Source organism: Zalophus californianus, chromosome 10 (assembly GCF_009762305.2).
Source record: "Zalophus californianus isolate mZalCal1 chromosome 10, mZalCal1.pri.v2, whole genome shotgun sequence".
Classification (NCBI taxonomy): domain Eukaryota; kingdom Metazoa; phylum Chordata; class Mammalia; order Carnivora; family Otariidae; genus Zalophus; species Zalophus californianus.
The window spans coordinates 4,708,824-4,830,719 of record NC_045604.1 but is presented as its reverse complement, the minus strand read 5'-3'; the positions used below and the strand labels follow the sequence as shown (position 1 = coordinate 4,830,719).

Below are 121,896 nucleotides of genomic sequence, written 5' to 3'. Positions count from 1 at the left end.
GGTGCTCTGTGTAAAGCACAATGTCTCATATATGTAGTATGTGCTCAAGAAATAGCTTGAATTAACTGTTCTTAGTTTCACTTGTGGCTTAATGTACAGCTCTTCTTAGTGCGAATAAAACTATTTTCTGCATAACAGCCCTCTATTTCCTCATTTTAACAGGACATATTTTTCTTTTCTGTTCTCCTTCTTTGACATCTCGGTAAGTACTTTGATAAAGTTAATTTTATTTATGTTTTATGTCTAAATACCTCCTTCCAAAAAGGATCTCTGAAGCAGCTGTATATTTCTGTCATTTATAGATTTTCTCCGTTACGCATGCCGCAGACATTTTCCCTTTCTGATCTTGTCTGATATTTGTTTCACTGCGTTTGAGTATGGCATGCTTTTTAAAAATATGACTGCACCAAAAAAAAAAAAAAAAAAAAACCGACTACATCAGAAAACATCATCTTGGTGCTGATGCAATGCTCCTTCTCTATTCAGAAATAGAGATTCTCCCTCCCCGCTGGGACAATGGTGATCTGTTTCTTCCCTAGATCGGATTGGGTTTTTCTTCTCTATTAAAAATGTACAAAATAAAAACTGCAAATCTCACTTCCCCATTGTTACTGCTGTTGACAGTGTGTGTACATCCTTCCAGTCTTTTCTCTGTGTATACACATAGAATCTCAAAGAAAATACCTTCTTAATTTGTATAGAATTGTCCCAGTCCCCTTTGGTTGTCAGTCTGTTGTGTTTGCACAGCTCTGTGTGTAACGTCTGCGAAGTGTTCCAGATTCTGCCGTGACCGTGAGCTGTTCAGTCATTCCCACTCTTGATGGATTCATAGGATAATTTCCTTCTCTTTTGAATCGTTAGAAACATCGCTGCAGTGGCAACCTCCTACAGAGTTCCCTTTAGGTCCTTGAGCTTCAGTTTCTGCGGAATCGATTTCTGTTGCTGAATCATAGGATCCTCTCATCTAAAGTTTTAGAAGATTCTGCCAGATTGCTTTTGGAAAGGGCTCTTCCTATCTATGTCCCAGCGACGAGAGGCAAGTGTGTGATCGCATCGGATGACTTTGATCTTTCTTATTTCCACCATTATAATTGGTGAAATTTGGTATCTTATAGTTTGAATTTGCATTTCTTTACTGTCTAGGTGAGCATTTTTTCCCTTATAGCTAATGGGCTTTCTGGAGTTCATTTTTCTTTCTGTGAATTGTTCTTATACTTTTTCCAGTTTCCCACTGTTCTCTTATTCTTATGGATTTGTGGGAGCCCCTTGTCATACACGGTACAAACATTTCCCCCCAGTCTTCATGTGTAATTATGAAGCCCTTGAGAGCAAGGATCGAATTAAAGTCACATCTATGTGAGCACAGCCCTCAGCCCAGCCTTGCACATGGGAGGTCCCCCCCCAATGAGCAACTTGACTGACGTAGAATCAATTGAAATTATTTTTGGAAACCCCATTCTGTTCTACAGATCTCAGCTCAAAATCTCCCTCTTTAGAGAGGCCTTCTGATTGCCAAACCCAATATAGCTGCCCCCCCACCCTCCACCCCCATCCCCACCCCTCACCCCCACCCTCCACCTCTCACCCCCTCACCCTCCACACTCCCACCCCTCACTGCCCCCACACCCCAACATGCAGCCCTCAATCCATCCCTGTGGCCTTCGCTGTACTCCCCACCTTCTGAAATCATCCGTCCACTTATCTGTTGACTTGTTAATTGTTTCTCCTTGACTGTGACCGTGGGGACTTTTCCTGGCTTATTCACGGCTGTATACCCAGTTCCCAGAATAGCTCCAAGTGGCTGGTCCACAAATAGTTCCTAAGAATATGTTGAATGAATGATGAACTTTCAGGTTTTATCTTACTGTTCAAGGTTTTGTTGATTGCACTTTGGTCTGCCATGGTTTAAAATCTGTTAGGGTCACTATGGTAGCCCCACAGTTGTCTGCTCTTGGGTTTCATATTTACTTATAACAAACTCTGATGTTCTTGCCTGACCCCTCTTGCAGCCGAATGTCACAACCAGCATGTCATGTTTTGTAAAAACACAGTGAGGATTTTGATATTGGACTGAGTCTTGAGAACAACTTCTGTTTCTCTTTCTTGCATTCTGTCTCCCAGACAGCAGTCGGGATTAGCAATTCCCGTGTTCCTGTCTTTGTTACTCTCGTTGCGCTTTTAAAGTTTCTTTAGTAAGTGCCGTATGTCACGCCCGCGAAATCTTGAGTGCATTTGGCTTTGGTTCTGTTGTAAATGGAAGCTGTTTGTACTGTATTTTCTATCTCACTGATCTTAGGGATACGTGTGATGTTTGAAAGAACTGTTATCTCCTACCCTGTGGCTTTGAACTCATTGCTTCTAGGCTTTGTTGTTGTTGTTCTTGCTGTTGCTTTGTTTTGGAGGACTTTCTTGGATTTTTTAGGTATTTAACATCTCCTTTACAAAATATATATATATATTATATATATATGTATATATTCTAGTTTGTCCCTTTATTGAGACCATTTAAATATAAAGTCCTAATTCGGGATTTCAAATGTTGCGGGTGCTTTTGCTGTGGTGGTTCTGATAGTTCTCCAGATGTACTGCATTTCCTCCTCTCTTCTCTGAGCACGACGGCTCTTCCTATATGCTTTTTCTTCCCACATTTTAATCCAGAATAGATGTTGAATTTTACTGATTACTTTCTCGACATTTTTTTGAAATGACTAATCATTTTTTCTAGTAAACGTTAGTTGTTAGTTTTCCATATAATATATTGTACTTGCATTCCGTGAGGTACTGGTCATCATTATAGATATATTTCATTAAATTTTATCAAAACTGTATTTGTCTCATAAAATAGGCTGGGGGATACAGTTTTTTTTTTTCTGTATTCTAGTACAGTTGAAATAATATAAGGATGTCTTTGAGGAATTTGGAAAAAAATCCTCCACTGAATTCAATGGAGCTGAGGATGTTTTTGGAAAGACTCATTAAAAAAAAAAAAGACTCATTAAAAAAAAAAATCAATTGGTGGGGGCGCCTGGGTGGCTCGGTCGTTAAGCGTCTGCCTTCAGCTCAGGTCATGATCCCAGGGTCCTGGGACCGAGGCCCACATCAGGCTCCCTGCTCAGGGGGGAGTCGGCTTCTCCCTCTCCCTCTGCCCCTGCTTGTGTTTCTGCTCTCACTCTCTCTCTCGTCAAATAAATAAATAAAATCTCTAAAAATATATCATTTAGTTAACATATAGTGTGTTATTAGTTCCAGAGGTAGAGGTCAGTGATTCATCAGTTGCATATAACACGCAGTGCTCATGACATCACGTGCCCTCCTTAATGCCCGTCACCCGCCTCCCCTCCAGCAGCCCTCACTTTGTTTCCTATGATTAGGAGTCTCTTATGGTTTGTCTCCCTCTCTGATTTCATTTTGTATCAGATGTCTTCTTTTGATAGTGATCTACTCATTTTTCCTATTTTTTGCTACATTCTTAGCATTATGAATATTTAGCTTGTCATCTGTCTCTGATGAGTCATCACATTTCCTATTCTGTAGATAAAAAGGGAAGGCCATGGAAAGCATTTCTGCCTGGATCAGAGGTTGGCCTTAACCTCTAGCACTACCTCCACCTTGGGCTAAATCCTCTAGCGGACTGATGAATCTCTTTGTATCTTTTTTCTTACCCCCCTGCAGCATCTTTAAGCCACAATCCTCTCCCTTTGCCTGGCTCTAATCACCTGGGTCTGCCCAGCCCCTCCGGCTCCAACGTTCATTTCCCACAGATTCCTGGCTCCCTCCCGGAAACCGCCCTCCAGTTCACTAAACCATTGGGCTGACCAGGCTCCCACCAGGCCCATAGGCTGGCTGTCCCTGGGGCTGCAGTGAGTGTGTGTGGCTAAGGGCTGGCCCTGGAGCCTCGCGGATGGAGGGTCAGAGCCTGATTCTGAAGCACAACATCCTGGAAACTTTGACAACATAATTTAACCCTTCCAAGCGGGGGGCGCCTGGGTGGCTCAGTCAGTTGAAGTCCGATTCTTGGGCTCTTGATCTCGGGGTTGTGAGTTCAAGCCCTGTGTTGGGCTCCATGCCGGACCTGGAGCCTACTTAAAAATAAATAAATGACCCTTCCAAGCTGAAGTTTTCTCCTCTGTAAATTAAAGACAACAGTAGTGTCCGTGTTCCTGGATTCCGAGGATTCTTTCCGTCATCCGGCCCATCTTTATTAATAGCCCAGTATGTATCCGGCATTGTTTTAGGTAGTTAAAGATTAAGGTGATGAATAAAAGAAAAAAAATCCCTGTGTGCATGGAACTTATGTTGCAGAAGGAGTCCGGCAAACAAACAAAAAAAGTACAAACAACTCTATGTACATTTGAATTGTATATCTGTTTTCTCTCTAAACTTGAGGTAGTAAGCATTTACGAATAAAAACAAAGAGAATGGGGGATGAGCTGCTGGAAGTGTGATTTTATTTTATTTTTTAAGATTTTATTTATTTGAGAGTGCGAGCGAGAGAGCAGAAGCAGGGGGAGCAGCAGAGGGAGAGGGAGAAGCAGGCTCCCCGCTGAGCAGGGAGCCCAATGTGGGGCTCCATCCCAGGACCCTGGGATCACCACCTGGGCCGAACCGACCGAGCCGCCCAGGCGCCCCGGAAGTGTGATTTTATTGGGGTGTCTGTGCGGGCCTTTCTGAGGAGGGACTGTTGGAAGAGCCCTCTGAACGGGGTGAGGGAGCCGGGCATGTGTGTCTGGCAGCGGCATGATCAAGAAGAAAGGCCCTGAGGTAGGATTAAATGAGATTATACAGACAAGGGTCTGACAGTTGCGGTTAATGCTCGCACAGCTCCTGCCGAGGTCACCGTCACCATGCCCTCAGAGCTGAAGCAAAGTTGCGAGGCATGGACTTCTGACTGCTGTTCCCAGATCCCATTCTCCGGGACCCCGGGGGGAGTGCACAGCACCCAGCCAACCCTGCATCTGCAGCACACGCCTGCCCATTGCACCCTACCCGCCCATGAAGGCTTCCAGAGACTTCTACTTAGGGGAATTTCAAGGATTGCAGCTACTTTTCCCTCTGTCCCCTAACCAGCACCCAGAACAGCGCTCTGCCTACAGTGTAGACTCTTAGCTGGTGTTGACCTTGGGGTGGGAGCGGGGCTCAGCCCACGGTCTCCTTTCCCCACCCCTCAGATTGAGAGTGGCCTGATTTTGGCCTGAACAGAAAAAGCAGAAGTGGCCTTGAGGATTTGGGCTCAAATAGGCTCATGGGTCTTTTCCTGTTCTGGACAGACCTTTGTGGCTCCCCGGGGGCGGGGGGGGGGGGTAGGCTCCGCCTTGAGGAAGGAGGCCTCTACTCTCTCTTCTTCTAGATCATTTGGCAGACTCGCTTCTTCCACTCTGGGTTTCTCCCCCGACATCGTCTGCCCCCAGATTGTTCCCAACCTCTCCCCATCTCCTTGCCGCTCTTTGCTGCTTCCTCCACGAGCCGGGTCTTGCCACAGCACACTCTCAATACCACAGTCTGGGAGGGAGGTAAGTATTCAGTCTAGAAATCTGAATTATGGAAGGGCTTTCTTTTTCATAAAGAAAGACAACTTTATTATTTTCAAGTACATAGGTAGTACCTCAAACTAATGTCTTACAAAAGGTCACCAGGTAAAGGTCTTGCAAGTGTTTCTTTAACAAACACATGAGAACTGACGATGATTAGCCCATGCACATGCTACTTCTACATAGATATTCCTAAAGTGCTTCAAAAGTATTGTTTTAAGTAGACTACATATGTCATCCCTAGCAATGTGGTTTATGCTTTTAATTTGCTAAACGAATGCTGTTTTTTTATTGATTGGGCAAAGATAAGCTTTGTCCACAGTCAACAGGTCTCAAATTAATCAGGCCCAAATTAATATGGTTTCCCATTTAGTTTTCCAAGCCCAAAGCAACGACTCACTTATTTTTAAGGTACTTCTGATAAAGTAAAGTTCCAGTATAGGGAAGGGAGAGCCCGCGGGAGCTCGTTCACGGGCCTCCTTGTTTTCTGCCTTAGGCCTTCGGGTTTCCTTAGGTGGCGCTCTCTCTTGGCCCATCTAGGTGTCTCTCTACAGGAACTTCCCAGTTGCCTTCTAGGCCAGGCTTAGAGAAGGGGTAGAGCTGCCTGCAGAGCAAAACTGTTAGGTGGGGAGCGCGTAAGGGAAGGCAAAGTATCTCCCTTAGGAACCTGAAACCAACTCCCAGTCTTGGAAAGCGGGAAGGCGAGGGGACGATCGCGAACGTGGAGGGCGTTTGCCTGGGAGGAACAGCCCTCCTACCGTCTGCTCTCTCCTTGTCCCGAGGGTCTGACCAGTCTCCTGACCTAAGCTGATTCTGCATGTCCATGGGCGAAAGGAAGGTTCCGGGGACTTCCTCTACCCTGGTTCCAGCGGATGGCCAGGCAATTCCTGGAATGACGCCGGTTCATCAGGATGGGCACAAAGGGGGAAGGGGTGGCGGGCCAGGGAATGAACTGGCACCTGTCCCTCTGGGAACAAGTCGGGACTTCGAGGACTTAGCATTCTGGAGGGCCGGGTGTCACCAGGCGCAAGGGACCGAGAGTGCTGGAGCCTCTGTGACACCTGGGCCTCGTGGCCCAGAGGACACACAGCAGGGTCATGGGGACTGCCTGCTGCAGGGGTGTGGGGTCCCCGTGGAGCTCCTGGGTCGCTCTGGCCTGCCTTTGTTGCTACTCTGATGACATTTGAACTTGGTCTGCTGGCAGGAAGCTCTAAAAGGGCAGGACCCAGGGCTGGAGACCACACGTCAGCTGTCCTGTCTTGGCACGCTCCTCCCCGGCTCCCGTTGCCGTGTCTGTCCTCGGCCTCCCAACCCCCTGCCCTTTCTCCTCTAAAGGCTCCTAACCAGCCTTGCCTGGGGACATGTGGCTTCTGCAACCAGCTTCCCTTTCCGGCCCCACACCTGGCACTCCCCAAGAAGAACTGCGCCTGATCCCGAGGGGGAGCAGGGCCAGAGTCGGGCAGGAGGCCAAGGAGGGGTGGGGTGGACAGTGGGGTAAGGCCGGAGACATGAAGGGACATGGGTGAGATCTGAGACGGTCCCCTCCTCCCGGTAGAGACAGGGCCCTGCCTTTGGGTGTTGATCTGTTCTAGTGGGAGGTGGGTGTGCAGGGGCAGACAGTGGGGGGGGGGTTGGGGTAACCCTCAATTCTTCGGAAAAAGTGAACAACAGGACGGAGCAGGTGGAGCGGGACCTGGGAAGGACCCTAGCCTGTGGTGTGTAATCTGGTTGTTCATAGTTGGGTCTGCAAGGCAATCACTCTGAGCTTATTTACCCACTCCTCCCCAACTTAGCCTGCTGAGTGGCCTCACTGTCCCTCCCCGAACCCTCCCCAGCACCCCCCAGTCTTCGCGGCATCACCATCCCCGCACCGCCTCCAGGCGCCCTGGCCCCGAGCCTGGTCCTTCCTCGGACAGCTCAGTAGTATGTCTCCTTCTCCACCCAGCCTGTGGGAGAGATGGCGGGGGGGGGGGGGGGGCATGTCGTGAGCTCATGGCGGGGGGAGGGGGGCCGAGATCCGACCCCTTGGGCTGGGCCATGTGTGCAGTACAGGCCTGGTGCAGGGGCCCAGGGAAGTCCCGAGGAGGGTGAAATCAGGGTGAGAGGGAGGGGAGGAAGCCGGGGAGCTGGGGCCACGGGTTAGGGGCGGGCACAGGGTGGGCTGGGTGGGGAGAGGCCGGGGCTAGGCAGGTAACAGATGACCCTGTAAAGGGGCAAACCGCCCATGGTGGCTGTGCCGAGACGTGCGTGGGGTTGACAGCTCATGATTTTTCAGAAGTCAGAAATATGGATTTTATGTGAAAGCCCCTAAGCTGTAGCTATTGGGCCAGTTACAAAACACAGCCACACAATAAAGGGCGGACCAAATCAAACAATATCCACGGGCCGTATTTGGCTTGTAGGCCATTCGTTTTCAACGTCCAGTAAGGGGTCAAAAATGCTTGTTGGGAAAAAAAAAACCAAACTTGGTCATTGCCCGGAATCAGGAAGCCTGGGTTCTAGAGGCAGCTCTGCTCTTCCTTGTTTTATGACCCCAAGCAAATAAATTCACCTCTGCACTTCTCCGTTTCTCTAAAATGCGGCAAGGGGACTAGGTGACCTGGGCCCTCCTAATTCCGTGTCCTGTGATCCGGGTGGGAGGAGGGGCCTGAGCACCACCTGTGTGTTGGGGGTCCCAGGTCTGTGGGGAAGAGGCAGGGTCAGGGCTCTGAGGACCTGGGGGCATGAGGAGAAGGAGCAAGGAGCCACAGTAGGAATGGTTTGGGTGGGGAGCCCTGGGGGGTGGCCAGGACTGGGGCACACTGGTGGGGTGCTGGGGGGGCAGGGGTGCTTACCTCCGGGGTACCGTCGCAGGATGAGCTTCCGGACCTCGTCATAGAGGAAGATGAGGAGGCTGTAGGGGAAGGCGCAGAACCACCAGGTGACCCTGCACCAAACAGAAACAGGGAGAGTGTCGGGGGCACCCCAGGGTGGTCACATAAAGTAGGATCTGAAGACCGGAACCTGGGGCCTGACACACTCACTTGAGCGGGTACATGCGCAGGGCCACCCCCATGCCCGGGCAGTAGGACAGGAAGGCCGCCAGGGCCGTCTCCTCCAGCAGCCCAAAAATCAGAATCTTGTTCCTGGAAAGGCAAAGAAAGGAGGGTAGGTGGTGTCGAAATGAGGGAGATCCAGGGAGACCCCTGGTGGTGGGAGATACCCGGAGACGGTTATAGACACCGCCCTCCGCCCTCCGCCCTCCGTCCTCAAACACCCTCTTCTCCTGCTACACGTAACCAAAGTAGATTTTCTCTACTTTTTCTGCTTACTGATCTCACCTCCGATCGCTGCCTATAACACACATATTCATCTATTACGTAAATGTTTCTAATGTGTTGGCTGATGTGCTCTGTGCTGGAGATGCTGTGGTCAACACAGGCTTCCTTCGCGAGTCGTGGGGCTGCCCTCACGCAGCGCATGGTCTTGCTATGGCTCCAGGCATGTGGTCTGTGTCAGTCTGTGTCGTCTGCCCAGCAAGGTGCTCGGAGAGCCCGTGCGTGTCCTGCACATTCTGTGTCTCCCTGGCTCTGGTCGTTGTTGGTCGTAGATATTGAATAAAGAGGAGAATGTTTGTAAAGCACTTAGCAAAGAGGGAGCTGTCCACTCCCTGGAAGGTAAATGCTGGGTGTGTGTCCGCGACCTCAGAACCGAAAGGCAGGACAGAGTAAGGTTCTGAGAGCGGTTGCTGGCGTCAGACAGGCAGAGTCTAGTTGTAAGCACTGTTCCTGCACCTCTCTGAGCCTTGTGGTCCTTCCCTGCGAGGTGGGGATACTACCTGTATGTCATGGGGTTGCTGGGAATAGAACGGGAGATAAAGCGTGGGAAGTTCTGGAACGTGCAAAGTGCTCAGTCGAGTTATTACTCCACCTGTTACGACCTCACACAGTGCATGGCGTTATGGCTTGTGCCAGTAGCTCCCAAGCTTGCCGCTCACTAAAGGATCCCTCCCATTCTTCTTCGATAAAGACCCCATTTTAATTGATGGTTGTCTCTTCAGCTCTATTTGTTAGTAAGCAATGAATATCACGTCCCCATTTAAAATTAGAAATCAATGCCTTCCAACCAGAGCTGCGTGTTAGCGTGCGATCACGGTCCTTCACACCTACGCTTCAGCCTCAGAGTGACACTTTAGTAAGCCTAGCGGCCCTCTGGTATGGGGCTCATTTCCATAAAGCTTTGGAGCCTTGCAAACAGCATCTCTGAGCCCCCCGCTGCTGGGCCCCGGGGGTCCTTAGGACCCCTTTCCTTTTCCACTGGCTTTGCGGAGGCCTGGGGTTAGCAGCACTGGTGATTGTTCTAGCACTAACAGTTGTCCGCCTTGCGGTCACCGAGCCATTGCTGAGCACCGACAGGGCCCACACCCTGACCGGCCAGTCGCCCCATGCGGTCACCAAGAGCTTGGGCGCTAGAAGCAGGCCTGGGTGAACCCTTACAGCTGGGTGACCTCAGGCACCTCATATAACCTTTTTGGGGTCTCTGGTCCATAAAAGGAAAGTAGCACCTACCTCATGGAGCTATTGTGAGGTTCAGTGGTGTGTTTGAATCACAGCACGGTGACTGGCCCGTGGCGACTCACACTCTAAGAAGGCACGAGCCTGCCCCTGAGCAGATCCCAGCCCCCACAAGGATGACACACCTCCACGGAGTGTGGGGGGGGGTGGGGCGAGTGCTGTTAAACTAGAGCTACCTGCCCATGGGGGGGGCACGGGGCACCTGCACTTAGGGCTTGGGGGGGGGTGGGTGTTGTTGGAGTGTGAGATGGAGGAGGGGAGGGAGGAGGGAAACAATGGGAGAGGTGTGGAAAGATGGAAAGGAAGGGACGGGGAAGGAAACCTTAAAGCAGTAGATTAGGGGCAAAATTAAAACTCGTCAGAAATGGTGATGTGACCCCTTCCTCTTCAGACACCTCTTTCAGACGGCCGGGTAGGTGCAATCTGATGCTCTCTCCTCCCAGATGTGGGCCAGGGCGAGGGGGCCCGTGGGGGGGTTGCGGGCTCCCAGAGCGCTCTCTGCCGGGGTGGGGGGGTGCTCACTTCATGCCCTGCTGGAAGACTGAGTTGCGCCGGGTCTTGCAGATGATGAGGTCGGCCCACTGCACGACCACAATGCTGGCAAAGAAGGCCGTGTGGCAGGTGAACTCCACCACCTTCCGCTGCTCGTAGGTCTGCGGGGGCCGGGGGCGGGGGCGGGGAGGGCAGCATGAGCGGCGAGGGGAGGGGCGGGGGCAGCGCGCTGGGGGAACTCGTCAAACCCCGGACAAGGGGCGCCCTTCGTGCCCCGCCCCAGCTGGCCCCTCCCCCGGCCACTCCCACCGGCGCCCAGCCCGCCCCCCCCCCCCGCCCCCGGGCCCGGGCGCCCCCCTCGAGGCCCCACGCACCCACTCTTGCCCATAGCTGTCCTCCAGATCGTTCATGGACCGGTCATCCCAGTCCAGGCGGATTCCCAGCAGCCTCGATGGCAGGAAGCCATTCTCCGCCAAGATGACGAAGTAGGTGAAGAAGCCCCCCAGCGCCTGGATCATCCCTGGGTGGGGGGGTGGGCAAAAGGCCGGTCTGGGTCAGAGGAGGCAGCAGTGTGGGACCAGCCACTCAGCCGGAGATGGATGTCCTGGCCCCTCGGGGGGCTGGCCCCTGGCCTGGGATTTCACCGGGGCTCATCCCTCCATCAGCTGGGCGGGGACTTCTCATGGGGTCCCCCCCCCCCCCCCCGAGCCCCAGGGCCCCGCCGCACCGATCTGCCCGTAGGCCATGCTGATGAGCCTCTCATTCACCAGCTTGTCCGTCTGGGGGTTCCTCGGCTGTCGCTTCATGATGTCGCTCTCTGCTGCCTCGTAGGCCAAGGAGATGGCGGGGACCTGTGTGCGGGGTGAGTGGGGGCAGGAGGGCAGGGGAAGGGAGCCGTCGGGTGCAGAGGATGGTCAGTGGGAAGGAATCTGTGATGCAATCCAGCACTCATTACTAAGACCCTATTAGGGCCCAGGTCTCGGGCTTCTGTTCCCTCAACCGTCGCAGGCTGGTCAGCTGCCCTGGGGCTCCTCTCCTTGCCCTGGCCACCCGCCTCCACCCCCTGCGCCACTCCGAACCCCGGCCTCACCATGTCAGTGCCCAGGTCGATGCAGAGGATGGTCACGGTGCCCAGAGGCAGGGGGATGTTGGCGATGATGAAGAGCAGGAAGGGGGTGATCTCGGGGATGTTGCTGGTCAGGGTGTACGCGATGGATTTCTTCAGGTTGTCGAAGATGAGGCGGCCTGGGGGAGGCCCGGGGACATCAGGGACATGGGAGGCCCCCCCCACCCCAGCCCAAGCCCCTGGAGCATGGCTGCCCGTGTTCCCCAGAGAGGGAGACTCTGTGTTTGAGGGAAGCCAGAGTGGGCTGCAGGTGCCTGGGATCCTGAGGTGGCTCTGCCTTGGGGCAAAGGCCTGGGAAGCGGAGTGTGTGCTTCGGCCGTCCCGGATGCCACCCCGGCCCGCGTGGCCCCTCACCCTCCTCCACGCCCGTGACGATGGAGGCAAAGTTGTCGTCCAGCAGGATCATGTCGGCGGCCTGCTTTGACACGTCGGAGCCCGAGATGCCCATGGCGATGCCAATGTCAGCCTTCTTCAGCGCGGGGGAGTCGTTCACGCCGTCCCCGGTCACCGCCACAATGGCCCCCTGGACGAAGCACAGCCAGAGCGGGGGAGGAAGCCCGTCGAGGCCCCGCCCGGCCTACCCCGCCAGCCCGGCCCTGCGCCCGCTCACCTGCCTCTGGCAGCCCTCCACGATGATGAGCTTCTGCTGCGGGGACGTCCGCGCGAACACGATCTCCGTGTGGTTCTTGAGGATCTCGTCCAGCTGCTCCGCCGTCATGTCCTTCAGGTCAGAGCCGTGCACCACGCACGCCTTGGCTTCTCTGGACGGTGGGGGCAGAGGGGCTGACTCTCCGCTGCCCGCCCGCCCGCCACCCTCTGCCCCCACCGCCGGCCCGCAGGGTCCCCGGGGCTGTGGTCTTCCTCGCCCTCCCTCCGTGGCCCGTGTGTCCCATCTCTCTCTTTGAGGAAGTGAGGCGACATCCTCACCCAGCACGGTCGTTGCTAGGCAACGTGCTAGTTTTCTTACACACACCTCATCACCCCCGTAGCCACCCTGCAGTGTAGATGCTTCCCTAAACTTGTAGTGGAGAGAATGGTGGCTCAGGACAGTAGTGGGACATCTCTGAGGTCGCACAGTGAGTTGGGGGCACAGCCTGGACACACTCAGGACTGAGGAGCCGGCTGCTGAGGTGTCATGGGTACGGCCTGCGAAGGTCCCAGAGGAGCGATCCAAAATACGCCCCCGGGGCCCTGGAGCAGTCTGTGGGACAGCACAGGTTGATCGGAGATGGGGGTGTCCCATGGAGGCCTCACCTGGGGTTGACCTGGCTGACGGGAATGTTGAGCCGGGCTGCAATGTCCTCCACAGTCTCGTTGCCTTCTGATATAATGCCCACACCTTTGGCGATGGCCTTGGCTGTGATGGGGTGGTCCCCGGTCACCATGATCACCTGGTAGCAAGGAGATAAGAGAAAAGAAGAGCAGTATTAACACCCCCTCCCAATCCATGCCTTTCCCAAAGTCAGGGATCCCTGCCAAAATGGTGGAACTGTGTGTGTGTGTGTGTGTGTGTGTGTGTTTGAGTGGGTGACAAATTGTCCTTAGGGAATCAGAGATGCTTTGCTTCAGTGGAGGAAAGCCTCCGTGACGAGTAACAAACTGACAAGGGCCTCCTGAAAGAGGATCCTCAGAGATTGGCTTTCATGGGCTACGGGGCTTCTGAGCTGGAAAGACTCCTCACTTACCAATGAGGGACAAAGGCTTAGAAAGAGCCCTCAAGGTTACTGAGCCAGGAGTAGGGCACGTTTTCTTAGTGTCCGCTCTGGTTGCTGCGGGCCATCCAGCCGGTCAGAGTAGGGAGGAAGGGGGCACGGCCCCCTGCCCCCCCAGCCTTCTACCTCCTGTTTCGCTGCCTCTGACACCCCTGCTCCATGTGGCAAGAAGGCAAGAAGGCGATTCTTGCGGAATGGATGGAGTTTGGTGGCGTGGGGGGGTGGTTGGCATCTGAGAGGTGGGTTACAAGGCTGTCTGTCATGAGCGTGGGCGGATCAGAGCGAGAGGAAGAGGCATGTGCGCGTGTGGGTCTGTGGGCAAACCTCACGGATGCTGAGGAGCAGGCCCCTTCAAGGCCCACTGCCTTCTCTTCCAGCCCCGCCACCCGCCTGAACCTGCCCCCCGAAGGCCACACGGCCCCCCAGTTGAAGGCAGAAGCATCTTTGCAGTGCTCATCCTGCTTGGCCAGGCTGAGTACTTGGCCCTGTCCGCCAGCCCCTCCTTGAAACCCGGCCCCACTTGGTCTGCATGGACTCCGTTACTTCCAGTCCCCCGGCTTATTCCTGCCCTTTCCTGTTTCCTCCAGGTGGCCGCCAGGGGGAAGGGGCGGCTGAGGAGTCGGGTGGTGGACCTAAGCTTGAACACCAGCCCTCCCCAGCTGTAGCACCTCAGACAAGTCCTCTCACCGGGTCTTGGCCCCAGGAGGGGACGAGCCCCACCTCCCAAGGCTGTCGTGAGGAGTAAATGGCAGTAGGGGGACGCTCAGTAAACGTGACTCCCCCCACCCCTTCCCGGGCTCTTCTCTCTCTACTTGCCCCGAGACTGGTGGCCCCGGCTGCATGCTGGTCCCCCTCCCTGATCCAGGTTCACTAGTGGGTCTTGAACTGCACTCATGTGCTGATGAGCCTCTCTCTCTCCGGTCCTGGCGTCTGGCCTGGGCTCTATGCTTGTGCCAGCTGGGATGTCTCTCCCTGGGTGTCCAGCGGGTGCTTCCAACTGAAGGTCAAAGCTGAGCTCATCATGCGCTCCCACCGACCCACCAAGCCTGCCCTCTGCCCCCAGCTCAACGCTGTCCTCTCTGTGCCTTCTGTCCCTTTGTCTCTGCATCTCCCTCGCTGACCATGTCCAGCTTGGTCACCATGTTCTCAGAGTGTTTCTCAGACGCGACTCCTCGCCTCCACCCCTCTGTGGCCGTCCTGGTTCAGGTCCTTGCCTGGACTAGCGCCCCACGACTCTCTCCCTGCCTCCTCACCTCCAGGCCTTCCCCAGATCCAGGCCCTCCTCCACCCGGCTGGCCTCCTGAAAACTGGCTCCCAGAGAGCCACAGGATGAAGCCCAAGTCAGGCATTTAGGCAAAGCCCTTCCAGTTGGCCCTGGCCCAGCGTCTCAGTCTCCATCTCCAGTGTTGCTGAGCCCCCCACCGCCCACGCACGTGTACCCCACGTGCCGCCTCACCACGTCAGGACACGCACTGTCCCTGACCTTGACAGTCTTCCTCGCCCTGCCTTACAAAACACTCCGGCCTTCGAGGCCCGGGTCAAATATCACGTGCTCTGTAAAACATTGTCCAGTTCTCTGAGGCAGCATTAACTGCTCCCTGCTCTGAGATCCCTGGGGGTAGTGTCCGCCGGCCCCCGCAAGGACTCTGATCGTGGCAAGAGGCAGCCTGCCGGGCAGGAGCACGGCTTGCCACACAGCGGGCCATGCTTCACATACCTGACCCGCCCCTTACTGGCAGGTCTATTTTGGGAAAGCGACTTACCCACTCTGAGTCTCAGCTGGTTTTATTTTTAAATGGGGGTGATGACGCCTACCTCAGCGACAGGGTGATTGGGATTGAGAAATCCCTTACATTCACACGTCTCCACACACGTGCTTTAGTGTGATAGTTAGGAAATGGCAGGCTGCCTTAGTTCAAATCCCGGCTCTGCCACTTACGAGCCTGCTAACCTTTGTGCCTCAGTTTCCCTCTTCTGTTAAAAGGGAAAATACCGGTGTTTACTCATCAGGCTGTTGTGGAGATTACAGGAGCTCATACAGGTTAAGTGCTGAGCATAGTGCCTGATTCCTATGACTGGCCGTTTGTATTATGACAGCGTCTCGCCCGCAGCAGGTGCTCACGACCCTAGCTATCAGATGGTTCTGTGATTGAGTGTAGAGAGCCCGTGAGCTCCGGAGGCCAGGCACCACGTCTCCTTCGTCTGAGTGTCCCCTGGCCCTCAGTGGGCGGGCAGCTCGAGCTGATGTGGTATTAGCTGAGATGCTGGGAAAAGAAGAGCCAGCCACGGCACTGTGCCTGGCCATGAGATGGGGTAAGGGGCTGGTGCAGAGGGCGTCTTGGAAACAGGAAAGTAGGCTCCAGGATGGACAGGGTTTACGTTTGTTTGTTGAACTCGGGCACCTTGAACGGTGTCTGGTCCACAGGCCGTAAATAATAGGTACTGGCAGAGCGAAGGACAAGTGTGGCAGGAGCGGTCCCTGAGGAGCAATTGCACGTGGACACAAGGACCTCGGAGAGGTGTGTTTGGGGCCCGTTGACGGGGGATGTGAGGAGCGAGTGGGCGCAGACAAGAGGCTGCTCATCCCACCCCCAGTGGTAGAGAGAGTGGGCACTGGTCGGGAAGGTAGGATGACCAGCTCTCCAAGACACAAGCGCCAGGTGGGCTCGAGATCAGAATAGAATGAGTGGGGGAGAGGATGTGCCTGGTCGCCGACCGGAAGGGACCAGGCGAGAGCTCCAGGCAGGGCCGACCTTTCCTTGCAGAGGGAGGCGGCCACGAGGGGCCTGGGCGTCTGCAAGGCAGCAGCCCCCCGCCGTCCCTTGACCATGGGACACCCGCAGAGCTGGAAGAGATGGGAGGCTGAGGGGCGTTGGGGAGGGAAGGAGGGGGGAGGCCAGGCCCGTACCTTGATGCCGGCACTGCGGCACTTGCCCACGGCGTCCGGCACAGCAGCCCGGGGAGGGTCGATCATGGACATGAGCCCCACGAAGCAGAGCTTCTCTGTGGGGAAGTTCAGCTCGTCCGTGTCAAACTTGAAGCCCCGAGGAAACTTCCCAGAGGGCAGATTCAGTTGACAAAACCCTGACATGGGCAGGAGGGAAGAGTGAGCCCAGCACGGGGGCTGCCTGGGGGCCCCCAGTGCTTTTGCCCTGGGGCAGCCGCTGAGGCCCAGAGCCCCTGCTCAGCCCCACTCCCTGCCTCTCACCCAGCACGCGCTCCCCCAGCCCGCCCAGCTCCATGTAGGCGTTCTGAAAGGCGTCTTGCATCTCCTTGTCCAGAGGGATCTCCTTGCCCTGCATCAGGATGGTGGAGCAGCGGTCCAGGATGCGCTCCGGGGCCCCCTTCATCACCAGCACGTGGCTCTGGGGGCTGTCTTCTCGCTCGTGGATGGACAGCTGGAGAGAAGACAGGCGGTTACGGAGGGGGCCTGCCAAGAAGACATCCCCTGATGCACTAACCACCTCACCAGTATTTACCAAGGTCAGTTAAGACAGGCACTGTGCTAGGGGCTGGCTGGCTCTCTCACCAGCGACCCACCACTGTGCTGGCCTCTGCGTGCTTACACAGGATGCAGCTGAGACTGCATTCCCGGCATTGAACAGATGCCTGCAGCCTGGGGGATACCCTAAGGAAATTTCAGAGGCGGGGTTCACCCCCACAGCTGGAAGGGATGGGACGCTGAGGCCAGAGTCTGGAAGGCGACGGGGTATAGCGAGGAATAGAGGTCTGGAAGTTGTGGGGGGTTCCTTGCAACCAGACATGTTTCCTGGGGGATGAGGCAGGGCGAGGGGCGTGGCCCTCAGATGCCCCCACTCCTTCTAGGTTTTGTGCACCCCCCTCATTTCGGCCCCTTCCCCTGCTCCTGTCCCAGCACCCCAACCAGACCTGGTACTTGTTGGTGGAATTGAAAGGAATCTCCGCCACCTTGGGGTTTCTGTCCCTCATCTTCCTCACGGAGCCGCAGGACAGCTCGATGCACTTGAGCAGAGCTGACTCAGAGGCGTCGCCGGCCGTGTCCCGCTGCCAGAGGAGAATTCAATGTCACGAGGGCCGGGGGGAGTGGAGGACCGAGGGAGGGGGCCCCGAAGCCCCCGAGGCTGCGAGAGGTGGAGCTGGGCACCAGCAAGGCGGGTAGGCCATGGAGGCGCCGCTGACCGCTTACCTTAGACACAGAGATGTTCTCCTGCCCGGCCTTGAAGACAGCACGGTTGCAGAGACCGGCGATCCGAGACAGGGCCGTCCACGTGGGGGACCGTTTGTCAAAAGTGGCCCCTGGGAGGCAGTGGGGGAGAATCAGGAGCGCAGCTCCCCGTTAGAGCCCCTGTCCACTCCCACCCTCCCCGTCCCGCCGGGGCGCCCTTGGAGCGCCCAATCACCAGACTGATCTTCCGTGGTGTCAGCTTCGTGGATCTGGTTGTCGAACCACATGTGGGCGACGGTCATGCGGTTCTGGGTGAGGGTGCCCGTCTTGTCGGAGCAGATGGTGGAGGTGGAGCCCAGCGTCTCCACCGCCTCCAGATTCTTCACCAGGCAGTTCTTCCGCGCCATGCGCTTGGCGGTCAGGGTCAGACACACCTGGGAGAGAGAAGGGAGGAAGAAGGGCTAAGCCTGGAGCCAGAGGTGCCGTGACCTCGCCCCGGACCAGGGCCCTACGCCGCCTTCCTCAATCCCAGTCCGCAAACACCAAGTGGGACCCACGTGTGGGCAGTGAATGTGTTCGATTTCAGACAAGCTGAACTGAGATCATGGGTGTGTGTTCAGGTGACGAGTCCAACGGGGACTTGAAGATACATGGCCAGAGCTCCAGAGCGGGCTAGCATAGAGCTGGGCGGAGGGCTGTGCCAGTCTCTCTCCTAGACCGGGCACGAGACTGGGGGGAGATGGGCTCACTCCAGGGGGCGGGGGGGGGGAGGGAGCAGAGTGCGAGGCCTGTGGATCGGGGTCGGGGGAGGAGGAGGAGACCCTGCAGGGGACAGAGGAGCAGAGGAGAACCAGAAGAGTGACATGTCACAGTAATCGACAGAGGAGAGAATTCTAGCAGGGTGGACAGCTGTATCCGTTTGTGCAGCAGAGTTAAGGAGGGGAGCTGAGAAAAGGTCACTGGGTTTGCCAGTTAGTCATCGGTGACCTTTGAGGGAGGCTTTGCAGCAGGGTTGGCCGGGACGAGCTGCAGACTGCAGTGGACCGTGCATGGGGGGTGAGAAGGGTGGCCGGGACGAGCTCGGGCAGAGAAACCCCGTGCCGAAGCGCGGCCGGCCCTACCTGAGACTTTCAGGCTCAAACTCGGAGCCGTGTAGTAAACAAGAATGTGACCGGAGACTGTAGGGGCTCGAAGGGAACAAATTGCTGAGATACAATAAGGCTCGACTGCCTTGGAGGAAAGGGTAGCAAGGCCTCGCCCGGTGGCCCCTCGGCCTGAGCCACTCACCGTGACGGTGGCCAGCAGCCCCTCGGGCACGTTGGCCACGATGATGCCGATGAGGAAGATGACAGCCTCCAGCCAGCTGTAGCCCAGGATGAGGGAGAGCACAAAGAAAGAGACCCCCAGGAACACGGCCACGCCTGTGATCAGCTGGATGAAGTGCTCGATCTCCATGGCGATGGGCGTCCGCCCCACCTCCAGGCCTGAGGCCAGGGTGGCGATGCGGCCCATCACTGTCCGGTCACCTGTGGCGATCACGATGCCCCTGGCCGTGCCTGCAACACAGAGGGGAGCCCGGCTGCTCGGAAGAGGAAAACCACCGCGCAGTAGATGAGCCTCAGACCGGGGTCCTGTGGGCCACCCTCCCAAGACTGGACCTGCCACGGCAGGGCTCTGCCTGCACAGACCTCCAGGCCCGGACTCGGGCAACCACAACTCATCCCCCCCCTTACACTCGGGCCCGAGGAGAGACCTTGCAAATAAACTCGGAATTCAAATCGAGGAGATGCAGGCAGTGAAATCAAAGTACCGCCTGAAGAGCTCAGTAAAATCTGTCTCCTGCTTGTTAGGATCCCCAAAGCACCTAATGTTATGGATTTTCCGTGTGGTCTTAAGATTTTCTTTCTCAGCGCTGGGCCTGGAGACTCCTCAGAAGAAGCCCGGCAATTGCTGAGGCTTCTGTAGACACTCGGGGCGGTGGGGGCGGGGTGTGGGATGAAGGAAAGAGCTCGGGTGTGGGAGCCAGGCAAACCTGGGTTTGCACCCTTGTTTGGATTCCCGCCCGGGACTGCTTCCATCAGGAAACGAGAGAGGGCTGTGGCACACCTGACCGGTGCCTGGCGCATATTAGCTGCTCAAGAAAGGTTGGTTCTATTCATTTCTTCTCCTTTCTCCAAAGCCAATTTCAGAGAACGCAACGCGAGTATTTTACTAGGCGTTTTTACCGATTGTGGGAAATGTCGAGCAAATTTTAGAATCTCAGTACATTACAAATTTAAGATATCTAACGTGTGGTGATTTTCATTGTAACTCCAACTTGCTAGAGGAGAGGAATAGCCGGGTGAGGGGTGCCTGGGTGGTTCAGTCGGTTGAGCGTCTGACTCTTGATTTCCACTCAGGTCGTGATCTCGGGGTCGTGGGGTCAAGCCCCGTGTCAGGCTCCACGCTCAGTGTGGAGTCTGCTTGAGATTCTCTCTCTCCCTCTCTCCCTCTGGCCCTCCCCTCCCCACATGCTCTCTCTCTCTCTAAAATAAATAAATAAACCTTTAAAAAAAAACACTCACAGAGACATAATACGCCGAGGAGAAATGAGAATCGGGAAGGAAAGTCGTGAAGGTGGGGCACATGGCCTCCTCCGGCCCTGGTTCCAGGCCCGAGGTTTAGCCAGACCTCTCTCCCCACCAGCTCTCACTGTCGGCCCTCTCAAGGCCTTGCCACAGAGGGTATGGATTTCGGGTGGGCTTGGTATCCTGCCCTTACATGGTGGCAGCTCGGGGAGCTCTTGATGGCCCTCACTCATCTCCAGGACCCAGAACAGAGATGGAGTGCACTGGGCAGCCTGAAGGGGGGCCCCCCCCGTTCGCCTGGCCTGAGCCTCCCCAGCCTGGTCACTGGTCAAAGCAAGGGTGGGACAGGGAAGCAGCTAGTCCCAGAATCAGAAGACATGGGAGGAATCAGTCAAACCAGTGACTTCTAGGAGTCAAGAGGCATGTATGTGTTGTCTATTGTGTGTGTTTGTGTCTGTGTGCCTACGTGTTGTGTGTTTTGTGCATTGTGTGTGTGTGTGTGTGTGTGTGTGTGTGTGTGTGGTGTGTGTGTATGGAGGTCTTGGCCCAGTGTCTGAAGGCTTTGGGATCTTCTCAATCTTGGCGTAGACAGAAAATAGATCTTCCTGTGGGGAGGTAACTTCCACAGAGTCAGACCACCCCAGCCAATGGTATTCAGGGCCCCCTGGTCCCCCAGTCCCCTTCCAAGTTAGCACAACCACAACCCCCAGTCCTGTCTGGGGGTTCAGGATTTAGACTCTTCCTTCAGTCGGGGCTGGGGTGGGGAGCTCCCAACTAGCCAGCTTCTCACCTTCCACACAGTTGGTAGAGAAGAAGCAGATGTTGCGGGTCTCCAGGGGGTTCTCATGGGTGAACTCGGGGGAGCGGGTCTGGGGCTCTGATTCGCCCGTTAGGGATGAGTTATCCACCTGAGGAGGAAGCAGGCGTGCAGTCACCAGCGGGCAGTCACATGGGTGCACACACAGTTGTCCCCCGGCTCCGACCACACTCCACCTCCATGACATGAGGGACAAAATTACACTTGGGCTCATCACGCATTTATAGCATTACTCAGCTATTGTCCCTGCTCTGGTTTGGCATCCTGGCTCTCACCGACTTCTTATGTGACCTCGGGCTGGTTACTTAACCAACAAAACTACCATTTGCTCATCTGTAAAACGGGGAATGTAAGGGGCATCTCTGCATTATACAACCCCGGGGGCGGGGGGATGCCTCTAACCCAAGAGCCTAAGAAAATGGTGCCGTCTTGGGTTGTGCATGGTGCCATCGGTGACCACGTATGACAGCACTGCTCGACACTGTTCTTGCCGAGGGACATCAGAGAGCTATGTGGATGCATGATGAGCATCTGACACATGGTGATACCCACTGCCGATTGCCATAAACTGGCTATCAGAGACGTCCCGGGCCACAGGGCACGCCCAGCACACAGACACGAGGGGGCGATCCATAAACACTACATGGGAGACGAGGTTGGGCTGGGCGGCGTAGGGGCAGGCATTGATATTGGACCTGGGCCTCCCAAGCTTCCCCCCTCTCACTGGGCCCCTCCCAGCTCCGTAGGGCCGGCCAGCTGCTCTGGCATGGCCCCCTCACCTTGCAGCCATGAGAAGAGATGATCCGGAGGTCTGCTGGCACGCGGTCCCCTCCCTTCACCTCCACCAGATCTCCCACCACCACCTCCTCTGCGTTGATCTGCATCTTCTCTCCTTCCCGCACCACAAGGGCTTGCTGGGGGGGTGGGAGGGGGACGGGCATCTCATGAAAGCTCGTCCTTCTGCCACCTTCCTCCGCGGCTGGCCTCCCACCTCTCCCAACCCTCCAGGAGGACCCTGTGCACGCCGGGCAATACAGCTAGGCCCCGGCGTGGAGAGCGGGAGGGTCGTTTCTGCCCACGCCTCCATCTCAGAGCGCAAGGAGCTCAGGAGAAGGAGCTGGGCTCCCCCAGAAACCTTGTGCCCCGGCCCGGAGCCCCACCCGGCTGTCTACCTGAGGCACCATGTTCTTGAAGGAATCCATGATCTTGGAGCTCTTGGCTTCCTGATAGTAGGAGAAGCAGCCGGTGACGATGACCACAGCTGCCAGCACCACGCCCAGATAGAGCTGGGAAGGAGAAAGGGTTGAGGCACCTGCCCTTCTCCCAACCCTGGAGGGGCGGCTGCCCCTCAGACGGGCATTCGGGGACTTTGTCTGGGACTGGGGGTGACAGTGGCAGAGGAGAGCCCTTCTCCCCAGCCTCCCCCTCAGTCTCCTGAGAAAGGGAAGGGGCAGGGGAAATCGCAGGGAGTTCCCAAGACTAGGCCTTCTCTAGGGGGTGAAGCCCCACAGATCCAGACAAACCCACTTAGGCGTGAAGGGACAGGGAGGGTCTGTCTCATTCGGGAATGTGTGTGTGTTGGGAGGTGTTTATAGATACACAGAGAAGCCTCATCCCCTCACAGCCTAAAGAGCAGAGGGGCCTGTGGGGCTGTGATGGGAGGCTCCTTCCCCCTGCCCCCACTGTCCTGGGATCCAGGGTTGGAGGACAGAGTGACGGGCCGGTGCAGGGCTCAGGCGTGCCCACTCACGTTGTCGTTGGATGGTTCATCCTCCATGGCAGCCTGGATGCCGTAGGCCAGGAAGCAGAGGATGGCCCCGATCCACAGCAGGATGGAGAAGCCCCCGAAAAGCTGGCGACAGAACTTGACCCACTCAGGGGTTGTCGGGGGCGGGGTGAGGGCATTGGGCCCATCCCGAGCCAGAATGTCCTGGGCCCGCTGGTTGGTGAGGCCCTGAGAGAGGCAGGGAAAGGAGTGTGAGCGGGTCTCCGGAGTCGTCCGCTCCTCACTGCTTCCCACCAGCTCCTTGGCAGGGGAACAGTGTCCATGCACAGAGAAAAACCCCACCTGGTAGGAAGGGGCAGGGGGACCATCGGGAGAGACCACACAGAGGAGGTGGCATTTGCCACGGGTATTGGGGGCCTTGAAGGCTGAGGAAGATGCAGAGTGTGACCCCTCCTGTGGTCGTCCTTGGATTGAGACCCCTGTGGGTTAGGACCACAGGATCTCCTCCAGCGGCAGCCTGGATAAGGCTCCCTGGAAAGACATTCCTCTTTTCAGCAAGAATTCAAGAAGAGGCCACCACGACGGACCTTCAGTGTCTCACAGCTTTGGTAACTGTCTGTCACCTTCCCCAGAGAGCCTGGCCTGGGCGTGGTTCAGATGTCCCCGTGGAGCCCACACGTGGCGGTAGAGCTGCACTCCGCGTGGCGCATGGGAACGCTGGACCATGTTCTTTTCTAGACTTGGAGCTCCTCGAGGGCAGAGGTCACTTAATTATCTTTCTATCTGTGCACTCATTTATTAGTAAATGTGTATCGAATGCCTATTGCCTGCTGAGCTCTGTTGCCAGTTCTAGGGATCCAGAGGAGGACAAGACCCACAAAGCCCCCGCCTCGTGGAGCTTATGACCCTCGTGGAGCTTATGATGTGACACACAATAAGTAGATGTCCCTGCCAGATCACCAAGAAAAGCAGAGTACGGTGAAGGAATGGGGGGCAGAGAAATTTCAAAAGGGAAGTCAGGGAGGGCCTGCAGGAGGAGGTGTGCACCCACTACGGTTTTGCTTGATGCTGCTTTATTTTTCAAAACGATGGGCTGGGTAACCTGACTGTGCCACTCCCTGTTTATTTCTGTGACGTTGGGAAGCTCGTCCCCCTCGCTGAGGCTCCTTGCTGTAACGGACAGGTGTACAACAGCCACGTCACAGGTCTCGTGAGGGTCAGGAAGTGTACGTAAAGCACCCGTCACCGCATAGCACGCACAGTGGGGCTACCGTGAGAGCGGGGGGAGGGGTTACCTCACCGTTTTGCGGGTGTCACTTCCCTGGGATGTGTGTCACCGGAGCTGCCTGGGGCAGGGGAAAAGCTCTGCCTGGAGCCTCCCCCCTCCCACCAGGCCTGGCTTCCAGGTACACAGCAAAAGAGTTATTATCTAGGAAGCAGGGGATCTGGGTTCTAGTCTTGGCTCTGCCCCAGCTAGTCACACATCTGTGGGTCTCAGTTTCCTCATGGGCACAGAGGGTGGGATTATCCACCCAGACGCCACGTGGCTCTCTCAGGTCTTAGGCACCCTCCCTGACGGCCCGTCCACTCACCTTGGATAGGTCCACTTGGTATTTGCGGCCCAACTCATCCAAGGACAGCTTGTGGTCGTCCTGGGGAGGGAAGTCGAGTTACTCCGGGGTGGGAGGCTGGGCGCTGCATCTAGAACGCGTGTGAGGGCCGAGGGGCACAGGGCTGAGGCAAGGGGCACGGGAGCGGCGGCCTGGCTTCTCCGAGTGTGCTGGGCTGTGGGGACCCCGTTTCCACGACCCACTGGGCAGGCTGTGGCCCTCACCATGGCCACCTCCTTCTTCAGCTCATCCAGTTCCTTCTCTTTCTGCTTCTTCTTGCCGCCCCCATTCTCTGCAGTGGTGGCTGCAGGCGAGTACTCGCGACCGGCCTGCAGGGGTGGGAAGGGAGAACCCCGAGAGTCAGGGAGGCTGGAGACTGGAGCCTCTATTCCCACGGACAGGCCGGGAGGGCAAGCGCTGCGCTGGGGGTGGTGGATGCAAAGGCAGCGACGGTTCCAGGGGAGGAGAGGGTGGAGGGTGGAGGGGACTCCGGGCCCTCAGTTTGCAAACTAGTCACAGGGCCACGGGCTCTATGTTGGAATTTCAGGGAAGGCCAAGGGGCTCAGGACTCAGTACCCCACTCTTGGCTATTTATGGTTGGGCTTCTGCTAAGATTTTGCTTGTTGAGAAAGCCTTGCCGCTAACAAAACTTTAAAAACCACCATCCTACACTATTTAGAATTCTGGAAGGCGGTGGGGCCAGGATTGGGGGCCGGCTTGAGGTAAAAGCACCTGTAGGAATGGCTTTGTCCCCAAGCCATGGCCACTTAGAGAGGAGTAGAGACAGCTGGGACTCGGGGGGAGGAAGAGTCTCTGGGGAGTCAGGGGTCGGGGTAGGGAAGGGTGCCCTTCTTGTTGGCCAGCCTGCCTGCACCCGGGCAAGGGGCGATGTGCACAACTTGAGGCCCCAAGGCACACTGGGTAAGAAGGCGACTGGACCCCATTTGTCCAAAACATAAGAATATGTCTCTGAGAATACTAAGGTGTGTGTCTTCTCAGGTCCTGGCATTCCTGGGGCCTCTGGTGAAATCAAGGGAACATTTTCCCTGAAGCCTTGTGAGGCCCTGCGATCCCTTTCCTCGCCTCCGCCTGTGGTCTCCTCACCACCGCCAGGCTGCCAGGGGCCACAGGGAACCTCTGGGGAGCAGGGTGGGAAATTCCTCCTTCCACGGGGTGGGGGTGCCGCTGGCTGGGGTGCTGCGGGAGGAGGGGTTGGGGGGGCCTGGGGGGCCACGACAGAGCCTTCTCAGTCCCTCTCCACCCCCTACCCCCTCAAGGCGTCGCGTCCTTGTCAGCGATGGGCTGGATTTCTGTCCCTAAGGCCGTGTGCGGCTTTCAGGAGCCAGCTTCTCTACACTGTGGGGTAATTCAGTTTTTCATGAAGACTGGACACCTGCGGGCGCCCGGGTGGTGCAGTCGGTTAAGTGTCTGACTCTTGGTTTCGGCTCAGGTTGTGATCTCAGGGTCGGGGGATCGAGCCCCACATGGGGCTCCACGCTCGGTGTGGAGTCTACTTAAGACTCTCTCTCCCTCTGCCGCTCCCTGCCTAAAATCAATCAATAAATCTTAAAAAAAAAAAAAAAAAGACTGGACACCTGGATGGGATCTACAGCCAACGTGTTGGTCCTTTTTTACAGGATAGTGCGCATTTTTTAAAAGTAGACTTTTCTTTTAAAGACGGTTTTAGGCTCACAGCAAAATTGAGCAGAAGGTACAGAGAGTTCTCATACGCCCCCGCCCCCATATGTCAACCCCGTTGTCAACATCCCCCCCGCCCCAGAGTGGTGCCTTTGTTGCAGTCATGAACCTACACTGACGCATCATTATCACCTGAAGTCCATAGTTGCCATAAGGGCTCCCTTGTGGTGGCGTCCACTCCATGGGTTTGGACAAATGCACGCGTACTGGCCTGTATCTATTATGGCACCATCCAAAGTGGTTTCACTGCCATAGAAATCTGTGCTCTGGGATAAGGCATTTTTTTTCCATCAAAGAGTCAGGCGCAATCCCAGGCATGTGGCAGTTGCCCTCATCTTACGAGATCATGAGTCCAGCACCTGGAGAGGTCTGACCAGCGAGATCAGGAACAGGGCGGGGGGCTCAGTGAGAGTTGGACACCATTGTCCCCTAGACACTAAACCTTGCATTTGTTTCCCTAGGGAGCACCCACGAGTCAAGTATACCTTTGGCTTCCTGAAGGCTGATCAGCCTGGGGAGACTGAAGCAGCCCAACTGAAGGAATGGAGGAGAGCTCATGGGAAGGTCTCCGTCTCCCTCTCCAGGAGACCAAAGGAGGCTCCTTTAATCGGAGAGATTGAAATGCTTTGGGTTCACCAAGTCTCTTGTTGGTGGAACAGAACTGCGGAACGGATGAAAAACCCCAAAAGGACCAGAGGCAAGAAATCAGGCCAGACAGGCTTCAAGGTGACCCTCCAGAGCTTCTGGGGCAGGAACGGGGGCCTGGGCATACAGAGGCGGGGGGTGGCTGGGCTGGGGCAGAGGAGCAGAGCCCAGAGAATTTCTGTACATTCTGACATGAATTAAAGTTTGTGAAAATTAGAACCAAATCGCCAGCCTGTGTGCCTGGGGAAGGTTGCACCGTGGCCGACTGAGCAGCTCCACACAGCATCCCTTCCCCTGAGCGCCCACCCTGTTCTCCCCAAGGCGGGCGCAGAGCTCGGGACACACTGCCCCTTCCCCCTCTTGTCCTGGCAAGGATTTCAGGCTCTGCAGCCAGGAGCCTGCGGAGATTTGGGGCCAGCGGGCTGCCCAGGCAAGAAAGAAAGAGAGGAAGCAAGGACCCCCCCCCTCTGCGGCACCCCCCCAACCACGAGTCCCCCTCTCTGGGTCTTGAATGCTGAAGGAGAACAGAGAGTTCTTTCTGAGAGAGCCAGAGGCTGGGACGGGGGGGGGGGGGGGGGGGCAGCTGGAAATCAGCCACGCTCCCCCCACCGCAGCCTCGTGGTGGCAGCTGGAGCGGGTTGGGCTCCCTCCCACCAGAGCTGTCCCTTCCCCCAGCTCCCACGCTGCCCTTCGTGACCACAGAGTGCAGGGTGACAGTTGCGCCGAGCTTTGTAGTGCAGATGTAGGGGAAAGAGACAGAGATGGAACGAACCCTTGCAGGGGTGCAGTGGGCGGGGGGGTGCTTTCCCTTTCCAGGACTCTCCTGGTAGGTTGAACTCCAAGCTCCCACCCTAAGACCCCCGATTTCCCCCAGCCTCTCCATCCAAGCAGAACCAGATCCGCTCCCCAACCTGCCGTTGCTTGCACACAGCCACTGGGGTGGGGGTCAGGGGGCTTCAGGGCTGCTGGGGGGAGAAGCAGAGACCCAGGCAGCTGGGGTCCCTCGACGAAGTAAAGGTCAAATTGCTTCCCAAGCAGGACCTCGTGAGCTGGGCCTCCCCGGTTCTGAGGTGGAGCAGAACCCCTGGTTCTCGGTACTCGGGGTGGGGGCTGGTGGAGGGCAGCCTGGCCTCTCCTCCGAGTCCCGCACAGCAGAACAAGAGATGCCAGGGTTCAGCTGCGGGTCCTAAGATGGTCTGTCTTCCCGTGGGTGTGACTTCTTCCTTCGTGAAGCCCACACGCAGACCTCACTCATCCACACGCAGGGACATCTGTCTCACCCATGCTGGCGGGCCTGGATGCTCCCAGATGTGTCTGCCCAGGCACACCCAGGCGCTCACCCAGGAGTGTCTCTATCGGCTCCAGCCTATGGAGAACACGTGTGTCGCAAGCACATGTACACACAGACACACACACACACAACACACACACACACACACACACACACACACACACACACACCGGTTCTATTTATAGCTTCTACCCCAGCGCAGAACCCTGGTGTCCAAGCTCGGAGTTTTCCCAGCTGCTAAACACAGTGCAATAACATGTCCCTGCCTGACCCCTTCCTGGGCCCAGAAGCTCCCCCACAGCTCCCCACAGGCACCCCCTTTCCTCAGCACCCTCCTGGCGCTCCCCAGACCCTTTGCCTCAGCCAGCATTCCACAAAAGGAAAGCAATCAGGCGCAGTGTGTAAGGGATTGGGTGACTTTTCTCCATATGGAAATTTCATTTCCAAGTATTCGGAGCCTGTCCCTCCCCCACCCCCCCCCCCATCCACGGTTGTTAATCTTCCCCTTGGCATTCCCAGGGCTGCAGAATGCTGCGGGCAGGGGTGGGCTGAGGGGGTGCAGGCAGCTCTCACCAGCCTCTGGGAAAGTGCTCACAGCCCAGGGCCACGGAGGGGCAATGCTGCCAAGGCTTTGGGAGAGGTGCTGGGCTGGGGCTGGGGTGCACATTGCTCTTCTGCCCCACAGCCCTCCCGGCTGCCGGCACTCAGGGACCCGAGAGCTGGTGTCGGAACCGCTTGGCGACTTGGGAGCCATGCCCCGTGGCCTCTCCAACCTTAAACTGGACTCCCGTCTTCCCCGGCTGGGACTGCTGCAGGAATGGATTTTTCGGGGGGATGGCACAGGAGGGGAGCATTAACAGGGCCAAGCTCCCTTCGGCTGGCACGCTCGGAGGTGCGGTGAGGGAGGGTCTGTCTGAGATGTGGGAGACACGGGGATAGAGAAGCAGGGCAGGGTGGAGGGCTCGTCCTGGGGAGCGGGGAAGCAGAGCGCATGTGGGCCCCTGAGTGCCACGGACCTGTGGACTGAGCACGCGTTTGTAGCTGGGAGACTCTCAGTCCAAGTGCACGCTGCCCCATAGCCTGGCTTTTCTCTGCCCCTCCCTCCCCGCCTCATGCTTCTCTCCCCCAGCCTCCCTCACCCTCCAGAGAGCCCTCCTCCTCCCTACAGAGCGACCCCTCTCTTTGGGATACTCACCCCACGGCCCATCTTGGGGCAGAGTGGCTGAGGGAACCTGGACTGGACAGGTCACTGGGAGGGTCCCAGGCCACACCTCTGGTCTGGGATGGCCAGAGACCCCAGCAAACAGACAGAGCCGGCAGCAAGCAACAGGGTAGCTTTAAATAGGTCCCTCTCCCCCTCTCCCCCGCCTTCCCCTCCTCGGGAAAGAAACGTTTGTTGAAACAGGATCCCTGAGGACTCCTCCCCTCCCGCCCCTTAAGCAACAGGCGGGTGGACCATGGACAGTCCATTTGTCCTGCTGTGTGCTCCCCTCGGCTCCCCCCATCCTCCCCTGGCCCCTGGCAGCCACGACCAAGAGAGGCGAGTGGCAAGGCTGGGGCTGGAACTGTGCCCCTTGGGGACAGGCTGGGGGACAGTGCCCACAGCGCCCCGGGAGGCCGGGGGCCATGTGGTCTCACTCTTTCTCTTGTTTTCCTGATGGAGAAACTGAGGTCCACAGAGACAGACAACTTGAATGGATAAAACAGAGCCAGAATTCAGGGCTCCTGACTCCCAACCTCCCAGAGAAAGGAGCAGAGACTGTTCCCTCTACGTAGAGATCGTGGGGACACAGAAACCGGGAAAAGTAGTTAGCCTTGGAACCCAGGGCTGCCCTTGTATAGGAGGCGCCCCAGAGGGTGGCTCAAGAGACAGCATGAAGTCTGGAGATGGAGGGGGAAAGCGTCTCCACAAGCCCTCCAGCTGAAGACGCCTTTCCTGAGTTTGAGAACGTGACTCCGGGTGGGCCAGGGAGGCGGCCGGGGGAGGGATAGACAAGCAGGGGTACAGCCCTGGAGCCAGCCCAGCCGACATCCATGCTGATAGAGCTCTGGTCGCGTTCACCCCTTGTTACCGAGCGGACACGCCACTCCCGTGCTCTCTGTTGAGGGGCCCCAGGCTGGCGCTGAGCCTGTGGTTGGCAGGTGGCTGGGGAGAAGCCAAAGAGAGGAAAATGCAGTTTCTCAGAGGTATGTGGAGGTCAACGTCAAAGCAAGTGCCAGGCCCGGGAACCAGAAAGGAGCTGGTTGCCTCCTTCTTCCAGTGGTGAGGGGAAGGCTAGCTAATCTGCAGCATGCAGGCCCCAGGTTAGACCGTAGAGATGCAGGTCCGAGGTGAGACCGAAGAGGGGTCTCTCTGCAGTGAAGCCCCGGAGAAGCTGGAAGAAGTCCCTGGGAGTGGGGAGGGGGCCTCGGGGCTGGAAGGGACGTCTGTGACCTTATACCAGCTGGGAACAGGGGTAGAGAAGAGCTGGAACGGGACCGTTTAATAAAAAAGCCAAAGCATGAGGGGCAAAGAGGGGGAGGGGAGACCAGCAGGGGCAGAAGGAGAAGAAGAACTTCTGCCCCGCCATCTGGGAGCAGTAGGAGTTCAGGATTCTCCTGGAGTGTCCCCATTTCTCTGGGCCCAGAGATGCCGGAGTGGAGGGGAGCCAGTGCGGTGGGGGCCTGTCTGAGAGCCCTGAGCCCCGAGAAGCTAGGAGGAAAGGAAAGAGGAAATGAGACCGAGGTGCCCGCTTACTCTCGGGCCCCAGAGGGAACTCCCTACAGAGGGATTATCGACCTCTCCAGTAAATCCACTCTCAGGGCACAGGGCTCAGGCTTGAATGCCCCAAATAACTGGCCCCCTCCTGTGCTTGGGATTTTCCATTACAGGGATCCGGGAGGTCACATCCCGCTTCCGCCCTCCTTCTCCTCTTGGGTTACAGCTGGAGGGATGGGCGGGAGGGGGCAGACACCTTCTGTCCTCGGGCCCCTTGACTGACCTTGAATTTTTAGCCTGGGGGACACCAGGCAGTGGGAGAAGCAATAAGGGAAAAGCAGATCCCAGCCCAAGCCCTGGTGTGGACAGGAGAGAGAGGGAGAGAAGCTGACGAAGACACAGCACGAAGGCTTGTGGCTGGACGTTAGGAGAGACGGCCCAGGGAAGAAGTCCCTGCAGGAATAGCCCGCAGGTGGCTGGGTTGCACAGCAGCGGGGCAGCCCAAGGGCAGCCTTGCCCTGGACTTGGGGGGCGGGCGGTGAGAGTGCCACGCGGGCGTAGGGGGCTCCTCTTCCTTAGTTCTGGGCTTGGAATCGCTTCCCTGTGCCCCACGTGCTCCAGGGTGCGAGATGAGATGGGGAGAGAAAGCCGCCCAGAGCCCGCGGGGCGTGTGAGTCTCAGGCACCCGGCCCCCAGTTCTCGCTCCCCCACCCTCACCCCCGCCGGCACCGCCCGGTGCTGCCCAGTCCTTCTGAGGCCCTGGCTCTGGTCCCGTGGCCAGGTCCATACCGGAAAGGACTGGGCCCTCCCTCTGCCCATCCAGCCTGGTGGCGGCTCTGGCCATACCTGGCCCTGGGGCTGGAGTGTGGCCCCAAGGGCGATGCTGTGCACACATTTGGGGCTCAGACAAAAGAAAGGCTGGACAGGACACCCCGGGGCCCATTCCTCGTCCAAACGTCCCTGACCATCCTCCCTGCCTGGGCGAGAGGCCCTGGGGGTCTACCTCCTTCTGCTCCAGCGTGGACCTCAGACTCCAGGACATCAGTGGGGTGTACACTACCGGTCCCTTGACCTGGGGGCCTGGGCTGGGCCAGGGCCTGTGAAGACAGCCAGCGGCCAATTTGGATCAAGGGCCTGGAAGCAAGAGGGACAGAGCAGAGAGCAGGGAAGACTTGAAAGCAGGAGGTGGAGGGCCGGGCCTGGCTGGAGAGTGGGTTTGGGAGAAGGGCAGAGGTCGGTGAGGATGGGTGGTCCTGAGTCAGGTGTTTGGTTGGCACAGGGGGACGTGGGAAGCAGGGGTGCGTGTGCGCGTGTGTGCGCGCGTGTGCGTGGGTGTGTGCGTTATGACCCAGGGGCACGACTGGGTGGGGGCCGGAGGCGGAGGGGTGGTGGGGATGTACCACACGGAAATTCAGAAGGAGGAGCTCCGCGCCACCGGAGAGGCCAGCACTGGTTTGGACGTGCGGTCCAGCTAGTAAAGACAGAGCGTCTGTGTCCCCGGCGCGGCGGGTCGTGTGAGCGTGCGTGCGCGGGCAGGGCCGGCGCGGTGTACGTGAGCGTCCCTGGGAGAAAGTGTGTGCACAAGGGGGTGGGGAGGCCGCTCGGCTGCGGATGGGCCGTCAAGGTCTCCCAGAAACAGTTTTGTTTCCTAAGTGACTAGCCTCCTGGGGCCTTCGGCCCAGACTTGAAGGTTGTTTCAAGATCATGAAAGGGAGTGGGGGAGGGAGGGGAGATGGAGGGACGCTTGGGAGGCTCTGTCCCCCCCCACTGTCCCTCCTCCGCCCCTCACTCCACTTCTCTGCTCCAGTCCCCATTTTGGGCCCAGCTCAGCCGTTCTCTGAGGCCAGCCCTCTCCAGGGACCTCCCTGTCTCGCCCTCTTCCATCCCCTGAAAGATTCTTCCTCCCTTTTCCAGGGCCTGGGCTCTTGTCCCCCCCACCAGGCTTCCGGGGCCTTCTTGGGAACGGAAGGAATTTTCCCCTTCTAAGGGGGGGACAGGCCCGGGGGGGGGGGCAGCATGGATGGGAAGCCTGGAAGGGCCTGGGGTGGCCATGACAAGCGTCCAAGGAAAGCCCCTTTCACTTCCCTTCCTGTTCAGGCCTCTCCTCTCACTTCCCGGAGGTGGCAACGACCTTGCGGTAGAATGGGTGGGCTCAGCGCCACAGAGTGCCTGTCTGAGGCCTGCTGCTGCCGCCTCAGTTTCCCCACTGGACCACAAAGCCAGTGTGGGACTTTCTCTCCGTCCCTCCCTTGATGCCTGCTCCTCTGTGTTCTTTCTGGTCTTCCTTTCCAATCAACTCGAAATAGATTCTAAGACCCTCTTTCTCGGGCTCTCTTTGCTTCGGTCGTCTTTAATCTTCCCCCCAGATGATTTTTATGATCCTTTTTATTGTTAACACCATATTATAAAGGAAGAAAATGGAGGTGAGAAGCGCCAGAATTGTCCTCCCTCTCTCTGCCTTGGCTCCCGTCCCGCCTCTCTTTGCCCTCTGCCTGCTGTCTGGGTTTGGACAGCTCAGGGCGCCCGAGCCAGCCCTCCTCCCAAGCACGGTGGCCCAGGCACACTCTGTCCTCCCACATGTCCTGCCTGCAGTCCCTGAAGCTGGTCCTGCTGGGCCCGGGCTGCGGAGTGACCTGGGATCAGAGGCGCCCTTACTCTAGCCTTGCTCCTTCCTCTGAAGAGCAAGAAGCAGGCCTGGAAAACCCGACAGCCCCCAAATTCCAGGTTACCTTCTCTTCAGCTCGTGGCTCAGCTCAGGTGAACAGGAGAAATTACGTGTAGTTGTATCTGTGCCATAACTCACCGTCTGGAAACCGGGGTTCAGAGGGGGAGCGGAGGGGACAGGTACCCCTATTTTGTTGATCAGCGTGACCCACAGAAATGAGTGCGATCACTTTGACTCTTGGCACGGAAGGAGGGAGGGGCTCAGGGTTGCGCACGGATTACCTGGTTTCTTACCAAGAGCCCCTGTGCGAGGTGGGACTGGCAGGAGGGCAGGGCTGGGGGTGAGGCTGCAGAAACCTGACATTTCTTGGCTGGCATTTGATCAGCAAATACCAGATTAGTCTGTTTCCAGAGATTCTTTGGGCTGGAAAACTATGTTCGGGGTGATGGGGTGCATGGGGTTAATGGACCTTGCTGAGTTTGGGGGTCAGGGGTCACAGCTGGGCCCTCCAGGGTTCCTGTTTCCTTTGATTCCATCCGGGCAGGGAGGGAGAGGCCCTCCAGCCCCCCTGAGGCAGGTTTGCTTTGGCCAGAGATCTGACCCAGCCACTGGCCCAGAGCACCCCGCCTCCCTGTTCTCCCTCTCGAGAGGCAGCCTGGCGCCCAGCCTCCCCCTTCCCACCTCCTGATTCCCCTACCAGGCCCCCTCCACTTGGCCCAGGATGCGACTGTGTGGGTCTGCCTGTCCCCGCTGGTGTTCCGGACGCCTGGCCAGGATAGGATGCCTTGCAAACATCTGGCACAGGGGGCCCAGCCTTGTTCCCACATAAGGAGCCCTCCTAGGGGCTTCAGGGAGCTGGGCCTCCTGTGTGCCTTGGTTTCTCTGCAAGTCCTGGACGCTTTCACTCTTGTGCTCCTGCCTGGGTGCTCTCAGCGCTGCCTCCAGGGGAATGTGAGTGCTGCCCGTGACTCAGTCGGTAGACCTCGCTCGTTTTCGGGGCGCTGTGTCATCCCGACATGCTTCCGGTGTTTGCTGAGGGCCGACTGAGCGCTGGCTGCCCGATTCCGTGCGGAGTGCTGCAGAGACTATTCCAGGCAAGGCAAACGAGGCTCCCGCCCTCACGGTCCTTCTGTCCAAGTCCCATGCCACCTAGTCACCCTGGTTTTCTCCCGCTACCCTGCCCCTTGACCGGATCTCCCCAAGGCCAGGCCCTAGGCCTCGGGACGACTCCTCATTTCCTCCAGCTCCCTCACTTCCTCACCTCTGTGTCTGCCAAGCGGGACTGGGTGGGCCTGGGCTCTGTCTCCCACCTGGGCGTCCCCCCACCCCAAAAAGGCAGGAACCAAGGTGGGCCATGGGCTGAAATGGGGCGAGGGCAGGGGCTGGCCATGTGGGACTGACTCTACCATTAACTGCTGTGAACCTGAGTAGTCCTCAGACTCCCAACAATAAAGTGAGGGGCTGGCTGGGTGACTGGGTAGGGGCTCTCACCCCTGCGTGTGTCTTACGGTCTCATGCCTGAGCCTCACCCCCCACGGCCACACTGTAACTGGTCAGAGGTGGGGCCCAGGCATCAGTGTCCCCAAAAGCTCCCCAAAGGATTCCATGTGCAGGCAAGGGTGAGAGCCACAGAGCCAGACGGCCCCCAGGATCTCCAGCTCATCAGAGTGACGGTTACTGAAGCACCAGGTTAGCGCTTAGGCAATTTGCACACATTATTTAATTGGGTCCTCATAACAAGTCTCTTTTCTAGATAGAGAAACTGAGGCACAATGATCCTGAGCTTACCCAACCAGGGGAGCTGGGACTCAAGCCCAGGCAGGCCGGTTCCAGAAACTGCACATGGAACTTCTGTGCTGTTAAAGCATGTGCCAGGTAGAGGGAACCGCGTGGGCTCAGGCACAGAGGCGTGGAGCACCCAGTGGGCACAGAAGAAACACAAGAGCCCACACTGGAAATGGGTGTGCGAGCCATTTCACGGGGTCCCTTCTAAATACCAGTGATTCCTACAGGGCTCCGGGCAGTAACAGTCACCTAGGGTGCTCATTAACAATACAGAAGAGGAGGCGCATCTCCTGGAAATTCTGATACCCGGGGGCAGTGGTGGGGGGTGGGAATCTGTATTTTTACCACCAGAAAGTTTGAGAAATATTGCTCTTAGCAGTATGGAGGCATTTCCACATTTTGAGCAGGGGCGGAATGCTCTAGGAAGGCTCACTTGATCGCAGGTGTGTGTGCATGGGCGGGGTGGTGGGTGTCACACTGAAAGGAAGAGACAGGTAGGCGGCTCTGGCAGTAATTTAGCCAAGAGGTGGTGAGGCCTGCAACAAGACAGTGGCCATACAATGAGGAGAAAGGGCAGATGAGAAAGATCTTTGGGAGGTAGACTTCCAGGATTTGGCATCTGATCGTACGTATGTCATGGTGAGGGAGAAAGGATTGGAAAGGGGGGGGATGGATGTGGGTGCAAAGTTAACTAAACTCAGGTTCCAGAAGGAAGGCAATTGGGAGAGAAGTCACATGTTCGCTCTGGGACGTCTGGTTCAGGAGGTTCAGCATCCTCAGCACCAACGCCCTGTGCCTGAGTGTCCACCTGGAGCGAGCTGTCAACCCCGTCACCCCATCCTGCCAGCTGGCTGGACCTGCACCCTTGTCGCTCCCCCAGACACCAGCTCCTTTGCGGGAGGATGGTCCGTCCTGGGCAGAGGTGCATGGCAGCATGGTCTAGAATGCCCGGATCTGCCGCTCACTAGGCAAGAGTTTTCGCTTCTCTGAGCTTGTTTCCTTAACAGCCTGAACTCCCAGGGGGGTGTTGAGGATGCACATGCTCAGTGCTGGTGCCCTTGCTTTTCAAGGGTAAGACAAACTCCAGAGGCAGGAACAGCGCCCTCGCCCTCCCTGGAGGTGATCCGGCCACCCAAGAGGAAGCACCTGGCTTCCCTCCCTCTCACTCACCCACTTGCTCACTCATTTGCTCAATCACTTGGCCAATGTCCATGGAGCTTCCCCTCCTTGTGAGGCACTGTGCTGGGCGTGGGGGCAGAGCCAAGAAGAGCCAGCAGTGGCCTTGATGGAGAGGCAGATATAAACAAGGCCTGGAATGGTGAGGCAGAGTGGGAAACGCCACCTAAGAGCTGAGGACAGGGTGCTGGGAGCCAGGGGAGGGTCACGTCAGCATCAGGACTCCGGGTTCCGCTCTCCCATGGCCCACGCCTTCGCCCCTGCTGGCCCATCTGCTGCTTTGTTTTTGTAGTTTTTATTTCTGGGTTTGTTTTCCCAATAGAGAGTCTTTGGAAAAATTCCACCCTTGTTTCAGTTGGACTAGGGAAAAGGGGGAATTGTCCGTTCTTGGGCCAGGGTGGCCAAGGGGTGCCAGGCTCCTGGAGAGTCCAGGTGTGCACAGCGCAGGAGCCAGGGGCTGTCAGGAGGGGGCCCCGGGAGAGCATGGGGCACCTGGCAGGAATGGGGACAAGAGGGAGCTGAGCGGGCTCGCGTGGCTCAGTGGCTGTGTGTCCCCATGTGCTCTTCCCAGACCTCTCCTCATGTCCCCCATCCTCTGACGAGAGGGAAAAGTGAAGACCCCTTTCCACCTCAGGGAGTCCCACGAACCCTGGTTCCATTCTCTTTCCCCACCCAGGGCGCTTTAAGGGGCTGGGACCCAGAGTCAGAAGGGAGCCTTCAATACCATTCCAGCTCTAGAGGGCTGCATGTGTGTGAAAACCCCCGGGGTCACTACACACACACACACACACACACACACACACACACACTCTTGCTGAGTCCCCTTTACCTGGGCCTCCAGCATCACACCCATTTATTCAACAAATATTTATGGAGCATCCACGTTGTGCTAGGAGCTGGAGATTAAAAGGTTGTATAGGCACCCAGTGTGTGGTGTGCATGTGCGCACGCACATGCACATGCACTCATGCATGTGTGTATATGAGTAAGTGTGCGCAGGCTAGGGAAGCAGGAGGAAGAAGAATGTTCCAGAGTCAAGCAGTTTGCATTTGAATCTCAGGGCTGCCATTTAGCCAGGTGACCTTGGGTAATTTACATAACCTTTCTGGGCCCCCCTCTCCCATCTGCAAAACAGGCCACGGGAGCACTCGCCCCATGGGGTGCTGTGGGACTGAGTAAGCACAGGGTGCTTAGTGTGGAGCCCAGCAAAAAAGCAGGTGCACGGGAAATATTAGCAACAACTGGTGCCTCCTCATCTCGCTCAGAGCTGGGTGTGTGCAAACTCATAAATGACCCGTTCTCCCAATCTGGCCCTGGCTCAACCTCAGTGACTCAGAGGCGGCCACCTGGCGCTAACCACCTCCTGTCCCCTGGGGCTCATCTATAAGACGCAGGCCACAAACACCGCTGCCCTCTTCTGCCCTGGATTGGTCCCCCACTCTCCCCCGCCCCCGCCTCGCCCCAGGCTGCTGGTTTGGGGAAGAAGAGATACACACAGCGGGGGCTGCCTCAGCTCAGGGCTACCCTCCACACAGGTGTCTGTGCCATCAGCTGGCTGGGAGGGGAAGAGAGGTATGGGGGAGCCTCTGGGGTGGAGCCCAGGCACCCAACACTCTGGGACTGGGGAACCAGGGACTTGTCAGGGAGGGAGGGTGACGGGGATTCCAGCTCAGAGGGATCCATCCTTGGCATTCGGGAGTGGGTGGCGGCTGGTGCTAATCCTGGGTAGAGAAATGGCGGGGCCTCCCTGGGAGTTCGGGCCAGGTCATGCAGAGGCCAGCAGTGGTATTGGGGCTCCTCTGTTCTTGAACAGCTGTCCGCGTGGGGTTTGAGACGTGGGGAAGGAGTGTGGGCTCAGCCAGACAAGAGGAGGGTTCAGGGAGTAGACACACACACACACACACACACACACACACACACACACACGCAAGCTACCTCGGGGGTGCATCATGAGGGTGCAGTGCCTGGCTGGGGAGGAAGGAGGGAGAGAGTCCAGTGTGTCTGTGCGTGGGTGCAGGAGACGGCTCTGTGGTTCTTGAGTATGCGCCTGGGTCCTCGGGTGGATGTCTCTGTTTCCACGTGAGCTGAGGTGAAGGTAGGTTTTTGGCTCTACCTCTGCCTTATCTCTTTGCCTGAAACTCTCAGCAAATTGGCAGAGAATTTCCCCTTTCGGGACGGTGGGAAAATATGGCTCATCAGACGGTATGGGTCAGGGCCTTACAAACACGTGCAGATCATAGGACATTCTTCTGTGTGACGCTTAGCTGCATGAGCTGGGATTTATACACATTTAAGAGAGCGAGTGCTGAGTACTCTGCGTGTGCATCTCGCGTTTCCGTGTGGCTGATGTCTGGTGCGTATGTGTGTCTGTGTCTTCGATGCGTGTGTCACTGTCTTCAAGGCACCGCCTGTGTCCACAGCTGGGTCCATACCTGTCTCCAAGAAGCCATGTACCAGGGGCAGGAGCACAGGCCCCTCCACACCGAGACAATCCTACGTTCAAATCCAAGTTTGGACAGGAGCCGATCCATTCATCTTGGACATGCTCCGAAGCTTCCATACACCTGTTTCTTCACGGGGATAATAACAGCACTAACCGCACCAGGTTCTGGCCAGGGTTTAAGTGAGATGAAAATACGCACCCGACATAGGTCAGAACACATTAACGGTCCTGTCTTTGAATGTGCCTCTCAGAGAACCACGTCTCCGTGGTTGTGACCATAATGTGTGACGCCTCCGTCAGAGTGGGAGTTGCTTTAAGGCAGAGCATAGGTCTTAATGATCTTTAGCGACACTCAGGACACCTCACGGCCACCTCAATGTCTTGTGCATCTGTCCTCTTGAAGGGGAATTACATAAGCCCGTGAAACAGAGTCCTGCTGTCTGATGTATGCCTAACCCTGGGGGTACCTAGCGGGTGACTGGGCAGCCAGTGATGGCACAGTGATGACAGCCCCCCATGGCCACGGCTGGACCCCCGCACCTGTGTCTCTCTGCCATCCCAGGTCCCTCCCTCCTGTCTCAGGCTGCTTCCTTCTTTCTCAGCTCACCCCTCCACAAGCATCAGCCACGGTGCCGGGCACGCCTGTATGGCTTTTTATGGGCCAGCTGGGGAGGGGACAGGAGCACTGTCCAGTCTGCAGGCTATGGCCCTCCTCTGCAGTGTGTGTGTGTGTGTGTGTGTGTGTGTGTGTGTGCGCGCGCGCGCGTGCGCGCGTCTCTCTGTCGGGACGTGTGAGTGACGTCTCTCTGTATGGGGTTCCTCTGTGTTATGGTGGGTACATGCGTCTGTCCCTTGTGTGACGCGCCTGGTGCCTGGGCTTTGCTCTCCTCCCCGCAGCGGTCCCAGTTACGTAAGCTTCTGAGCTGGACTCAGGCCTGGGCTGCAGGCTCCCCCTGCTGGCAGCCTCCAGAACTCAGAACTCCCAGTCTGGGGAGGGGCGTGTGGAAGAATCTGGTTCTCCCAGGACCTCAGCCCCACCGGAAACACCAGCCCAGCCCTCAACACCTACCTGCCCCAACTCCCGCCCAGCCCCGAGCCGAAGGGTGTTCTCAGCAACCTCAGTGTCCCCTCTCATAATGCTCATACTGGGAGGTTGCTTATTACTTGCATATGGTATGGCCCCCCGGGGAACGACTGTGTGTTCCCTGAAGACAGGGTACCATGCCGGCCATGCTTACCACAGCATCTCCAGTGTCCAGTACTAATCAGTGTTTGTTGAATGACCAAGTGTATAGGGTGAAGAAGCTTGGGAAGAGAGACAGTGGGCTGTGGGAAGATTTGGGGCTCTGGGGACAGACGGGCCTGAGCTCATCAGACACTGGCCACTTAAAAGCTGTGTGGCCTTGGAGAAAATGCTTAACGTCTCTGAACCTTCAGTTTCTCATCTGTTAAATGACACCATCTGGTAAAATATGCTGTAAAGACTAGAAATAACATCCAAAAGGACCTTACTATGTAGGCATCTATTGGGGTGATGATGAATGGCAACATCTCCCATCTCTCAAGCATCAGGAAGCAGTAAGTCCACTCCACTCCCAAATAAAGGGGAGAGTAGTTTTCCTCCAAAGCTGCCCTAGGCCTTTCCGCTTTCACATAACTCAGTCTGACCTGTGGATAGATTTAGGGGAAATGGATCTGGAGAAATCAGGCTGTGAATATGTCCAAGTGGGAGGAAGGCATCTTGCCGCCCTGTTCCTGGGCCAGCCCTGGAAGTACTGGGAGGGCTGTCCTTTGCCAAAACTCTGAAGCGGAGGGTCTGGGCTGAAGGGCGCCGCTAGACCTCGCAAGGTCCCGGGAGACCGGTTTGCCACCCCCTCCAGCAGAACCAGAGGGAGTGGGTTAGGGGAGGGCGCCGTTTCTGCTTCAGAGTTTCTCTGGTCTCTGAATGTGGCTTCAAATGAGCACCTCCTCTGAGCCAGGCACTGGCTGCCTCCAAGGAAGATCTGGTCTGGCCTCTGCCACTTTTCCTCTTGGAGCCTCAGTTTCCTCCTCTGCAAAAGGAGGCAGGGAGGGAGTGCGAGGGGGAGAGTAGGAGCCCGGGGCGGGTAGGGGGTTGGAGGGTGAAGGCGCTAGATGGGCTCTGGGGTGGCTTCCCAGGGACGCCCCCTTGGCAGACAGCTTTGCAGACCCGGCTGTCCCTTCTCCTATCTGGGCCCACCCTTCCTCCCCACTGGGCACCCCCCCACTCCCCACCTTCTCGGGGCCGAGGGGAGACAGAGCTCTCCCATCCTCCCACCTCCAGGGCAGGCCCCACTCTGCCCAGTGCCAGGGACGTCCGCCTCTCCTCACGGGAAACAGAACGTCTCAGGAAGCAGTTCAAAGAATCATTCAAAAACACAAGCAAAACCCCGTAATTCCCTACCTCCTATTACGTGTTATCCCGTGCCAAGAACCTCATGTACATTATCTCACAAAAGCCCTTCAGGGTGGATGTCATCCCACCTAAAGGTGCTGACAAGAAAGCAGGCTGAAGGGAGTTAGCCAACTTGACGGGATTCCCAACCAAGAAGTGACGGCGCCCAGACGGCGCCCTCCCCTAACCCACTCCCTCTGGTTCTGCCGGAGGGGGTGGCAAACCGGTCTCCCGGGACCTTGCGAGGCCCAGCGGCGCCCTTCGGCCCAGGCCCTCCGCATTCCGGAACTCCTGGGTCCCGCCCATCCCCACTCGAGCGGGGCTTGCGGCGAGGCCTAGCGGCCCGGGGCAAACGACTGGATCCTAAGTGCGTGGCCGGTCACCTGACCGACCCCGAGGCCCCTGCACCCAACTCTGAGAGAGAAAGGCCGGCAGGTGCAGGGTGGGGGTGGGGGACAGGGTAGGGGTTTGGGGGAGCCCGGGTGCCGCCCCTTTGTGTCGGCCGGGGTAGGGGCGGAGCCCGGACCGAGGTGGGCGGAGCAGGGCCGGGGTCTGGAGTCCGGGCAGGTCCGGGGTCGGGGCGGGTCGGGGCCCGGGGCAGGGGTCAGATCGGATCCGGGATCCGGGGCCCGGGGCCCGGGGTCTGAGAGGGTCCGGGGTCGGGGAGCGGGGCGGAGACATAACAGAGGTCGGGGTGGGTCCGGCGTCCGGGGCGGGGGGGGGGGGGGGTTGGGCGGGGCTGGGACCGAGATCGGGGCGGAGCTGAGCCGGGACGCCAGGGCGAGGCCAGGGTCAGGCGGGGCCGGGGCGGGGCTTGGGGCGGGGCGCGAACGGTCGGCCGAGTCGCCGCGGAAGGAGGGAAAGCGGTAGGAAGAGGAGGGGGAAGGGGGGGGACTTGGAAGCTCCCGCGCCGCTCGCCTCGGCTCCGTGCACCCACACCTCGCGGCTCCGCTTCGTGCCCTCTTCCCGGGCATGCGCCCCCCCAATCCCGGTCCACCCAGAGCCCGCGCCGACCCCCGTAGCCTCCCCAAAGCCGGCCGCGCAGGATGGGCGCCCTCGGTCCCTCGCCGCGGCTGCCGCCGCCGCTGCTGCTGCTAATGCTGGGTAAGCCGGCCCCCGCCCCGGCCCCCCACCCCGCCGGCAGGTGCCTGCCACCTGGCGCCCAGCCCTGCCCGCCTCCCCAGCGTTTCGGAGCCCCTAGCACCCGCTACTCCGTCAGGGGCGCCTCGAGCCTCCCTCCCTGGGCTCAGCGCCCAGCGGCCCTGAGTGGTTGCCCGCCGAGCCAGTCCCCAGCTCTAGGCCCCTGGCTGGGGCCCAGTGAGGACCCACCGAGGTGCCACCTGCAGGCCGCCGGGCCAGCCCCACTTCTCAGCCGGCATACTCCGGTTCTGGGGTCGCTGCGCCCAAATGCTGCGACTCCCTCTGCCTCACACTGAGCTTGAGGCCCAGCGCTGGGTGCCCGCCCTGCGTGGGCAGTGCCGGCCCGTCTTCATAATTGCCAGGAGTTGGCTGGAGGCCCAGGGGCCGGTTCTGCCCGTGATCTTTGAAGTTCAGTCTCCCCAGATGGTTCCCCTTCCCCCAGACCTCATCATCTGTGGTTTGGGGCAGTTCCCCCTGTCACCCCCATCTCCATCCTGGGCCGGGTCTCCCTTTGCCCACTTTCCCTCTCTCAGGTCGCACTGGGCTCTGTAGCCTCTCACTGCTCGTCACACCCCCTTAATTCCCCGCTCCCTGCCTCAGGAGAAACCAAGCTCCATGGAGACCGATGCTGGGATCTCCAAGCACCTTGGGTCTGTGGGGGTGGGTGTTCCTGGTGAGGTGTTCTGGCCACCGCTGCATGGATGCATGAGAGAGCACCTGGCAGCGCAGTTGCTTCTGGTCTGAACTGGAGGGTTCCCTTTGGGGCTGGTCCGGGGAGGAGTATGCCTTCGAGACAGGGAGGCTGCCTGTACAGATGTTTGGGAGACGGAAGCCCTTGCAATAAGAGCGCAGAGTGGGCCGGATTCGGAGCTGCCATAGTCAAGGCAAAGGCTGACGTAGCCCCAGCGGCCTGTTTCTAGACCAGAGCTCCACTGCAGCACCAAGCAGAGCCTCCCCCTGGCTCCATAGGTCCCCGGGCCCTGGGGAACTAGAACGAGGCCTCTCCTTGGGGCCCTGGGTGGGAGGCAGGAGGAAGTTGCTGTGGGGCCCGGTTGCCTAGCACGTGGCTGGTTGTCCCCAGTGGGCAGCGTGGAGCGGAAGAGCCCAGGGGAGATGGGGGTGTGTGGTGCGCAGACATGGAAGAGCCCGCAGAGATCTGAGTGCCCACTGCGTGCAGGCGCTTAGGTTCATTCTGAAGAGGAGGAAGATGAAGTGATTTGCTCCAGAGAGCCCATCTCGCGAGCGTTGGGGCTTGGATTTGAACCCAGACCCGTCTGACTCCAAAGCAGGTCTCTGCCCCACCTCCCCTCTCTGGCTGGGGAGAGAGCTGCCTAGCAGCTGGTTTCCTGGGGCGGCCTGACGGGCCGACTTTCCCATGGCGATCCCAAAGCATCAGCAGCTCTGGAGCCAGGAAGGTGGGAGGGGGCCCTTCTGAGCAGAGTCTGCCCGGAGGCCCAAAGGTGTCAGCTCATCTGTCTCCACCATCGCCTAGATTATGAAATGCCCTGGGGCAGGGCCCTCCTGAGTCACACACTCACTCGCTGTCAGAGTGGAGACTGTCTTGGGAGAGGAAGAGATGTGTCAGTGCAGCTGTGAATGAGGATGTGGCTGGTGCCCAACCTCCTGAGGCCCAGCATGTGCTTTAACCAAGCGACCACAGGTGCCTCCCTCCTCCCTGGACTCAGCCGCAGGAAGAAGGGGCTGAGAGCCCAGCTCAGGTGGGAAGGTCAAGGGGAGCACGTCTGGAGGGGCTGGAGGACAGAGTTTGACCACAGACTTCGTATTTTCCTCCAGCCTCTGTAGAAAGGCTCTGGGTATGCCCCTGGGAGTGACAGACATTCTGGTTGCTGAGGTCAGGCCCCTCGGGCCTCCCCTGGGAGTTTCCCATCTTCCTCCCTGGCTTTGTCCCTCTGCGGGGGCCTGCGGAGGCCATCTAAGGATAGTAGGATCTTGGTCAAGACCTTACACTTCTCTTGCCTTACATCTCTCGTCTGTACAATGGAGGCAGGGGGCTGACCCAGCCCTCCTTCCTATGGCCTGGAGTTCTGGGATCTTATCCAGTGGGGCTATGGAAGGATGGAAGGAGAGAAGGAAGAAGCAGGGCCCTCTGAGGGACTCAGGAGTATCTGCTGGGGCAGGATGAAGAAGAGAATTTTGGCCTCTCTCAGGAGAGAAAGATGGGAAGGGACAGCTGGGGTTTGCACCTCTCAACAGAGAGGGAACCTTATGTAAGTGAACGCACACCATATGCAAATGAAGGCTTTTGTTAGGGAGTTGGGAGGGGGGCACTGTGCCTCAGCTGGGCCAGCCAAGAAGATGGGCAGGCCCTGGGGGGAGGGGTGGGGGCCTTCTGCCCCGAGGCCAGGGCAGAGGCTGGTTCTTGCCCCATAAGCCTCAGCTGCCTCTGCAGCCCCGTGGGGTGGGAGCAGCAGTGAGCTCATGGCACAGCTGGAGGGGGGAGGGCATTGTGTGGTGAGAACTGGCTGGGTCTGTGCCCTGTCCTGCTCGGGCCACTGGCTCTATTGTCTGGAGTCCCCTGGTCCAGGTGACACAGCTGAGCCAACCAGCCCTTCTGTGCAAGAGTTTGCCAACTCCCCTCAAACAAAGGAGAGGGCCGTGGGGTCTCAGAATCCCTTAGCTGGAAGGCCCCCCTGACCGGGCCCAGACCCGATGGGAGTGGGGAGATGTGGGAGGGAATCGAGGTACAGCTGAAATCAAGGAGGGAGAGCAGATGGGCCTCTTTCTGCCAGTAGGTGCCTTACTTCTGGCCCGCCAGAAATGGGATGTTTCTGGGTTCTGAGGCAAAGCCGGGTTCTAGAACCCACTCGAGATCCAGGTGTCTCGCCTCCCAGCAGCATCCTTTCCCTGTCCTCAGGGCAGGGCCCCACCTGGGTCCCCACCTTCCCCGGGTTTGCTCTTTATTGGGCAGGAAGCCAGAATGGTGCTGGGAGCCGGGGATAGAGTGGGGACCAGGCAACTCCAACTTCTCCTGTCCTTCCCTACAGGAGTCCAGTGCTTTGCCCGGGAGGTGCTGGTCCCCGAGGGGCCCCTGTACCGCGTGGCTGGCACGGCCATCTCCATCTCCTGCAATGTGAGCAACTACGAGGGCCCTGCCCAGCAGAACTTCGAGTGGTTCTTCTACAGGCCTGAGGCCCCCGAGGCTGCGCTGGGCATTGTCAGTACCAGGGATACCGGGTTCTCTTACGCCGTCTTCGGGCCCCGCGTGGCAGCTGGTGAGGTGCAGGTGCAGCGTCTACAGGGGGATGCCGTGGTGCTCAAGATTGCCCGCCTCCAGGCCCAGGATGCGGGCATTTACGAGTGCTATACGCCCTCCACTGACGCTCGCTACCTGGGCAGCTACAGCGGCAAGGTGGAGCTCAGAGGTACTGGCCCTGGGGCGGGCGCAGGCCCGTGTGCCCGAAAGGCCCAAAGTCAGGGCCTGGAGGGACCTGCCTAACCGCCCCTCAGGTTTTGTGGCTGAGGAAGCTGAGGTCCAGAGAGGTTGTGTGGCTCGCACAAAATCACCCAACAAGTTAGGGGCCAGTCAGGGACTCTAACCAAGGTCTCTTCATTCCAGCCCATCGGTCTTCCTCTTCTGTGGGGCTACCTCCTGGGAAAGGGGGAGCCAGTTCCCTGCATTCCCTGCTGGGGGGAGCCCGCTCGGGTGAAGGGCCTCCATTCCTAGAGACTCCAGGATGCAGATCTGGGGGTGGCGGGGGACGAAGCAGAGGTAGGGTTAGGAGGAGTGAGACCATGTGACATTCTTGCTCTCTTTCGTTTCTTTGTCTTCTGAGAAGGCAGACAGAGCCACTTTTCTGTGGTCCTGACAGGGGTTAGTTCCAAACATACGGGTGAGTAGGCGATGGGCTGGGCTGTGAACTTCAGCAAGCATTTATTGAGCGCCTGGTGTGTGCCCGGCACCACTGGGTCACAGAAGAGATAACATAAGATGAGCTCTGCCCAGTAGGAGCTAACCGCGGTCCATTTAGGGAAACGGGTTGTACACAGGGAGGGGTGACGAGGGCCACCAGCTCACAGCCCTCCCTCACTCCAGCTGTTCTATCCAGTTCTTCCAGATGCGCTGCAGGTGTCTGCTACCCCCCCGGGGCCCCGAGGCCGCCAGGCCCCGACGTCACCCCCTCGGCTGACAGTGCACGAGGGGCAGGAGCTGGCCCTGGGCTGCCTGGCGCGGACCAGCACACAGGAGCACACACACCTGGCGGTGTCCTTCGGGAGAGCGGTGCCTGAGACGCCAGTGGGGCGAGCCACTCTGCAGGAAGTGGTGGGGCTCCGGCCGGACTTGGCTGTGGAGGCCGGGGCTCCCTATGCCGAGCGGCTGGCTGCAGGGGAGCTGCGGCTGAGCAAGGAGGGAGCTGAACGGTACCGCATGGTGGTGGGGGGCGCCCAGGCGGATGACGCGGGCACCTACCACTGCACGGCGGCCGAGTGGATTCAGGATCCCGATGGCAGCTGGGCCCAGATCGCGGAGAAGAGAGCGGTCCTGGCCCACGTGGACGTGCAGACACTGTGTGAGTGCCACACACCCCACGGTGGGAGCTGGGAGCCCTGGTATCTTGGGGGGGGCACGGCCGAGGGGGGCACTGATGGTCACCGCCTGACTCCAGGGAGCCCATCTTCCCGAGGGAGCGGGTCCTGTTAGCGTCCCTTCCCTCCCTCCCCTGGCGGGTTCTCTCTGCTCAGAAGTTGGGTGTGGAGACAGGAGGGCCATGGCTGAGAGGTGAGAGGCCCTGGGTGGTGGGGATGGCCGTACCCCATGAGGGGCAGAGGACCGGCTCGCGGTGCTGCTGCGGGGGAGGGGGGGAAGGAACTACAGCGGGGGAGTCATGCTCTGTGCCCCCTCCCGCCTCCGTGACACCCCTTCCCTGTCCTGTGTTTCAGCCAGCCAGCTGGCAGTGGCAGTGGGGCCTGGGGAGCGTCGGATCGGCCCGGGGGAACCCTTGGAACTGCTGTGCAACGTGTCAGGGGCCCTGCCCCCACCGGGCCGCCATGCCGCCTACTCCGTGGGCTGGGAGATGGCCCCTGCGGGGGCGCCGGGGCCTGGCCGCCTGGTAGCCCAGCTGGACACAGAGGGTGTGGGCAGCCTGGGCCCTGGCTACGAGGGCCGGCACATTGCCATGGAGAAGGTGGCGTCCAGAACCTACCGCCTCCGGCTGGGGGCTGCCAGGCCCGGTGATGCGGGCACCTACCGCTGCCTTGCCAAGGCCTACGTCCGAGGGTCTGGGGCTCGGCTTCGAGAAGCAGCCAGTGCCCGCTCCCGGCCGCTCCCCGTGCACGTGCGGGAGGAAGGTGAGGGGGGCGGTGGCTGGGTCCTCTCCCGGGGTCGGGGCTTGCGGAACCTTTTCCTTCTGCTTCTGGGCTTCTCTCCCTCCACATCGGCTGCCACCACACCCTTCTCTCCCGCTCCTCTTCTTCGGGATTCTGGGAGCCCCTTGAGCTCCCTGGGGTGCTGCTTGGCCAGCGGTCCTAACCCCATGCCCCCCTGGCCCCACGTCCTTGTTCTGCAGGCGTGGTGCTAGAGGCCGTGGCATGGCTGGCGGGAGGCACCGTGTACCGTGGGGAGACGGCCTCCCTGCTCTGCAACATCTCCGTGCGGGGCGGCCCCCCAGGGCTGCGGCTGGCTGCCAGCTGGTGGGTGGAGCGGCCCAAGGACGGGGAGCTGAGCTCTGGCCCTGCCCAGCTGGTGGGCGGTGTGGGCCAGGACGGTGTGGCGGAGCTGGGGGTCCGGCCTGGAGGAGGCCCTGTCAGCGTGGAGCTGGTGGGGCCCCGAAGCCATCGGCTGCGGCTGCACGGCTTGGGGCCCGAGGACGAAGGCGTGTACCACTGCGCCCCCAGCGCCTGGGTGCAGCATGCCGACTACAGCTGGTACCAGGCAGGCAGTGCCCGCTCGGGGCCCGTCACGGTGTACCCCTACACGCACGGTGAGTGACCCCTCCACCCCCCCCCCCCGACCATTCAGCCCGGGCCCTTCTTCTGCCCTTTCCACGTGCTTCTCTTGCTCCTGTTCCCCCTTCTCCTCCACCTCACTCCATACCAAGAGTCTCGGACCCCCGCTTTCAGCCCTTTCCGGCCCCAGCATCCCCGCTGACTGGAGTCAGGGCCGAGGGGCAGGGGAGGGCTGTCTGTGAGTGGAGGACGTGGGGCCCACAACCCAGTAGAGAAGGTGCGGGGAACAGGTGTGGCAGTAGGAGCAGGGCGGAGGCCCCCAGGCTGAACCGAGCCGTCCACTCTCACCCAGCCCTGGACACCCTGTTTGTGCCCCTGCTGGTGGGTGCCGGGGTCGCCCTAGTCACCGGCGCCACCGTCCTTGGCACCATCACCTGCTGCTTCATGAAGAGGCTGCGAAAACGGTGATCCCTCGCTGTGCAGGTGAGAGAGAAGAACCCCAACCTCGTCTTCTCCCCCCCCCCCGGAGTCCTGAGGTGAGCTGCCCCCTCCCCACCCCAGCTGGGGAAGGAGCAGGCATCGGGGCTCTGTCCTCAGCGCACCCACACTGTCTCTCCAGTTCTTGCAGGTGTTGACTGTCTGTCAGCCCAGCTCCAAGACTGCCTCTGGTTGCCTGGCTACCGCTTCCTCTGTCCCCCTTCCTTTAATTTATTTGACCTCCCCCACCCAGAGTGGGGGACGTGGCCCCCACTCCCCACTCCTTCCTTCCTGACTCCTCCCTCTGGCCTTCTGTTCTTGGTCTCATGCCCAGCCCATAGGGAGGCCATCCCCTGTCCTAGAATTAGTTTTTCTAAAACGTGAATAAACTTGTTTTATAAAATCCAGGGCTAGCTGTGTCTTCCCTGCCCTGGGGCTGAGGTGTGTGGCAGGGCGGCTGTTGGGGGGTTGACAAGCTATTCTGCATGACCCAGCTCTCCCTTCCCACCACAAACACCATCTGGCCTCTGTGGGCCGTGCCACCCACCCAGGAGGGGACACCTGGGTCCCATCTGCTGCCCGAGCTGCCGGTGCCTTTCCAATCCCTGCTGGGACTTCTGCTCGGGGAGGGGAGCACAGAGAGGGGGTGAGTTCACTGAGCCCGGCCCCCTCTCCCAGCCCTCTCCCACGCTGCAGGGCAGGGGCCTCTGGGGGAGGCCTTTTCTAGTTGCCCATACCACTCTGCCTTCCCATTTCTTGGTCCTCCTCCTCTTGGACCTGAGCCCTTCCAGGCCCTGGGGCCTCAGCCTTTTACCTCCTGATCTTCATTATTCTGTCTGACGGCAGGGGAACAGGAGCCCCAGAGCACAGCCCCCGGGGTGGCAGCGAGGACAGCAGTCGGGGAGGGCCTGTGTGTCCACAGAGCCCCTGCCTAGGTCCCCCCCGCCCCCCGCAGCCGGCATGCGCCCCCCCCAGGTCTTAACTCCCCTCCCCTCCAGTGCCCCAGGGGTCCCCTGAATTTGTCTTTGCCTCAAGATTCTCTGATCTGAGAATTCTTAGTTGCTCTGCACCTTAAGGGGCACCCAGTCGACTTCTTTTAATTCAGTTATTTAAACATTTATTGAGCATTACTAGTGTGCTAAGTGTTCTTTTTACAGAAGTGGAAACTGAGGCCCAGAGAAGTGGTGTACCTTGCCCAGAGTCATAGAGCTAATTAGTGACAGTGTCAGGAGCACACTCCGGGGCCCCCGACTCCTTGCACTCTACACAGTGGTGCCCTGAGCGGTAACTGGGTGGCATGGATACAAACAGCCACCCCTCCTGTCCAGACTCACCTGTTTCACTGAATTAAGCCTAATGACCCTGCCCCACACTATTTGTTCTTGAGGGAACAGCTGATGCCGGGGCTCAGTGACCCCATCTTTGACTGATGGTGACCCAGGTAGCCCTGTGACATGAGGCAGAGATGTTTCTCTGGGTGGACCCATGCTGGCAGCTCCCTCTGACCCCCTTCCCTGCTTTCGGGAGGCCCAGGGACCCACAGGACCCTGGCTCCCCGGCCTGGAATGGAGCAGACAGGGCTGCTTTCCCCCGAGGGGCTCAGCCCTTGGTTAAAGGACAGGAGCAGGCTGTGGCCAGGACCAAGAAGCAGAGGTCACTGCTGGGCCAGTGCTGTGGGAGTGCACGCTTGCCTGGACAAACGCTTTTCTCCCAGGAGGCCCGAGGCTGGCCTCAGGCCTATCCCAACCTGTCACTGCTGTCCCCTCACCATCCTGGAGGGCTGCCCCCGGTGATTCCGATGACCAGGACGCGGGTGGAGGTAGGGTGGGAAGAGTGTCTCCAGGGCCTGCTGGCCTGGCGGGGCAGACAACAGGCCACAGACACAGCCAGATGTTCGGCCTCCTTGCTTCTTGCTCGCATGTCACCCACATTCAGTCCTGCCTCTTCAGTCCCACAAGGGGTTCAGTCTTGGGCCGCTGGTGCCCTCCCTGCTCCAGCCCCCGACCCCTGCCCGGGAACCCCCTCGAGGACGCCTGACTGCTTCGGTTTCCCTGTCTTGCCTATGCATCTTCCCCGAACACCATCCCCAGCTTATCACTGCACCATTTCCCCTGATGGGTGAGTTCTCAGGCCCAGAGTTAAACTCGTCAGCCTGGGTTTCAGGGGCCCCTTTCCCACTCATGATAGTCCACCCTTTACCGTCCAGTCTCCTCCCCCAACAATCCTCGGTTTCTCCTCGGCTCCCCCACCCCCAGCTATTCCTCAGCTTTCCCCTCAGTTCCTCCTCAGCTTCTCAGTTCCCCCTTAGCTGCTCCTTCTTCCCCCTCAGCTTCTCCTCAGCTCCCCCTCAGCTCCTCCTCAGTTCCCTCTCAGCTTCTCCTCAGCTCCTCCTCAGTTCCCCCTCAGCTCCTCAGCTCCCCTTCAGCTTCCCTTCAGCTTCTCAGCTACTCCTTAGCTACCCTCAGCTTCTCCTCATCTACCCTGAGCTATTCCTCAGCTTCTCTTCAGCTCCTCCTCAGCTTCTCAGCTATTCCTCATCTCCCCCTCAGCAACTCCTAAGCTATTCTTCAACTCCCCCTCAGCTTCTCCTCATCTGCCCCTCCGCTACTCCTCAGCTTCTCAGCTGCTCCTCAGCTTTTCCTCAGTCCCCCCTCAGCTACTTCTGATACGACTCCCAAGTCTTTGTGTAGAGCAGTGGTTCTTAAAGTGTGGCCCCCATTCCAGCAGCATCAGCAGGACCTGAGAACTTGCTAGAAATGCAAGTTTTTGATCTCTACCCCAGACCTACTGAGTCAGAAACGCTGGGAATAGGGCCCAGCAGTCTGCTTTCGCAAGCCATCCAGGTGACTCTGACGCACACACCAGTTTGATAACTGCGGCTTACTCATCCTCTGTGCCTTACTCCCCAGATTTCTGATCGCCAAACCCTCCTGCCCTCTGCTCCGAGAGATGGCTCGGGTTCAGCCTGAACCATACCTTGTTCAGTTGCCACAGGGGCTTACTTCCCTGTGTTCCCAGGTGCACTGCATTCTGAGGATAGGGACGGAGGCCTCCGAATGCCCACCCCACTATGTGGGGTCGGTGTTCTGGGCTCGGTGTGCGTCCAGTGAGTGCTGGGAAGGCCCTCTCGCCGTGCCCCAAGACAACTCTGCTTTCCGGCGGGCCCCTGTGTCCCAGCTCTAGTGAACTCACTTTCTGGATCTCCCCCTGGCCCTTCTTCCTCCTCAGAACGCCCCTCTCCCTCTCCTGCCTCTGCGGTGCTGTTTATGAGATCGCATTCTGCTCCCAGAAAACAGCCATCCCCGGTTCTCCCGTCCCGGGCCCCGCTCTGGGGCCCCACCGCCTGCTTTCCTGCACTCGGGGGGGGCAAGGTCATTCACACCCTGCTGGGCCACCCCTGCAGGCTTCCATCCTCCTGCTCTCCCGTCACCGTGGTAGGGGTGGAGCAGGGAGGGCACCCTCGTCTCAGCCCACCTACCCATCCAGCCTTCTCTCCTCTGGGTCAGCTCGGGCCCCTGTGTCCAGTGAGACAGGTGTGCCATACACGGGGAGGCTGGCTGAGGAGATGAGTGGGGACTAAAATCCGGCCCACACTCTGCTCCCCAAGCCGTGCCCTCGGGTTGGGGGTGGCATCAGCCTGGAGGTGAAGGGTGCCTTTTTAGAATTTGCACAAAGATGCTCTGTGGGTTAGCAGCAGTCCCGAGGGCACCACCTCTGTCTGTCCGTTTACCTATAGCCCCCAGCGTCCCTCTGCTACCACCTCCCCACCCGGCCCACAACAGTCCGTCCTTCCGTCCATCCAGCCACCCCTGAACAGATGTGAGGGTCAAACACAGGCTGGTATGTTCACCCGTCCCCGCGCGCCCTGAAATCGGACCCCTCCCTTCCATCGGATTCTAGGCTTGAGAATCTGAGGGGGCGCCCCAGCTTCAGCACATTCCCAGGGGTCTTGCCTGCCTCCTTCTCCACCTCTGACGTGCAGCTCCCAGGTACCGGTGTCTGGCCCTGCCACAGGGGTCTGGAGGAAACTGGTCACACCTTGGACTCGCTCTCTGGGGGCGGCAGGCAGCCATTCTGCTCTTTGTCAGCACCAGCCTCTCCCCCCCGCCCCCTCCCCGGCCCCCTCCTCCTCCACCTTCTCATCCAGCCGGCTGGGGATGGACCAGTACAGATGGGCGTCAAGGCGGGCAGCGGCTTCGGCCAGCTCCCGGGCGCTGCACGAGGGTGTGGGCACCTCAAAGGTCTGGTGGAAGCTGGCATAGTCCACCTCATAGAAGCCATCCTCCAGGGTGAGCACTGATGTGAAGCGGTGGCCCCACAGCACCTCATCCACCAGGTAGGAGCTCCGAGCTTGGCATGTCATTCCTGGGGGGAGGGGCACGGGTCAGGGGGGGGGGTCCCAGCCCCAGGCTTCCCTCTCCTGGCTCTCATTCCACAGCCCTATTCCCATATCCCTTCCTCTCTCCCTCCCCAAGGGTCCCCCGCCCCCCTTCGGTTCAGCCCGTCTTCTCCCCCTTCTCAACTCCTTCCTATACCTGCCCAGCTCCCTCTCTTCGGCATTCGTCCTAACTGTCTCGACCTCCAGCCCATCTCTGCCCTCCTCTGCCCATCAGAGAAGCTTAACCTTGAAACTGACCTTAGGGATCATCTAGTCCAACTTCCCTTTCCACACAGGGCTTCCCACTGGAGCATTCCCACTAACGGGCATGGAGCTGGTACTTTTATCACCACCCAGGATGGAGAGCTCACCACCTCACAAGTGTGACACCTCTAACCGGTTGTTCTTAAATAAGAGCTGAAATCTGGGGAAGCCTGGGTGGCTCCGTCGGTTAAGCGTCTGCCTTCGGCTCAGGTCATGATCCCAGGGTCCTGGGACTGAGTCCCCCATTGGGCTCCCTGCTCAGCAAGGAGCCTGCTTCTTCTTCTTTTAAAGATTTTATTTATCTATTTGACAGAGAGAGGCACAGCGAGAGAGGGAACACAAGCAGGGGGGGGTGGGAGAGGGAGAAGCAGGCTTCCCGCCGAGCAGGGAGCCCGATGCGGGGCTCCATCCCAGGACCCTGGGATCATGACCTGAGCCCAAGGCAGATGCTTAATGACTGAGCCACCCAGGCGACTCAAGGAGCCTGCTTCTTCCTCTGCCTGCCTCTCTCCCTGCTTGTGTGCACGCTTTCGCTCTCTCTCTCTCTGACAAATAAATAAAATCTTAGAAAAAAAAAAGAGCGAAAATCTGCCTCCCCAGGATTTCCACCCCTTGCTTTTGCTCCTCCTCAGTGCCATTTGACACCCATTCAGGAACCTCAGGGCCCGTCACATCGTCTCTTCTTCAGGCTGAACATCCCTGGCTCCCTCTACCATTCCTCATGTGACCTGGCTTCCAGAAATTTTACTTTCTCGATTGCAAACCTGCATGGCCAAGGAGGACCCTTTCAGCACCTCGAGTATGATAAAAATATATTATATATGATAAATAAAATGATAAATCTCCAGCTGTGGCCTGATTCATGCACAGGAGAGGGCTCACCACCTCTCTCTTCTGGCCATGAGGCTTTAGCTAATAGGGCCCAAGATTACGTTACATAAACATTTTTGGAAGCTGTATCACAGTGCTGCAACATTAAGCCTGTGGCCAACTAAAACCCCCAGTTCTTTTTTTTCACCAGAGCCTTTCAATGCGGTGCTTACATAAGTGATTTTTTTAAAGCCTAAATGTAGAATTTTATATTTATTCCTTTTAAATGTCATCTTGTTGGGTTTTGGCTCATTATCCTTGCTTTTCAAAAGCATTTTGAATCCTGACTCTCTCACCCAAAATATTGCCATCCTTTCCAACTTTGTCTCTCTAGAAAAGTCAGATGCGCTCCCAACCCTATCTCCTCCCCAACGCCCTCCCCAGTCGCCTGCACCCTGGGGCTGGGTCCTGTCTTCCCTGGTGGGTGGGCACACCCCCCAGGGCAAGCGGTCCTCCTCCTACCCCGGGGTCTCTCCTCCAGCCCGTGTCCACCTCAGAACAAGGGAGAACGAAGACTGGACGTTAGCTAACCAGAGACTGGCTCTTAGCATTGCAAGCCCTGCCCTGAGACATCTAGGGGACATGGGTGTTGTTGTTCCTCTGGTGAAGGCTGGAAGAAGAAGTGTCCCGGGGGGGGGGGGGGGGGAGGGCAGGAGAGGGGGAGGGAGGAACAGAGGGAGGTGCTGGGGGTGTCAGGGGAAGCGGGCTGGGCAGGGACCTCTCCGCAAGGACTGCAGCTGCCTGGGGCCTGGCAGGAGAGTGGCAACTGGCTAGACAGCAAGGAAAGGGCCCAGGTGACTAGGGGAGAGAGCAGGAGCTAGAAGGAGCGGGGGTGGGTGGTGGTGGTGGCGGCGGCGGCGGTAAAGAAGCAATGGGGAGCCCTGGGGCGGAGGGTGGTGAAAGAGAGGCTTGGCAGGAAGGGCCAGGAAAGGCGTTTGAGGGCCTTGGCCTGGGAAGCCAGCAGCGGCCACAGCGCAGGCCACACCTCATAGCCCTGTGATCACCCGCTGCCGTTTTCTTATCCTCCTCCCGCTTCCAGGTCTCAAGGGTCAGAGCACCTCATCTGTGCCCCTACGCTGGCCTCTTCCGACCTGCTCCCAGACCCTTCACTGTGTTGGCCTGAGTTACTGACATCACGGGGGTGTTGACAGCTCCTTCTGGAAAGGGGCCAGAAATGCTAAGACCGTCTGTTTCCTTTGTCAGTGGAAGTTGAGAGTCTTTTGATGGGTGGGGAAACTGAGGCAGAAGAAAGACCAGCTGTCAACCTGTTCCTAAGGTCCAGGCTAGTAATAATTTGGGCCATGGAAGACCCTCACCACCAAGTCCAGGGGCCTGGGCCTCTCAGCAATGGAAAACCCCGGAACCTACCCCTCCTTCCACCCCTGGAACACCAAACCCTGCAGCCGGACTGCCCCTGCCTTATCCACTTATTTCGCCGGCGACCATGGACAGCCGTCTTAACCTCTCCTCGGGGCAGTCCCCTGTCTGAAAATGAGCACGATCACAAGAAGTGACCTTCGCTAGGACCCGATGAACTCGGAGGCACCGCGCTTCGGGTCCATGCGGGCCACGCAGCGCGCACTGGCTGCGTGCGAGCTCCGGGACCGTCCCGCTCCCGGGGACCCCGACTTCGCGGCCCCTGGGGGGACGCCGCCCCTCCCCACGCCATCCTCACCCCTCCCCGCCCGCGCTCCCCGCCCCCACCCCACCCCATCCGCACCCGTGGCTTCCACCATGCCCTCGAGGATGACGACGATCTCGAAGTCGTCCCTCTCCAGGGCGCGGCGCGACGCCTCCCAGAAGGGGCTGGCGGCGTCGATCTCGTGGCTGATGACGAGCGGCGACACGAGGAAGAGGCGGTCGTCGCCCGTGTCGAAGCCCACGCTGAGGTCGGTCTGGTGCAGCGGGATGAACTCGCCCTCGAGCGTCTGGCGCGAGCGGATGAGCTTGGCGCGGATGGAAGCCTCCACGATGTGCGACGAGCGCAGGTCGCCCACGCGGAACATGAGGCACAGGCGGCCGTCGCGCAGCGACACCACGGCGTGCGACGAGAAGACGAGCGTGGCGGCGCGCTTGTTGGGCTGCGAGATCTTGACGAACATGCAGCCCACCATGAAGGCGTTCACCATGGAGCCCAGGATGGCCTGCAGCAGCAGCAGCGCGATGCCCTCGGGGCACTGGTCGGTGATGACGCGGTGCCCGTAGCCGATGGTGGTCTCCGTCTCGATGGAGAACAGGAAGGCGGCCACGAAGCCGTTGAGGTTGTTGACGCACGGCGTCCACGCCGCGTCGCCCAGGTGCTCCAGGTCGCCGCGGCCGTAGGCCACCAGCCACCAGATGGCGCCGAAGAAGAGCCAGGTGAGCGCGTAGGCGAGCACGAAGAAGAGCAGGCTGAGGCGCCACTGCAGGTCGGCCAGCGTGGTGAACAGGTCGGTCAGGTAGCGGCCCGGCTCGCGCACGTTGCCCTGCTGCACGTTGCACCGGCCGTCCTTCTCCACGTAGCGCTGGCGGCCGCGGCGGCGCGGCGGCTCGGGGCCCGGCGAGCGGGGGGGCGCCGGCCCGCGCCATGGCGGCGGCCGCAGGGGGCCTGCGGGACCCGAGCGCGCGGCGCGTCAGCCCCGGCTCGCCCCCCCCTCCCCACCACCACCAGGGTGTGCCCCGTGCGACCGCCGCCCCCAGCCCCCCACCCCCACCCCGGGGTGCGGCCGGGGGGAGCTTCCTTCACTCTCCGAGCGGGGGGCGCCGTGGAGGCCGCCCTCTGCCCTCCCCCGCCCCCGCCCCGGGACACAGACACCCCCCCCGGACCCGGTCCCGGGACACAGACATCCCCCCCGACCCCGCCCCGAGACACAGACACCCCCCCCGGACCCCGCCCCGGGACACAGACACCCCCCCCGGACCCGGTCCCGGGACACAGACATCCCCCCCGACCCCGCCCCGGGACACAGACACACCCCCCCGACCCCGCCCCGGGACACAGACACCCCCCCCGACCCCGCCCCGGGACACAGACACCCCCCCCCGACCCCGCCCCGGGACACAGACACACCCCCCCGACCCCGCCCGAGGGCCCCTCCCCGCCCCCCCGCCCGGCTGCGGCCTGCGCCGTCCCCGGACCCGCTCCCCCCGCCCACCCCGAACTTCACCGCGACACCCGCACGCAGTCCTCTTGCTTGCTCCCCGCGCCCCTCGCTCGCTCGCTCGGCCCCCTCCCACAGTTGCCTGCTCTCCACCGGCTGACGGAGAAGTCGTGCAGGGGGCGGAAGGGCAGCGCAACGTCCCCAGGGGGCGAGGGCTGCACATTCCCACCGTAGGACGTGCCCACTGGAAGTCCTCCCGGAGCACTAGGAAGCCCCCCCCCCCACACCAATCGCTGTTGGGTGTCTGCCCCCTGTCCCCTGGGTTCTTTCCACCGTAGAAGCAGCCTGAAAGGGGGCAGAGGGCTGCAAGATAGGAGATCAACACGGACAGCGGGGGGAGAGGAAGCACAAAGTTCACCGGGAGTCAGGCTTGTACACCCGTCTAGTCTGTTCCTCCCGAGCCCGCCTCCATCAGATCGAGTGAGGCACTAAGCCCCCACATTTATCTCCCCACTCCCTGCGGTTCTTTCCCGCAGCCTCCCACTTCGCTCTGACTATCCTAAGCACAGCACCCCCGCCCCCGTATGCCCCAGAGCTCACATTCCAAGGGAAGCCCACCTAATTTTGCTTCAAATTCTTCCCCCAGAGGAGCGATCTTAACTACACTGCGCCCTGAGAGAGAGGTGCAGGGCCCCTCCCTAGGCCCCGGACCCCTACAAGGAAAGGTTCAGAAGGAGGACTTGGTTCTCTTCAGCCTTCCCCTAGCCCTAGGAATTGTTCTGTCCTATTCCAAGGAAACCTGGGTTGGCTGGGGTGGGGGAGGGCTGAGTGGATGGGGGGAATGTGACAAGGACCACAGATGGCCTGGGTGTTTGACCAGGTCCTGGGGAGAGACCGCCTGGATATGCAGCTCCAAACCCAGGTCTCCAGAATTTAAGTTCTGGAATGAGGTGCTCTGCAGCCAGACCTCCGGAGGATGTGTGTGTGTGTGTGTGTGTGTGTGTGTGTGTGTGTGTGTGTGTGTGTGTGTGTGTGTGTGTGTGTGTGTGTGTGTGTGTGTGTACTGGGGGAGAGGGTAGGAGGAAAACCCAAAAAAGATAGCTTGGAGCTCTGCAGCCAGACCTCCGGAGGATGTGTGTGTGTGTGTGTGTGTGTGTGTGTGTGTGTGTGTGTGTGTGTGTGTGTGTGTGTGTGTGTACTGGGGGAGAGGGTAGGAGGAAAACCCAAAAAAGATAGCTTGGAGCTTAGGGATTGCCCCCCATAGGGATTGCCCCCCACATTTATTTTCCAAGAGGAGTCAGGGGACACAGGGTCCAATGCAAATTAGGGTCTTCCCCTCCCGCAACAGTGGGCTTCCCTTTCCCTCCCTGCAGCCAGGGATGTCCTCTAGAAGTTCTAAGCACGGACTGCTCAGAGACCCCAAGTCATGCAGAAGAGTACCTGGGTCCCACTTGTCCTAGCGTCAGCCCCAGGTGGGCTTCCAGATGTTTGCCCAGGGTCTTAGGTAATCTGACTCCCAATCTGCCTGCTTAGATCTCTCTGCCCAGGGGCGGGAAGGAACCCCACAGTCTGATCACCGCCAGATCTCTCTTGCTCTCCATGGCCCCGGGGATCTAGGTGAGCCTTACTTTGATTGTGTCCCCTCTCCTGTCTTCCTGAGTGGAGGCTGTATATTTCTCAACGGGGAAGTAAAGGTGTGAAATAGACTTGGTTTCTGCACCTTCCCTCCAAAGATCCCTGTTCCTCCAACCTACTCCTTCTTCATTCTTGTGCATGCTGTGACCCCTCTCCAGAAGACCCCAGTGCCACATTTTCCTGGATCGCCCTTTCTCCCCCTAGGGAGTGCTGGCCAGCAAGAGGGTTTATTTTTTGGAGGGGGATCTGGTGAAAACTCCCTCAGGAACGAGCCGTTCCCAAGCCCCCACTTGCCTTGGATTTAGGGGCCCAAACCCAAGTCCCCCGCAACTCAACTCACAGCGTGTGGAGAGGAGAGGAGCCGGCAGCAGAGACCCCTGGGGGGTAGCGTCCATGCCCCTGACACCACCCCTTCCCCGGCCCCCTTGGAGGGTGGGAGCCACAGACACCGCCGTTTCTCCTAAATGTAGCGGCAGCTCTGACCAGGACTTGCTATCTGTGTCATCCGCACTTCCCAGGCTCCCCTGCTCCTCTCTTGTTTCCACAGCAACCAGTCTGGCGACAGCTCTAGAGCATCCCCTCCCCTCCCCAGTCCTGGGTACCACTAGAGGCTGAGCCACACGCCATAGCTATTTTTAGCCCAAGTCCCTCCTCCTGGACAACTCAGAGCTCGCCTCCTCACCCCCTCAGGAAAAAAAATAAAGAGAAAAGGAGAGAAAAGCCAACACGCTCTTCCCTAAGAAGCTTCTTGCTCCGAGAAAATACGGGCCCTGATGTGTTTGGGAATAAGGCCTTCAGTCTCCTGGGGATTCAAAGGGCCACCTGGGAGCTGGCAGCCCATGACCTCCAGCAGGGGCCTCTGGGTGCAGGTACTGCTCTCAGGCAGACACCATCATGTCTCCTATCTTTGAAGAGGGTGCCCTGATCCAGAAGGAGGTAGCTAGAGAGAGAAGAGATTCACACAAGGAAGGGAGGTGGGGTCAGGGGTTCTAATCTTTGTCACCGATTTGTAATGTGACCCAAAGGATTTGTTTCGCTTCCTTGAACCACAGTTGTTCTGTTTTTCACAGGGCATGGACACGTGCAAATACCCTCTTTCAGCCTGCTTCACAGGGTGTGCAGATCAAATGAGGCAATATAAATAGAAGGGCTTTTTTTTTTTTTAAGAATTAAAGTCTTCTTTTTTTTTTTTAGATTTTATTTATTTATTTGAGAGAGAGAATGAGAGATAGACAGCACAAGAGGGAAGAGGGTCAGGGGGAGAAGCAGACTCCCCAGACTCCCTGCTGAGCAGGGAGCCCGACGTGGGACTCGATCCCGGGACTCCAGGATCATGACCTGAGCCGAAGGCAGTCGCTTAACCAACTGAGCCACCCAGGCGCCCAAATAGAAGGGCTTTAAAGTGTATTTTGTTAATAGCGAAAAGTCTAGAAACAACCCAAATGTCCTACAGAGAGAAAAGCCTGAATTAGGGCTTAAAACTGTTCATCCAATGAACTTCTGTGGAGCCCAAGTGCCGGGCAATGTGCTGGGTGGGAGTGGTTACAGAAATGACTCGGTCTCTGCCCACATGGAGCTCATGGTCCAGTGGCGGAGAAAGACGGGCAAACACATAGTGGTAGTGTTACTGCTGTTAATTCCTCGAGCAGCAGCGATGACCTAGAGGACTCGTCTAACAGCCCAGGGAGGGACCCCATGAGATGGGTATGATCTTCTCCATTTATAGATGAGAAACTAAAACAGAGAAAGACGATTTGCCAAATGTCGCAGAGGCAGAGATCATAGTCAGACTCACCCATAGGTGTCCCTGCTTCACTGATGCTCTTCACAAAGCCACCGGGCCTCCGTAATGGAATAGCTGTGGTATAGGAACATAATCGGTGACTATGTTCATATATGTAAATGCGCGTGGAGGCACACTCTTGTATGGAAAAGCAGTACGTACAAATATTCTTATAAGTTGATCATAACCATAGAAATAGGTGTAGGAACACTGATAAAAATCAGAACAAAATTTGGAGAAATACAAATATTTCAATGCTCATTTTCCCCAGGGAAATAATTAAAAGCAGAGAGTGGTATACAAGTGGCAGGTGTTATTACTAGTGCTATTATACCCAAGATATTGATCTGTTCTTCTCCAGGTTCCTTTAAACTGAATAAGAAGATAGGAGCCAGAGGAGCGGGGAGATGTAGAAGTCGACACCGGAGGGTTAGAAGTTGCTGGAATGACCTGGTAAGGTGGAAAAGGTAGTACTGAGTAATATAATCTCAGGAGGCAGTGATCTGGGTTCAAGTCTCAACTCTGTCTGCTGTAGGAAAGACCTTATTAGAGTTCGAAGCCGAGGGCCAAGAAAGAATTCTTGAGACGTCTTTGGCAAAAAGGTGATTTTATTAAAGCACAGGGACAGAACCCGTGGGCAGAAGGGACTGCATTGGGGTCATGAGCAGTGGCCCATCATACACTTTCGAGTGGGGAGGGGTTTAGGGACAGTGTAAGTCTCTAAGGAATTTTGGAAGCAAGGTTTCCAGGACCTTGAGAGGGCTAGCTATTGTTGGGAAAAGGTCATTTGTTACCATCTAATAAAACCTGAGGCATGAGACCCTTCAGATGTATATCGGTGGACCATATGCTTGGGGGATGATTGCCAACACGTATCTTGGGGGGTTTAGAGATAAAAGAAGTTTCCAAAGGAATTCTTATACGTTAAAGTAGACTTACAGGATTGGCGGGGGGGTGGTGGCTCAGACTAGAATTGCCTTTTGCCCTTAGCAAAGTATCAACATCGAGGCAGTTGAGTCCCTAGAGGAAGGTCACTGTGTCTGTCTCAAGGGCTTGTCAGTGGGCTCTAGGTAGTAAAGAAATTTAATAATTTTTCTTCTGCCTTTGTTTCCCACATCATGTCCACTGTTAGCTGGGTGACTTTGAGCAGGTTGCTTAACCTCTCTGAACAGTTTCTTCATCCAAGAAATGAGAATAACTATATTGTCCCTCTCTTGTGGGTTGTCATGAGGCTTACATGAGGCAATGCCTGGCACACTGCAAGCACTCAGTAAATGCTAGCTAGATCTTCCTTCTCCGTGTCATCCTTAACCCAGGAGACTCCCGAGATCCCCACCCACGCTGTGCTGCGTTCCTCTGTTCTGGCACCGCCCAGTGAGACCTGCAGGGGGCACTCCTGGTACAGTGCCCTGCTGTCCCCAGCCCTCTTGCCCATGTTTCTTGTTCCAAGTGGAAATGCTGAGTTTTCAGCCCGAGATTGGCATCAGGAGGGCTGTTAAAGCCCCAGTAACCATCCCCGTCTCCTGGGCCTGGCCCTGTCACCTGAGCCTTGGGACTGCTAGCCTGCCCTTCTCTGTCCTGCCAAGCAGCTGCTCACGTTGGTTCTGCTGTGCCAGGAGCTTGGAGAGACGAAACCAGACCCCTGGGCAAGAGCGCATTTGCATAAAACTGGCCCCATTTCTTGAGGAGGGTGATGGGGCTGGTAGGGCCATCGAGAGGGTGCCAGCCAGCCCCCTGCCTCAGTCTGGCTGACCACCACCCCGCCCCTGATTTATCCACCCTTGCAGGTCCTGGACTTCACCCGGTCTCTAACTTCAGTTCCTTGTTTATCACTGAGCTTGAAGAGAGGGAGGGGAAAAAAAGTTATCTTAGATTCCAGGGTACAGAAAAATAGGCAAGATCCTAGCTTTTAAGTATTGTGACAGAGAAAGCAACTTTACAAGGAATTATTAGTAAAACATGTCAGTACTGTGGTGATGGTGGGAGATTGGGTTTGGAACTTGAGAATGTTGAGGGTGGGAGGGGCATGGCTGGAGCCGCGTCGGTGGTCCATAAAGAACCTTGTTACCAAGTAGCAAAAGGAGCCGGCTCTGGGCAGGTGCATTCCTTATGGCATGTAGCTTGGAGAGCAAGTGGTACTTTGGGGCAGAAATAAAAAGGGGAATCCCTCTAGTAGGCACAGCTCTGAGCCAGGGTGCAAGGATTGGCAAGCTGAATGCAGTTCAGTTCTTAACTTGCCCCCTCGGTGAGTGCCTTTGTGCAGTCCACAAACTATGCAGCTGTATGTGGGAGCCCTGGGACCAACCAATCTGGGAAGGTTTCTTTGAGCGAGATCATGAGACTTCTTGGGTGATCATGAGACTTCTTGGGTAAAATCTTGGAGGTGGGAGAGGAAGTATGATGGGAAAACAGGAGATGGTTGAGCCTTCTTCTTCTCCTTCTTCTCCTTCTCCTTCTCCTTCTTTTTTTCTTCTCCTTCTCCTCCAGGGAACACTGATGTGGGACTTGATCCCAGGACCCTGGGATCATGCCCTGAGCCAAAGGCAGACGCCCGACCAACTGAGCCATCCAGGCGCCCCGATCAGAGTCTTCTCATAAACAGGTCTATCTTGCTTGATAGGACTGGGTGCAGGTTGACCAGGATTTAAAAGTCATGGCATTTAGAGGTGGTCCAGAATTAGTGCTCACTTTCCAGGTCAGGGATGGGTCCGAAGAGAACAGACAGGACTAAGACCCAGGCTTCGCAGCTCCTCGTCTCTGGTTGTTTCTTTATTCCCTGTTGCCTCCCCGCTGCCACAGTGTATTGGGTATTAATGGAATTTTTATCCATTGGACCCAGTTGGAAAGATACTAGAGGAACCACTTCGTTAAAGAACTTCTAGGAAGGATCCTTTAGTAATGTGATTGAGCATCCCCCAACTTATGTCTTGTAAAGGTGAGTTTGTGAATATTGCATTTACTGAAGGCAGAGCGTATATATACCTAAGTAACAGTCCTTTCGTGACTGGGGCACTATAGCTCGGTCCCTCTCTTGCAGCTCTCATCTGTGGTCCGAATCATCCCGCTACGAGGTACCCACTACTCATGGAAATTGTTCAGCTAAAATGTTGCTCGGAATCCTGTAGTGAACACAGGATAGAGTCATCTCTACCCTTTCCAGAAGAAGGTCAAAGAAGACATGAGGCCAAAGTTGGAAGGAGTGAGTCCAAAAGGAGCAATTGAGAATGAGAAAGACACAATTTGCTAAGCTGACAGAAGAGGGGAGGTCTTCAAAAAGAGATGGTTCTCCTAGCTACCATTCAGAGGTGGTCCAGAACGGGTCCTCACTGCACGGGTGCGGCATGGGTCCCAAGAGATCATCTTGTGTGGTAGGCACGGACTTTGCAACCCTGGCCAATTTTTCATACTAACCTGTGCGCATGTTGACAATTAAGATTCTATTTAACCCACGTAGATTCACTCTAGTGTTACCCCGAGACAAACTTTGGAGTCAAACACATGTGGATTCAAGTTCCAAAACTAACACCTTCTAGCTATGTTACCACAGGCAAGCCACTCAGCCTCTCAGAAGCTGGCTTTCCCATCTCAGGTAATACATCTATCTCGCATCCTAAACACTCACAAATACTAATGTCCCATGCCCTTTGTCACTGGTTCCCTATTGGGCTCCTAGTGACTATTTTAGAACTTCTTTTTAATTTTCTTTTTTATACATATAAGCTCTATGCCCAACGTGGGGCTTGAACTCACGACCTGACCCCGAGATCAAGAGTCGCATGCTCTACCAACTGAGCCAGCCAGGTGCCCTTAAGACTTATTTTTTTGTAAAAAGGTTTAAAAATTAAAAACAGTCATTTGACAATGGGTACAAAGGAATATACATGGTGGATATATGTATATATGTTATAGAACATAAGAACAAAACTCCATTTAAATCACTCTTTTTTTAAGGGCGCCTGGGTGGCTCAGTTGTTAAGCGTCTGCCTTCGGCTCGGGTCATGATCCCAGGGTCCTGGGATCAAGCCCCACATCGAGCCCCGCATCGAGCCCCGCATCGAACCCCCCATGGAACCCCCCATGGAGCCCCGCATCGAGCCCCGCATCGAGCCCCACATCGGGCTCCCTGCTCAGCGGGGAGTCTGCTTCTCCCTCTCCCGCTCTCCCTGCTTGTGTTCCCTCTCTCGCTGTGTCTCTGTCTGTCAAATAAATAAATAAAATCTTTAAAAATAAATAAACAAATCACTCTTTTTTAAAAAAGATTATTTACTTGAGAAAGAGAAAGTGTGGGGAGGGGGCAGAGGGAGAGCATCTCCAAGCAGACTCCCCTGAGCGTGGGGCTCCATCCCAACACCCCGAGATCATGACCTGAGCTGAAATCAAGAGTCAGACGCTTAACTGACTGAGCCACCCAGGCGCCCCTAAATCACTCTTTTTAAGTTAGAAACCTATAGTTCCATTCCAGCTTTCTGTATTTTCCACAGTCTCGCGTCCTGGCTGTTCTAGAACTTCTAAGCTCCTTCCAATTGCCCAGTCCCACCTGCACTCTGATTTTTAGCAAATGGCTCTTCTGCTACACAGGAAAGGCAAAGACCATTTGGAAGGAACTTCTCCAGAGACTTCTCCCTTACCACAAGGTTTCTCTTCTGCTCTTACCCTTGGATTCTTTCCTTCTGGTCGTCTCAGAGAAGTGCCCTAAGTGTCGAGGAGCTTGGACTGTGCCTAGTAAGCAAGAGGCACCCTGTTTGGGGTTTGATAGAAGAACACAGGGACCGACATGATGAAGACAAGCTGCCTCTTCCTTTGAGAATGGAGGAGAGGGTGAAGGGTGGGTCCAGGTCCTGGGCTGTTAGTGACCTTCCTGATTCTGGTAGTGGCCTTGAAATAGAGAGGGACATCCAAGAGAAATACAGCAAAGGGAGAGACCTGGCAGGATTTGGTGGCTTAGTTGACATGGCAAGGGATGGGGCAGAGGGAAGGGTGAAGAGGAGAGATCACTTCGTTTTTAAATCTGTTTGACCAGGAGAAACACAGAAATAAAGAAGTCACGAGGATTGCCGGCCTTGGGGAGGAAGATGATGAGTTCAGTTTGGGGCCTGTCCGGCGGACATGGAAATCCCCTGCCAGCAGCTGGACGGTGAGGCTCTAGAGAAAGCCTCAGGCTGAAGATAGAGGCTTGGTGTAACTCAGAGATGGGAGCCGGGGCGATGTCAGTGATCAAGGCTGCATATCAGACGCAGGAAGAACAAGCACACAAGAACAGAAGACTGAACCTTCCGTATTGGAGGAGGGAGCCGCTGTAGGTTCGGGCGTGCAGGGCCAGTGGTAGAGGATGAGACTGGAATGGCCCCAGGACCAGATCATGGCAGGCCTTCTGTTCCATGGAGAAGGAATTTGGATTTTCCTTCTAGACAGTGGGCAGTCACTGAAGGGTTTTACATGGGGAAGTGGCATGGTCAGATTTGTGTTTCAGAGAGATGTACGTTATTGGCGTTTACTCCTAAACATAGGACTTCATGATCTGCAGGATTATTTGAGTGGAAGAAACTGGAGGTCGGAAGACTCGTTTGAAGGCAACTGTTGGGAATCCTGGCGAGAAATGCCCGGTGTCCTGGACCACAGCCCAGTGATGTGGCAGAGAGGAAGGGGGGCAGGCCCAAGGGGCTTTACAAAGTCGATGCACTGATTAGATAAGATGAGGTGAGAGAGGATGAAGATTCTGGGATTGCTGTCTGGTTTCCCCTTCATTCAAACCCTCTGGTTCACCTCCAGATTTATCTTCCTGAAATTCTGCTATGACTTTTTCCTCTGCTCAAGAGCCTCTGTGGCCCTCCTTGGCCTCCAGGAACTCAGAGCTGACCCGGAACTGGCATATTTCTCTCTTTACTCCGGGTCTTGCCCCAACACAAACACTCTGCCTGTGGTTTCTCCCCCCCCTCCCATGGCCTGCTACCCTCCCCCGGGGGAGTCTATGTGCAAGGTACATTTATCCATCCTATGGCTTTTAGAGGCAGAACTAAACTAACAATGTCAAGTTTCTTTGTTTTCTTGCAAGATATATATCAGCTCAATATGGTAATACTGGTTACTGATTAGTAGTTAAGTATCTAAATATCGATGGTGAACAAAAATGGGGAAATAATTCTTTCCTTAATAAATGCCAAGGGTGGGAGACTGTGGGTAAGAACCTCTCAAAATTCGCATTCAGATACTGAAAGAAGTCCTTGGTGATGAAAAGGTTGAGAACCACCACCTGAGTTCTGTCTAGTCCAGGGGGCCAGTGTGGGCCTGTTCCCCACGCAGACTTGTACTTCTGAGTCCCCCCACCCCACCCCAGGACTTCGTGACTGCCGGTCCCTCTGCCTCAAACGCCCTCCCCACCATCTCCCAGGACCTGAATCCTCTGCACTCCTTAGGGCCCTTGTCAGAGGCCGCACATCTGCCAGGACCCCCCGTGTAGAGCGCCCTCGCCCTCTCTGCGGCCTCCAGCGCCTCTGCACCTGCGGTGCGCGCCCGGCCCCATCGGCCCTCCGGTCCCGGGACCCAGCCGGCTGCAGACGGGGGAGGCTGTTCCGCGCGCTTGGCACCCGGGACCGCACGCAGTGCTTAGGGGACGGTGATCGGCCAGGCAGTGGTGCTGAGGGATAGAGCGCCGGAGCCCCGGAGCCCAGCCGGGGCCGCCCCTTCGCGCGGCGCGTAGGGCCACCCGGCCGTCCCGAGGTCATTTCCAGCTCATTAACTCGGGCCGCCCCGCCCCGCCGCGCCCGCGCCCCGAAGCTGACACGGCCACCGCCGCCGCCTCCTCTCGCCCCTGTCATCGTGCCAGCGCAGCCCCTATCGCTTCGCCCATCGTCTCGCGTCCCGCTTGCCCCGGGAGTCTGTCTGGGTCCCGCTCTTCGGGCGCGGCTCTCTGCCCTGCGCCTCCGTCGGTCTGGGGCTCCGCGTCCTCGCCCCCTGCGCCCCGCCCGCCCGGCCCGGCCCCTCCAATCCCGGCAGCTCGGGCCTGGCGCTCCACGTCCCCATTGGCCCGGCCGCAGCCCCCCGCCCCCGCGCGCCGGCCCCCTCCGGGCCCCTCCATTCACACAAAGTTTGGCTCCGGCGCTGCGGAGGGAGGGGGCGGCCCGGCCCGGCCCAGCTCTGCCCCCGGCCGGCCCGACCCCGGCCCCGGCCCCCGGACCAGCCCTTATCTGATCCCAGCTCCGGGTTTAAGAGTCCCGGCTCTGCCCGTCGCTCGGCTCGGTTCCTCGCTCGTGCCCGCCCCGTCCGTCTGTCTGGCCGTCTGTCCCACTGCGCATCCGAGGGGCCACTCCACCCCGGACCCAAGGTAAGCCCCCTGGCCGTGATGGAGGAGTGTGCTGCCCCCCGGCCCGTCCCTGTCCACCTCACTCCCAGAGATATCGGGCCCCCCAGCCCTTCGGTCCCTACCGCGTCTAGCCTCAGCGGTACGAGCCTGTTCCCCAGCCTCCCACCTCGGGCGACCCCAAACGGACCCTCCTGGCAAGGACTCCCCGAGAAGGAAACTCTACCCAAGCTGGTCACCTCAGGCGCATTAGGCTGAGGAAGGGGTTTTCCTGATGCCTTTCCTAGGAGGCAGGCCTGGCATCTCATCACAGCACCATCCTCTCAAGGAATACAGTGACCACCGCATCCGCCACACGGGCACCCTAGACAGCGCCCCCTCTTCCTAGGATCATCAGGTTACTCCCACTCCCAGGCCAGCCCCGTCCCCCCTCCCCACACAGTGACACTCCCATAGTGACACCCTTTGATCACAAGTTCACACATGGGAAGAAAGACACGTACGGCTTGGGTTAGGAAGCCCTGGGAGCCTGGTGTGCCTGGGACCCCTGCCCACCCTGCCCCTTCCCTCCACTCCCACTTGCCTGGCTCTTCCAGCTCCCCCTCCCCACCTCCTGCCCCCTGTCCCCCTAGCTGTGTCAGGAAGATCCCTAGGAAGAGCAGAGCAGGGCGGCTCCTACTGGAGTACAAGGCCAGGTGGAGATGACTTCCCCACCCCGCTCCTTCCCCCGCCAGCAACTGACCAAGGGCAGCAGCCTTAGGACAGGGACAAGGGTTGGGGCTTCCTGATTTGGGGGCAGAGAGCTGAGTCCTGGGGTGGGTAGAAGGGGTAGAAGGACCAAACTGGAGCAAGGTAGGAGTTGGGCCTCTGGTCACTTGAGATTTCATTCCTATTGCCAAAGCACCCCAGGGCGAGGCAGATGGGAGATGGGGGTGGCAGAGAAGCCAGGGTACAAATCTGGACCCAAAGGAGGCCAAAGCTCAAAGCCTGATTATGTTGCTTATCAACACAAATTCTAGCTAAAGGTTTTTTGGCCAGTGCTACTTGGCTGTGGTGTTTGACATTTTTTCCCCACGGGGACTGCTTTAGGGGGTTCCAGGCCGGAGGAGGAAGGAGACGGAGGGCCATTTGTTTAGGGGTGCTCAGCAGGGCCTGGAGGGTGTCAAGAAATCAGCCTGAGGAGGGGCAGCGGCGGCCACTGAGTTCCACTGGGTTCCATCTCCAAACCCTCTCCCTAATCTCTAGGACTTTCTGAACAGGTTCTCACAATGGTGGGCACCATCCTGGGCTGAGGGCTAGGGTCTGCCTCCTCCTCAGGCTGTAGGCTGGGTATGGGGGGCTCCCTGTAGAAGGAAGCAGGTGTCCTGGCTCCTAGCTGGTTCCTCAGGGAGCAGGAAGTGAGGGAGGGGGAGGGACGGCATCATGCCAGGGAGAGAGGCCAGGGCTGCTCTGCGGAGGAATAGGCATGGCCCAGGCAGTGCCAACTCCCTTTTCCCCGCCCCTCTGTCCTTTGGTGGTGGTGGCGAGGGAGGGAGAGAGGGGGTGTCGGGGGGTGATCTGGGCCAGTCCAGCCTCCCCAAGCCCTTGCCAGCCTGGGTCCTGAAAGGAGCTGCTGTTTTCTGAGCTGTCCCCCCCACCCCCCACCCCCCCAGCCGGAGCCGGAGCAGCCAACTTGTCTCAGTGGGTATCAAATGGCAATGACTCCACGGAACGGAGGGGTGGGGGGTGGGCAGGGTTATGGGCCCATTCCTTCTGTGGTTCTAATGCAGAATCCCACTGCTGCCCCCTACCCCAAGGAGAAAAAAATCCCCTATCTTCCCAACATCTGGGCTACAGTCACTCATGTCTGCATGGGAGGGTTAGTTGGCTGCCCACTGGCATCCCCCACCTCTTCCCTGTGCCCCACGGAATGGTGTGCGGTGCCCCTCCCTGCACCTCCACGCATGAGCTCGTTTATAGCTCCAGCTTGTCTGGCTTGGGCTAGAAGGGAAGGGCCTGGCAGAAGACCCAGGGGCCTCCTTCCCTTGTCCTCCCTGGGGACTGAAGAGGCTGGGACACTGGGATCTGGGTGGGCTCAGACGATGTCCTCTGGGGTCCTCCTGGGCCTGGTGGGATGAGAGGTTTAGGGCCTCGGGCTGAGTCATACAGAAAGACCCACTTCCTCGGAGGAGAAAAGGCCTCTTGGGCCTCCTGGCAGGATGCTTGGTTTCTGCACATGAGGTGGAAGATAGGCTGAGCCACCTGGCATTGGTGGGGAGAGAAAGAGGCATCGGGCAATGGAGCCCCCAACTTTCCTGCCAAGGGTTATGTAGAACGGAAGGAAAATCTTCCACTCTCCCTCCCCTTTCTGGCCTAGATTCTTCTCTTGCCTGACTGGTCAGTGCCACTGTCCAGGCTGAGGCCAAGCTGTCCGGGGTCATGGTGAGGCCCTGGAAGGGGCAGAGAGGCCACTGAGATGGAACCGCAGAAGGATGGAGAGCAGGCAGATTTGGACTCCAAGTGTTTAGTGCCCAGTACAGGGTGGTCAGTGGGGGCGGCTCCCGGACTCTGAGCTTTGTGAGTGAGTTTGCCCCGTCCCCCCCCCGCCACCGTCTCTCCCACAGGCTGAGTTCAGTGCTTTTCTTCCTTCATCCTGGTTTCACATGCATGTTGCTGCCGTGTGCGTGGCCACAGTGCATCCGCTCTTCACCTCCTCCCCCAGCAGAACCTCGAAAGGGCAAAGAGAAAGGGATTGTGGGAAAAACTCTCCCGTGGGTGTCTGCCAGCTTCTGGATTTGAGGCGGTGGGGAGAAAGGAGGGGCTGGCTCTGGAATGTGAGGAGAAGTCGGAACCGACTGGTGTGGCCGGGAGAAGCAGGGGCTGAGAGCGGGACAGGAGCATCTCTGGCCTCTCAAGACCTCATGTCAAAGCGTAAGGCCATTCTGTTCTGCTTCCAGGGGCAGAAGGCCCGGGACAGGGGTGGCGCTGCAGCTGGAAGGACTTAGGTTAGGCTTCAGGAAGCACCTCCCATTAAAGGAAAGAAATCCGAAATGGAGATTGGGAAAGAACAGGAGACCACCTTCTGGAGCAAAAAAACCAAATCCCTAAGCCCCCAAGCCCATCATTAAGGCTTCTGAGGGGGAGCTGGGAAGCTCCGATCAGCGATCGGCACAGGGATGACACAGCAGCTGTCGGGGGGGTGGGGAGCGCGGGGGGGGGATGCTCCTGGATGGCCGGCCACTCGAATGCGCGGTCCCAGGGCTCCCTCCTGCTCGGGCCCTGCCTGGGAGGCCGCAGTGGAGCCGTGAAGAGCACAGCCTTGCAGTCAGACTTGCTGGCCTTCAGGCCTGCGTCCGCCACTTTGCAGCGACCCCGGGCTCCTCGTCCTTACCATGGCGCCCACCATAGTTGGGGGTTAAAAGAGTCAGACTTCGTGAAGGGCTTGGGGTGCTTGGCACCTAGAAAGCGCGCTTGCTGTTGTGGTGCCCCCCTCTCTGACCCGACTCTGTGTGCTCTCCTGGCTCCTGGGCTTTGCCCACTCCCTTGTTCTTCTGCGGTCCAGCCGTCAAGTCCGGGCTTCGGTACCTCCACCCTCCCAGAGTTTGGGAAGGCGGGAGGATTCCTGTCTTCATTCCCACAGATGGGCTGTCGCGTGGGCTGGGTCTCCTCACCCGTGGCTCCTTTCCCTGTTTGCACCAGGCGGATGTGTTCCGTCTTTAACTGAGGTCCAAGAAGTGTGAACTGAGCTGCTGTGCTTCCTGAAAACAGTCTGTTTGCCCGTTCGGAGCAACTTCTCCCTTCCAGCCCGAACCCAGCTTCTCTGCCCCCACCCCCCATCTCTCCCATCCCGCGTGACCCTGCCTGTCCCTCTGGCATCCACGTTCCCCTCCTCTCAGGCTTGCGTGCCCGCCCCTTCCTCTGCCTCCCCCCGCCCACCCCGGGCAGCCTGGGTGCCCACAGCAGCCTCCCTAACGGCCTCCCTGACTCCAGCCTCTCTCTCTCCTTGGCTCCCTCCCTTTACTGTTCCCTCCACTAGAACTATCACCACGAAGCACCCATTCCGTCTTGTCCCTTTCCTACCCAGACATCCCTGTTGGTTTTCACATGAAAACTCCCAATCATGGTCTTCAAGATACTTTATAGAAGCCTTTCCTCACCCCCCTCCAGCACCCCACCTTTTGGGACTGCCCTCTTCAGACCTTGTTCTTGGGGGGGCGGTGAGTCCACCGGCAGTCCCTGAGCTACACCTCTTCTTTCCCTCCGGGCCCTCACGGGGGCCTTCCCATTCCAGGGTCCACCCCTCGCACACATCCCTGTCCCCATTTCCCCAGCTGACCTGTCATCTTGTACCCCTTGTGCCTCAGCATTCTGCTTGTCCTTTGTCCCTGTGTCTGTTACTTGGCCCAGAGGCCCAACGCAATGGTAATGTTGGGAAGGGACGTCCTGTCTCCTTCATTACATGGGGGCTCCTCTGGGATGGGGCTGTGCCCCTGCACCCCTGCACACTTCCAACCCCCTGAAGCAAAGGCATCTCTTCCCTCCCTGGACCCCTCAGCTCCTAGGAACACAGTGCCCTCCGACCAGCTTGCCTCTAGGTAGGAAACCGTCCTGGATGCGAATTCCGGGGGAGGACCCTGACGTTAGATGCTTATGAGTGTCTGGGAGTGGGGTGTATGTATGTAAGACCCTATTATTCAACTCTCTAGGGAACTTCAAGAAAAGCCCCCCTCTGCCAACGGGCCCATCCTGTGGAGATGGCCTAACCCTAAGATTTTAAGCAGCAGACCCCAGGACCCCCATTTCCAGTCCTTTAAGCCCATTTGGCCCAAACACAAAAACTCATGTGGGGATCCACTGAGACTTTCTCTTCTCGCCAGGGAGGTCTGTCCCCCCCACCCCCCGCCCCGATGCCGGGCTTGTTGGCAGGCCTCCAGGGTGGAGAAAGGGCGAAGGTCAGAGCCCAGCGTGGTGCGGCCCCATTGTCTTGAGCACACCTCTGGGCAGGGGCTTGTAGGCTGGCAGACCTGTGGGGACACCTTCTGGAGGGGGGCACAGGCCTGACCTCTTAGCGTTGCGTTCTCCCTGGGACTGTCCCCGAGCTCTATCCTCCACCCTCGTCCCAAACAGGAGACCCAGGCACATACCTTCTCCCCATGTCTAACCCTCCCTGGTTGGCCCGCTGATAAACAAGGCCCAGGCAACTGGCAAGAGGAGAGAGAGTATGTCTGATGGAGTCTAGGGCACTGCTTCCCAAGCCTCTTCATCTCAGGACCCCTTTACACTCTTAAAAATTATTGCAGGCTCCAGAGAGCTTTGGTTTCTGTGGGTTACATCTCTTGGTGTGTTAGAAATGAAAACTGAGGAGGCTTAAAATATTTATTAGTTCCTTTAAAAGCAACCCCAAACCCATCGCATGTCCACATAAATGATGTCCTTTTAATGAAAAATAGAAAAAGAAACAAAAAATTTCGTAAGAAGAGTGATGGTGTCTCACATTTTCACAAATCTTTTGAACGTGTGTCTGCATGCCAGACAGACGATGCCTCGTATCTGCTTCTGCATTCAATTTGTTGCCATATCATGTGTCACCTAGCTTCTGGAAAACTCCACTGAACACTCATGAGAGAATGAGAGTGAAGGAAGCAAATAACATTTAGCATTGTTATGAAGACAGTTTTGACCTCACAGAGCCTCTGAAAGAGTCTCAGGAACCCCCAGGTTCCTGGACCGCACTTTGAGAATGGCTAGTCTAGAGGAGCTTCAGAAAACAGTTTCAAAAAAAACCCCGGGCAAGCAGAGTGTCCTGGCTGATCTCATCGGCTACCCAGGCTCCACTAAGCACGCTCACTCAGGGCCGGGGGGGGGGGGGGGGGGGAGGGGGAAGGGGGGGCAGGATGGGGTGGTTTAGCCTGTGGGGCCCTGTTCTATGCTCCCTAGCTATGTAACCTTGGGCAAATCATCCACATCTCTGTTTTCTCATCTATCAAATGGGGCTTTAAGAAAGTGCCTACGTTTTTTAGAGTTGTTGAAAATTACCTGACATCATTCTAGAAAAGGGCTTAGAGCGGTGCTACATAATGTGAGCTCTTATTCACTCCCACAGCCTTGCCCCTGAGTCCCCTGGGCCCCAAAGGCGGGAAGCGGCACAGGTGGTCCTTCCCGCGTAGCTGAGGGGGCCTCCCAGCCCAGGGTGGGAAATGGACCTGTGCCGGGCCCTGGGAAGGTTAACAGGATTGCTGGCCCTGAACCCAGGAGCTCTAACTGCTAGGCCTACGTCCCCCAGACCAGATTCTTTTGGGAGCGGGGGTGGGGTGCAGAACCAAAGTCCTGACAGGGAGAAGGAAGCAAGTGAGCCATCCAGGGCCCAGGGCCGTACAGCAGGAAGCCTTGAGGGCAGATTGCAGGGAGGACTTCCTGCCATCAAACAACTGAGAAGTGGAGAAAGCGAGCCCCAGAAGAGGTGCCTAAGCCCAGAAGATCCCTCTGTCCTGCCTCGTGGGGGGCAGTTCTGTAAAGTGGCCTCAGCCCTCGCTCCTGGGGGTTTCTGGCACAGGGCAGAGAAAGTCTTGATTGGGCAACACTGCTTCTCACGGGGCACCTCTTCCCTGCTCACCACCCGCAGCCCCTTCCCAGGTCCCGGCCTCCTCAGCCCCTGCCCTGGCCACCCCGCGCTGCCCGCTGAGCCGCGGTGCCCTGGGGCAGAACCTGGCGCCCAGTGAGTGGTGGGTGGAGGGGGCGCTGGGGTCCCCTGGGCAGGAGGAGAGAAGCCTCTTCCCCACACCCTGCAGGTGAGCTAGTCCTGGCTCTTTGGCCCTTCAGCCACAGTCCCGTGAGCCAGGCTGCAGGCACTACCTTCGTCAGAAGCCCAGATACCCCGGATGCCCCAAACCCTGAGCACACTCTAATTTTGCATCCTGTGGCAGTTCAGATCCCACCTGCAGCCCCCAAGAAACCTGGCGGGCTTAGGTTTGAGACCTTGCTGTCCGTTGTTCCGTTCTCCTCCCCTGCCCACACAATTCCCGCAATGGATGGTTAAGCTGAGGCAAAAAGTGGGTGGGCTCAGACTGTCCGCCTGCTTCTTTCCAGGGCCCGGCCTGGCCCCCACAGCCTGCCCTCCCCCATCATTACCGGTCCCTGTGGCTCTTTCCACTTGCCAGGGTCTTTGTGGCCAGTGGCTGGTTTGGGGGCCCTAGGCTAGTCTCCCTCTGCCATCTCCCTAAGGGAGCCCCTATGGGCTAAGATCTCTCCAGTCTCAGCCCTGCCCCACCCCCTGCCTCAACAGGCAGGGCCGGCAGCCCCCCAGCTCCCTCCTCTGGGCTGTGGGACAGGGAGAGGGCTGAGGGGCTGGCTCTGCATACTAATGGCCTGCCCATTGTCAAAGCCCCTTTGTGCCAGAGAGCTCCATTGAGGCGGCTCTGGGGCAGGCACAATGGGGGCTCTGTCCCTGAGTTCCCCCAAACAGTCACCTGCTTTCAGAGCCTCCCCCCGCCCCCACCCCCACCCGCCCCAGTGTCCGGAGGGCCAAGGGAGTGCGGGGGAGTGGGCCCAGGGCCAGGAGGTGACCCCCCCCCACTCCCGGGGCAGGCTGGGGAGATGGGCACTGGTGGGGAGAGGCCCCAGCTCACAGGGGGTGGGGATGGGGGGTGCCGTCTGTGGATGGAGCTGGAATGCAGGTTCTGTGAGGCCAGCGAAGGGGAAGGGGCGCTCACAGCGCCCACTGCTCCGTTCCACATGCCCGGCCTGGGCCCGTGGCTGCCACTCCTGCTCCTCCTCCACGGGGCTCATATATGCAGAGACACAGAGGCACACACTCATCTATGCAACCCCACACACAGACCCCACACGCACGCTGGAGCGGGTGTGCCCAGACACGGCAGGCCGAGCCGGAGCCTGGACCCGCAGTCCTCCTGCCGTCCGCGTGCATATGCACCTGCACGGCTGCGCCCGGCCCCACCCCGCGCCTCCCCTTGGCACCCCTCGGCTGGCTGCTGGCGGCTCCAAGCCTCCACCCCCCTTGCCCTCGCTGCCCCCTGCTGCTCCAACACAGGTTATAACAAGTTTGCACTTGTTGTGACCTCAAGAATGTAGCCCTGGGGCGGGTAATGTCCCGCTGCCCCAGACCGGACCGCTTACACGTTAACCATGGGCACGGCCTCCGCCACTGAACTCTTGAGCACCGCTGCCCACCTCACCCCACCTCGGGGGTTTCAGTGGCCAGGACCCCCGGCCCACAGCTGAGCCAGGCACGCCGTGGGGGGTGCTCTGCAGGAGGATGGAACCCAGCCTGCCCAGCACAGGCCCAGTGTGGCTGTCCCTTGTCCCTTGCATCTGCCCAGTGCACCCTGTGTCACAGCCCATCATGACCTGTTTTACAGAAAGGCCCTGAGGGGTGACAAAATGCTAGGACTGGAAGGGAGGTGTGTGGCCTCTAGGTGTATGTTTTCTCCTGGGGTGGGTGGGTGGGTTACCATCTGTCTCTCGGCTTCACTAGGTGACCCGCCCCCACATGGAGTTTTAACAGAGCTGCCTGGTACCCACCCTCCCTGGAAAGGAGCTGGAGGAGTGGTAGGGCCAGGGAGTAGGCAGGACAGCCGGTCCAGGGACCTTACAAGGGACTCTGGGTCTAGAAAGAACCTCCGAAAGTCACCTTGACCCTTCCACTATTTCCAGGCAGGATGAGCCTACCTCCTTTCATTCCCTGCCCTCACGCCAGCGCCACTCCTGCCACAGATTCTGCATGGCTGGGGAGAGAAACCCCAGGACCTCCGTAGCTAGGCTTTGGAGTTTGAGATCTCTGTTGATTCCAAGCCTTTGGTGATGCCTGGCTCTGACCTTACCTGCTAATACCCTCTGTCTGAGAAAGGATCTGCCAGGATGTCCAGGCCTCCCCTGCTGTTCTGGTCCTAGGCATCTTTTGGAAGCCTGGAGCAGGCAGTCCAAGAAGGGAAGAGATGGAGGGCCCACCAGGACCCCAAGACCTGGGGCTGTGGACGGGGTCACGGCAGCAGCAAGTCCCTTAGATGGATGGTGGCGCTGATACTGGTTGGCGCTTCCGCAAGGGTCCTTGAACATCGGTCACCATGATGTTTCCCTTCTGTCAGAATTGCACAGGACCCTTCTCCTCCTCAAACCCCCCCTCTCCCTCGAATGCTGCCCCTCTGGCAGCCAGATTCTGCTTAAGCCACCTCATGCATCCGTCTTCTTCATGCAGGAGCACCGCTCCCCCCTAGCCCTTACGCTCTGGTGTGTCCTTCTGCCTCCAGATGTCCCTTCACATGTCCCCTCTTGGAGAGCGAGGGCTGCCGGAAGCACATCATCAGCTCCCCCGCCCCCCGCCCCACTACACTCAGGCTGTTAGCCACCGTAAGAGGGAGGATGGGGGGGCAGCCACTTCTGAGTCCAGTTCTAAATACATCTAGAATCTACACGTGTCTAAGCTGTGTCTTCATGCCACCCCCGCCCCATTCTTGTCTTCAAATGGGGGGGTGGATAGGAATAAGTGGAATGGTGGGGGGTGGGCAGGGAGACTCCCTCTCGGGTGATGGTGGGCCCCCTTAGACTCCCCTGTGTGAGGGTCAGGGGTGGCTCTCTGTACATGCAACCAGGAGCCATGAGGACGAAAGGAGATTGAGACCTGCCTGGAAAGGTGGCTCAGTTCCCTAAATCTGCATCATAAGAACAGGGTACCCTAGGTCTCCATCTCCACCAAGGGTAAAGATAAGAATAGATTGCTTGGACAGCAGTAAGTACATTTAGATGTAACAGGAAGCATTTCCTGGGTATAAGGTATGACCAGGCCAAGGGGAAGGATGAAAGAAGTGGAGTGCTCACTCTCCCTGAGGAAAGGGAGGGGTCCACATTTGGTCTCTCGTCGAACAGAGGCTGGGTGGCCTGGGAGGTAGTTCCCATGACACTCAGAGCTCCTGGGGGCCGTGGGATTTCCAGCTGTCTCAAAGAACTCCCTTGACTGTTTCTCAGCCCCCAGCAGAGAGCACCACTGAATCCGTCCCCTCCCTACGGGCCCACACTTCACAGTTTCGTCTAGCTCTCCTTGTTGGCCTAATTCTGGGCCAGCAGCTTCGAGGCCGAGGGGGTTCTGGAGACCTGAGCATGGTGGGGTGGGGGGGTATGGCCGTGACTGGGTAGGGGAAGAGCTCAGTGGTGATGTTCCAAGGTTGGCTCCACGCCAGCCGGCCCTTCAGCACCCCAGGGTCAAGAAAGGATCTTGTAGGAGGGGAAGTTGGGATGAGGAAGAAGTCAGGTTCTTGCTCTGATTCTGATCAAAACTCACACGTGCTACTGGCCAGTTCCTGGCCTTTCCCCGGCCGTGGCTTCCTCTTTGGTGAAACCAGGGAATCGATTGCGATGACCCAAGGGCTTCCCAGCATGCGCACTCTGTGACCCTACGGAGGCAAGGTGGAAAGTATGTACTTCACCGAAAACAGACCGGGGTTTGGCCTTAGTGGTCCTCCTGAGCCAGTCGGCTAACCTTCTGAGTCTGCTCTGCAAACAATTCACATGTGGGCAGTGACATTACCAACCTCTTGGGAGGACAGGATGATGTGCTGAGGGCAAGGCCTGGCTCATTGCAAGGAGGGGGCAACCCATACGGGGTTGGGGAGGCACGTCTGCAGAGGCTTCCCGGAGAAAGTGGCATGTGAGCTGAGGCCTGGGAGAAGGGTAGTGGGGAGGGGGACAGAGCTTCCCGGAGGAGGCCGCATCGTTTGCCCAGAGCTGTTGGTGAGAGGAGGCATGGCCCGGCCAAGACCTGAGAGGAGCTTGATGTGACTGGACAGAGGACACTGTGAGGGCGGAGACAGGCCAGAGGACGCTGATGCTGGGGAGGCCAGCCGGAGCGGGTTATCCCAGACTCTCCCAGCTGTAATTCTGGGACTTCAGAGGCGGGTCATCTGCTTCCGCTCCCCCACATCCCCCCTTTCTGGCTTGTCCTCCCATGCTCCCAAGCTCAGCCCTCTTGCCCTTGGTCACATGGGCACAAGAAGCGCTGGGTTCACCAGGGGGACTTGGTCGGTCCAGGGAGAAGCTCAAGTGCAGAGCTGTCTGACCCGGAACCATGGAAGAAGGACCTACCTCCCACAGGAGATTCTGGATTTCTGGCATGGACGCTCTCCTGCTGGGCGTGTGCCCCCACTGTTGGCCTCAGTTTCCCCATCTGGCCCCTCACTAGAGAGCATCTAGGGAGTGCAATGGAGGAGGGCTGAGGGAAGCTACGGAAAAGGCAGCTCTTCACCTAGAGTAAAGGCTGATGGGGAGACAGGTCAGTGCCCCCAGTTGTCACAAAGTCAAAACTTTGATGGGAAGCTCGGAGGAAGGACTTCCAGGGACGAAGCATGTCACATACAGGGAACAGACCTCAGGGAGGAAAAGGTCACGTGGAATAGCAATCTTATGGGTTGTTTTAAGAAGTACTTAGCCAAGGGGCGCCTGGGTGGCTCAGTTGTTGGGCGTCTGCCTTCGGCTCAGGTCATGATCCCGGGGTCCTGGGATCGAGCCCCGCATCGGGCTCCCTGGTCCGCAGGAAGCCTGCTTCTCCCTCTCCCACTCCCCCTGCTTGTGTTCCTTCTCTCGCTGTGTCTCTCTCTGTCAAATAAATAAATAAAATCTAAAGAAAGAAAGAAAGAAAGAAAGGAAGGAAGAAAGAAAGAAAAGAAAGAAAGAAAGAAAGAAAGAAAGAAAGAAAGAAAGAAAGAAAGAAAGAAAGAAAGAAAGAAAGAAAGAAAGAAAAAGAAAGAAAGAAAGAAAAAGACAGACTTAGCCAAGCTCTATTCTAGGCACTGCGGAGGACCAAAGATGAACACAACACAGGTCAGGAATCAATTCAGAGAAAAGCTTCCTGTTTGGGAAGGTGGGCATGGTCCTTCCTGGAAGGAGTGGGGCAGATACCATGACCCCGATAGGAGCTGCTCCTGAGGGTGCCTCCACTCAGGGGAGTTTCTCTTCTGCCTCCCCACCCCCTTCCCTCTTGGAGCCTCCACCACCCAGGGCCCAGCCTCCCTCCTCACAGCCGGTGCAACTTCTAAGACCCCGGACTAGAAAATGGGGCCCTCGGACGGGGTCTAGTCAGCTCGCCCGACCCCCGTCCTCTTTCAGGTCGGGAGCCCCACCGGTCCCCAGGACCCTAAGGAGCAGGTCCCACCAGCTTGGCCCCTGACTAGTTTCTCAGACTCTGCTGTGGGTCTGGTGACAGCTCAGTGGCCCCCTGGCCTCCACACCCAAACCCTTATCTCCTGGGGCCCGGCCATCCTGGGCTTCGAGAAGCTTGCCAGTTGTCTGGAGCCACCAAGACTGGGGACAAGGAGGGAGTCACTGAGGAACGTGGCTCTTCGGCACCCCTCCCTGCACACCTCCCTCCCTCCCAGCAGGTTGGAAGGGTTTTGGAGGGAGCCTCATCTTGGGGATGACAAAGAGGGGGGACGGAGAAGAGTGCGTTGGAAGCATCTTCCGATTCTGGGGCTATAGTCAGTTGTACCCCACAAACCACCGTCAGCCTGGAAGAGGAGAATGAAGGCAGGGCTGAGCTTGCGTGTCATCAAGCTCGCTGGCATATGGAGAGTGAAGGGCCACGGGGCTGAGAGACAGAGGTTCCGGCTTAGCCGTTAAATGTCCCAAGATAGTTTGCCTCACTGAGCCCTGCTCTGTCTAATTCAGGAGATACTTTCCTTCACCTGCGAAGTAGGATAGTAGTAATAACTTCTATTTGCATAAGGGCCTTACAGATTTCACACGCTTTATCTCATGTAATCCCGACCATACGATGGAAGGGTTTATTGCCTCCTTAGGTGAGGAAGCTGAGCCCTACGGAGGTTAGGAGATTGCCTGAAGCTCCCACAGCTAGTAAGCGACACAGATCAGGATGGCCCCTAGTGGGGAAGAAGAACAGAGAGGGACTTTGGCCGTGACCCAGACATGCCATGGTAACAAACAGGCTTCATCGGTTAGGCTAACTCTGTTGGGTTGAAAACGGCTCTGTGTTGTCACCATGTTGAGAAACACTCCGAGGCTCAGTGAGAAAAGGCGATGAACGACGTGTTAGGGGCGAGGGGCGGGGAGCGCGATGGCCCACAGGCTGCGTGGGTGACAGCCCAGCCCCGAGTCAGACCCTGGTCTCTGTCATCTCTGCTCTGGGTCCTTCCTCTCTGCCAGTCTAGGAGGTGAAATGCGGGGCGGGCAGCTTGACAGAGAACTAGGGCGGTCCCGCCTTCCAGGCCCTCGCGGGCGGTTGGGGCGGGAGGTGCCTCACTGAGGATGTGGCAGAGGGACAACAGGAGCCCCCCATGGGCATCAGCGGCCGGGATGCTGGCCACGGTCAAGGGCGAACGGTGGCGCTCTACCCCCAGAAGGGGGAGCTCAGGGACAAGCGCCAGAAGCTGCGGCCTTGACCATCAGGGTAGAACGGGAGTGGGAAAGGGGGGGGCTTGAAGGTTGTCAGAAAGTTAGCAAAGCTGTGGAACCCCCTCAGGGATTTCAGGCTGAGCGGTGGGGCCGAGCGGTGGGACGCAGCGGCGTTGTAGAAGGCCCCGGAGCAGCTGAGGGGCGCAGGGGAGGCAGGGGAGCGGTGGGGGGGTGGTGGGGAGGGCAGGGAGACCAGGTCACCGCAGCGCTTCACGGAGGTGAAGGAGAATGCGAGGCTGGACTAAGGCAGCCTTGAGGGAGACTGAAAGACGCCCACCAAGGCAGAACTGATGAGGCCTAGCGCCCACCCGGACACGGGGCTGGAGGGAAGTCAGGGGCGACTCTGTGCAGGGGGGACCCCCAGAGAAGACTCCCTCTGAAGGCCAGAGGACAGGAATCTGAGCACGCAGATGCTGGAATGCTCCAGACCGAGGGCAGAGATGAGGAGGGAGGGCTGGAGCCCCAGAGGAAGGGAGACAGGGCCGTGAGAGAGGGTCACGAAGGGCCCCAGGTGCTGCAGGCGTCTGGGGTTGAGGCTGAGGAACGCCCTCGGCTGTGAGGACGAGAGGGTCAGCTGTGCCCTTGAGAACGCTCCCTGCAGCGCCAACTGCCCCCGCAGGGCCCTGCGACCACGGGCAGTGGCTTCCATGTGCTTTGTAGTCTGCACAGACTCTTATTTTTATTGCTATTAAATATTTGATCGAACCATTTGATATTGCTGACATGGGATCTGTTTTTTTTTTTTCTTTTGATAGGCAATTTTTTTTTTTTAGCGAGAAAGAGGCGGGGAGGGGCAGAGGGGGAATCTCAAGCAGACTCCCCACTGAGCTGGGAGCCCAATGCCGCTCAGTCTCAGGACCCTGAGATCCTGACTTGAGCCGGGACCAAGAGTTGGATACTCAGCCCACTGAGCCACCCAGGAGCCCCTGACTGGCAATTTCTTATGGTTCAACCTAGTAGTTAAAAGGAGGGGGCTGGGAAGGGGCATTGGAGGGGGGCGCCGGAAGGAGAGTGCCCAGGGCTGGGGAGCCCTGCCCCCTGGTGGCGGGGAGGTCATCTCCCGTTCCTGGCTGAGGGGCGGATCCCGAGACCCCTCTCCTTCCCTCCCCTCCAGCTGTCTGCACTTTGGACGACCCTCTGCCCCTCTGCCAGTAGCGTAGCATGGGGTCTGTCTAGAAGAACACAATCTCTCAACTAGGATGATGCCCTCAACCAGTATCTTGGGGGATCAGCTGGGTGTAGATTCCTATGGGGAGACCCTCAGGAGCCCCGGCCAGGTGAGGGCTGGCTGGGGACTCGGGGCCAGCTGCCGCATGAAGCACACGTCTCAAGCAAACATCTTGGTCCTCGCCCTCTTCCTACACCACCTGCCCAGACCCTCAGAGATGTCCCCCAGTGTCCTTGGAAGCCTCTTCAGCCTCCCATGTCTTACTGTAACAATAGATAACAAACAGAATACGTTATTCATATTAATGCCATTGCTTCTGACTTTTTTTGGCACATCAGTTGAGGCGAGGAGGGGTGGGTTGACATCTGGGGGCAGTTGTTCTTCGGAGGTGAGGACCCGGATGGGGCCAGGCCAGGAGGCTCTGGGGATGGCCGGAGCTGGGGCCGAGGGGGCAGCAGTGCATCCTTTGTCCTCAGCTGAACTCTGCACAGAGCCAGGTTCCTCAGCCAGAATCAGGATGCGCAGCCTTGCTAACCCCAGACGCTGGGTAGGAGCAGACCCTGGCAGGGGGATGACTGCGGGAGGGAGTGTGCTCCGAGTGGGGCGAAGGGTGGGGAGGCAGGTGCATCAAAGAGTCAGTGCCCATCTGTGGCACACACCAGGAAGTCATCCTCGCTCTAGCTGGGGAGAGAGGGGACTTCCGAGATCCCACCCCCTGGGCAGTTCTCTGAAGGAATATGGTTTCCTTCTTGTAGGGGAACAGGAGACAGTGCCTGAAGGTCGGGGCAGAGGAAGGGGCAGTGCTCCTGCTCAGCCCACTCTGAAACGCAGGGGTGCTGCTTGGACCGAGGAGAGCAGCTGACATGGCCCCATCTCTGTGTCCTTCCCTCTCTTGACCGGAAAACACACAGAGGGGTCAGAAGGGCCAGACAGGGGTCACAGGCTCCCAGGAAATGCTTTGAAGGCTTTTATCCTTTCTTTTGGTCAGACTATGAGAACTTTCCAAACGTTGACACAAGGGAAGAAAAGCCTATTCTTCCCTGGGCCAGGGCCTTGGTGTCAGGCTGAGGCCAGAGGATGGGAGGGATGGGGAAGGAGCCCGAGGGGTGGCAGACAAGAGGCAACAGTGACTCAGCTGGAAAAGCAGGCCCCCGGACACACACACACTGCCCTCCTTTCCCCACCTCAAGATTTGTGTGCATCTGGCTCTCTTTCTATTTGTTTATTTTCTCTGGGGCAGGACGGGAGGGAGATTAATGAATAAAGGCATCCTGTCTGAAAGAACCCCAAACCCAACTCCATTCTTCCTCCAGCCTCGGAGGGCTTACATAACCCGGGACACTTTTCTTACTGGCCTCCCTCTCCTACCCGGCCCCCTTGTCCTCTCCCCCTGTCTCCTTAAGAACACCCGGAAGCCCAGAAAAGCTTCTTTTCAGGCCCCAAAGCAGCAGATCTCCTTGGAAGCCTCCAGGGTCACTATTCAAGTTGGAGTTAGTGTCCAAAGAAGAGATGATATGTTTGGGGACAGGAGGCTGAGTGGCCATTTCCTCTCTCCCCCAAGGGAGGGGGGTGGCTCAGGCTGCACACGGGGCCTTAAAGTGGGAAGGGGCCTTGATAATCCTCCAACGCAGGGCCCCCTAAACCCACCCCACAACGGGTCCTGAAAGGCAGAGGGGAAGGGAAGCTATCCAAGAAGATACAGCGATGAGCCGTAATGGGTCACACAGCGGGCATCCTTGAAATCTATTTTGTTTTCATTCTACCCTATCATATGTGGTTTGTTTCACATGAAAAAAAGATCTTCCCTCAACGTCTTTGAGGAAAACTGATACCGCAGGAAAAATACATTACTTTGAATCCTGTGGCTTGGAGTCCCTACTGGCACACTCGTTTGAGAAGTGGACCGAATACAATGCCCCTTATGCCACAATTAAGGAAATAGTGGCCTGACGGGCTGAGACGTTGCTCGAGGTCACTGCTGGTCAGTGGCCCGGCTGGGTCTCGCACCTGTCTCCTGCTTCCCCGTCCGGCCCCCTTCCCAGCAGGTGACACTGCCTCTTAGTCCCTGGCAGGGTCTTAAAACGTCCCGGTGGCCGATTCGCGCTCGCCATCTCCGGCACACCGTCTCCAGAATGCTGCGCTCGGATGGGCCTGGCCTTGGGTTCCGGGGCTGACAGTGCTCAAAAGCCCTCCGTTTGTGTACAGGGCTTCCCCCACACATAGCACCGGGGTGCGGTGGGCGGTTACTGGCACAGAGCCAGCTGGTCCCACGATTGCCTGTTTCTGTCCATCTAGTCATTTATGCGCACGCCACAGTGGTTGGTTCAGGACCACCCCCAGGCCTCACCCGAGTGGACTGGTTCACAGCGAGAGCGGGGACCCCTCGGGTCCGGGAGGAAACTGCTGCCCCATTTCCAAACCCCTAAAAAAGGGCTCTTTTCCAGAGGGAAGAAGGGGGCGAACACGAGGCTGGGGGGCTTACGATGCCTCCACTGATGAAGACCCCTGGGCCTGGGGGTGTAGACAGGAGGGCAGAGCGTGAGAGGGAGTTCAAAGGTCAGTGCTGTGATTAGTGGGACAGCAGGCTCTGCCTGCATATCACTGTCTTCACAAAGCGGGATCCGGGAGGCTGAAGGACAACCCGTTCAGACGGGGGAGTGAGCAGGCCGCGGGGAAGGGGGCAAGGACGGAGGGGGTAACGCACGTTAGTATCGGCCAGCACCAAGTACGAAGGCGGCGAGCAGGCAGTGCAGACGGAGGAAGAGGTGGGAAGACAGCTGGGGGCAGAGTCCGAGAAGGAAATGGGGACGGGAGGGACATGCCCCACAAACCTAGGAGAGGGGCCAAGGTGATAAAGCAAACACACAAGAGCATCACTGCCAGTCATGAGATGCTCTCTGGGCGTCACTGCTGGTGACATGTCCAGCCCGGCCGGCCCCGGCTAGCCTCCCAGCAGGTCGAGGTGTCACCTTCTCTGGTGGCTGAGTGTGGAATTTGCTCAGTGAAGGCAAATTCACTGTAGTATTAGCCTGAAGCTCGAGGAGAAAGGACTTTGGAATCCAGCTGAAGGGTATTGATCTGGGCTCTGCTGCTGGTCAGTTGTGTGGCCCGGGCTCCCCGAACCCCGGGTTCGTCGGGAATTGTGAAGGCAGAAACTCTCCTATAGACTCATTCCGACGATGAAATGTGAAGTGCTGGGGGGGAGGTCCGCCCCCTCCGTCTCCTCCCCTTTCCCTGAACCGAAGGTTAGGAAGAGTAAACAGTCTACAGCCAAAAAAGGAAAATCACCGGCTAGGGCCCCATGGTGAGTAGGCAAGGCCCCGCCCCTCATCCCGGCAGGAGCCTAGGATGCCCCGCCCACACTCCACACTGTGACTGCTGCCCAGACCCCTCATCTGGGGACCCAAACTTTATTTTTTTTCTTTAAATTTTTTATTGTTATGTTAATCACCATACATTACATCATTAGTTTTTGATGTAGTGTTCCATGATTCATTGTTTGCGCCTAACACCCGGTGCTCCACACAGAACGTGTCCTCTTTAATACCCATCACCAGGCTAACCCATCCCCCCACCCCCCTCCCCTCTAGAACCCTCAGTTTGTTTTTCAGAGTCCATAGTCTCTCATGGTTCGTCTCCCCCTTCAGTTTCCCCCCTTCATTCTTCCCCTCCTGCTATCTTCTTCTTTTTTTTTTCTTAACATATATCACATTATTTGTTTCAGAGGTACAGATCTGTGTTTCAACAGTCTTGCACAATTCACAGCGCTCACCATAGCACATACCCTCCCCAGTGTCTATCACCCAGCCACCCCATCCCTCCCACCCCCCACCACTCCAGCAACCCTCAGTTTGTTTCCTGAGATTAAGAATTCCTCATATCAGTGAGGTCATATGATACATGTCTTTCTCTGATTGACTTAGTTCACTCAGCATAACAACCCCCAGTTCCATCCACGTCGTTGCAAATGGCAAGATCTCATTCCTTTTGATGGCTGCGTAATATTTGTATACATATATGTTGTATATATATACCACATCTTCTTTATCCATTCCTCTCTCGATGGACATCTTGGCTCTTTCCACACTTTGGCTATTGTGGACATTGCTGCTATAAACATCGGGGTGCACATATCCTTTCGGATCCCTACATTTGTATCTTTGGGGTAAATACCCAGTAGTGCAATTGCTGGATCGTATGGTAGCTCTATTTTCAACTTTTTGAGGAACCTCCATACCGTTTTCCAGAGTGGTTGCACCAGCTTGCATTCCCACCAACAGTGTAGGAGGGTTCTCTGGGGACCCAACCTTTAAACACAGGAGGCTGGCCACAAAGCAGAGGTGTTGGGGGATGGGAGCACATCACTGTTGTCCCAATTTGTCCTATTAAGGGTCTTTCTTGTGCTCCCAACACTTCAGCCAAAATGAACGGTTCCTGCTCCCTGGCTGGCTCTGGATTTTCTCCAGACTTATAGCTTCTGCTCATACTGCTCCCTTCCCTTCCCTGGAAGCGCCTCCTTCTCTCTGACCCCCCAGGTCCCCTTCTCCATGTGTCTCAATCTTGCCTAACCTTCAGGCCCGGTCTCAATGCCACCTTTCTCTGTCAAGTCTTTCTCTTGAGTCAGACAGCCAGGTATGTAGCAACCCCTGGTTGTTCATTACTGAACTTGTTTCCTGCTCTAAATGGGGATAATACCATTCTTATGGGGTTGCTCCCTGGGGCTAAATGTCACCTTTCCCTTTGCAGATTCCCCTAGTACCTCCAGGATACCTTGTCTAGGGTACTTGCCACTTCCTGCCTCTGTTATGGTTGCCTACCTTACTGGCTTGGAAGGTCCTCCAGGCCAGAATCTACATCTAATTCATTGCCCCAACTCTAGGGTCTTATTTAGAATCTGGCACCCAGGAGATGCTAAAGAAAGTGCCATGTAAATGTGTGATCCCACAGCTGAAACTGCACGGATCTTCCTACATTGGCAACATCACCACAGACCAGGACATCTCTGCTGCTTTGCACATCTGTTAGTGTTGGTAACTAGTTTGGGGGGTTTCCATGTGTTCAGGAAAAAGAGAAAACATGTAAAAAATCGAGAGAAGACACAGACAAGAAGGAAGGATGTGAAGGCCTCAGAGGAGAGGCTCTGGACCAGAGTGAAGTTCTGTCCGTGCAGGATGAGAGCCCCCACCCTGCGGGAGGTGCTGTCTGTTTCCAGTTCTCTCCCTTCTGCTCATTCATTCACTCCTGAAATATTTCTGGAGCACCTTCCTATGTGTCATACATTGTGCTAATCACATGTCAGGGCCATGAAAATGTATTATGCCTGAATCCTTAGTTCAGTAAGCGTATTTGTAGTAGAAGAGAGGTCATGTGCCAGATCGATGTCCCATAAAACATACAGATGGTGATGTGTGTATGTGTGTGTATGGAGACTCAGAAGAGGGAGGTGTTACTTAAGGCTGTGGGGATCAGAGGCTTCACGGAAGAGGGGTCATTTGAACCGGGCTCTGAATATTATCTTGGGTATGTAGGGACAAGGACAGAGGGGAGGCCAGGGAGGGAGAGGAGCACGAACGCACGGGTGTGTTCCGCAGGGAGCAGGGAGCAGTTGGTTTGCCTGACGCTCAGCATAGGAGAGAAGAGGTGGGAAATAAGTCTGTCAGAGGGTTTAGAGGCAGATCAGGGAGGGCCATTTATGCCCGATCCTTGGTTGATGGTGCAGCGACATTAGCATGTTTTGAGCCGGGGAGGATGCCGAGATGGTGACAGTGTAATGAAAAAAGTGGAGGGTTGGAAGATGGAGGACCTGAGCGGGAGGCCAGCTACACACTTCACGGAGTCCCATCATCTCTCCCAGCCTCGGCTTCCTCAGTCAGGAAATAAGGATTCTCCTCTGAATACCTCGTAGGCGTTGAAACTGGATAAAGCCTCGTGGGGTCGTGACATGAGAAGAGTGGCGGTCGCAGTGTCGCAAGGATTTGAGGCGGGAAAGATCGGGCAGGAGCTGCGTGGAGGCTGGTGCGGTGATTCAGCCAAAAGGAGGAAAGGACCCGACGTCAGGCCAGGAGACTAAGGGAAGAGGCACAGCTCCCGGCATCAGATGGATGTTGACACGAGGAAGGAGAGTCTGGTGGCCCTGGGAGTGTGAGTGCGGTAACCCAGAGGCTGGTGGCGCCGTTAACTATTTAGGAAACCAGAGGGGCAGCAGGGAGGAGGGAGGATTCGTTCACGTCCGGGAATGAAGGCAGTGAGAATCAGGACCCAGAGCTCCTTTCAGGCAAGTTGCTCTTTGCTCTTGCTCTTCCCTGCCCCTCCAACCTGACAGGTTGGAGGAGAAGGTGCCTCCGCACGGCTCCTGGGAGGGGGTCGAAGCATCCTTTCCAGCCCCTTACCTGGCATGGTCCACCCCAATCCCACAGCCCTTTACGAACTCATTTTCTCTCTCTCCATCCTGCCGCTGACCCAGAGGAGAGCCCAGGCTGATGCCCCAAGGACTTGCTTTCTCCCGCCTTCGAAGGAAGTGTTTGTAACCGGCTGCCATGGTAGTGGGGCCGCCCGGAGCCTGGCTCCCTCCCATGGCACCGTGGCTCCCCCTGGAGGTCTCCAGAAGCGCGGCATCACCATCTCCCGAGCCTCGGTCCAGATGGGCCTGCGGGTGTCATTCCTGCACACTCAGGCTTTAGTAACTAACTGTCCCCGATACTGGGGAAACAGTGGGAGTCCCAGGCCGGGGCCTTAAGTGAAGGGCTCACAGGCGACACACAATGGTGAACACACCATTGCAAAGCACTCTGATGTTCTAAAATAGGAAAGTGTACAAGACTGGGCTTCATAAACCCACGCTGGGGTGAGGCCAGGGAGACACAGGACACCCGCTATTTCTTGGATGGTCCGGGAAGGCTTCAAAGGGGGCAACTAACACTTGAGTTGCGTTCTGAAAGCTGAGCAGGAGGTCGGCGGGTAGGCATGGAGCAGTGCGAGAGCAGGTCCAAAGGCAGGGAGGATGAAACAACAGGCTCTGCAGAGCCGGGGTCCAGGGGGTGTGTAGAAAAGCGGCAGGAACAAAGCCAATGAGTAGGCAGAGACCAAACCATGAAGGGCCTTGAAGGCTATGCTCAGAGGCTTGCAGCTTATCCTAAAAGCAGTGGGGAACCATGGATCAATTTAGTCACGAGAGTCCCAAGAGCAGCGTGTCCTTGCTCCAGAGCAGAGCTGTATGCCAGAAGGGCTCTGAAGAACCCGTTCGATCTGGACAATAAATGACTCGTGAGCTCTCAGGGGAAGCTAGGCCCGTCTACAGGCACGAAGCAGGAGGTGAGAGTGGTGTTTGTAGAGGACGCAGGCCGGACACCCCTGTGGGTATGACCGGCCTTTGTTTTAGAGAAATAGTCATTCGTACAATTCTTAGAGCGTGAAGCGGATGGTCTCTGTTTCTGTCTCTTCACCACTCGGGGGCTGGTTGTGTCTTCAGACACTGTCCCTGGTGTGGGGCTGGGACGGTTTTGGGGGAAACAGCACCCTCTAGAGGGAGGTGTGTGTGTGTTCCAGGTGGGGCAGCGGCGGCCGGTTTCCGGGGCTGGGGCCGCTCCCTTCCCGGGAGCCTGGCCAGCTTGGGGGCGGGGCGCAGCGGATGGTGGATGGCTCGGACTCGGGCCACCGTGGAGAACAAAGGCTGTGGGAGGTGGCACACCAACAGGTGCACAGCTGGAGGCTGCAATCACAACAAAGAGTTCTAGCCGGGAGCCCAAATCTGCAGGGCCACAAATCTGTAGTCCTGATGCGGGGCTCTGGAAGCTCCAGGCTCTGTCTTTGGTGGCTTGGCTGTGATCCTCCCTACAGGGCACCACAAGGCACTTCCTGAGACCATGAGACCCATGGGGAGGAACCTGGGGGACCCAGAAGCAGTTGCTGTAATTCAAAAGTTCTGGGGGCGCCTGGCTGGCTTGGTCAGTGGAGCGTGTGATGCTTGATCTCAGGGTTGTGAATTCGGGCCCCATGCTGGGTGTGGAGCCTACTTAAAAAAAAAAGAAAGAAAAAAGAAAACGTTCCGGACCAGGAGCCGGAAGACCAGGTTCTGGTCCAACTCTACCACTAATCTGCTTGGGGCAAATCTCTGAGCCTGATTCTAATGATGACTTTTGTACTTAGTTCATGGTGTGAGGGTCAAATTACATATTTTAAGAACTGCCATGTGATATATAATCATAGACTATTGTTTTGGGAATGATAAGCAAGCCTTCCCTTGGGCCCCAAGAGCTTCCGTTCCTCAAGATATGTGGAATCTTTCCTCTGCACGAACAAAGCTGGGACTTTGATGGCGGATCCCCGAATGTCACCACAGGAAGTGTGGGGGGGAGATGGCGCAGAGGGGGCAGGCATCCTGATCCTCCATGAGCGTGGGTGAAAGCTTACAGACCGTCCTTAACCTCCGTCCCAAGCTTTAGTTCCCTCTACAGAATCTTGGCCAAGTGCTTGTCCATCCTGCCCGTGAACCCCTCCGGGGACAGAGCACGCTGTACCTTCGGAGAAGCTCTTCCCACATTTGGATGTCCCGATTGTTACATTGTTCTTTGTCATATCAATATCTTTGAGACTCAAAACTGCAGGTACAGGATAAGCAGATCAGAGCAGAATCAACAATCTCCTTATTCTACATACTTTAATTTGCCTAAAGTAGCTTAAAATAGCATTGCTTTTTTGGCAACCAAAATGCATCACATCTTTCCGATCCAGAATTGCTCAGGTAATATTTGGACCCCGATACATACACACATACACAATAACTATATTTTTTGTTAGAATTGGCGCACTCCTCTGACTCCTTTTGGATCCTAATTCTGCCCAGACCTTGTATTTGCAACCCGTCCCTGCTTTGTGTCATCCACATAACTGATGGCCATGTGTCCTATGGTTTTGAATAAAATTAATGTTACGAACATTGAATAGGGTAAGGCCAAAGATAAAGCTCTCCAGTACATCACTAGAAAATAGATTCCAGGCTATCATGATCCACTCACGAGTACCACTGATTTTTGTATGTTTTAGTCCCCCAAATCAGAGCAGCATTCTGTTCGTTTTTCTCGGTCTTATCCCCAAGGACATAATGAGAGATCTTGTCAAAAACCTTGCATAGATACACTTTATCTATTGCATTTCTCTGACTTGTTTATCTAGTAACCTTGTCCTGGAAGGAAGTTAGTTTAGTTGATGTGACTTGTTCTTGGTAACCCTCATGCTGTGTCCTACCGATAACTGCCCTTCCCCCAACCTGCCCAAGTGCTCACATACTCACAGTCTTTTTTTCTTCTTTTTAAAGGTTTATTTGTTTGAGAGAAAGAGAGAGAGACAGAGACAGAGACAGAGAGAGAGGGGCAGAGGGGGAGGGAGAGAGAGAGAGAAGCTCAAGCGGACTCCCAGCTGAGCATGGAGCCTGATCTCACGACCCTGAGATCATGACCTGAGCTGAAATCAAGCGTCAGACGCTTAACCAACTGAGGCACCACGTACTCACAGTCTTAACGCTCTATTCTAGAATCTTGCCTTGGGCCAATATCTTACCTGTTTGTCTGTAGTTTGTGAAATGTATCTTGTTTTTCTTTTTGAAAATTAAAAGTATGTTCACTCATCCACAACTTTGCAGCATTTTCTCTGTCCGTTAATAGTTCCTCAGAATCTCTTAGAGGTTTCACATCTTTTCCAGTTTGAGGATCAAATGAGAAGACACGCTAATCTGTAAACTTTAAAATGGTACAGAGATGCAGGTGCTGTGCATGTTTTTTTTTTTTTAATATTACTGCTGCTACTGAGTACTGAATGGGGCTTTACTTGGGCTCTAAACAATAATTCTTCAAACTTCAGAATTATAGAGCTTCTCCTTTGCTCCCAAGTAGCTAAGGGAAGTGCATGGCATCCAGGTCTGGCTGAGTGGTCTCACTCAGACAAAAGTTCCAAGTGGGTGGAGGCTGGCAAAACAGGCTCCTGGTTGCTTCTGAACATTCCGGGATTCTCATCCATTGGTGATCACCAGTCTAGTGCCTACCTGGGTGGGTGTTTGAATGGGCCCAAAGAGTTTCATGTTCCAGGTGTCAGATCATGGGGAAGATGGGGTAAGGGAGCAGTGTGAAGAATGATAAAATGCAATGGTTCAGATTTTTTTGGAACAGAGAATGTGATGAGCCTCTTTGTTCTACAAGGACCAACCGCCTGCCCTGCCCTCCCCCCCCCCCCCGAGGTCACCCTCCTCCTTCCCAGAAGGTCTGGCTACCAGATCCAGAGTCCAAGGGCTCCAGTGACTGAACTCCTTCCTCTGCTGGAAAAGTACAAGTTACTCCTTGGGCAGGGGTGATGGCACCTTGTAGGAAGCGAGCTGTCTCCTATTTCAGAGCCTCGTGCCACTTTCTTCTATCAGGACAAACAGCAATCCTGAATGCGAGCACGTGCAGACGTAAGTGCTAACTAATATACACGAACTCTCCTACTTGACTCGGTCAAGGCGACTTTGCCGTGGCGACCTGGCATTTCCCCCAGTCCTTGGGAAAATATTCCCGCACCACCAGGAGGCCTCGGCATGATGCTTCTCCTTCACCATGGCTCAGTTGTTTTTGCTTGGGTCCTGTCTGTGCTCTTCCCACCCTCACCCCGCCACCGACCCAGACTGAGTTCCCCCCACATGATGCAAATCGATGATGATAGTGATGGTGATGATAAAGGAGTAATAGTAATCATAATAAGACATAGTGAAATGGTCTGGGGGCTCAGAGGACATCTTGAAGGGTAGAAGGATGGGCGGTTTCTGCTGTTTCCTGAGCCAGATGAGTATCTTGGCGTCACTAGTGAGTACTGACTTGGGGCTGGGGGAAAGGTGGCGAAATTAAGGGTTTGTGTGTTTTAAGGGGGGTTGGCCTGCAACGATTTCAACAGGATAGTCTTTCTTGCTCTGCCATTCGTGAGGGAGGGGATCCTATTTCAGAATGAGTGATCTTCCCAGAACTGGTTTTGTGGGGAACAGAGACCAGTAGGGCCCTCTCTTCTCGCCCCACCTTCAAGGAACTGTGAGCTTATGACTCTTTCTTTTCTGCATCTCCCAAGAATTGCAAGTATCAGACTGCATTGTGATTATTTGCTCACTGAATGTGTCTCGCTCACTAGGCTGTGAGTCCTTGGGGCGCAAGGATGATGTCATTTTTCTTGTTGACTCACCAGTGTCTTGCGCGGCGCCTGGCATACAGCAAGCGCTCATAAATATTGGCTAATACTAAGAACAAGTCAGCGGCACCAAACGGATGTGACTTCCTCCTTCGCGTTGAGGGGTGGCTAGGCGTTGGCCGGATTTCTGCAATAACCTCCATTATGCTGTCTTGCTCCCGGCAGATGACATCAGTCGCCAAGGTGTATTACAGTCAGACCACCCAGACGGAAAGCCGGCCCCTCGTGGGCCCAGTGGTCCGACGGCGCCGAGTGCTGACCAAGGACGGCCGCAGCAACGTGAAAATGGAGCACATCGCTGACAAGCGCTTCCTCTACCTCAAGGACCTGTGGACCACCTTCATTGACATGCAGTGGCGTTACAAGCTACTGCTCTTCTCAGCGACCTTTGCAGGCACCTGGTTCCTCTTTGGTGTGGTGTGGTATCTGGTTGCAGTGGCCCATGGGGACCTGCTGGAGCTGGGCCCCCCCGCCAACCACACCCCCTGTGTGGTGCAGGTGCACACGCTCACCGGGGCCTTCCTCTTCTCCCTTGAATCCCAGACCACCATTGGCTATGGCTTCCGCTACATCAGTGAGGAGTGCCCACTGGCCATCGTGCTCCTGATCGCCCAGCTGGTGCTCACCACCATCCTGGAGATCTTCATCACGGGCACCTTCCTGGCCAAGATCGCCCGGCCCAAGAAGCGGGCGGAGACCATCCGCTTCAGCCAGCACGCGGTCGTCGCTGCGCATGACGGGAAGCCCTGCCTCATGATCCGAGTGGCCAACATGCGTAAGAGCCTCCTCATTGGCTGCCAGGTGACAGGCAAACTGCTTCAGACCCACCAGACCAAAGAGGGTGAGAACATCCGGCTCAACCAGGTCAATGTGACTTTCCAAGTCGACACAGCCTCTGACAGCCCCTTCCTCATTCTACCCCTCACGTTCTACCATGTGGTGGATGAGACCAGTCCCCTGAAAGACCTCCCCCTCCGCAGTGGCGAGGGTGACTTTGAGCTGGTGCTGATCCTCAGCGGGACGGTGGAATCCACCAGTGCCACCTGCCAAGTGCGTACTTCCTACCTGCCGGAGGAGATCCTCTGGGGCTATGAGTTCACACCTGCCATCTCGCTGTCAGCCAGTGGCAAATACATAGCTGACTTCAGCCTTTTTGACCAAGTTGTGAAAGTGGCCCCTCCCAGTGGCCTCCGCGACAGCACTGTTCGCTATGGAGACCCAGAGAAGCTCAAGTTGGAGGAGTCATTACGGGAGCAAGCTGAGAAGGAGGGCAGCGCCCTTAGTGTGCGCATCAGCAACGTCTGATGGCCTGGTGTCCCACCTCCCCATCCCTCTGGTCCCTCCTCTTTGGCATCCTGGGCGAGGGCTGTTCCCCAGGCTTACTGGGGGGTCCCAGAAGCACCCATCCTCCACTCCCTCTGCCTCAACCTGGTGGCCTGTGGCTAGGCGAGGCCACCTGGAGTCTGGGCTTTCCTTCCATTGTCCCCTTCACCTCACCCCACTTCCACCTGATGCACAACTCCCTTACGCCAGGATGGGGAAGGAGAGGGAAGATTAGGCTGAAGTGACTTAGAACGCCTCGGCCATGCTTGGAGACTCACATTAGGAGGACCATTGCAGTTGGATGGATAGACTCCCCCCACCTCCCGCCGCCACCACCACCACCACCAAGTTGGGTGACTTGAGGCTGGAGCCCCCACCCGCCTTTAATTTCCCACGCAGCTAGTTCCCTAAGGCAAGACTCTGACAGTCCTTTTGGGGTCTGTGCCCTTAGAAATATGGGAATCTGGAATTCATTTATCCTGGGTTCTCTACCAACCCCTGTTGAAAGAAGTCCGAGTTTTTCAGAGTGTGGTTCATTTCTACTGGCAAATTCGGACTATAACCTAGAATCCTGGTCACCAGTTTTCCTCTATTTTCTCAAGTGGACCCTCTCTTCAGATACCCAGTTCTCTCACTGCTGCCTCTGCTCCCAGAGAATTGAGGCTGACCCAGGAAATGTTAAACAGTCACAACCACCACACCAGCATCCGTCCTGGAATCCGAACTCATTAGTGTGGAGGGACTAATGCAGAGCTTTTGTCCAAAACCTTGACCCTATTCTGCACACAGCCCTGGGAGGATTCGTTTCCTGGTGATCTGTGGATGGGATGAGCCTTGCCAGTATGTTCCCAGGCCCCACAGAAAGGTCTAGAAATGATGTTCTAGATACTTACAGGGCCCAGAATCCCTAGGAAAGTGACATCAACCCTACCATGCAGGATGAGTAAATTCTCAGATTTCCAGACTGCTGTGTGAAGCCTCTGGGAATTGGGGGTGCTTTATTAGGGTTTGGGCCAGGGCAGAACTCTGTGGCCGGCAGACACAGGCTGTCACCCCTACCTGTGCCCCTCTGACGGTGCAGGCTATTTCATTAGTCAGTGCTGGGAGGGAAGGGGACCACGCCTCCTGGTCAAATAACCTGGGTCTCCCTTAGCCATTCCTGAGAGTTGGGATAAAGTGGGCGCCAGCCCCATCTCCACGTTCCTCTGCCACGAAGCCACCTTCAGGTGCGTTAAAGGGCACACTTTGGGAGATCAACTTCAGGCTGTTCCTTGTTCCCTGGTGGGGGCTTGGGAGGGGCCAGGAAGGGCATATGGGCACCAGAACTTTCTCTAAAGCCCTAAATCCCAAGAGTGCCTCCTGGTCTCATTTAGGTACCAAGGAACTGTCCCCCTTGCCCCCACAGTGGCTTGGTGTAGAGTCCGTGCATGAATCAAGTGTCGGGTTGTTCAGGTGGACTCGGTCGATTGTTACAAGCTACACACTTACCCAGAATGTGTACGTGCATCTGCGTGCGGAGCTTTACAGAGAAACTCACCCGGTTCTGAGGATGGACCCATGGTCACCACAAGATCCACATAAGATCCTCTTATGTGCATCTTTCCTTGAACTTGGCTAACTACAACTTCAAAAGGAAGACCCTTCATTCTTCACTGACCGCAAACCCCACCAACACTCCCTAGCTCTCAAGAAAACAAGAACCAGAAAAACTTGAAAATCCGACACAGAGAAGAACAGAAGCCAGTTTCTAGGCTCTCAACTTTATTCAACATGAGACTTACCTGATTTCTTCCCATGTGTAAAGGCCCAAAGTACTGGAGTGAGTGTGTGTGTGTGTCTGTGTGTGTGTGTGCGCGCGCACGCACGTACCGTCTTCTCCATTAGCAAGCCATCCTCCACTAGTTTCTCCTGCACACAGCTGCGTCCCTCCCAAGGGAAATCCTTTCTCCCTAGTCCCCTGCTGTCTACTCTAGGCCCCCAGACTCTGCTCAGATTCTTGCATAACAGAATGAGGACATTTTCTGACTTAACCTTTTTGATTCTCCTCCATGACCCCAGACTTTGCTCTAAGCTGCACTTTAAGTCCTACTGTCCTTTTAATACAGCCTGGCTGACTCTCCCTTAAGCTTCCCCAGAGAACAGCCCCGCCCCCGCCCCCCGCCAACCAGCTCTTTACACTGTGGCCTCTTCCTCGGAGCTGAAATCCTTCTTCGGGCTATCGGACAAGCTTGAGGATCAGCCAGGTCTGGTGAGAAATGGGCCCTGTAGACTTGGAATGTCAGGACAGTGCTAGGCACCGATGTTAACGGGGAGATGCCAGACGGGCAAAACGACCGATGGGGGAGGGTACTCAGGGTGTGACAATGACAAAGGGTGCTGCTGAGGGACCCAGTGAAATCAGTGAAACCCGAGTCTCCCTTGGATCAGCAGATGAGACGTAGGTGGAGGCTCGGGAAGTAGGGCATGATACATATGGAAGGTTGACCTAAGGAGAAAGAGACAGAGATAATATATATGTAGAGAGATGTATATAGATGTATATAGGAGCAAATATACTGAATGTACAGAAAGGAGATGTTAGCGTGGGGGCAGGTATCTTGCTCTGGTTTTGGGGCAGGACTCCCCGGACTTCCAGACTCTTGGCCAGTGATCCTGGTTTCAAGGTGGAAGCGAGATAGCTGAGAAGGCTTTCGGGTTTGATGATGGGAGAGGGAGGCGTGGAAGCCGCTCTTCCTAAGTGAGGGGACGCCCGCTGGAGCTCCTGATAATGTGGGCTGAGGCCCAGGACGAGGGAGACGGGGAGAACGCAGGGGGCAGCCGCTGGGGCCACGGGCATCTACAACCCACTTCTGCTGCGTGCTTCACCCCCACGGTGTCCTGGCACTATAGCACTTTTTTTTTTTTTTTTTTGGTTTTAAAATAAAAGCACCTTCCGTGTCCTTTTCTTGAAGTACACTGTATGTCTCCTTCCTCCACAGGGCTGGGGGCCATGGCAGCTCCAGCTCGCTGGCGGAAGGCTGTCCAACCAGGAGCTGAGTGCTTCGGTGTGCGGGGGGCGCTGGTGGGACGCCCCGACCCTAGCCTCCAAACGCCAGGACTGTAGAGGTGTGGGCCTCATGCTGGGCCCAAGGCCGTGGCCCGGCCCCCTACATGGCTGCAAGCAGCCCAAGTGCTCTCTGTGCCAGAAGAGTCCCAGTCCTGGCACTGGGTTTGCCAGTGGGGAGGCAAGGCAAACAGGAGGAGGGGGGTTATCAGCTGCCCTGGGGGAGGCTGCGGTTCCATGAGAGGCTTCTGAAATCCTGACTCTTCTCCGCCTCGTTATCCACCACCCATCTCTGCCAGCTAATGAGACCATCCAAGGATTTCCCTCTGAAGCCTGAGCAAGGAAGCCAGCTATAATATTGCTACAAATCGGGGATACTGCCCCCTCCCCAAGGCTGCTACCCTGGTCCTTTCCCCTGCTGGTTAACCTAGTTTCTTTGTAACAGGTAACACGCCACCCTTGCTGTAGATAAACAGCTCGGTCATGGCCAGCTCTACCGAAGCACGAGTGTCCGGGGACAGCTTTTCCAGTTACCACATTAAAGACTAAAACAGGTCAAATTTACCTAGTAAAAAAAGACGTGAACTTGTTTGGTTTATTTTACTTAATTTTAGTCTGCTGCTGAATAAAATGGACGAATCTCTGTTCTTTACTCCAGCATCTTTTAGAAATAGAAGCCAATCCTAGTGTTGGGGTCTGAACCCACAGGCCTAGTTAAGAATGGAGGGTCGAGTGAGGCTGAGCTGGGAGGACTGAGCACGTGGCCAGGCCCCCCCACTCATTGCCGTCATCCACTCCCTACCTCATTCCCGTAGCTCCATCATCAACCTTAGGATCCTTTAGCAAATACTTTTTCACACTGTTTTTAAAGGATTTAAAAAAAAAAAAGCTAAAACTCAGAAATCTGAGTATTGGTTCAGCTCAATCCCGGAAAGTCAGGTTGCTCTGAATCCTGGGCATCGTCCCTTTCAGCCAGTGATTCACGTGCCCAATTTCCCTTCCATGCTACTGTGTATAGACAGTCCTTATATATCGTCGAGGCTCTACGAGCCTATTTGTTTCATTGTTGGGCACTTTGCCCCAACATTCAGAGAAATGGATTTCTCTTCTACTCTTATCCATCGCTTACCTGAAAAAGATCCGGTCGTCAATATCCAGTCCTGAACCCTCTCGGACAAGAGGTAACACATCCCAGTCACTGACTCCTGTTCCCCAGAAATGGAAGGAAGAGGGAGGAGGGAGAAACGGGGTCTCTTATCGTCATCAACAGATACTTATCTAAAATGTTTAGGCAACAATAGTTTAGGGATGGGTCATAAGACATATGAGATACAGGATATATGAAATATATAGTCCCTTATACTTTGAAGAAACTTGCAAACTTGTGAGGAAAACCAGGTATATTACAAGTCGCACACACTAAGGGCCAGATATACCATCAACGACATGTTCTAAGAGTGAGACGCCCGTGGAAATTCCTCACGGGGACAGGCACTAGGCAAGGGAAGGTATCGATCTATGAGATCTAGTTAGAACAGATTTGACCTAAGATTCAAGAAAAAATCAGCAAATACTGAGTTCCTATTATGTGGAAGGTACCACTCAACTAAGAAAGAGGAGACGTGACGCACGCCATAAGGACTTTGCACCTGCTATTCTTCTGCGGAACTCCTTACCGCTTGCCAACCCCAGCCTTGCTCACTCTTACTATGCCCATCTCAGACCAAAACGTCTGTTAAAAGCTATGGTTGCACCGCAAACCCATCTTTCATAGCACTTACCAGAGCAGCAATTGTACTTGTGAATTTACTGGACTAATGTGTCTCACTCGCTAGACTTTAAGTGCCACGTGAATGGGACTCATGTCAGCATTTGGTCACCAGCAGACCCTGGCACTTCGCCCGGGACCTGCATGTATGTTGCTCAATAAATGTAGCAGAAGCAAGGGAAGAGGGAGGGAAGAAATATGTCTCAAGTTCACACAGCTAGTACACAGTGCAGCTCGTATACTTGTTAAATACCCATAAAAGATTTAGGTATCATATTTCATAAGGCATGACATAATTGTAAAAAAAAAAGAGAACAGACAATAAGCTCCACTGTTTTGCAAGGGGAGAGATAATTTCCAATAGTTAAGGTCTAGGGAGAGTTTCGAGGAGTTGAGGTTAGAGTCCAGCATCAAAGGACAAATAGTATTTAGATAAGTGAAGAGAAACAGGCTTCCCTGTAGGTGGTACGAGGAAAAGTACTGTAGGAAGAAAGCACAGGCATATTATGTAAAGGATGGGTTATAAACCTAGAAGAGAGGGCTTTATAGGTGAATAGATTGAAAAGGCAGGGTCATGGAGGGACTGAATATCAGGCTAAATGGTCTATTATTTTTTTTTTTTTCTATAGGCAGCTGGGAGCCATTGAAGATATTTGAGGAAGGAAAGAATCTAATTAAAGTACTATTTATGAATATCAACCTAGCAGGAAAATTGAGACAGGAGACACTAAACCAGTTAAGAGACTTTCAAAAGCTTGGGGAAAAGGTAATTGCCAGAGATCCTAGTGTAGTGGAGGTGGTCGGTACATATTATTAAATGGAGCTGTTGAAGGTCTGGACTAAGGTACCGGACACTGAGCATGAAAAGAATTAGGAATAGATTCCAAAGAAATTACAAAGCAGGAAATATAAGCAAGATCTATAAAAAACAAAACGAGGAAAGTGATTAAATCAGCCGGTACTCCAGCAGAAAACAGAGGGTATACTCAAAGAGCTATTATGGATAGGATTTAACGGAGGGATTATTTACGAAGGTGTAGGCAGGGCTAATAAGCCAACAAGGGATGGTGAGGCACCCAGGGCCTCCCCACAGCAGGAAAGCCTTTACCAGTCTTAAACCTGGTGGGATGGTGACCGGAAACTGGTGAGAGTTGTAGCCAAGGGAGGGGGCTGTGGCTCCAATGGAAGCAGTGGCCTTAGGCAGCAAGACTCAGCCACTGCCAAAGATCTGCTAGCATCTCCCACTGGCTTATTCTCATGGGGAGCCAGACGGCAGGGAAGATGGGGTGATGCTGCCCAGAACAGGGCAAAAAAGATGGAGAATAGATCTGGAAAGCTAGAGAGAGCAAAACAGTATAGTGACCAAGCTCAAGGCCCTGGCTAAGGATGCTGGGGATAAGCTACGCACGTGTGCAGCTGGCCCTACTAGGGCAAAAGCCTGGAGGCAGCCAGTGAAAGGGGTAATCAGAAGGACTGTACGTAATAGCTCAAGAAGTAATGAACAGCTGAGCATCTGAAAAAACTGGAGCTCTTTTGGAAAGAGGTAAGAAATAGAATCCCTGAGCCCAGTGCACAATGCTCAGGACGGGCTCCTTAAAGCCTGGAATACTTCTGTCCCACCCAGAAACTGGAAGGGAAGTCGGACCTCCCTGTCCAAATTATTTTCCTGGACCCCAGGCCCTTCTTTAGTCCCACAACCAATATCTGTATCTCACGCCTTTGACTTCAGTGACCCCAGTGGAGTTTCCTTTCATTAACTTATTTCCTTATCTGCCCAATTTGGTGCCTCCCACCTATTTAATGGGTAAGCTCTATAGGGTCAAATGGGTTGAGGCCTTTCTGCCACACTACCTAAACCAGCCCCGCGAGAGGGACCATCACTGAGTTAATCCTCAGACACGTACCTTCCATATCCTCTACTCTCTGGGACAAAGCTTCACTTAGCTATCACTGGCAGAGAGAATAATCAGAGCTAGAGTCACAGTGAGAGCAAATATCTGAAAGATTCAGACAGATCAAATGAGAGGAGGCAGAGAAGGAAATCAAAATTCATCATCAACATTTTATTTACAGGTTAGCCACACAGTAGTTAGAAAGAGAATTGCTTTTGTGTTCCAGCTCTGCCATTAGTTGATGATGTGATTTAGGAAAACTACTTCACCTCCGGAAGTCTTGATTTCTTCATCTGTGAAGGTAGCATATCCACCTTACATGAAAAGTATTTAGCACAATGCCCGACACACTGCAAATAAGTTTCCAACAGAGCTAGCTGTTGGGAATCAGCAGCAGCAGCATGGTGACGTGCTACCACTGTATGCGTAGCTAGTGTGCTGCAAAAAAAACAAAACAAAACAAAACAGTTAAAAGTAACTACCGGGGTGCCTGGGTGGCTCAGTTGGTTAGGCATCTGACTTGGGCTCACGTTATGATCTCAGGGTCCTGGGATTGAGACGAACCCCATGTCAGGTTCTCTGCTCAGCAGGGAGCCTGCTTCTCCCTCTGCCTGCCACTCCCCTTGCTTGTGCTCTGTCTCTCTCTGTCAAATAAATAAATAAAATCTTAAAAAAAAAGAAAGAAAGAAAAGAAAAAGTAACTACCAACATGAGGTATATAATTACACTAAGGCACATAAAAGGAGAAAGAGGTATCAGAATATGAATATGGAATGTATACGATTAACATGGTTCATCCAAAGGAAAAACGTAAATTGTATGATGGATGAGACGGGGGGGGCTGGGGGGGCTGGGGGGTACAATCCTGGGAGCTGCATGTTGAGGCTGAAGGGAGTCATCTTACTCTCTTTATTCTAGTCGAGAAAACTTCCCCTAGGAAGCCAGATCAATCTGTAAAATGAAGTCAGTATTTGCTGAACATTTATAATGTGCCTAAGACTGCAATAAATTATGAGTAACTGAAAAAAAAAAACTAAGGTAAAATATAATCCCTAACTCAAAAACCCCACAATCTCATTGAAAAGGTTATATTACTTAAAATGAATTATGGCATTTGCAATTCTGCAGACTAAGAGCAACACATACCCACAGAAGGGAAAGAGCTAATGGGCGGGAGAGCTTGGTGAGCAATTCAGAGGAGCAGGGGTTGGAGGGTGGGGAGGGGGAGAAGGGGGCAGAACTTGAGATAGGTAAAGGATATTGGAAAGACAAAAGGACTGGGAGTTGCGAGCACTCCCAGGATGCCACTCTGGAGGGACTCTGGCCTAAGAGGGACATCCAAAATCAATTCAACTTCTACTGAATGCCTACTGTAAGTCTGCTAATGTGTTGGACACTGAGGTTCAGAAAAGAACCAGATAATCTCTGTTCTCAAAGACCTCAAAGTGTCCTGACAAAAAGGAGAAAAGGGAAACAAAAAATCAGGTGTCCGGGCGCCTGGGTGGTTCAGTCCGCTAACTGTCGGACTTCAGCTGAGGTCGTGATCTCAGGGTTCTGGGATTGAGCCCCGCCTTGGGCTCCCTGCTCAGCCGGGAGTATGCTTCTCCCTCTCCCTCTGCCGCTTCCCCCCCCTGCCCCGTGCTCTCTCTCTCAAATAAATAAAATCTTAAAAAAAAAAAAAAAAATCAGGTGTCACAGGGCACTGTGACAAATGCTGTAATAAAGAATGGTCACTCCAGAAGAGAGGGCCGGGCCCTGGGCTGGCAGGCAGCACTGGACAGGGCTTAGGTAGCAGGCAGGGTCTTCTGAGTGAATGACCTTCTAGAGTTTGGAGTCCCGCCACCCAGTCTGTCCAGCCTCGGTGGGCAGGAGGCAGCGGCGCCAGGATGTGCTCTTAGGCGTTAACACCTGAGCTGCGGCCTGAAGAGTCAAGTGCTGGCTGGGGACGGGAAGGCAACCGGGACACAAGGAAGGAAGAGCCAAGTCCGCAGCGGCGAGGCCCCGGGGCACCTTTCCCGGCCTCGCCTCCCACCCCTCCACCCAGGGCTGCCGGAAAAGACACCGGCCGCCCAGCTCACTTCGAGTGTGGACACAGAAGGTATAGTTTCAAAACAGGGATACGTCCCGGGCACGCCCACGACACGCACGCTCGGCCCGGCCCACGAGCCCCGGTTACCGGCGAGCTGGCGGTGGGACGCCCGGCAAGCCATCTCACTCTCGGGTCTCCGGCCCGGGGCCGGGGACGAGGCTGGAAGCTCCGTCCGTCTCTGGCTCCGTCTCCGCGGAACGGAGCTGCGGCGTGGGAAGGGCCGTCACGCGAAGAGGACAGCCTCCCCGCTCCGCGACCAGAGGCGCCCGCCTCCAGCGCCAGTGGACCACACCTCCCGCAAGGACCGGAAGTCCCGCCCCCGCCGAAGGAAGGCGCGGCAGCGACACAGCCAATCCAGAGGCAGGCAACCTCGGCCGGGCCACTGAGAGCGCCGCGCCGCACCTCCCGCCGGAAGCGGGACGCGGGGCGGGGCGTTCTGCCGGAAGCTACCTACCCGCGGTCGTTTCGGTTGGCAGCTGGCGGGTGGGAGATGCGCCGGCCGCGTGAGGCGCGGGCGCCGAGCGAGGGTCGGGGCTTCGAGGGCGGCTCCGGGCTGGGGCCGAGAGGCTGAGGCGCCGCGCGGTCATGGGCCCGACCAGGCACTGGGGAGAATGGTTCCTGAGCCTGCGGGTGCCGCCCGCCGGGGTCTTCGGGGTGGCCTTCCTCGCCCGGGTGGCCCTGGTTTTCTACGGGGTCTTCCAGGACCGGACGCTGCTCGTGCGCTACACGGACGTGGACTACCAGGTGTTCACGGACGCCGCGCGCTTCATCACGCAAGGGCGCTCCCCGTACCTGCGGGCCACCTACCGCTACACGCCGCTGCTGGGCTGGCTGCTCACGCCCAACGTCTACCTGTGTGAGCTCTTCGGGAAGTTTCTGTTCATCAGCTGCGACCTCCTCACCGCTTTCCTCCTCTACCGCCTGCTGCTCCTCCAGGGGCTGGGCCGGCGCCGCGCCTGCGGCTACTGCGTCTTCTGGCTTCTCAACCCCCTCCCCATGGCGGTGTCCAGCCGGGGCAACGCGGACCCGCTGGTGGCGGCGCTGGTGCTGGCGGCGCTGTACCTGCTCGCGAGGAGGCAGGTGGTGTGCGCCGCTGTGGCCTACGGCCTCGCCGTGCACATGAAGTTGTACCCGGTGACCTACATCCTTCCCATCGCCCTGCACCTGCTCCCGGAGCGCGGCGGCGGCGGCGGCGGCGGCGGCGGCGGCGGCGGCGGCGGCGGCGGCCCGGGCGCCCGCCAGCCCCGCTGCTCCTTCCAGGCCCGCCTGTCCGAATTCCTCAGGAGGCTGTGCAGTCGGGCCGTGCTGCTCTTCGTGGCGGTGGCCGGGCTCACGTTTTCCGCCATCAGCTTCGGCTTTTACAGCAAATACGGCTGGGAGTTTTTGGAGCACGCCTACCTGTATCACCTGACGAGGCGGGACATCCGGCACAACTTTTCTCCGTACTTCTACATGCTGTACTTGACCGCGGAGAGCCCGTGGAGCCCCTCCCTCGGCATCGCCGCCTTCCTGCCGCAGGTCGTGTTGCTCTCGGCCGTGTCCTTCGCCTACCGCAGAGACCTCGTCTTCTGTTGTTTCCTGCACACGGCCATTTTTGTGACTTTTAACAAAGTCTGCACCTCCCAGTATTTTCTCTGGTACCTGTGCCTGCTTCCCCTTGTGATGCCGCTCGTGAGAATACCTTGGAGACGAGCTGTGGTTCTCCTAATGCTGTGGTTTATAGGGCAGGCCTTATGGCTGGCTCCTGCCTATGTTCTGGAGTTTCAGGGAAAGAACACCTTTCTGTTTATCTGGTTAGCTGGTTTGTTCTTCCTTCTTATCAACTGTTCCATCCTGATTCAAATAATTTCCCATTACAAGGAGGAACCCCCCATGGAGAGAATCAAATATGACTAATAGTACTCCAGTTCTTCTGCCACTTCGATTACATTTTGATTGTCCTGAATGGACCGGAAGAGAGCTTTGGAAAACAGTTTTGAACATCCTGTGCACTCTAGTGAAAATTCAGTTTGGAGCGTAAAACCCTGTTCCAACGGAAATTAAAACGAATGGTTGCCTTATTTATAAAGGGGACTCAATGACTGCGGTCCACCTCTAGGAAATCTTAAGACTCTCAGTTATCTGGGACATGATGGGAAGTAAAGGTTACCTGTAGAAAATGGAAAATCTGATGAAACTATTCAGATGATAAAAGGTTTTTGTAGAAAAATAGAGGAATTTAGTTAGAGACATAAAGTCTAAGTCAGTATTCGGTCGAGTTGTACTATGCTACAGTCCGAAGCTGTCTTTTTATTAACCCCCCACTTTTTCTTTTTAAAGCTTTCCCAATAGCTGTGAAAACTCACGGAACATTCCTAAAGTACAGCTTTTAGATGTCAAGTGTTAAGTAATACCACTGTGCTTAGGTGGGGAGAGTGCATTCTGTATCAAAAGTGGGGGCTTAGAAAAAGAGTCCAAAGAATTTAAATTGTAATCACGTTTCACGTATTTGTTTTATTACTTAGTTTTTCAGCACTTAGTCTCAGTGGTATTAGACTACCATTTGGTTTTATACAGGAGTAAATTAAAATTCACCCATCTTTAAACTTGAGTCATTACATATTTCAAAATAGCATCTTGCTTTTGATGTTTGAAGTCCACAAACCATTAGGGACATTTTAGTGTTCTCTTGTACCTCTTTGTTTTTAATTTTCTGATTGCCTTAAAATATTTTTCATTTAGAATTTAAGGTAATCAAGTGTCGTCTGTGTTGTAAAAATGAAAATTAGTAGATTTTAAGTGATAGAAAACTAAATTGTTAGTAAGACATTTCCCAGCTTAAAAATACCCCACTTAAAAAAATTCCATGGTGGAAATGGAGACCTGTGTGGGAGGCTCTGGAAAGCCTAAGAAGCATCCTAAGTAACCATAAATCTAGGCCAGGAAATTGAGGGAGAGAGTGTGGAAATGAGGCCTTGGTGAGCAGATCCATTTCCCTTATTACTATAATGAATATTTCTAGGGAAGAAATGCTTTCTGAGATTTAAATGAGCAACCTAAACAAATTTATTTTAACATAGCCCATCTAGGCTGGGGACTCCCTAACACTCTAAAATGCAGTAGTAATACAGGAGTTTGACTTTATGATTGTGGTTTTAAAAGATGAGTAATTTATCAACATTGTTCTTTCACAGTAAAAAACAAAAACAACTTCAGAGAAGTAGACTATTTCATACAGGTTCAGGCCAAAAAAGACTTTGAGAATAAGATGTGTATAAGCTGGATGTAAATAAGAATGCTCTTCTGGGCAGCACTTCTTTGATGGATACCTTTTGGAACCTGCCATTAGAAGGGAAGAATGGGTGGTTTTCAGGGGTTGTTGTTAGGTGAAGATAGCAGAGACCATTAATTGTTGAGGACAGTGACCTTTCTTATAGCACCTAGTCTCATATCTCACATTAGTCTTATCTTGAGGGCTCTTTGTAGGTGATTGTTCACTAGTGGCCTCCTAGCCATGACATTCTTACCAGTTTTGGCTTTTTTTTTCCCATTCTTTTGTAATAAAAAAAGTGCCGAGGCCCAGGAGATGCAGATTCCTGCAAAGTGAATGGAGCTCAGCACTCTCATTAAGGCTTGCTAGCATGTCTCTCTTCATCTTGTATTTGTTTGAGGGGCAGTCTTGCAGTTGTGCAGGAGTTCCTGTTACTCCCAAACTTTTCTTTTCAATAATTCCGCACCTTTGATAATCCCCTCCCACATCCAAATCCTTTCACCAAATTGCATCATTTCTTGGTGACTCGACCTAGCCTAGTTTAAGAAGTGGATTTGCTGAAGCACGTTAGCCCAGCTATGGTAGATCAAACTATGGAAACTACGTGACCATGATTTCCAAAAGGTAATGGATTCCTCTTGGATTCCAATGTACGATGGACAGTGTGCATCTGTCCATTTACAGTTCATGACTGAGTGTGGCACGTGAGAACACAGACAGCTTAGGTTCAAATTCCAGTGCGCCGTCTTGGGCGAGCTGCTTTTATCTAGACAGACTAGCTTTCTGTCTATGAAATGGGGATGATGCTATAATCCTCAGAGAATTGTTTGCAAGGATTAAGTGAGTTAATATACCAATGCTGGCACAGAACAAGCCATTCCCCATCGCCTCCCCATCTTTACTGTCTGTTCATAAGCATTTAAAGAAGGAGCTGCTTTTGGAGTCTAGGGGTAAGCCTTTTCCCCCAGTCTTTTTTTTTTTAAGATTTTATTTGTTTATTTGAGGTAGAGTGAGAGCGAGAGAGAGTGAGAGAGCACTGGGGGTGGGGAGGGGGCAGAGGAAGAGGGAGAAGCAGGCTCTCCCCTGAGCAGGGAGCCCGACAGGGGGCTCTATCCACAACCCTGACATCATTACCTGAACTGAAGGCAGACGCTTAACCGACTGAGTCACCCAGGTGCCCCTTTTCCCCCAATCTAATGGATATATGAAAAGAACCTGGCTTTATACAAAATAATTGTTTAAACTACCAGCCACTATAACTTCTAATCTTGATCTGGTTCTTTGAAAAGAGAGTAGTTACCTGTGAAAATGTGCAGAGTTTTCAGATGTCTGATTCCAGCTGGACAACCAACTAAGCAGTGGAGGTTTGGCTCTTGCCCCTGAGTTAGCACTTCATTCTCTATTGTGTTAAGGGCTCATTCAAGGGTTGGCGCTCTGTCGATGGGAGCACATGTCTTCTGCCTGTGTCAGAAGCATCAGAAGAGCATAAGCATTTTTTCAGCGCTGATTCAGGAGAACCATTCATTTAGTAAAAACGAGCATTTGTATTCTTTATCCTGAACAAAACCCAGACTAACAATCTTCCTAGCTGCTCAGACGCACTAATTGTTTTGTCTGCTGTATGAAATGAAATAACACAGTGACTATAAAAATAATCTGGAGCATGAATATTTGAAGCTCAGTTCATTTCTCAAAGGGAAGTTTTAACCTTTGTTCTCTATTTTTAGGCAATTATGTAGAGATCCAGGCCTGTGCCAAGTCCTATAATAGACGAGTAAGACCAGGTCCCTGCTCTTGAAGAGTTAACAGTAAAGACAGAAATACACCCTTTTAAATGCTATGTGAGACCCCGTTAAGTTCCACAGCAGTCCTGAGATTTGTGATGTGGGCAAGTGGAGGGTATCCCTGCTCCTGTTTTACGGATAAGAACAATGAAGCTCAGAAACAATGACTTTCCAGGGCCAAACAGCTTGTTAATGGCAAGACTAGATCTCTAATCCTACTATTTTCTATCCTATTTTATTTTGCAAGTCCTTTTTAATTCCACATGCTGACAGGTGACAGTGAAAAACTTCGTTTCTTTGCCCAGTGTCGTTCATTTTAGCAAACTACCTAGCACGAGGCCCCGAGTATCTTCCATGTGCTGAGCACCGTTCTGGGTGTTGTGGATGCAGCTCTAAGGGAGGCACTCTCTCCGTGGGGCTTACATTTTCACGGGAGGCCAAGAAGAAGCAAAAACATGATTGTGATGATTGCCGTCAAGGAAAGGAAGACAGGCTAAGGAAGGTGGGAGCCGCTTTCCAGAGAGTGCTTAGAGAAGGCCCCGTGAGGCGGTTTCTGAGCGGAGGCCTGAAGGGAGTGCAGACATGACCTTCCTGTGTTACCAGGGGACGAGCGAACAGCGGGGCAGAGGCCTGAGGTAGGAGCCCGCTTGGCGTGTTTAAGGTACAGCAAGAAGGTGAGTGTAACTGATTGGAGCAAGCAAGGAACAACCAGAGTCTAACGTGCGGTTTCCAGTAGAACAACATGAATGCTAGTGGAAAAATACAATTAACGTTAGTATTTTTACTGGCCTGTAATACAATAACTTTGAGCTCAACATGTTTTTTCTGACTTTTAAGCACAGGTGTATTTGTTAAGAAGAGGATAATGTATAATATATACAACTTACATTTGAGCAGTGTTATGAAGTATTTTCACACATTATTTTGAGATTCCTAGGATTTTTTTAAAATCCCATTTTCACAGATGAGAGCTCTAGATTCTCAGATCAGGACATATGTACTTGGCCCGAGGTCCACGTTAGCATGAGACGGTAGCAGAACCCAGATCTTCTGGAGCCAAATTCACCCCTTGTGCTGCCCGTGTTGTTTAGGTATGGCAAGGTGACCCAGCTGGACCGTAGAAGGCAGGCCGTTCAGGAAAGTTTGTCTGACAGATCATTCATTTGTCCACACTTACGAGGTGATTGTGCCCGGCCCTCAGCTGGGCTGGGGGTCCCTCAGCTGGGCTGGGGGTCCAGGGACGACCAGAGTCCTGGCCTTAAGGAGGCCATTAGACTGAAGTGGGTCTGATACCCCAGCAGCCAACGGAAGCACATCTAGCCCTAAGCCTGCCAGTGCCTCAAGGTGAGGAAATCAAAACTTCAGACCAGCCAGTCACAAACAGCCACGTGGGCTTTCCCAAATAATGCAACAGCTTAGGCGACAGCCCAGCAAACACCGTCCTTGCTTTGTGTCCGCCTCTCGGCAGGCTCCCGCCGGTGGGGCGTGCCTCACCACTTCCAGTCTGACGCTGCCCGGCTGGACTTATTTTTTACTCAAGCCCTCAAAGTGTTTCACATGCCTCAGTTTATCTTTTAGCACCGAGTACTGAGATGTTTGGTGTCTTGCCTGCTCTCCTCCGATACTGGGCAAGCGCTGGGGGCTTTCTCTGAAACTTCCCCGCGTCCCATCACTCGGTGATTCTACTTTTGATAATCCTTAGCTCCCCAGACCTGTTCTCGTCTGGCCCTTGCCTGCATGTCCAGCCTCTCTTCACCTCACCCCACCCCACAGCCGTGCCAAATTATGCCACCCCTTCATGCCTTTGCAGGTGCCGTTACTCCGGCTAGAACGCGCTTCTCGTCCCCTCGTCTCTCTCCCCAGTTCGTGCTCCGTTGCCGATGCCCCTCATGGAACGTGCTCTGCGGCAGCCCGTCCGCACGCAGCACAGGGCGTGCTCTGCTGTACTCGGCCTTTGTGTGTCCCTGCCGTCTGGATTGTGAGCTCCCCACGAACAGTGACGATTATCCATTGATACTCTTTCCCTGGGCCTGCCCAGAACCAAGCAAAGATGGACAGGGCTAACCCGGCATTGGGCTGCTGGGCGGGGGCCGGCCACACACACTCCCGGGTTTCCCGAATTGAGTTGTGCACCAATCTGTCAGGCGGGGGCCGGGGGGAGTGGGCCCCTTTGCACGGTGTCAGTGGTAGCAGCCGTGAGAGGGAAAAGAGCCGTTCCTGGGCGCCTGTCATTTCTAAATGCCAGGGGCATCCACCTAATTTCCTAGGCTAGAATCTTATAATCACCTCTGTCCCTTCTTCTTCCCTCGCTACCCGCCTCCCCATCTAATCGGTCACTAGCTCCTGTCAGTTCTACATCTTGCTGTCCCCGAGCCTCCTGGCATCTCGCCACCTCGTTGCGGATTCTACAGCTCAGGCCCTCGTTGGCGCTCGTCTGGAATCAATGGCTCCTGGCTGGGCTTGCTCCCCAGCTCTTCCGCCCTCATTCCTCCTCTCCTTGGTCGTCCCACTGCTTGCCGGAGCAGGTCTGATCCTGTCCCCATCCTGGGGGACTCCGCCTGACCTGCCAGAGAGAGTCCAAGTCTCTTCGCTTCCTCCACCTTGCACCAGCTTCTCCCACTCGCCCTCCCTCTCGCCCGCAGGATAACACGGTTTTCCGAGATTCCCGCACCATTGGCCTTGGCCCTGCTGTTTCTAAACCTGTGTGGTTCTCCCATTTTTCAGGACCCAACTCAGGGGCCCCTTCCTGTATTAGAAGGCAGGTACAGCGAGTTCATGGAGAGAGGTTAACTTTGAGGGAAAAAAAAGAAAAAAAGAGGGCCAGAGTTATAAGATTTGTAAGTAATCTCCACTAATGAACGTGGTCTGTTCCAGTGGCTGGTGCATTTCTCTGTGAGTCTGTTAGCTCCTGGAGGACAAGAGTTGTGTGTTGTGTTTATATCCTTTGCACACAGCCTAAGTACTCAGTAAATATTTGTGAAGTAAATGAGGCTGCAGTTGGGAGGGAACGAATGTTTGTTGAGACCCTATTGTGAACCTATGTGCTTTTCACATATTTCATCCCCAAAACAACTTTCTGAGAGAAATATTCTTTGCTGACAAGAGGCTGAAATCAATAGTGGGTGTTCTCAAGGTCAGAGGCGTGCAAGGGATGGAGTGAGAGTTGGAACCTAAGTCTCTCCGGCTAACACTTTCCTTGATTGACCGGTTCTTAGCCAGGGGCGGTCTTGTCCCCAACTGGGGGCACATGTTTAGTTGTTACTGCTGGGAGGGGTCACAGACGTCCAGTGGGCAGAGGCCAGGGGCACTGTGGAACAGCCCCCCTGCCCAGGACGGCCCCCACAACAAAGACACATCGGATCCCAAATGTCAGCGGTGCCCAGATGGAGAAAGCCTGCCCCAGAGTTTGTTGACTCCACTGAAAAGCAAGTAACCAACCAAAATGAGAGCTTCCATCAGGACACTGGCTGGGCTGCAGAGAAGCCTTAGGGGCTTGGGGGCGATCCTGAGCCTTGGGCCCCGGTGGGCATGAGGGTTCCCTGTCCAGCCCTGACTGGCCCCCGATGCTGCTTTCTCTATTACCTCCACACCGTCTTTCTTCTTTCCATCTTCTCCTCACTTTTTCTTTCCCTCAGCACCCTCCAGTTAACTTGGAGAAGGCACCCAGACCCCCCCTGCGCTTTCAGAACTCTCTCCTAACCAGAAGGTAGAGTCAGTATATAAGAAGCTACAGGTTTCAAACTGACAATATCCCTCGAATCTGGGAACAAGGCCAGAAATGTCAGCTTCTGAAACTGACAACAAAAAGTGGATGAGATTAATCACTGTGACAATCTTCCCAGGAAAGAACCCACCTAAAATTCTGGGCAAGTCTGCTGCTGATAAGGCTTGGCAGTTTCCTAATCTCCGTCAGGGTCCAAGAATGCCTCCCCTCGAAGGGAAGCACTTAAAACCCACTTATGTGAGATCCACTGTAATCTAGGAAATTTTAAAATGTTTGTCCTGGGGAAGTGGCCTAATCGGGAAGCTTTTAATGACACGTAAGGGTGACTGCCTGTAATTGTTAAGGATGTGTGCGTGTGTGTGTGTGTGTTTTCTCAGCATCATAAGCTCTAGGAGGAAGGAACCAGCTTTACTTCCTCGGTAGCTCTGTCAGCGAAGCCATGGGCGAGCCATCGATAGCCAGAGAGCATGGGAGTTAATGGTGGCGCGTGTGCATAGGGGCAGAGGGTGGGCACAAAAGTACTGTTCCTAGCGAAGTGATTCTTCACCAGGAAGCTGAGAACAGCTGTTGCATGCAAAATTGTGTGTGTGTGCACACCCATTTTTTGGTGGAAATTATCTGTAGCCTTCATCAAAGGGGCCCCTGAGCTCCAAAGAGTGGCCCTGGTGATGGCCCACAGCTCCTGGGCCAATGAGATAGGAAGATAATGCAGGGAAGACAAGGGAGGCGAGTTCCTGCCCAGAGAGAGAGGTTTCTCTTCAGCGTTCAGGTTTACTGATGTGCAGACACGAGGCCCCTTCGTGTGTGTGTGTGCAAGGGTGCAGTGGGGAGACGAGCTGTAAGCAAACATCAGGCAGGACAGAGTCCAGCCTCAAGGAAGCTGGAGAAAAGTTGCACAGGGTCATGGGAGTGCCGGGAGAGGGGGGGGGGGGAGAGGGGGGGAGAGAGAGAGAGGGAGCACGCAAATTGCTCCGTGCCAACATGGATGCTGACTTTAGGTCCCCCGGGGCCTGGGGAGTAAGAGAAGGGTCCTGCGAGGCTTTTTAGGAAGCAGACGAGGCAGGTAGATGGAGTCCTTTGGTTGTTTTCCTAGAAGATCCTTTCAGCTGTCAGTTACAGAAACCGACTTAACCAGGGGGCTTATTCCAAAAAATACTGGGACATTCATAAACTCCAAGGAAGAAGCTGAGCGAGGAAGTCTGCAGGGCAAGTAACGGGGCAGCTGGGGGACTTCCCGAGTGACCTCCAGTTCCTGGATCTTTGTGTCTGGGTTTTAGAGCTCCAGGAAGGAAGGTGACTGTGGCGACAGGTCCCAGAGAAGAGGAGACCATCATGATTGGCTGCAGCCATGACCGCTGTTGGCTCGGAGCAGGTGTCCTCTCTTGAAAAGAGTAAGAGACCCGTAGCCAAGTCTTCCGACGGCTGGTCATGCAGCGCGTGCCTTCGATGCATATTCTTAATTCCTTACCGTTTGAAAATCTAATTAATAGGAATGGGGTAAAAGTGGGGTGGGAAAAATTTCACCCAAAGGAAACAAACGTGCAGGATGAACTTGGAGTCCCCGAAATAGAAAGAAGGCCCATGCGGCTAAGAATAATTTGCAGGACTGGGGAGCAGAGGAAGGGCCTCCATAGACCTCGTGGACCACGGTGAGAAGTTAAGGGGTTTCCTCATGTGCCATAGAAAACCGTCGGAGGGATTCTGGCACATAAATTATGTTAAATAAAATCCCTCTGCCAACCCAGTGGAGAACATGTTCTAGAAAGATCCACCTGGAGGTTATTGCAGTCTTGCAGATGAGAGGCGATGGTGGCCAGGGTCAGGGAGTTGGCCGCGAGATTCCAGATGTGGGCTCGCCTGGGAGGGTGCCTCCCACCTGAGGGAGTCTGGCTGGACAGCAACTGGCGGAGCGGAGAGGAAGCGGTCAGTCAGGTCAGAGAAATGCCATTTTGTTTTTAAAGCGTGGGCTCTTAATTTGTAGCTTCGATGTACCACTTAGTTTATTTTGGACCCTTGCATTTTTATTTATGAATCCACCCTCAGATTCATCTAGGAACTGTCACCCTTCCCGGCTCCACACTTTTCCTTGCCTAAATCATTGGCAGAACCTCTCTAGCTTCTCTGTGTATTTGAGGGGCTGGCAGGAATTCACTGTTAACTGGGCCTGGAAGGAAGGCCGAGTCTGCCAATAAATCTCTCCCTGGGCCTGTAAATATTTGTCTAAGGTCCATTAACTGTATTAAGTTGCCATGGATAAACCAGGCACTGACAGGCAGTTCTCATAACCACATGAAGAAAACCCACTTTGTGGATTATTTGCAATAAAATTTTAATTTTTCAGAGTGTTCTATTAAAGCCTGCCTAAGCTGTCTTCTGGCACTTTGCATATTTCTGGAGTGGCTCTCTTTACCTGTGTTTAGCATACGACTTGACTTTAAAAGCCGCCCAAGCAAAACCTAAGTAGACAGGTAAGGCTGCTGATTATATACCGTATGTATATTTATACACACACAGCAAACTAAACCATACGAATGATGTCTAGCTCCTCTCAACACAACTAAGTATAATAATCAATGAGTCTACCTGAGGACCCCCACTTTTTTTATCTTTTAATTTAAAATAAAGTATTCCTCTTTTTTTTTTTTTTTTTTAAATCAAAACAGCATGTCCCTTATAGACAAACAGAATGTTGAAAAGGAAATTTGGAACACAGTAATTCTAAGTGCACCATCCAGAGGTAACCACTTAGGGAGTATCCTTTCTTATGTCTCTATAGACTGTGTAGTTTCAAGTGGCACTAATTTAAAATTAAACTTAACTTTATTTGTTTTAATTTAAAATAAATTTAATTAAAAATAAGCTTTAAGGGGCACGTGGGCGGCGCAGTCAGTTAAGCGTCCCACTCCTGACCTCAGCTCAGGTCTTGATTTCAGGGTCATGAGTTTAAGCCCCTCCATGCTGGGTGTGGAGCCTACTTTAAAAATAAATAAATAAATAAACTTAAAAAAAAAAAAACAACCCTTAGCAACGTATTGTATCTTTCAATAATAAATACTTTTCGGGGCGCCTCACTGGTTGGGTTGGTGGAGAGTCCAGCTCTTGATCTCGGGGTCGTGGGTTTGAGCCCCAGGTTGGGTGTAGAGATTACTTAAAAAAATAAAATCTTTAAAAAAATAAATATTTTTCAAGGCTTTTTCAGACTAAAAATGCCGGGAGTTTTGCAGTGTGAATGTAGGTGCTTGTTACTGATTTGTAAGACCAGTCTCTCTCTCTAAGGGATATTGATCCTATGTGTTTTAAATATTTTTCCTAGTCTGCCAATGACCTTTTATTTTTTGACCCAAAATGGTTAAAAAGTATATATAATCAAGGTCAGTCTTCTCCTTTTCTGATTTCTGTATTTGTTGTTATTTGTAGAAAGGCTTCCCCACCCCAAGATCATATAAATATTTAACTATCTATTTTTTCCAGTGCTTGTTTAGTTTCATTTTTTACATTTAAATCTTTCTTCTGTGGACTTTATTTGGTGTCATGTACGAGGAAGTAGTTTAATTCAATTTATTTCAAATGATTAGCGACTCAAAAATTAATCAATTTTTTCTCCAAAATGTATTTCATTTTTTAATTTAAACTCAGTTAATTAACATATAATGTATAATTAGTTTCAGAGGTAGAGTTTAGTGATTCATCAGTCTTATGATGTGCTCATGACATCACGTGTCCTCCTTAATGCCCATCATCCGGTTACCCCCATCCCCCCACCCCTCCCCTCCAGCAACCCTCAGTTTGTTTCCTATGATTTAGAGTCTCTTGTGGTTTGTCTCCCTCTCTGATTTTGTCTTGTTTTATTTTTCCCTTCCTTCCCCTGTGATCCTCTATTTTGTTTTTTACATTCCACATACGGGTGAGATCATATGATAACTGTGTTTCTCTGATTGAAAAATGAATCAGTTTTTGTCCTGTTTTACATTTGCTTCCATTACATTTTCAGATGGGTTATACAGGAAAGTGCTGATCAGAAGTTGCCCACTGGAGGCCCGTGGTCATATCTAGCTTATGGGACACCTTTAGTCCAGACAATTTTTGAATTACTTATCTGCATATAGAAATTAGGAATTTTCATACAGAAAGCTGGTTTTACAAATTCTCTTGAACAGTCAGAATAACAAATCTGGGCTCACTTTCCCCCTTGCACGAAATGTGTATCTACTGCCTCGGATCGTCACGGAAGCTCCGTTCGCTTTGCCCACTGGAAGGCGTTTGAGGGCATGATCACTACCACGAAGTTTTGTATGTTTATTTTGCAACTGAACATATTACAAGAGCTCTTTAGTACTAATCATGTTTCAGTTAATTTTCTTGATTTTTTAAGGTGATTATGCAAAAAATTATAATTTTGCCTTCTCTTCCAATATATATATTTCCTAATTATTTATGTCTTACCTTATTACACTTGTTTAAAACTTCCTAATAATTTCAAATAATGGTCATGATAGCAGACGTCTTTATATTGCACCAGATTTTAATAGGAATGCCCCTAGCATTTGACGTTTAAGTATGAAGTAAAAGGTGTTCATTCTGTCCAGGATGTATACTTTCGTGGGTCACTGATGTTCTCATTCCTTATTAAAATCAATAAAATATGTTCAGTTTGATCAAATGAATTGCCAGTGTTTGCTGAGAATTTTCTCCGAATTTAATACATTATAATAAGAGATTTTCTAATGCTGAAGCATGTGTGTATTTTTATTACAAATGCTCACAGTGACTGACAAGATGAGCCCTAATCATACACCTCTCACTCAAATTGCCTATTTAAAAAGCAAACAGGAACTTTGCATCTATTTTCGTGATTGAGATCCGTCTATTGTAGTCTCCCTCTCTTTCTCTTTGGCACTCTGTCAGGCTGTTTCTTGAAATCCGCTGTGGGTAGTACTCCTCCTGCTGCCCAGGCTTCATCAGTTTTTATGTCAGCTCGTACGTTCTTTAAACCTGTGAGAAGTTAATTTTTCATTTATATGTTTCCTTTGTTTTCTGCTTGAGATGTCTGTCTAAATTTTTTTAAAGATTTTATTTGTTTATTTGAGAGAGAGAGAGAGAGAGAGTGAGTGAACACGACCAGGGTGAGGGGCAGAGGGAGAAGCTGACTCCCCGCTGAGCAGGGAGCCCGACGTGGGGCTTGATCCTGGGACTCTGGGATCATGACCCAAGTCGAAGGAAGATGCTTAACCAACTGAGCCCCCCAGGCGCCCTGCAAGTTCTTTCCAATGGCATCCTCTCTACCCCTTCCCCAGATGAACCCACTTTCCCGAATTTCGAGTTAATGTGTCCTCGCTTTTTGCCTCCAGTCTCCCCACTTAGCTATGCATCCTGAAACAAGGCGGTGTCCTGCTTGGAGGTGTCTGACCCCCGCGTGTGTGGAATCACACTGCAGTTTCGGGGCACCCCTTGTGCCCCGCGTGGTGTGTGTGAGGCTCATCCCCTCTCGTGATCTCTGCCCTGTCATTTTCCAGTCCACAAACTTCCTATCTGCTCTGCTGTTGAATGACATTTTTGCCTTTGAGGTGCCAAGGGAGAAACCTGCTCCTTCTCAGGATCAATAGCCTGTCCGTTTTGTTTTCTACCTGGATGGCTAGAGGACTTTTCTTTTTTTTAATCTTTGACATTCAATCTTTGCTAGAATCTCTCCGGATGAAACTTATTTTATGCAATTTGCCTGGTACTTCTCATCTCGGCCCCTTTACTTCTATATCTGGTAATTTTTTCTGCAGGTTCTAATCCTTGCTGGGGAAGATCTGTTTGTCCAGCCAGAGGATGACAGATGTTCTGTTAGAGATGATGTGTTCCATTGAAATCTTTTAGTCTCGGCAGAGGAAACAAGTTTCTGTTTTCCTGATTTCCACGGCCTTAGATACGTCATGGTCTGTGAGGGTAAGAGCGGGTGGCCACGGGCGGGCAGTCCCGCCCCCGGCCCCAGGGCTCCCGTGTGGCAGCGCCCTCCACGCCCTAGAGGCTTCGAGGCTCACTCGGGCCTGGTTGGGGTCACACTGAGGCCTGGAGGGTTTGTCGTCTGTGCCATGGGTCATTTCATCTTGCGAAGGGAGAGTGTTAAACGCACCCACTTGGATGGTCGTGTTGGACGGGAAACACGGCCCATGTCCCCCGTGCTGACTCTCACACTGACTCGTGGACCTTCGGGGTGTTTGTGAGGCCTCTCAGAGCCGGTGTGGAGGGCAGGGGCGGGCAGGCAGCTTTGTTTTCTGACCCACACCCTGAGAAAGAGCCTATTTAGCCGGTTAGGGGGAGCCCGTCTGAAGGCGGCCCGGGGTTTGCAGACACCCGGGAGGTAAGCGTTTCCTCCCAATGTTGAATTAGACGTCTTTCCTCTTGGTTTCTGGACAGCACACGGGAGGCTGACCGTCTGCCAAGGGTATTGTGGGCGGGGGGTCGGACGGTGTCCTTCGTACCCTTCCCGTCCAGAAATGCTGTCACTGGTGTTTTGTTTGGCTGCCAAGGGGAGTCCATCTCTCCAATCCTGGAGTCCTGATGTTCAGTGCCGGCTCGTTCCATGTCACTGATGGTTTTGTCATCGGGCTTTGAAGGATGGGGCTGTCTTGTGATCACAGAGATATTTTTATTGTCTTAGGGCCTAACAAATCAGAGATGCCTTCCCTTCGGGGGCCCTCCAGTCACAGCCCACTTTATGGGCCTGAAGTCCCCCTAACACCCGTCGTGCTGTGATGACTTCCCCTTCGTCCTGGGAAACGCACGGGGGGAGCACACCGTGGCTTTGTTTATTGTTCCTAAGTACAGTGCATTAAAATTTATATGCACCTTTCCAAGAGAAGATAAATCATACATATTACGAGAAGGGGTGAAAGCACAGTGATCGTGACATTTCTGAGGGAAGGGTTCTTTGTTTTCCGCTTGCTGCATAACGTGTCTAGCAGAGCAGGCAGGCCTGTCCATTCAGCTCGTCTCAGATGTTGAGTTATGATCAGGAGTCTCCAGCTTGCAGCTCCCGCTACCACGAAGATAATTCAAGGGTGAGAACCCTTCCCCGTTGTGTCTGTGGGGCTTGGCAGGAAGGGCAGGGCATCTCCAGCCAAGATCTGGAAACCACGCATATAGCCATTGATTCCTGGAGGGAAAAAAAGGGGAGAGTAAAATAACTCTTTGATTCTTTCATGCCTGTTGGAGTCTTGAGAATCTCTTGTCTTTGACTTTAGTACCAGGCAGGTGGGCCCAACCTGGGAAGGATTAGATAAGCCTCCTTTCTCCCATCTAAAGGAGGATTAGATTAGATAAATCTAATCTTATCAAATTTAGATTGGCACAAGATGCCAAGACACAGAGACCAGCCAAAAGGACTTGAACTGTCTCTTTTTAAATTGTTTTTTCTTACTGGACACAGTGCTAAGCAATATTCAGGCACTGCCCATACCACCTCTGGCCCTGTGCAGAAGGTGGGATTCTTCAATTGTCCAAATAGTCCTGGAGCCCAGAGCTGGGTGCCCGTTGCCCACAGCAGAGCCATGGAGAGTAAGCGGTGGGCCGTGGGTGCGGGCAGAGCTGGTCTGACCCCGTGTATGCTTTCCCAGGGGCAGAAAATCTGGACCAGCCCCATCAGCCAATGGTAACTTCCTTTGTTATTTAATGACTCCGTGCCTCAGTTTCCTCCTCTGTAAATTGGAGATAAAAATAGACTGTCCTTTCCAGGGATGTTATGAGGATTCCATGAGTTAATAATGCTCTTGGAACAGTTTCTGGGCCAGAGTAAGTACTTAATCAATACTAATTATTCATGATATTATTATTACCTTATTTGGATCATTGAGGAGTAAATTTCTCCCTATACCTTTTTTTTTTTTTTTTTTTTTAGACAATGCGAGCACAAGGGGAAGGGGCCGGGAGGGGCAGAGGGAGAGGGAGAGAGAGAGAATCCCAGAGCAGGCTCCATTCCCAGCACGGAGCCTAATGTGGCGCTCGATCTTACAACCTTGAGATCACGATCTGAGCCAAAATCAAGTGTCTGATGCTTAACTGACTGAGCGACCCAGGCACCCCCTCCCTATACTTTAATAGAAATGTTTAAATATGAAACAACTTGAATTCTGAATGAAGATGAATGGGAAATTCATCTAATGGGAAATTCAAAGATATCTTAAGTGTCTTCCCTTGTTGTAGGTATATAGCCTGTTTTCTGGATTGGGATGCCTAGAGCCTTATATACTTTGCTTAAGAATGATAGATAATGCTCACAAAGTCTCTTAATCCCATGGGCTTCCCATGAGAAGGACACAGGTACATAGTGACAGTGAATCTCAACTCCGTGACGGGTTCTTCCCAAGAGACTCCTGAAATGCTCATTTTGTAGTGGGGATGACTTCCAGCAAGACTGACTATAAAAAGAATTTCCTTTCCCATTGACTTGTATTATAAAATCAGAGATACGATCACATGGAAAAAAATATCCCAACTGCTTTGGCAAAAATGCTTTACTAAGGAAGGAGTAGCTGATGTGCTTGTTTTATTCCACAATGAAATTGTAAGCTCTGTAAGAGAAGGGACTCCTATTTGTAGCTCAGAGAGAGTTAGTACAGGACCTTCGAATGTGGTAGGCACAGGAAATGCTGTTGACGTGCATTGGCCAGGTTTTTATAGCAGAAAGAGAATTTTTGGAAACTTAAAAAGAGCTGTGAAATTCTTTTTGAAATCAGAATATTTAAAAAAATTAGTATATAAAGAGACAAAAGAGAAGTACCTAGATCAGAGGGAAGGAGAGGAGCCTGTCTTGGCCCTGCCTCTCTGACACGGCCCTGGAGGTACCCTTAGTGCTTTAGGGGTACAAGGGTATAGCCTCTGAGATGCTGGGATCCCCATCCCCTGTGATTCAAGATGAGGCTCCTTTGGCCAGGACACCAAGCGACACAACTCAGTTTATACAGCTCATGCCGGCAAAGGGAGGAATAGAACTTGGGCTTGTAACTGTTCTGGAAGACTCCAAGATCGCCCCTCTGCTTTCTCTGTATGACAGGAATTTCTCCTATTTTGATTTACTCGGGAGACTTGTAGGATCAACCTCAACTGGCTCCTTTCATGTCCTAGAAAAGGAAATTGACTGCAATACCACCATTAACCAGTAGATGTCACTATGTGCCATGTTATTGTGCAGCCGGTGTTCCACCTGACTGTACTTGAATTTTAGAACTCTGGGTCTGCAGACTCCTGGGAGTCCCTGGATCTCTTGTGGGTGGGGCTGGGGGCTGGAGAGCTCTAGAGAGCTAAGAGAGTTTTCAAAATTGTGTTTTAATCATGCTGAGAAGTTTTAAAGAGTTATTTAA

General features: G+C 55.3%; 5 protein-coding genes and 1 long non-coding RNA gene across 9 annotated transcripts; 3 read left to right on the top strand and 3 right to left on the bottom strand.

Moving 5' to 3' along the window:
* Positions 1-5,536: 5,536 nt before the first annotated feature.
* Positions 5,537-29,275, bottom strand: ATP1A2 (ATPase Na+/K+ transporting subunit alpha 2). The gene is made up of 23 exons (XM_035722283.1): positions 29,105-29,275; positions 24,500-24,604; positions 24,258-24,317; positions 22,690-22,893; positions 22,112-22,225; positions 21,719-21,853; positions 20,913-21,030; positions 18,843-19,111; positions 17,791-17,989; positions 17,577-17,686; positions 17,300-17,434; positions 16,620-16,809; positions 16,320-16,495; positions 12,954-13,090; positions 12,310-12,460; positions 12,054-12,222; positions 11,664-11,818; positions 11,301-11,424; positions 10,948-11,093; positions 10,604-10,734; positions 8,552-8,653; positions 8,363-8,454; positions 5,537-7,474 (listed from the first exon to the last, which is right to left on the bottom strand). Exons 1-23 carry the CDS (start codon positions 29,114-29,116, stop codon positions 7,446-7,448), a joined length of 3,063 nt encoding a protein of 1,020 aa, XP_035578176.1. The 5' UTR covers positions 29,117-29,275; the 3' UTR covers positions 5,537-7,445.
* Positions 29,276-41,907: 12,632 nt separating this feature from the next.
* Positions 41,908-53,487, top strand: IGSF8 (immunoglobulin superfamily member 8). 3 transcript variants are annotated; one of them, XR_003523167.2, is made up of 9 exons: positions 41,908-42,193; positions 45,235-45,612; positions 46,297-46,758; positions 47,129-47,536; positions 47,755-48,168; positions 48,486-48,616; positions 52,347-52,450; positions 52,899-52,946; positions 53,285-53,487. XR_003523167.2 is itself a non-coding variant. In XM_027612461.1 (7 exons), exons 1-6 carry the CDS (start codon positions 42,136-42,138, stop codon positions 48,599-48,601), a joined length of 1,836 nt encoding a protein of 611 aa, XP_027468262.1. In that variant the 5' UTR covers positions 41,908-42,135; the 3' UTR covers positions 48,602-48,616; positions 52,347-52,581. The 3 variants fall into 3 exon arrangements, 2 of the variants coding, with proteins under 2 accessions (XP_027468262.1, XP_027468261.1); XM_027612461.1 differs by lacking the exons at positions 52,899-52,946; positions 53,285-53,487 and having other exon boundaries at positions 52,347-52,581; XM_027612460.1 differs by lacking the exons at positions 52,347-52,450; positions 52,899-52,946; positions 53,285-53,487 and adding an exon at positions 48,753-49,011.
* KCNJ9 (potassium inwardly rectifying channel subfamily J member 9) lies at positions 52,643-59,516 on the bottom strand. Its single transcript, XM_027612462.2, is given in 4 exon segments — positions 52,643-52,714; positions 52,716-52,975; positions 55,843-56,709; positions 59,178-59,516. Coding segments are annotated over 4 exon segments (1,254 nt in total). The 5' UTR covers positions 59,233-59,516.
* An 8,186-nt stretch (positions 59,517-67,702) lies between these two features.
* On the top strand, positions 67,703-98,676 carry KCNJ10 (potassium inwardly rectifying channel subfamily J member 10). Of its 2 annotated transcripts, XM_027613703.2 has the most exons (3): positions 67,703-67,941; positions 88,383-88,618; positions 93,845-98,676. In XM_027613703.2, exon 3 carries the CDS (start codon positions 93,845-93,847, stop codon positions 94,982-94,984), a length of 1,140 nt encoding a protein of 379 aa, XP_027469504.1. In that variant the 5' UTR covers positions 67,703-67,941; positions 88,383-88,618; the 3' UTR covers positions 94,985-98,676. The 2 variants fall into 2 exon arrangements, with proteins under 2 accessions (XP_027469504.1, XP_027469503.1); XM_027613702.2 differs by lacking the exon at positions 88,383-88,618 and having other exon boundaries at positions 67,704-67,941.
* Positions 98,677-101,868: 3,192 nt separating this feature from the next.
* LOC113932497 lies at positions 101,869-104,173 on the bottom strand. Its single transcript, XR_003523089.1, has 3 exons — positions 103,882-104,173; positions 102,270-102,349; positions 101,869-102,143 (listed from the first exon to the last, which is right to left on the bottom strand). It is a non-coding gene; the product is annotated as an uncharacterized LOC113932497 (long non-coding RNA).
* A 75-nt stretch (positions 104,174-104,248) lies between these two features.
* PIGM (phosphatidylinositol glycan anchor biosynthesis class M) lies at positions 104,249-106,379 on the top strand. Its single transcript, XM_027611742.2, has one exon. It carries the CDS (start codon positions 104,380-104,382, stop codon positions 105,688-105,690), a length of 1,311 nt encoding a protein of 436 aa, XP_027467543.2. The 5' UTR covers positions 104,249-104,379; the 3' UTR covers positions 105,691-106,379.
* Positions 106,380-121,896: the final 15,517 nt, after the last annotated feature.

Excerpts from the sequence above, each read along its gene's own strand:
- ATP1A2 (XM_035722283.1), bottom strand. Across the intron at positions 22,894-24,257 it reads ACCAAGTGGACCTATCCAAG|GGCCTCACCAACCAGCGGGC; the intron begins GTGAGTGGACGG and ends TGCCTCTCTCAG. Across the intron at positions 8,455-8,551 it reads CTGCGCATGTACCCGCTCAA|GGTCACCTGGTGGTTCTGCG; the intron begins GTGAGTGTGTCA and ends TGTTTGGTGCAG.
- IGSF8 (XM_027612461.1), top strand. The coding sequence starts at position 42,136 with ATGGGCGCCCTCGGTCCCTCGCCGCGGCTGCCGCCGCCGCTGCTGCTG. Across the intron at positions 42,194-45,234 it reads GCTGCTGCTGCTAATGCTGG|GAGTCCAGTGCTTTGCCCGG; the intron begins GTAAGCCGGCCC and ends CCTTCCCTACAG. Across the intron at positions 47,537-47,754 it reads CGTGCACGTGCGGGAGGAAG|GCGTGGTGCTAGAGGCCGTG; the intron begins GTGAGGGGGGCG and ends CTTGTTCTGCAG.
- PIGM (XM_027611742.2), top strand. The coding sequence starts at position 104,380 with ATGGGCCCGACCAGGCACTGGGGAGAATGGTTCCTGAGCCTGCGGGTG.
- KCNJ10 (XM_027613703.2), top strand. The coding sequence starts at position 93,845 with ATGACATCAGTCGCCAAGGTGTATTACAGTCAGACCACCCAGACGGAA.